This window comes from Pollicipes pollicipes, unplaced genomic scaffold (genome assembly GCF_011947565.3).
Source record: "Pollicipes pollicipes isolate AB1234 unplaced genomic scaffold, Ppol_2.1 Scaffold_5724;HRSCAF=6776_pilon_pilon_pilon, whole genome shotgun sequence".
Classification (NCBI taxonomy): Eukaryota; Metazoa; Arthropoda; class Thecostraca; order Pollicipedomorpha; family Pollicipedidae; genus Pollicipes; species Pollicipes pollicipes.
In genome coordinates this window covers 14866997-14985987 of record NW_023596746.1, presented here as the reverse complement: position 1 = coordinate 14985987, position 118991 = coordinate 14866997, and the positions used below count along the sequence as shown (strand labels likewise).

Sequence of the window (118991 nt, the reverse complement as noted above, 5' to 3'; positions counted from 1 at the left end):
TAAGTATCTTTAATTGGAGTGAAGACATGTCAACATGACAACGACTGTTTGCCATTTATGTAGTACATGACTTTCAATAGTTTCTTGAGGGCATACATATTTAGGTCATTCAATTGATGTTTTTAAGCTGTCAGACAGCCAGTTTTAAGCTATCGGCAGTAATCTTTAACTAACAGTAAAACTTTATTGGTTATAGTGGCGATTTCAGAACATGGTAATTTTTAATATTGCCTTGATATGTGACGTTTAATTATTGTAGAAGCAAAACTACTTGGGTTATCCGGCGTGGCTACTAGGATTTTATGGCTGAGACCCATGAATCAGGGTCGTGCTCTAATGAAGGTTCAGTAACAACCAGTATCCAAAGTTCATTGCTCTCAAAGGAACCAATTGCAAACGGGAATCAAGTCCATGATATGCAAAGAGCCAATGGGAACCAGGATCCAGGGTTTTGTTTTGTCGAAAGCGTCAGAAAAAACGAGGATCCGAAGTTTTGCTTCGACAAAGGAACCAGTGAGAACACCGGCTTTGGCTCTCTTCACGCAGACCTGCCCGCAGCGCGTATCGCTTGCCGACCTGTCTGCCTTCTAACGCAACCGCGTCAGCACCGCTTATTATTAACTCGTCAGAACAGGCGCCCCGCAGGCCGGCTGTCTAGTACGTGGGGACAGTTTTGGACGAAGCTTTTCTCCACTGCCTGTGAATGTCTATTTTCGTCCGAAGCAGATGACGGCCAATTTCCATATGGCCCAAATTAATGCGGACGGCACACCAGACTCACCCGCCTCTAGCAGGGTGTGGCATGCTTGCAGCCCGGTTCAAAGAGAGTCTGGTTCGTTGTTTTCAGCGCCTTCAGTCAAAACTTCGAGGGAGTTTTGAAGGCAGGATGGGGAGTGCTCGGTATTAAACATAAAACGCGATCTCGCCTGGGCAAGAAAAGTCCGCCGAGGCTATGGGTTCTTGTTGCCTTCAGGTTAATCCAAGAATGTTCGGTGCAATCATTTGGAACGATCCATAAAACGAACTCTCGCCGAGGCACCGTATATTTTCATGGCATATGCATTCAGGTAAAGTGGAAATAGATAGATAGACAGTTTACCGGGTGGCGGGAGGCATTCTCCAGAACGCATCGTTTTTTTTAAGCATTTTGAAGACCTCTGAAGTCGGTTTCTTTATGAACCGTACGGAGACCACTTCTATTTCGCGTCAATAAGGCGGATGTTGGATGAAGCCCATCCATGCCTTGCGTAACATGACAATTGTATGCATGATTGGACTTGTGAAAAGCTTTGCTGAACAGGGGTATTGTGGACAAACCATAATTCACCACCAAAATAACTTATTCTTTTATGACCACAGTAAGCGGATGTGGCTTTGAGGTGGCTGGTGCCCATCGCATGACTGCTCTCCGGTCGCTGACAAGGATGCGGATCTAATTCACAAAGCAGGAAAGCCGTGTTGAGAACCTGCTGTGTTGTGGTGACACCTGCGATGCATTTGACGTCAACACCCCTTGCATTGGACACGGTTACGTGTGCCTTGCTGCGTTTGTTCTCGTCTGCGTGGCACGTGGTAATGGGCACCGTGGCCTGGTGGGCTAACTCGTCGCACTATAGTTATTCCATGTTTGCTGGAGTGAGGCTGACTGGGCCAGCGTTCATGGTCCGCCAAGAACGCACTGTTCACGGAGTTTCCCGTGAGCATGAGCGGCAGCTTGCGAGCCGCTGCTTAACTGGCTAGTGGGCGCCGAGGAGAGGTGGTGGGCAGACATATGCAACGGATTTTGAAAACGGTTCAATAATTGAGATATATTTCGACAAAATGAAATAAATATCCGAGATCGCCTAATATCCAGTACCGAAGTTTAGAGGAAGTCTCAAATACCAGAAAATCCTCCGGCAACGTTTTGAAAAGCCAGATCCCTGAGTAAACCTATGCAAAATATCAACACAAATCACAGATCCTAGAAGCTCCTAGAACAAACTTCGCAAAAGGTTCTGGATTCCGCAAGATTCTTAGGCAACATACAACAAATCCAGGCTTTCAAAATATTGCATTATCCCAAATCACGGCATATCCCTCGATACTCAATGTCATTACTAGTTTTAGGTTATACAGCTTACCACACCTCGGCACAACAAATGACATAATTTGTTCTTCACATGGGCAGAGCATATCTTGTGACTTCCTTGGCAGTTGCTATACCGACCCTCAGACCAGAAGAGTTCCTGGAATATGTTAATAGACAGTCTGCAAGCATTTTTGTATCCAACCCACGTCGCAATGTACACTTAAGTCATCATTACATTGTATGACTGCTGTGGTAAACAAGGCGACATAGTTTTACTCTGCGGTATAAAAGCAATGAGTTGATAATTAATGCTAGAAATTTGGATTTAAGAACTTAAACAGCTCAGAAACCCTATGAGTAATTGAAGAACTGAAATAATATCTCACCTCGATGATACAAATGCAAAACAGCACAGACGCATGGGACATACGTTGAGACATAGTATACACATTTGTACTTTTTGGTATTTGCCATGAACTGGACTTGACCAAATTTCTAAGCAAAGATCAGTGCAACCCAGATTTGGATTTGGTTTGGTGCAGTGGTAACGTGCTGGTATTGCCAGCATAGTCTCGGTAATTCCCAACAGTATTAGTCGACAATTTAGTACGGAACCCATGCAATATTAGTATCAGCAGAAACACAAGACACTTTTCAATACTTCTATTTCTTTCCCTTAGCTCTATGTACCACGTGGTGCTAGTAAATAGCGTCTTGCCTTATATCCATCGACAGCCAATTCATATCAGCAGACAAATAAATCTGCGTTGCGACTGTCAGCCGATTAGGCAGAGGTTACAAATGCTCTCAGCTGGCCATGCAGCGATGTCGCAAAACCAAAAATAATTGCCAGCCTGACAACAATTACGCACTGCACCGAACGACACGGGACGGAACCAGACGGAATCAGTAAGAAGTGGGGAGAGCCGAACAGGACCAGACGCGATCGTACCGCCCGGATGGAACATAAGGAGACGAGATGAGACCGGATGGCACCGGACGCATATGGCTGATCGGACAGGACCAAACGGGCCCGGACGTGACCGAACCCAACTAGGCACGGTGGAACGGTGTCGGGTACCACCGAACGTGGCCGGTACAAACCGGACGGGACGGAAAGAGTTCACACGAAACCAAACGACACCGCATGGAGCGCGATGAGCTCAGACCGGATCGGGCAAGATTGGAAGAAACCGGTCTGAACCGGACGAGGCACGGGATTCGATGGCGCCGGACGAGACCTGACTCGATGGGACAATACTAGATGGAACCGGATCTGACTGGACGAGAGATTACTGGACGGAAAGGGACGGATCCGAATGGGACCAGACCAAGCCAGACGGGACCGGACGGGACAAGGGCAAACGGGCCGGGGCCGAATCGGACCAGACCAAGCTAGACCGGACCATATGGAATCAGACGAGGCCAGGTAGGACTAAATCGGAATATACGGATCGGACAAGATCAACCCGGGCCGGTATGGTCCTGGTCGGTCCCGTCCCGTTCCATCCCGTTCAGTTCCGCTCCCATTGGTCAAGTCTCTTGCCATACATCCCATCTAATCGCGATTAGGCCTTATCTGGCCCTGCCAGGCTCCGTCCAGTCCCACCTGGTCCCAAGTATTGTCCGTCCGATCCCATCAGGTCTCCGCAGCTCAATCCAATACCGTCCAGTTCTGTTTGGTTCCACCTGGTTGCGTCTAACCTTATCACGTTTCATCCGGTTCCGCCTGGTCCCGTTCTGTAGCGTCCAGTTATTTTCGGCCAAGACGGGTGCCGTCCGATTTCATCTGATCTAATGACACATGCGTGATATGTAAAGGGGACAAAGAGCTAGTTGACTGCCAGCTTAAAAGAAATGTGTCGCCCTTCTCCGTCAGGTTTGTAGTTACATCCATGTGGCCCACGACAGTGGAAGTTCATTGGTAAAATCATTATCACCAATTGAATTTCAACGTTAACTGTTATCTGAATTATCCATCACCAGTTCTTCTCGTACAGCAATGAAATATTGAACTCCGAGGAATACGTGGGCCTAACTGAGAAGATAAATGCAAAGGGAGCCATTGCTCGATGTGTGCTCCGAGGGCGTGCACCGGTCGGTCTCAGGCTTCGTTGTATGTGTTCACGCTGTCCTTGCTCACCGTCCGGGGTGCTGTGAGCAGGCTCACCAAATGGACGGCTTCGGTCTGAGTGCTATGCCACGGCATTCTACACGTGAGGATAGGTAGGTGTTCACCGTTGTGATGCTCCCCCTGGACTTTCTTTGCTGCCACGCAACAGGGGTCCAAGTCGACTCAGGTTCCGGAAACGACTAGTTAGGCGTTTCATGCTTGTGAAAGGGATACTCCCCCGTACCAGCGGGAAGACTCTCCCTGTTCCTGTCGGCCTGTACGCGTTCGGTCTGCTCCATCGTTTCCTCCGACTCACGAATGCGGTCCTCCCCGGTGTTCTCTGGTACAAGAAAACCATCAGTTCCATGTTCTATGTTTCGACCGAAAGGCTTTGTCAATACATTCCAAATGGGCAGCCAAATCGACGCGCTAGACCCAAGTGCAAAGTTCACGAGAAAAAATAGCAGCCAAACATTGCACCCGTTTCAATGTGGGAAGCTGATGATGAAGGCCTGCAGTCAAGAAGGGCTTAGGCTAATTTTTGTCTTGTTGGTTACGTCGTGACCAAGTGCCTGTTGTGTTGTATGTTACCTAACTGTGGTATGATAATCATTCATATTAGAGGATTACGTAAATCACAGACATCAACGCTCGCCGGCGAACAACTCTATGCTAAATTTTGTTAATCAAATGTCCCAAAACATCGCAGTACGGAACGTGTGTAGTTTACAAATTGCTTGCAGCCGTGACAACTTGCTCTGCCCCGCCATAAAGGTCCCTCAACCATTAAAACATCTCGCGTCCGCGGTCGGGGTTTGCTCCGACTAAACAAGAGACCACGGCGTATTAATTTCCCCGAGGCGAGAACACGAGATCGTACCAACTCTCGTCCAAAACAGCCATAGCTCAGCGGGCTAGGCGCACTCTCCGATTGCTCCGCAGATCGGGTGGCCGAATAATTCAGCGCGCGTCACTCGGCCGGCCGACCGTATTTACGGCTCGCGCCGGAAGAGCGCCCGGAAACGTTTCGAATCGGACCAGCGCGGTCTCGCCGGCGGCGTCTGTAAAACGATCCGAAGCTGGCTGCGAATTACAGGACTAACTAGAGAGGAAAAGTGTCTGTGTAATGCGATGATTTATGTTGATGCCAGCATGTTGGGCAGGGCAGTAGAATACTGGGTACTCCAAAGTTTTGACTGGTATGTGTCGGCACATGCTATAAGTATACCAGAATCGGAATTAATTTCAAATTAATATGTTGTACCAAAAGTAGGCAGTGCTGTGCTAGCGGCATCTTTGGTTTGTTTGTGGTGATTGAGTGTAATCACGTTTCTCAGTCGTTGAACGCTTGAAGTGCTGTGGGGTACTGTAGATGGTGGATGGAGGATCATATTTTGTTCAAGTAATTTCAGATGCCTCTAGGTTAATCTGATGTGTGTTATTCTTTTCCAAGTTACATTATTTCTCCTTTCACATATCTTGACTAATTTCAAACATTCTGCATCAAAACTGATCATGCAATGATCCAGTTACTGCACAGTGAACCGGCTATGAATATTGTGGAATACCTGCTGTGGAGTGCTGCATGCGAAAGGACTGGTTATTCTTTTGGTTATTTTATTTCTATAAATAAATATCCTGAGAAAAAAAATAATCCTGAGTTATTTCTCAGGATATTTATGTTGGAGCAAAGGATCTTGTCGGTTTTCAATAGATGAATGCTGGGGTTGTTGTCTGCTTGACATTTGAACACACACCATATGCAACAAAAGCATCTATCCACAGAGATGTTGCCACCCATGAAATGGGCCAGTCAGCAATATGTCAGTTCAGGACAGCTGTGCGATTGTATTAGATGCGCTTATTGAGAAATGAATGGCACTTTAAAATGATGAAAATGTTTGGTGTGATGTCGTCTTGTGCACACACCTACGATGACATTTAGCCAAAGCCTGCAGTATTTAGAGCAGGCCATCTGATATAAAACATTGAATGACTTTTCTGCATAACTGCAGTGTATGTGAAACTGTAAGGTCATGTTTTTCAGATCAGAAGAATCAGCGTGTGCTAATTAATGGCGAGCTGTGCCGAGGGTCGTCCCATCTCACCTCCACCTAATGTGTGTTTCTTGTTGAGTCTTGACACTTCATTTTGACAAATTGCTTTTTCATCTTGTAGTTTTGTGTCTTTCATTTGATAGCTCAGCCGATGTAATTAAATGATGCCCAAAGTGGGTAATAGTAGTGCAATAGTCACTTTTGCCGTAGTTTATTAAATATTCTAGCGATATAATTAGCACACGCTGGGCATAATTAGCACACGTAGCACACGTGACCATAAAACAGGTAACGATGCCATTACCTGTGCTACAGCCCTTTGCGGGTAAGATCTCCCTTCCCGGCCCGCCAAGCACCCGTGGCACTACATCAGAACCCGCCATGACCCGCTGCACACCAGGCTTACCCGCAGGTACCGGCCCATTCGCTGTCTATGCTAATTTGTGGCTCACAACAGCGTTTATTTTATCCTTTATCGCCACTTCATTCATCAATTCTGCAAATTTCCCCACCATGCATTCTGATAATGTGCTACCACGGCCCAGGCGTAACTGCGCAGCGCGCACTGCTATTCCCAGATACCTGCTCAGTGTGCCACCAAGAGAAGTAGGGCATAGCAAATGGCTTGTTCTTCAATGAAGAGAGAGAGAAGAGAGAGAGAGAGAGAGAGAGAGAGAGAGAGAGAGAGAGAGAGAGAGAGAGAGAGAGAGAGAGAGAGAGAGAGAGAGAGAGAGAGAGAGAGAGAGAGAGAGAGAGAGAGAGAGAGAGAGAGAGAGAGAGAGAGAGAGAGAGAGAGAGAGAGTGAGAGAGAGATAGAGAGAGAGAGAGAGAGAGAGAGGGGGGGGGAGAGAGTTTGTAGACAATACTGCAAATCTTAAATGTCTTGAAGATTTCTCTTCATTGTTTGTCTTAAAGATTTGTCAGAAATGTCTTCAATATTTGAAGATATTGAGTCAAGCATCAGATATGACATACATTAACCTACGTCATAATTGTGTTCAATGCCTTATTATTTGATGGCGTCATGAAACGTTTGTACGACGTTGAGGTACTGTCAAACTAGTCGTGCGAAAATGTCATCCCGGTACTTACTTGTACTACTTCAAACTCGCCGAGAGATGGCAGTGGCGATACCGGAAGTGTTTGCTGAACTAAATATTGTGCTGTGTTCGTGTTTTGTCTTCCTTGTGGTGTTCCAACATATTTATCCGTTCGTTTGAAATGCTTGCTAGTGCTTGCATGATTGTTTATGGTGTTCTTTTCAATGTATTATTTTACAAGTATTATTTGCGTGGTAAATAGCAATTAAAGAAACCATTTCCAACATCTTGTATAGCATAAAGCGCAGTCGTTGATGAAAGCCTGCGCTGCTTGCTCAACATCAATTGAGATATAACTGAAGTGCACTAAATTTTGAAGTCGTGCTCTTGAATGCCGGTCCTGAACGGCTCGACAATAATATTCTTCCTGGCTTTGCACGCCGCCTGGCATGTGGGATGGCAGGATTTGAATGACGTTTCCTTGGCGTTATGCGTGCCCAAATGCCATGAAATGGTCTGCAAGAAATAGTCCTCACATTTTTGTACCCACGTTGGTGAGAAACTAGAGGGTTTTAGGTCTTAGGTCTAGAACGGCATGTCTGTGAACTGCACCGAATGTTCTTCAGCATGGCTCTTTCAGTTCAAAACCGCACAAGGTGCAGAACGGAATTACAATATACAATAGCTCCCTACAATAGCACACATTCAAATTCAGTGTTCGACTGAGAAACTGCACAAACCAGCCTACAATAAAAAAACAAGCGTGCACATGCTCAATGCCGGGTCCATACCTCACAAAACGTATTGCAATGTTTTCCTCCACTTTCGCGGTGCGGTTACATCCTGTTCTATCCGGCTGGCAGGCAACGTCTTGATCAAAACGAAGCGGGCAGTACGCGAACTGCAGGCAGCGCCCGATCCGACATCATCGCATCATCGCCGGGAGGCGGTGGCTGCTTTTCGGCGTCTCAGAGTAAGAGCATCGCCCCAAACAGTAACACAAGTGCTACAAGAGAGTTTTAAATATTCACACGGGATTTTCAAGATAAGCGACAAGGCAACAAAAACCTGGTCGACATCATAAAAAGACGCAGGTATGACGCGTAATTTTCCACGCGGGTGGTGGCAGTAGCTATTCTGAGTCACCAACAGGCGGCAGCGTCAGGGATGGGTTATTGGCTACTGTGAGACGGCAGCGGTTGGCTACTTTATCTTCAGGACGCTGTTCAAGAAGGCGATGATGCCCACTGCTTCCGGAGCGAGCATGGTTGAAGATGCTTCCGTCGTTTCGCCAGCTACCGAGAAGCCTCTCTCAAGAGGAGCGCTCCCAGCAAGCACTGAAAGGCAAAAAGCTAGGCCGTAATTTCACTTCCCTAAAGCTCAAAGGCGGGTGCATCAACAGATTTTCATCACAGAGTGGGGAGGCGAAACAATGACGTCCATAGACATTGTGAAGGTTCTCTAGTTACATGCTGTTAACTTGCACGAAATACGTAGAAGTCTAACAGGAATTAGTTATAGCCAAGTTTTATTATAATATGGATTTCTTCAGCAGTATGCACACCGATAGAGACTGATTTATTTGTATCGATTATTTCTGCTTTCGCAATCGGTGGATAACTCCAAGGAGCCGAAAAGCCACACGACAGAGTAGCGGAATTCTGTTCTGGGTTGCAGGCAATGCCCCGAGGTCAGCAATCTTGGTGATGTCCCGGGTCAACTTGGGCCTCCCAGGGTGACACATGTACACCGAGACCTTTTGCTTCGCTGATGTCCCTGCCGGGGCTCGTCTAAATTGTCGTCCTTCTATGCTTACATGAAGTAGCTCACCCCGGGAAAAATATGCATTTGATCAAACAGATATAAACATCTATTTTGGCAGCAAGCCACGTTGAGCTCTTGTTATTTACCAAAGATTACACGCGCTGGTATATGTGGCGTTGGTCTACTCGCGTCGACATGACTTATGGTGGAATGACTTGACTGGGGAGGAAATACTGCGGAGCATGAGACGATTTAAACCAGGTATCAAACTACTAAGGCGTTGCAACGCAAAACAGCAAATCGTTCGATTAGCTGCAAGAGGACTTCTGTGGAAGACATGTTCTATACCAAGCTTACCGCAGATGAGCTCGGTGCCGGATCTTGGGCTGACGTCGGGTACTGAGAGTGGCCGCCGGCCGCAGAGTCAGTGTTGCCGACCTGCAGCCGCCCTACTTCCCTGATCATGCCGACGGCCTATCAGCGCTGGACGTCTCTGTTACCCTCATGAGCCTCAACAGCCTTGTGTGAAGCAGCCACAGACTCGTCGGCATCAGCTAGCTCTGGTTGCCAGTGAATTTAGAATTCAGCATCTCCATGAGACGCTCCCTTAGACGCGCGCTGGCGCCTGATGAGGCACCAGCAGGCGCCCCATTCGCAGAAGTGACCTGACTAGCGACTCAAATGCTGTTGAATGCGGCTGTGCATGGTCAGAGCTGTGGAACCAATGAAGGACGTCCCACACGAGGCCCAACAAAAAATTGTTCACACGGAAAATAATCCGAAGGGGAAAATTTCGTGCAAACCCTGACCAACTACTCCGTAGACTTCATTCACACCTGACACCCTAATTTTGGCTTCAGTTTTGTTATGTTGGGTAGGACATGCTTCTTGTTGGTTTTACAATTTTAGAGTCTATATACGTTTTTGAGATACGTCCAGCTCTAAATATTGTGATTTTATTATAATGGCTGACTCATTCATTCAAATAAATGCACTATACTCATTCGGAACTATGATGGTATGAAATGTCTGTAGAATTGGGGTTTGGTCGTTGCATGTGCATGTGTGGTATTTTCCATTGTTTGTATCATGTGTGTGTTAAACCATTATGGTTGACACTGCTAATGTTTTTTCGCCATGTTTTTTTTTTCGCCCGCGTGCGTGCGTGCGTGTGCATGTGCGTGTGTTTGCGTGTGTGTGCATGCGCGTGTGCGCGTTTGTGTGAGTATGGTGAGCGTGCAAAACATAAGTGAGTGGAGTCCGAGAAGTTCTCATATCTGTCCCTTCTGGTGACTGACAAGACTCTACCTCTGTCCCGAATCATCCTGAGAAATCGCGGCCCATGCTCGTGCTAATCTTGGCATACCATGGTCAGCTGCTGACATCGGGGCGCCCAACCAGCTGGGACGGACCTCCGTCCTTCCGGGCATCCGCCTCAGCGCGGCGGCCCCGCAGCCGGCGGCTCCGGGCCAGCAGCGGGCCGCCGCCGACGCTGAGATGTTACGCCGCGACCGGCTGTGTCGCCCGTCCGGGCTGCATCGCCGAGTCCGCAGCCCGGCGCCGGCCGTGCCGCGTTATTAGATCACCTCAACGCGCTCCTCCAGCGAGCGGGCGACGAGTACCGGCGGCACGACGCAGGCGACCTCTGTTAGCGGCTCACCGAGACGCTCGTTGGCGGGGGCGCCGCCGCGTCCGAGCGAGCGGCATCGGCGGGGGCGCCGCCGCGTCCGAGCGAGCGGCATCGGCGGGGGTGCCGCCGCGTCCGAGCAGCCGCTATCGGAGGTTGGGGACATCGACTGTTGGCCGGTGACCGCTGAGCTCGATTCTTGGATAATTGTCCGAGCACTCGTCGGCTACCAGTGGGCAGCGTGGCGCGCGCGCCCACCGGCAGCGGGTCACGTGGACGCCGCCACACACGCGAGACACTTGCACGTCACCAGTATGCTGGCTAGGGGACTGCCGATCAGGACTACCGAACGGCTGACGACGTCAGCGCCGCGTGTGTTAAGTGCGACCCGTGCGTCGCCTCGTGCGTGCAATGGCATGATCTAGGCCATCGCGGATTTGAGCGCTGCCGAGGTATTGAAGACGGGATAACCGAACAAGTGCTATGGCCTTTTCCCGGTGACGAAGACGCCCGTAATGGCTCATGTCGGGTGCGAGCCGTCCCTCTTGGCGTCTTAAATATTGGGGAGCGTGGCACAGTTGCAGTGCACTGTGCGTGTGGCCACCGCGGCCCATCTCAGGGATGGGTTTTTACCATCCACCGCCGGCACGATAGCCGCATCATTAGATCCTGGTTCTGTATAGACCCAAAACTTGCTTTCTTCAACTACTGCCCGTGGGATTTATGGCTTCATTTGGCCGTCTGAGATGCAGTCGTGGTCTTGTTGCACGGCTAACATTGTAAAGGAATGTTTTTCCGAAGTTTTTCGCCTTGTCTGTCTGGTCGACCATTTATTGCTGGCTCATGACCTTCGCAACCTACGGGTTGTCAGCAGTCTCTCAACAGCTCGGAATAAGTAACTCTTTGAAATCTGCCCTGACCCCGGTGCGGGAACCAAGACACGGGAGCACAAATATAGATTAGAGATGTGTAGTGTCCAGGTATGGTATGCAACAAAGCCCTAGCGCGTGTATGCGAGGCGACGGCGGGCCTGCTCGTGGCGCTGGCCGCTCCGCTGCCGGCAGCGACTGAGGGCTTTGTGAGCTTCACGCGGCCGGCGCTAAATCAACGACTCGAGGCAGCTGCTGCCGTGCTCGAAGGCAATGTGGCCGCCTGCGCCGCACCATTGCCTTCTGTCACGTGCTATGTGCCGATAACAGCAGCGGATTGGTACCGCTGGATCGTAGAGCCCGATCGAGCCGCAGTCGTCGACGTCACGCTGATCCAAGAGGACGTCCAACCAGCTCTAATCTGATCCAAGAGGAAGCTCGGTACCCGGACTCTAAGCGTAGTCCAACCAGCAGGACTGCAGATTTACGACGCAGAGCTCGTGGCCGCGCTCACGCTTCTACTGGCGTGCATGTATAACGTCACACTGTGCTTAGGAGAATTTCATTGTGGGAAAGAAACTGGATAAGGGCAGGCACTTGCGCCCTTGGCTACCGTTTTCGTGCGGGCGGCGTTCTACGGTACATGGCTTCACGCGCCAGCCGTTTGGACGTGCCGTCTCGTGCTGGCGCGGAGTTCCCTTTTTTGTCGGCTTTGATAGGTGAGAGGCACCGGTAATCTAGCCAATCGCCGTTCGGAGACCCTATTTTGCTCGCGGGAATCTGATTCTCGTTCTCTCGTTCTCGATGATACCCGTTCTCTGTTGTGGGCGGCCGACGGGCCGCCCATAAATCAGCTCCGATATCTCGGCTTCCGCGCAGCGCAACCACATCCGGGCGCTAGGCGCGGCACAAGACACAGAGACACAAGGCGAGGTAATTTGAGAGTGAGTGCATGGTCGGCGCCGGCGGACTCGATCATCAGATTACCAGCGGTTCTGGACATGGCGCCATCTCTGCCCCGCTTGCGTTTAAGAGAAGGCGCGACAGGCGAAGGAAGAGATCGACGCTGTCGTCGACCTTGTCGTTGGCGGTCTTCGTAAGGGCGGCTTGGCCCCGTCACACTGGTCACGGAGCAGCACAGCGACGCGGCGGAGGCAGGAGCGGTGCCGGCCGCTCCGACCGCCGTGCACGCGCTGTGACCCGCATACCCAGCAGAGTTAAAGATGTACCGACTTCGCAGAAATTCAGACAAAACCTTTTTAAAAAAAACAGCCCTGCGAAACAACAATCCTGCAGAACGTCTAACCTGCGCGTTTATCGGCCTCGAAATATCGCGTCAAACAAGCACCTTATAAGGCGTGTAATCTATACTGCAACTCTTACAAAGTCCACTGGCATAGTCTGGTCTTACGTGTAACTATAAACCGGAACCTTGATCAAATTAAATGTTATTGAAAAAACCGATTAATGCATCCTCGTAAGCTGTATGCTATGTCATCATCATACAATGGCCGGCACGCTACGAGCCCGTCGTCCGCCTTTAGTAATTAGGTATGATTTAGTGATGCCGTCAAGGGGTCATGTGAGCGAAAAGGTGATATTAGCCAATGAGGAATTTACATCATCTGTCAAAAGTACTCTCACAATGACATCGCACGCACCTGGTCCCACCCGGTGCGCACGATTAAAAGTACTTCAAATTGGACGCCACAACGTCGCAAATTTCATCTACAGCCGGTTCGCCAGCATGGCGTGATACGCTGTCGGGGCTGAATAAAATGGATGGCATAATTGGACAAGTATGTTGTAGTGGACCCTGATGGCCCAATATGCACCGTCCCTGCCGAATGCACACAGTCGCATTCTCCGCGCGCGATTATAAATATTTGTTCCGGGTCGTCATTTTTCCGATGATTTATTATGCTGCCATCGCGCTACGGGTCGGCCGAAGCATTTAGCAAAGCGCCGTGAGGGTGCCATATGCACAAATAAGGTAATGTTGGCTGATTAGCGATTTACAGAGTCGGCCAAAATAGTGTCTTACAATGGCATCTTTGCAACTGGCCGCAACCACCGCACGTGACTAAAAGTAATGAAGACGCGTCACCAAAATTAATGTGGACGTCACAGATGTAGGCGTTTCTGATGCCATGTAAAGAAAAGTACAAAACATGAAAATGACCGTCTAGTACTGACGACGGCCTGATCACTCACCATCAGGTGTGGCTAACCCCGAAATTCACGACAACAAAACCGATACTTACAAAGAAACAAGTAACATGGCGCCAGACCAAAACTGCAAAATTTGTAAACCATGCACCAATTTTAGATTAAGATTTGTGTTGGAAAACCCGTATAGATAAGTTAGGAGTGTATTCAAACGCGATATGATTTCATATGCATCCCTCTCCTCCCTTCCCGCATAACGAAACCTTTGCATTGCCTGCCAGAATAATATTCGTAGTCTGCGGTGGCACATTGCAGAAGCATGCAGAATCAGCTACATGTCAAGGATTTTAGCTGATGCTCAGCAAGCAATAATCTTTCAGATTCAAGCCACCCATGAGCTGTTTAAGGTTGTCATGTACCATGTTTTGATGTTTTGAATTTAATCATTGGCATGCGGTTGACGACATGCGTTCTTACTACAATAACAATGGTATTAATGTGATCTTCTCGGTGCTAGATCAGTGTACCGTGGTCAGGGTCGCCGAATGAGCTCGAGTGGAGTCGCTTAGTTGGAGGCGGGAAGCTGAGCATTGAAAAATGACGCAACCCGTCCACCCGTACTTGACCGCACGTCCACCCGTCCACCCGTACTTGACCGTTCGTCCACCCGTCCACCCATACTTGACCGTACGTGCACCCTTGCACCCGTCCACCCTTACTTGACCATACGCCCACCCGTCCACCCGTACTTGACGAACATTTTTCTCACAGATTTAGCTCTCTTTGTTTTCAAAGTGAGGGTGGAGGGAGAGGCGGGCTTGAGTCCCTTTATCTGAATGGGAAATTACGCCCCTGTAGGTTGGCCCCATGTATGTTTTATTCAGTGCCTCGTTTCAGTTGTGCACCCTCCCCCTCCTCCACACACGTGGAGATGCTCTTATGTATGAGATACCTGTACGAGAACAGAACGATGTCACAGTTATAGCATTACATATGTGCTACACCATGGATGCATCATAGGATTTGATCATTACCAGTGGCATAAATACATTTTGCACATGATGCTGCTCAGTATGCAATTCTTTCAAATATTTCCTTGATGTCTCAAATTTGGCAAAATTCGAAATTCCGTCTCAAATTCTGCTTTGGAAGGCGTAAGGCACACTTTGGGGCCCTCAGGTTCAGGCATATGTTCTGTTTGTTGCCAGGGGATCTGGCCTCTGTAGGGTCTCACCAGCACTCCAGGGGGTGTCAGCTCCACGGCATGTAGTGACATTCAATCAGCATTTAATTAATGTTTCTACAGCACTCGTAATATAACATCATGCCATGGCACAGCAACTGCTTGTAACCCGATATTCATGCGCAGTCTTCATATTTTGGGGCTTCTGAATACCAGGAGCAAGGGAACGGGTGGAGCGGGCGACAGGCTGCGCCGGGGGACCGATCTTTACAGTTTCTGAAAATGTTGCATGGTGCCTTTGGGCATTGATTGCAAAAGCAATAATACAAAACATAGGTGGACGCTGGACGTGGAGAACTCGCGTTGCCCGTGATGAAAACCCATCTATTTAGGCCCGTGGGACACATTTTGTCTGCCATAACGGCTTGCAAAAGCTTATCTGTCGTTTCTGAATTGCATTTGAGAGACTGCAAGGATACAAACTTAACACGCGGCCGGGTGGGGGGTCATTTTCACCACCCGAAGGGTTTTATGAAATAATTTCCGAACTACGCGGACTAGCCGTGCAAGTTGATCCGTATTTGATTTGTTGTAAGCAGCTTTCATTCCTAAATCACTATCTTTAGTCAAATTGCCTGTTTTTGAAAGCTTACTCGTGATTGATGCCACTGAAGGGAACACACTTCCAATGACATCATAGGTGCAGGAACAGGGGGGGGGGGGGGGGCAGTGAGCCATACCCCTGCTTTCCAAAGCGGGGAGGCAGCAGTTTAACGGGCTCACCCACTCTTTCACCTTAAGTGTGAGCCTAGCTTACTTTTGTGTATCCGTACCGTGTATGCCATAAATATATTGTCCACTAGCCATCAAACCGGGTGGACAAAGCTGCTGCATACAGCAAATTGCAGCATACCTATTTTCATACTATGTGCTGCGAATATGGATAGTTTGGGGGGGGAACTCCAGGTCACTCTAGTACCAAAAGGTCCATTCTGTCGTTTCATAGAGCCTTGATTTTTCTTTCTGCCTGGGTGCTTTCAGTTGCTTAGTAAATGATCTTAAAGCTCAAGCTGTATATCTCGAGATGTCATTTGACGTAGTCCAACATGCCAGTAAAAACTATCTTTCATTTAGTGCCGGTTTTTTTACGTCACCTCCGCAAAATCACTGTCATAACGCTATCTAAACATTTTGAGCCACACCTGTGTAGAAAACCACTAGTGCCTGGTCGTTTTTGTTCGGCACTATTTGCTTGCCCTATGCATCCTTTCTAGGCATTTACGCGATGCCGCAAAAGCTTGGGCGTTTCAAGCAATGCTTGACTTAACCTAGCATGCATTGTGATAACAACACATATGATCTACTGCATGCAGATAATCACACTTTAAACGTGAAAAGCAGCCTAAGCTGTACATTTTTTACCTCAAGCCATCTGAGGGTTGTTCTAGACATTTATCACTGTGGGCAACCTGCGGATGGCTTGAGGCCCAAAGATCGGTGTACATTTGTCCTGCTTCTTATGTTTACAAGATTACTTTTGGCATGCGGTTGATATGCCTTCTTATGAAAATGTCTACATTCATGTCTAGGGGTGAAATGCCTTTTCTGTCATCGACGAAATTGGAACGGCCTAAATTGTTCACCTGGAGTCAAATCTTTCAGAAACCGTTGCACTTTATCTCTAGATGCGATAAACCGCAAAAGCAAAAATAAATTCAATGCGATGCCGCACAACATAACCATCAAGCATTTTAGTTTCGGGAGTTTATTTGCACTGATAAAGGCGAACTTAGTTTCATTTTCAGTTGAGGGTGGGGGAGGGGGGTGGAGGGTGAAAGCGGGTTGTGTTCTCTGACCAGGAATGCAATTTCTCTTCTAGTTATCCGTTTTTCGACTATCTTTCAGTTATCATAATTTGGGGGTTCAGTCACTAAAGCTAATTTTAAGAAACTGCACACCTACTCCCAACTGTGAAAAGAAAGTGTATCAAATCTAGGGAGAAAACTGTTCTAAGTGCACGTCGAAGGCAGGCTCAGACATTTTTCTTCCTGCGCCCTTTCCCCTTACCTCGCTTACCCCCCCCCCCCCCCCCCCCATCGTACGTACAATCAGCTGGAAGCGTTGGCGACCTTCACCATCTTCGCATCATCATCGCCGGTGCAGAGCTCTTCCTTCTTCTTTTCTTCTTCGCGCTTCTTAACATGATCCCAATTATTTAGAACAAAAGCCATGCAATGTTGGTATCAACAGATGCAAACAACATTTTCGTACCTCTTAAGCACCCTCTTTAGCTTTATATTCAATACGATGACGACTAAAAGCGTTTTATCAAACGCCTGTCCACCGATCAGTACGCTAAGTCTGACGTGTAACGGGCGATGCCGAAGGCCTACACTAGCGACGTTCGGTCTCTTAGCCCAAAGCCGCTGCTCCCTCCAGCAGCACGGAGCCCGGATGAGTGCTTGATATGTTTCGCTTTAACCGTCTCCGTTTGCCTCTGTAGCTTCACCCCAGGAATCCACAAACAACAGTCCTCCTAGATTGACAAAGCTTTTTAACGCTATTTGCTTTAAAAAAAAAAAACTGACGGTTAGCTACACTTGCTTGTAGCCAGTCAGCTTCTCACGACATGAACACAGCCAATAGCAGCCCGCCGCCTTGCACTGAACCCGGGTGCAGACATTGCCGCTCTCCGCCTATCACAAGCCACCAATCGCATACGTTCTCCGCATTTCACCAGACAGGAAGTGCACCGGGTCCGCTGAACTCGCATAGGCCAACAACAGCAGCCATATTTCAGCGCATTCAATGCTCTCCACAAATCGAATCCCAAAAATTTCACCGCCGACCAACTGGCACCCAATCATGCGCCTCCAATTGCATCGGGCATCGCCGGCGTAGTTTTTCATTGAATCTCGGCATACAATCACGTGGGGAGGCGTAGCTCCGTGTGATGACGCTGCGTTCCCAGTGAGTCGGCGGTGGGTTCACTTCCCGGGGCAGCGATCATTTTTCGTTTGGGTCTTTTTTGCACGCTCACATCGTCTCCTCCGGAGCATTTCATAGGCACGTAATGCTATTTATGCAATGCTCATGCTGTGTACAGTTCGGCCATTATCAGTTTGATTATACGGTCAGGTGCCGGTCGTGATGAAAACTCACACGGACATTCGGCCGCCACGTTCTATTATCGGCTCTAGACGTACGCTCCATGTATTAAGCCAGGGCCGCAGACTAGCCTGTACTTGCGAGTCGGCCGAGTGTGACGTGAACCACGTCGCCAAGAAAAGCCCCCTTGAAACAAAGATAATTGGATTTCAATCACTTTATTTCGGGTGGTTCGGTGTTTTTCGTTCTAATTGTATATGTCCCAATCTTTTATTGAAATACAAGCCACCAGAAGACACAATTCTACCCATATTTATAAGACAGTTCCTGCGACATTTCTGTACCAATGCAAGTCAGCGGCATTGTGATCTCCACCTGGTCCTTTAATTGCTGGCACGTGGCCGCTGTGCCCCACCCCCTACCTGCACGTCTTATTGAGTACCAAATTTGAACTGTGAATGAGAGCTTATGACGATTATTCATTTAGAGACAATGGAAGGGTGCTGTGCCACTCAGGGCCCTCAGTATTGAATGGTGGGCATTCCAGCATGGGCCCGTTAAGCCAAACTGGGGTCTATGTGCCATTTGTTGGACAATCTCGGTTCAGCTGGGCGCGCCGCCACGCGCGGACGCTAGCGTTGCTCGGCTCCTTCCTAGGCCTCACGCTCCTGTCGGGAGCCAACTCATAACCCGCACCAGTGCACTCCATCTTGTGGGGCCCTCCACACTGGGTCAGACCCGAAGGGTCCGCAAGGCCGGACGGAAGTCGCATTCTGTGATGACTTTAAGCTGTAAAAGAGGTAAATGGTCCGCACCTCCCTGGATTTTAGCCTGAGCGTGCTTAGTCAAAAAATGGTTGCCGAAAAGGGTTTTCTGTTTTCTGTTTCTGTTCTGTTTTTCTGTTTTCTTTTTAGCATCTTGCAGGTGTCCATTATATCTCCGGTTGATGTGCAGTCGCGTATGCAACTCACGCCGTATATGCAATGTATGTGTATGTGTATGAAGGATATGACTGACTATGCCAACTTCTCAGCCGTCAGCCACGTGGCATCAGCCGTTTCCAGCGCATCTAGCGCACGAATTATTTAGAGTCTTCAGGGGGCGCCGGCACGTTTGCTTAGGAGTCGACGGGCGCCGCGGGCGACAGCGGCCGTCAGGAAGCCATGAGTTTGCGGCAGGCATTTATGAGCGGTTCTGGTTTCGGGGACACGGGTTTACCTGGTGCGCTTGTCGGGCAGTGGCAAAACAGAGCAGCACAACGCACTGCACGTGCGAACCGCTTACCAGTCACGGTCCGGCGTCGTGCGTCAACAAGTACACTGGCAAGTGGCGAAGTTTGTTAGCTTCACGATTGCCAAGTTTTTGAACAAGAGAGCTGCAGCCTTCCTTTGATGTCTTTGAGTGCTGTTTGTGTTGAGCAACATCAGCCACGTCACTTTTTTCGAGAATATTTTATCGTTTTCTGTTTGAAGATTAGCTCGAACGGTGTTTAGAAATACCTGTTCGAGACTACGCTAACCCATTTGACCAGAACAATTGTCTTAAGACGCCCGGGGAACCTTTAACGTGTCATCAAACTCACTGACATTGTTACGCTGTACGATCGTGGAAACCCTTTCGCCTCACACCAACTGGCATGCGCGAACTCAAACAATCCGCCGCCTCTGGGACTGGGTACCAGGTGCCTGCCACGTGCTTGAGTTGGGAATCTAAGCCCCTCGGGCACTACTGCAGAAACCGGCATAACTATGAATATATGTGTCATACCCCAATGATCAAACACCGAAGCATAAGATTGCAACGAATGCGAAGCACGCGGTCGTTGCTTGAAAAGGCAGTGTCCCATCAGCCGAAGCACAGTGGACAACAGTGATCATTTAATCACACATCAAACATAAAATGACGATTCAAATAATTTCATACGCAGCTAAATCAGCATTCATCTAGGCCGCGCCGATGAATATCTAAACATTACATGTACTCGTCAGGCAAATGAGATAATAATGGTAGCCATGCACAGGAAATATCTGCTATGTAGTAGTCGTTTCAAGTGATCACACTGTGAGTCAAATAGCAGCGTAATAATAGTAATTGTATGGAGCTACACGGAAAGTCGGCAATACGTGACAGATGAAACGCGAATTTTTTCCAAAAAAAACGTGAAACACTATACGCCCGTGACAAATATAGGTATGACTTTTCAAAAATTATGCCTTCGTCCCACTGTAAAAGTGGATCAACTCGGTTATCTTGAAGGAGTGGAAGTCAATGCACGGTAGACCAGTCCATGCCTAAGGCAGGCTGTTTTCCAAAAGTTTATTTTGTTCTATGGTTTAATGGCTCTATGGTTTAATGGTTCTATGGTATAATGATTCTATGGTGTATGGTGTTATGGTCCTATGGTGTATGGTGTTATGGTTCTATATTGTAGGAAAGACAAGTGAGAAAATGGGTACGTGTTGCAGGCATCAAACCAATTTATCACACCAACAAGTAGAAGTGCTGATCTGAAAACATGGACCAAAGCAGCGTCAAATCGGTTCAAAGTCGGTCAGGGTGGCGGCCGTCGCCGGCGGGTGGCGGATCAGTGGAGCTGGCCGTCGGTGGTGGGTGGGAGCAGCGCTCAATCAAGAATATGCAAAAAGGGACAAAATTGTGTGCAGTAGCTTTTAAGGGAGAAACCAAGGCTTTGTGGCTTTTGTCTATTATTGTTTTTGTCAGGCTGCATTCGAAGCTTCCAAAATTTGTCCTGCTGAGGATGTGTGACAAAAGTTCGTTAAGATGGTGTGAAAAAGGCTTATTTCATTCAAATCACGGCTTACGAACACCTTTTGGATTTTCGGGCATGTTGGAAGCTACAATTATGACCAGTCCGTGCCCGGGCTTTATTTTGACCTGTCAACCGTAGAAGCAGGTGCCTCTCACAAATTCAACATGCCTCCCCACTTATGGCCTTCCCGGTAGAAATCATGCTGAGACGGATGAATAATGCTAGAAAACTAGGTACTGGTGTTTCCAAATGATACTGATGAGTCGATTAGGCAAGATTGTGCAGCAGTGCAGGTGTTGCTATGTGGCATAGCAACTGGAATTTACCTATCTCCGAAATGTGTTGTCTTCGATTAAGAGCAGACAAAGTCCTCCATTTTCCATCTCTAGTCCCCCCCTCCCCAACCGGCGGTTCGGACCTTGCTTCTCAGAAGACGTTTCAAGTAAGCCGTGAGTCTGCCCCCCCCCCCCCTCCCACTTTTTGAAACCTTCCCACGCCTGTGAACGATTTATATTAGTGTCATGCAATTGCGATGGCATTGAATGGTTGAGCACGCAGATCATTCTAAGTCTGATAGTATGGATCGTCAATATATCTCAAAACACGCTGTTCACACTGCAACATGACGAGGCAGCCATTCGGATACGTTCTAAGCTAACGTTGTTTACGCAAAGGTATCTACCGTAAATTCGTCAAAACATTGCACCAAAAATGAAATGCGACTGATCACTGTATTACCACCAAAACATCATCATGCTATACGCCTACTCCAGATCCTATATTCGCCTGCAATAAGCGTTAGAAAAGTTCCCCACAGTTATCATCATAACAACACACCGAACGCTTCATGATAAGCCCTTGAGGGGGAAAGATCAGCTCCGTGAAAAGGGCTCCCAGTCAGCCTCTCTGTGAACTAGTAGTTTTTAACCCTACGAGGAGATGGCGCTACAAACGTTCATTTCAACAGCACCTCGGCGTTTCGCACGGAGGGTCAATGAACTTGCAAACCTACGCCACGCCACCGGCGGCTGGCCGCGTTCAGCGTCGCCCGGTGACTGCGATATTCACACCGGGTGAGCTCGGTGACTGCGACATTCACACCGGGTGATGAACCAGCATTTTACTCATAAAGATGGTTGCTGTGATCCGGAGCGAATGTGAAACGCGTGGGACGTCGGCGTCGAAGGCTTGCGAGCAAACTGACGACCGGTAGCAGCAATGTCTGCGACAAGTGCGTGCATCACAAAATAACCCCATCACTGCATGATGGTGTACAGCCCCATCCGGTGCCACCGGTCTTCAAAAGAACACATTACATGCGTGTATCTGCGTCTTGGCAACCACCGCACTGTTCATGTTTTGAGAGAGGTTGGCCATAGCATCCGTCGGCTGCTCGTGCAGTCATGTCCTGAATGAACTCTCGCCTGCGGAAATATCACGCACTCCACATCGGTCGATGTGTTAATAACATAACCACCCCGTCACCCGCCCCGGCCGCTCGGCCGATTTCCTGCCCACTCAGTGGTGCACGCATCATCCAGCATTCTCTCCACTGAGTGGTACTTCTTGCACACGGTTCATAAGATGCTGGTCTCCACTTCGGCATTTTCTACGACTCATATTCAGGAAGAGGTGATCTTCGAGAGAGCTCCATCATCTTCATCACTCCATTGTCCTGAGGGCAATAAGCACACATTCGGTAAAATGACGGGAATATCGCGGGTAGCGTTCGAGATAACGCAGTATTAAAGATGAGTGGCCGGCCGGTAGTCTGCATGGTCAGTCAACACTCAGCTGACGACGGCCCGTCATCCGAGCCAAATCGAATCCTTTTGAGTTGATTAGCACGGTCACAAAGTCGGGTGGCAACTGTTTGACTGATGACAGCTGCCAACCAGCCTTGCCCGGTTCACAAAGATCTGAGTGTCTCTGACGTCAGCCAGTGCAGGTCCGGTCGATATCTCTCCACTCACAAGCTCGTACCATCTCAAAGCTCGATGCCTCTCCACTCACGAGTCCGCACCATCTCAGGGCTCAATACCTCTCCGGTCACGTCCCCGCACCATCTCAGAGCTCGACCCTCTTCAATCACGTCCCCGCACCATCTCAGAGCTCGATGCCTCCCCAGCCACGTCCCCGCACCACCTCAAAGCTCGACCCTCTCCAGTCACGTTCCCGCACCACCTCAGAGCTCGACCCTCTGCAGTGACGTTCCCGCACCATCTCAGGGCTTGACCCTCTCTAGTCACATCCCCGCACCATCTCAGAGCTCGACCCTCTGCAGTCACGCCCCCGCACCATCTCAGAGCTGGACCCTCTTCAGTCACGTCGCCGCACCATCTGAGACGCCAGTCAGCTAATCCGACCACGTTAGCATGACGCGCACAATGTGAGAGATCGTCTGAGAACACTTCGACGAGATACAACGGCTGCGGTAGCCCACTGAGCCAACACAAATGAAGCCCCTCTCTTTCTAATGCATCAGTCATGGGTGGATATTTCAGCACCGCAAACAACACCCGGTGGGATTCGGCAGCCGAGCTGTGCAGCCGAGCCGGGCGGCAGCCGAGCCGGGCAGCCGAGCTGGGCGACCGCTGAGCTGGGTAGCCGAGCAGGGTAGCCGAGCAAAGCAATCGAGCAATGAGGTCGAGCTGGGCAGCCGAGCTGGGCGGCCGAGCCGGGAGCAGCGCTATTGACAACACCACTGACAACGTTGTCTGGGCTGGGAGCCGAGCGCGGGCCTCACCTCCGAGTCGCGGCAGGGCGTGAAGCAGTACCGTCCAGCCACCGCGTAGTGCGGCTCGCCACCCGCCATCTGGGGTCACACAGGCGGTGCATCAGTGATGGCTCTGGCGACAGGCCACTGGCAACAGACAGGCGCCGACAAACGAGCCTGGGACAGGGCTACGCCTCCTGGCCAGGGGTTTGTAGGCTTGTTAAAAGTGGTTTGCATACGACTGACTTGTTGAATTCCGAGATGAAATCGTCGATGTAGTCAACCGCTGGCCACTGCTATCAATATATGCAATTCAAAGACAAAAACAACTGAGAGCAAAGGAAGCGATCAAAGGCATGTAAACGTGTCAAATTTGATATGAATCACGCAAGTAAGCGATAAAGCTCATTTGGAAGGGACATTATGTGTCTGGGCAGACAGCACTAACATATTTACTTCTCACGGAATAGCCAGGACAATACACCTCATTTGCACATTCTCATGGTTTTTCTACGGGCATTCAGGCTATTAATCCTGTCTTATCTATTTGATTTGTGCCCTGAAAATAACGCGAATATTTTGACAGACACATCACGTTAACGGCTTGAGAATATGCAACTTACATGGCATAGCGGGTTTATGTAATGGCATGCATTGTAATGTTTAGTATCAAAAATAACAATGCGCACACATTGATGAGCTCTTCCACAAAGGCACAAGAAAGGAGTATGCAAACCGAAAAAAACATGAACGCCTGGTGGGAACAGTACACAATGGTTAAAAAGGGCACTTCTGACCGAAAGCCATTTAAATAAACAGTTCACATTTGTGTTTTCCCCCCATAAAAAGAACAAAAGAGCCCTAGCACTTGACCTTTAACTCGGGTGTGTTGAACGCTACGAAGTCATTTCGAGGAGAGGCACTTGACTGATAAGGTGACTTGGAGTCTATCGCCGGCTGCGTGAACAGATAAACACCGAGCACCTCGCAAAACCAGTTCGATCGGATAGTACAACCACCAAGCGGTTTGGGTCCGCGTTTGGGGTGATATACGCGTTCTGCAGGTGCACTGGTCTTTCCACGTCTGTGCTGACTTGTGACTGACTAAAGCGCAATCGAATCAGTCTCCGGAATCGACTTCATTTTGGCCGGTGGCGGTTTCAGATCAGGTTCACTTGCATAATCAGCTGAATCGCATACGCGGTGTGACGTACCATGTTTTTGTAAGGTAGGTTTTGTGATGAATGTAGTTGCGTGAAATAGGGCCTTAATTGAGAAGCAACACGGTCATAAAGGCTCGCAGCCTGAGGCCAATCGCATTATAAGTGCACTGGACGCGTCAGTGAATTACGTGCATTCGGTTCCTTTGATGCGCCGTTGGATTTCATCCGCACGGAGAAGCGCGGTGCCGTCACAGCCAGCCCTCTGCACGTGCGAGGTGAGTGACTCGGTACCTGCACGACATGTGGTGCCGACCACGGACTCGGCCACGTCTATCCTGCCCAGATCCGTTGGACAGCCCAGCGCGCAGCGCCGGCGGCGCCGACACGAGGCGGCGTTCGGAGCATGTGCTGGCGGTCGTCCTTCAGCCAGCCCAAACGACAAAACATCGGCCCGCCTTGGCCTCAGTCGGACTGTGGCGCACTGTGTCGAGGTGTCGCCATATCTTTCTGGCCGAGCGCACGGCAGCCGTCCGGCTACCGACATGCTGTTCTGTCTGCTCCTCGGTCTGCTGGGCACGCCAGGCTGGCCATGTGCTGGATCACTCGCCCTTATGTTCATCCATATATAAGCCGTCCTAGTAGCTTGCACCGACCGGTTTGCCCTCGCCTTGTGGTAGTTTTCTTTCCACCTTCGCCCTATGTGTGAGCAGACCTCAAAGATCCCCCTCCAAAGATCTAAAAAACTAAGCAAGTTGATGCTCCGCGGGACATAACATTAAGAAGCTCTCGTCAAACTGCATCAAAACCGCCATCAAGGTTCAAATCGTAATGACACCTTTAAAGAGTAACATCAAGTTACAAAAGTCAAAACCTGATCTAGATTGCCCTTTAATAACCTGAACTTGAAAACGTCTTGACTCGACTTCAGCATGCGTGCACTTGCACTTCAAAGTGATATCAATAAGAAAGGCAGTTCAACGCTGGTTGTCATTTTTTAAGCAAATGTCTATGCAAACCTCCAGAAAGAGACCATGGGTCGCAAACTGCCAAAGTCAGAAATTTCTCAATTTCACCACGTAAAACCGACAAAAAATCATGCACCTCAAATTTTAGAACCGCGACTCCAAACAGTCCAGGGTTTACTCCATAAAACCTTAGTGCAGCCTGTGAGGTCCCCTTGTATGGCAACAGTTAGACGCGCCACTCTTCTCGGATAGGCAAGGTCCTGTTAGTGTTTGGGTAAATGACGTGCGTCAGTCAGTTAAACGGCCTCTTTATCCGCCAGCCTTGGCATCGTAAAGCCGAGGCGGGCACTTTGCTTGTGATGTGTCGCCGCCCAGCGACGATGCCTCGACTGGCTCCACTTGTGTAGCAGGACAAGGTTCGCAGCAAAAACCATTGACCCAGTGGCGTACACATCAGTTATCTTCGATAAAACGTACAAAAACTGTTCCGCTTTTTACTCGCCTCGCCGCTCGGTCAACAGTCACCACGGTACACCTCTGATCTGTCCTGCGGGCCGTCTGCACACTTACGACCTTAGCTAATGGTTGACTGTATCCAATTGTGGCCTGCTCTGTTTGCTCTCCGCGTGCGGATGCGACCTGGCCCGCAGTCTGCCTATGTACAATTGCGAATGACCCGCTGCCAGCTTGCGCACCTATGTGACGTCACTGGGCCTGTTGGCTGCATTTGTAGCAGTGCATGCTGCTCCGTTGGTTGTCTGTGTGGCAGCGCGGGCTGACCAGTTCGCTGTCTGTGTGGCAACGCGGGCTGGCCGGTTGGCTGTCTGTGTGGCAGCGCGGGCTGGCCGGTTGGCTGTCTGTGTGGCAGCGCGGGCTGGCCGGTTGGCTGTCTGTGTGGCAGCGCGGGCTGACTTGTTGGCTGTCTGTGTGGCAGCACGGGCTGGCCTGTTGGCTGTCTGTGTGGCAGCGCGGGCTGACCTGTTGGCTGTGCATGTGTGGCAGTGCGGGCTGGCCCGTTGGCTGTCTGTGTGGCAGCACGGGCTGGCCTGTTGGCTGTCCGTGTGACAGCGCGGGCTGACCTGCTGGTTCCCTGTGTGGCAGCGCGGGCTGACCTGTTGGCTGCCGTTGAGCGGTGGCGGGTCGTGGGCGCCGCGCGGTATGCCCGCCGTTGCCGGCGTCATGCAGCGGTCGCAGTGGCGGGTCAGAGCTGGACGCTGATCAGATGCGTGACATCGCATGGCGAAGCACAGCTCCTCCACCATTTCGGAGCACAGTGATTGCTGCCAATCAGAGGTCACGAGCGAGCTCGACCACATGACGCGTCTCAACTGGAGGTCCTATACACGTGGGCCGGGCCGATGGGGGAGTGCTACACAGTGGGATCTGAAGAACATTGCGAGAATGGTACAAGTAGGGGTGAGGACTTAAAACTATCAGATGTATGCTTCAAGAAATACAAAAGCTAATTGGTGCAAGCTATCGAGACGGATACGGGTGTCAGCACGGGTATAAACACTGATAGTACTTATTTGTGTCAGAGCATTATTGACTGGTACTGGCCATCTTGGGTTTCATGGTGTGACAATGCTGACGGGCAGGACGGAAAGGCTTGTGCTCTCCTGGGAAGTACACGGAGCATCACAAGTAAAAGCATGCCCAGTGAATGCAAACGTTTTTCTACAAGTTAATCTTTGAATAAGTTGCGCGATGAACGGGACGGTCTTACCTTATCTAGCTGAGCGTTTCGCTTCGCCGTCCAGCAGAACTCCACGATTGCCACGCACACCGCGAACGCCAGACCGCAGAGCAGCACCACAAAGACGCCCCCTGTGCCGAACACGGGCGGGACAGACAGTAAGAGGAGTGGCGCCTGGCTACCAGGCGCGACCAGCTAAGGATTTCAGCGTACGCAAGCTGCCTGAGCACCGCGGCCAAAGCCGCTCCATTACGCGGTGCTATATATGGGCACATTATTTGACGGCCTAGGCTGCATAGCTATGGGAAGGTCGTAGGCTTAATGTGAGTCAGTCCCCGGGTACCCGAACAACCCCGACATTCGTCGTGCTGTTCGCCACATGCCTAAAACGTCTGATCACGCCCGCCCGGCCTGCTGAGAAGCAGGGTGACTATGGAACGGATGACTCCAACACGTCTCTTCGCACGGACCGGGAGCTCACCTATGTTTGCCACGCCCAGCTCACTGGCCTTGGACTCTTTGTTCTTGTCATCGCGGTTGCAGGAGCCGACGTTGTCTTTCCACCATTTGTTGTACAGAGTGTGGATAACGGCCTTCTCCTGCAATTCCAGGATGGCCAGCGAGATCGGGTCTCGCCACGGGGAGCCTGCCGAGACGCCACTCACGTCAGATGGGTCCCGCTTCGGAAAACTGTCTGGGTCACATCCCAGATCAGAGGGGTCTCGCCACGGAGAGTTTTCTAAGCCGCTGCCCGGGCCAAAGGGTCTACGCCACAGAGAGCTTTTCAAGCTACAGCCCAGGTTGGGTGGATTCTGCCAAGGAGAGCTTGCCCACCCAGACACAGCGCAGGCAGCGACCATGGATGGGAGTCAAACGTTTGGCGTTCCGGATGGCCACGACTTGGTCAGCGTCACTGTCATAACATTACATATATTAGGATCATAATAAGTTAAGATATTATCCGGTGAGACCTGCACCTAGACTTGTGTCGATTCAGAGCATGACAAAAGGCAGAGGGTGCCTTTCAGATACGTTGCCAGATCTGCCAGACTTGCCGACGGTGTCCCAAATCCAATGACCAGCTGGCGGACCTGATACACTGATCTATGACATAGCTTGGTCTGATGATAGACGATAGTCATATTATCTCAGTGGTATACTGGATATGCTCATATTCTGACAGATGAGATGATAAATCGATCACGACACATCGGACCGTCTGATTAATATATGCGTAACAGCAACTAAATCTGACCGTGTAGATGGTGCCAGATCCCGCTATCTAGAAGACAACATCACTGAAAGCTACATCAGAGTGGCCGCAGAGTGAGATGGTCGCATTTGCCATCCTTCGCGGTGGTATCATTCTGCGACCATGTAGAGACGAGAATATGCAGCGATTTTGTGTTGTTTTTTCGTGGGTTCATTTTGTCTTTGGCGTAATATCTTTATCACTTATTTTTTTTAGTTGGTCATCTATTTATGCTCATAATTCCTCCAGCTTGCGGACATCGGTGGCGGTGCTGAAGGCTCAACGGAGAAAACTTTATCCCGCCAGGATTAAGTGTATAAGCATAAGGTGCAAGGCTCATACCATGTACTTTAGGTTCTCATAATGTCCTGGACTGCCGATACTTCTTTCCCGGGCACTGACGTCGGTCCGTGCAAACCTCGCTCGGCTGGCGGGGGGAGAGTGGAGGGAGAAGTACACCTGGCATCTTCACACCGTAAAGGCTAGGGGACGAATGGAACGCTATTTGATGGGTCATGCACAAATCATGTTTGTGTTAAGGCCAGGGTCAAGGTAGTGTTTGTCGGTTCCAGTTCCGGCGGTCAGAACGCCTGGCCTTTGTTCACCCACCCGCGTTGGGTTGGCTTTGCGTCGCTTCAGACAATCACTATCTGCCCCTGACTGAGGTGGTCTGCAGCCGGTGGGAGCAGTGACGCGAAAGGTCAACTGACGTCAGATAGTAGGATGGAGCCTACCGGGCGTTCCGGCGCGTTAACGTTTCGCCAAAATGCCCCACGATTCACCAGGAATTCACTATCGGATGGTGGAGCCAGGGCTTATGCAACAAATACTGCTTGGCGTAGGCGCCAACCCCAGAAATCCATCCAGTTTCAATGGTCAGCTCAAATCTTAATGCAAACGTACTTTTCCAGTCAAACGTACTTCTCTGTCTGATGTGGTTCTCTCCAAATCACGCCTCTCGAGCTTATCTCCGCGCGAACCTGTCTACCTTAGATGTTATCAAAACTGCATATAAACAATCCGTATCGACAGCGAGTGTTTGGCACCGGCAAACATACAGTATCGATGTCATTTTGTTTTGGTCAGAGAACGAGAAGTGACATTACCAACCGGTGACCTCCTTTTTTGACTGGCAGCAGTCATGAGTGGAGTCAAAAATATTTGAGTCATACCAGATTTGAACCAAACCGCAAGTTAAGTTTTAGCTTAGGCCAGTGACCCATGATGCACTGCTAGAGCTCACAGCACCACGTCTGGCGAAGAATGCAGTGCGTATTGAAGGTCGAAGTCGGGCCAGGGACTTATGACGATCGCATGGTGTTTGAAGTGCATGGAATAACATCGCTTAGTCAACAAACCATGACCACCACAGTTTGATTTATATGAAGTTGTGCTACACTTTGGTCCTGCTTGCTTCGACTAAACCTGCTCCATATCACGGAACTGACATGACGCGCACATGCAGACTAAGAGTATGCGTGAAGTTAAAGTAAGAGAAGGTATGTCAGATTTCAGGAGTACTTCAATTCAGAAATTCGGTTCAGGAGCATCAGCCAGTTTTAGCTATTGCTGAAATGTTGAGAAAGATTGGAGAGAGCGGATACCTAGCCCCCCCCCCTCCCCCCCCCCCACCGTCGTCAGCGCGAGGGAGGGGTGGGAAGAGTCGAATACAAAAGAGCAATACAACCGCAAGAAAGAGGCAGGGTGTTTTACTTAAGCGTTTTCATTAAAAATACAGGAAACTACAAATGTGACTCTATGGTCAAAGTCCGGCTACCGCACCAAAAATTGTAGCACTTTAACTACACCAAAAGCAAATCGACTTGTTCAGCTACCATTCGCCACGAACATTAAAACTGCATGCTGGCATGCATGTCTCGGGTTGTGCTTTCATCCTTTTCATTTGCATAAAATGCACTGACTTTATTCAACACACGATGACCAATGAACATAGAGTGACGAACATTTTCGACATTTTTGCAATACTTACCCATTGTTGTCGCAATTCCAAAGCCTTTGGAGTCGAGCAGCCCGCCAATCTGAGTGAGGTTGCAGTTCCGGTTCACGATATAATCAATAGTGGTCGACTCGGCAAGGTAAGCATAATTTCCCTGCAGGACTCTGGATATTCCTTCCTCGATCGTCTTTGTGAACACGGACGGCTTTTTGTTTTCCATAAAACGCCACATCTTCTTGTATGTGTCGATTTTCGAGTCCTGGAATAAAGGTTTTTACCAAGATCACTATTTTTGTTCGCTTAAGTCTGGTAACGAGCTTATAATCTCGCACTCACCGACAAATTCCTGTAACCGAGCCAAGCAGCAAACAAAAAGTAAACCAGCTGCAAGAACACTCGACTAATATCCCTGCACGACGGAGAGATCCGAAGTTTCTCAAGTGGTAAAAACTGTCTCCTGAAGTCCAACGAATCTGTAAATGATAATGCTGCTGACGCTGTTGATGAATGCCGGTAGTTCAAGGAAGTGGAAACGCGAGGTATTATTATTATATTATATTGTATTATACATTAGGTATTATTATTATATTATATTGTATTATATTATTGTTATTATTATTATATATTTTATTATTATCATTATTATTATATATTACATATTATTATTATTATTATATATTATATATTATTACTATATTTTTAGCCCGAAATGGATTGACGAACTCACTCGGAAGAAGGTCAGCGTGGATCCGCCCTCCAGAGTACCATAGCTGATGTCACTTTGGTCGGCCAGGTCCTCCGCACTTTCTGCAACAGAACGAGCACACGAGTATCAGCAACACGCTCCCAGAAGTGGTGACCTTCATATATTACGCCATCGCCAAAGTCTGCTGAAGTAGGCGTACTACTGCGATCTTAGTTTTAAAGTTGCAACGCTTTTCATAAAAATATTGAAATGCACGAAAGTAGTGACTGTGTGTCAAATACCTCAAATTATCAAATATCTTAATTTATATATCCATCGAGTATTGTCCTAAAGTGTTTGAGGACACATTCATTTTAGCTTTTCTGGTTTCGTATGTTTATCTTTACTCTCATTTTTAAGCTCGTGGGCCTTAAAAACACTTAAGCTTTTATGCTTGTTATCAATAAGTTCAAAACGTCCCTTATTTAGGTAAGACCACTCCAGAAAGCCAAATAAGTACCCACAGTACGGGCACAAGACCCCAAATCCTGTGTCACATCGGCCGTTTGTCACATACGGCGAACATCGGCTGTTTGTCACATCTTGTGAACACATGTTGTGTGTCATATCGGCTTTTACAACGGTGGACAACGGCTTTTACCTATGGGCGTGATCATTCTCTCGACGGTGAGGAAGGCGGCTAGATTGGCTGTGTACGACGAGATGATGATCAGTGTGAAAAACCACCAAATGCCTCCAACGATGCGGGTGGAAATAGCCTGAAAGTAATAATGGTTGATTTTATTTGATTGATACACATCACACAGTTGTTAGTGGTGGACACAGACAGCACGTACTAATCGAATGGTAACCCAGCTTCTTCACAGAGATCGTGTTACTCATAGGTGAAGACAATCGCTTGACGCTCCTCCTTCAGGCGATTGAATGAGGAGCTTGACACTCATCTTTCAAGCGATTGAATGAGGAGCATGACGCCCCTCCTTCAGTCGCTTCGTCCACGTTTGACAAACAATCCACTGCGATGTCTCAAAGCGATTGCTGCCGCATGCTTGCAGACGATTCACACGCAAGCGCAGACGTGGAACATGCTGAAGCAGCGGGAAACATAAACCAACTCGTCACTGGGTACAAGCGGCCACAGCCGGTCCAAAGCAAAACTTTTTACGGCGGTGTTGGTGTTTCATGTTGTTGTTGGCGGTGTTGTTGTTTTCTCCATTGGTTTCAAGTTGAAAAGTTAATTCGAAGCATTTAAACGCTGCTCGTTCCAGAAAACGCATGAACAACAATGAAAAATATATCCATACCAAACAAGCATGAGGATGGCTTATGAGGCATCTTACAGCCAACACATTCCGTATCGAAGTCGTTCTGATTGAGTGCATTCAGTAATAATAGCCTTGGTGGTGCGTACATCTGACCTTGCTGCTCCGACACCGAAAGATCTGCTTTAAAGAAGCTCATCTCATTGGAGCGATCAGACCCACACGCCCTACAAAACTGATGAATACTCATAGTGGACCCAACTTTTTTTACCCGCCCATCCCTTATTTGTCTTAATGGCATAGCAACTTAGAGCCACCGAGAACGGGTTTTGGTGTATCCCCTATAAAAGCAGCAGTGGATTGAATTGAATTCGCGGGGTAAAACCTTCATGCCTGCATGTATTTTAGACTAAAGGGAGCGGCTGAAACTTTCGTAGCATATATTACACAAACATGTAAGAAAAGTAGTGTGCTCCCTATAGAACAGAACACCCACGTCGGAAAAAGCAAGGCAAATGAAATGCGTAACTTTCATAGTGGTGAACAGGACGTCAGATGAGGTTTCTCCCGCACGTCAGGTGCTTCAAATTAAGATTCTAGGCCGAGCAGAAGGCTTTCGAGAACATTGGTATGACTGATCAAATCGTCAGCGTTTGGTTTCACAAAAACTGAAAGATGCAAAAAGATGGGATATCCCTTTAAGAGGCGCTTGTCAATGAACACGTTCCTACCTCAGTTTGACTTTGAACTCACCGCCAGGCAGCATGATTGCCCATCCTCCGAGAGCAGGGAGCGCCGTTTGCGGAAGGACAGGTGGGAAGCGAGACACACAAAAGCGGAAACATTGGCATGCGTCTGCAACTTCCGACTAGGCGTGGGCGTTTGGAAATGTTTGCTTTTTTAAACAGCGAGGTGAATCGGGACACCGTCTTCATTAATTCGTCCATTTTTTACATTCAACTCCTTATTCATCAGTGTCTAAATCTGCACAATGTGAGCCGAGGTCTAGCAATCACGTTACAACTTACATGGCGATGCGCATACTTAACGTGCGGCTTCGTCAATGTTTGATTGCTTGCCACAGCAAGTGTGTTGGCGCATCATGTAATCAAATTTTCCTTTGGATGGCCCCGTTTGGCCCTTAACTTTTTCCCGGCCTAGTGTTCTGTGCACGAAGAAGGATATCTTGCCCTTATCTGCGATCTATCTTTATTGACTAGTGCATCATATGTTTGCTATTTTATCTATGTTATGCTATCTTATTCATGTTATGTTATCTGCGTTTGTTATTTCCTTTTATCTGCGTGTTTTTCGACCGTATCTACCGCATCGTATGTGCACAGTACTGATCGTTGTCACTCGTCTTCGTTTCATTTGTTGAACTTGACTTGACTTTCTTTCCCTTTCTTCTCGCCATTACATGGCACAGTGAGCACAGCGTCCCGGATCTGACCAGATGTCTATCAGACTATCTGCGTACTTAATGCATGATTGTTGAAAGGAAAGGGCTAACGTTTTGTACGAGACTTAACGGGACGCGCACTCCTATATATTAGACATGTCCGATCCGGATTGCGATGCTAGTTGCTTGAAATCCCACTTCAGTAGCTAGCACGTATCTTCATGCCTAGGTTGCCCTTCAGTTCAAGTGGCATTCGAGGTTATAACGGGTAATAACACTTTTTGCAAAGCATTTCAATGCATCGGATTACGGTGAGTTACGCTTCGGCACGTGAGATATTCGCCACCGTCCATCAGCAGCGCCAAAGCTTCGACGCAGCGCTGCGGCGAATCCACGCGACCGTGCAGACTGATTAGCTAGACGACAGTACACTCATGGTCGCCATCATGCCTGATATGAAATAACGATGTTTACGGCTTTGGCCAGCGTTGTAGGCTTGAGATTTAGTTCTAAAAATTACTTGGTTTATGCTTTTAATTTCATAGCAATATACCTGCTGTTTGCTTTGGGCGATCCAGCTGTACTTGCTAGTGCAGACGAGTTCAACCGGGGGGTAATTTCTCCATAGGAAGGATGCGAGGGTCCCAGGGGAATTGCGATATAGTCAAATCGTGAAACCCTCGTATCCTCCCTTTGGAGCATGTCTCCCCCCCGTTGGGTTCATCTGCACTGGCAAGTACAGCTGGATCGTCCAAAGCGAACAGCACATATATTGTTATGAAATTTAAAGCACACATCAAGTAGTTTTTGGGAGGTAACTTCCAGCATACAACGTTGGCTAATGCCGAAAATATCGCAACTTCAAATCAGGCGTGGCGGCAACCATGAGTCTTGCAAAATGACTGTCCAGACAAGACCAGCCAGGTAGTCGCTGACTGGAAAGTGATATTGTCACATTCACCGCCATGTACAACAAGCTGACGAAAATGTCAGCTAAAAAAACCTAGAAAGATTTGTTCCCACAAGTACTGACAGCGGCCAGGATGCCGAAAGCTCAATCATATGATTTGGTTCGCGTTGCCTGCACACAGGCGCTTCTCTTCACCTAGCAGGCACTTTTATGATCTTGTTCTCATGAGTGGTGTAGCTATAGGTGATGCTTAATGTGCAGTGCTGTTTAGTTCGGAGGTCCTCATAATTCGATCGGTCCTCACGAGGTAATGGCCCAAAATGGTTGTGCGACACTATTCTAGTGCCATGTGCTTCGCTAACCGGCTCACATATTCATTGCAGGACATTTCTATGACGGCTTCTACAAGGTGCATTCCAAAAGAATGTCCTTTTTAGTTGTGGCGAAGGACCTACGGGATATCATATGCGTCCCATCCAGGGCAGACAGGCGACCGGCTCATCTTTTACCACAACGCTCCGCCTTATCGCGCCGCTGTTGTGACAGAAATTCTGGCTGTCAACGCTGCGCTGCTGAGACGGCCCCGTACGTTAAGGATCTCGCTCCGAGTGACTCCTGGTTGTCCTCTCGAGTGAAGGATCACCTTTGCAGGTATTATCTCCATCGCAGTCAGTACTGGGCTCGGCTATATCGCAGTATTGCAAACATGTCTCCATTCAGAGCTTCCGCGAAGCCAAATAGCGCCCTGTACATCGCTGAAAGAACTGCATTGAAAAAAACAGATAAATTGTTTCGAAAACGAGTCACCGGTAACGCGTGGCATGCGTTGTACACTGACAAACAGAGCTTACTTTTGGAATGCACTAGTACAGGCGGGAACACTCTCTTTAACAGACACGTTGAGGTAACGGTGAAGCGGGTCGCTGTCCGACCATCCCGGTAGCTTTTGCGTACACTGTTTGACAATCTCTTACGCTAGATGCGAGCATTTTGCACGCTTAAAATTAAACCAGCTTCCAACAGGCGTTTGTTTTTCTGTTTTTGTTTTTGTTTTTTGTTTTTGCTCAATTCGATTAACTCGACGACCTCAGCGCATGTTGGGCCAAAACGGGCTCAATGTCGCATATGCCACTCATGCAGTCTACCATAGGCATTTATATTTCCCAGGCTTATCAAACACTTAGAATAGCACAGTTTGTTGCAATCCATTTGTAATATAACGGTGCTTCATTTTGACTGTACGCCAGTGCAGTCCCGAGGGAGCTGGGAATAGGTACCGGATCCCCATGTCCGACGACGGCTCTTTTCTGGCACGGAGCCACGTCAGCGCGAGAGGTAAAGTTTAACCAGTGCTTTTGTTCGGATTTGTGGACCGGAAGAAGTCCCGTCACATTTGTGAGAAGTTCCTGCCAACGAACGAGCCAAATGTTACAAATCTTCCCTCTAAAATACCATGCCAGCCGCTCCAGAGGCCTCTGCATTCACGCTCCCTATCAATTCGGCGCCAAGAGGGATTGGCCGCGCGCTAAGCTGACTCTTATCTGTTCGTTGCTCGCTGCCAGCTGATTGCCAAGCCCTATAACGCGTGGACAATTGCTGCTGGTTTAAAAAGCCAACCGCGCTCTTCGCACAGACAGACCACTCACCGCTCAGAAGAACGTCAGATAATTACTTTGCCATCTAGAAAAAGGTTGATATGAAAGGCTTAACATTCGAAGATGTCATTTGATTTGCAAACAAAACATTACTAACATGTATTCCCACAAGCCATCATGCATTTTTTGTGGCCAGAGCTCCATACATCATGGGGCCAAGGCAGGTTTTCCAAAACGGGATGAACCCCGGTGGATGTCATATTAAGTGCTAAGCCTCTCAGGCAGACGCACTTAAGCCCGCCATGTGACACTTAAGAGACTCTTTGGTGCGTCATTTGACACCTCACAGGTCGTTTGAATGGTTTTGACACCCCAGTGGTGCTTTCGCGCCTTCCATAGTCAGATAATTAAATGTGCGTGGGTTTGTGCCGCATCCCATGTAATACGCATGCTACTTCGTGGCAAACGCACGCTGGTCTTTGAGCACCAAAGGTAAACGTACTTGCCAACTACGTTTGAGGATCTTCGGTTGGCTCAAACATTAGCTCAACTACCCGAAATTGGTGGCCTAGGCATCTCATACTACGCCGGCGTCGAAAACTGAACAAGCGCACGATCCGCCCACGTCTCAGCTACACCGATTCAGTTACAAGGCAATGGGTCCAACCAACCGAGGTTCAGAAGTCCTCAAATGTTGGCAAGATCATGCCCCGGACCGCGATCCTCAGCCAGCGCGAAGCATGAGGTGCCGCCATTGCCACACATAGAAGCACCCTGTGAGCCGGCCGTCTCCACTAAGATCTTGGCGGCGCAATAAACTGTGGACGAGAGAGCAGATATGCAAATTGCCCGACAAGACAAACAAGGTGCTTTGGATGCGGGCCGGGCCGCTCTGAGTGCCGCCTCACGCCGGCTAGCCGGGAGCGGGGTGCCACCGTGTGCAACAGCCGCCGCCCGGGCGGACGCGGACAGGGTCGCCGACCTGACCTGACCTGGGTCGCGGCCACGCGAGCCGTTCGGCCCCAGGACCGACCGGCGACCCCGCGCCGGCGCCCGGCGGTGCGCGACACCTCACCTTCGGGTTCAGATCGGAGCCCTGCTGCATGAGCGTGCCGATGGTGAACCAGAAGCTGTTGCTGATGCTGAACTGGTTCTCCATGACGTCGTCCTCGGCCGTGCACGGGTGCGGGTTCTGCCACTCGTACGGGCTCACGCGCGCCACCACGAACATGGTGAGCGAGACGAGCAGGTATGCAGCCAACACGTACAGCCAGATGTGCACGGCCAGTGGGTTCATGAAAGAGAAGAGCCGCGTCTCCTGACTGGTGGGCACCTGCGGGAAAGCCCCGGACAGCGTGTGTCACGCGCAGACGTGTCCCTTGCCGCGGCCAGAGGAAAGGAATCGGGTGGTGAATCTGACTGATGGCCGGCGAACACACGGGGAGGTCCGGACAGCGACACCTGTCGTGCCAAGGTGTCCTTCTTGTCAGAGTCTGGAGGATCGCACACAGTCGAGTGTTTGCCAAGGACCGAACGACGCGCGTTGCGACCTCATCCATGGAGAGCTTTGCTTTCTTCAAAGTACTTCTGGATAAGAGACGCTGCCCTGTGAAACATCCCGGACAGGCAATCCTAGACCATGTGCTAATCGAGCCACACCCATCGGCTCTCTTGTAGGAGTTCTACACCGAACACCCCACTCGAGCGTCTAAATGGACGATCTATATAGACACACCCACCAACCAGACCGCGCTGGGGTCCAAGAGTCGTTTTACGACGCACATGTGAGATGCGTCTATCCACTCTACAGGAGCCCGTTTCCTGTTTACCGTCGCCATCGTGGCGTTTTGAGGGCGCATTCTACCGGCAGCATTAACCGGTGGAGTGTGTGTGTGGGTGTGGGTGTATGCCGGCGCGTCAATTTGGCGCTGGCGGCGGGCGGCGCGGCGGGCTGGCGGACGTGAGATTGGGGCGATGCCACGGCGGCGGCCCGCCAGCCCAGATGCGATCGGACGGCTAATGCCGCGCGCCCGCCGGGGCACAACTTCTGCTGACGGAGCTCTCCCGGGCCGGAGGTAAACTTCGCCTGGGGCCACGAGGCCTGGCGCCCGCTTTATGCACCGCAGAAGGGTCTAGTCTGGGTGGCGGGCGGAGTGTTTGCCGCCGCCTGCTAGACACGATCGAGAAGAAGGGTTGCAAGACAAGAAGTGCATGTCGATCTTGATCACATCAGCAGTGCACGTATCAAAAAGTGACTTCCCGACCGGAACAAAAGGCTGCTGTGGCAACCTATCTGGCAAGAGCAGAGAGCAAGCAGCACTCCCACTTTTGAGATTCCAGTCCATCAGTCCATACCTGACTGCATCCAGAGGATGCACAGGCAGGTTTCCTGTCTTACGATGAATGCTAGTTTTTTATGAATCTTTAGTTTGATTTCAAGGCTGTTCCTGGGGTCATGGGGTCAAGCCTGTTCATGGGTTCCTTGTTCCGAAACCGGGACCAAGGTCCTCAAAAATAAATCTTAGGAGCAGGACACATGTCTGATCGCGAGCAGAAACTGACGGCTTTGCCATGTCGGTGATAACTTGCTTTTTAGTATTATACAATGCGCATCTGTTCGTTCCGTTCATGTCTCTGTTCTTTCATGCACGTGATATATCGCGCTTGTGCACTACAGGCGTATCGATCGATAACTTAGGATTGCCTCAGAAAATATAACTTATGATATACTGAGGTTTTTACTTCCACGATTATGATATTGTGTTTAGAGCGTGCCCGCCCATTGCAGACCATCTTTAACTTTGGTTGCCTTAAACATTTTGGCTCTGTGTTGGCTTTCATCTCGGACGGACTCTGTCCCATTGGATTTTTCGCCTTGTGTCATCGAGCCAGCCATATGTACAAGACCGATTTTAAAAACTCTGCCATAAATTTTACCGACACCTGCTAATCTCAACGCCATATTTTGCCGCCGATGGTGTCCTACAAGCAATATTAATCGTATGGTTCCAAAACGACCAGACTTTGTTCTGGGCACTTCAGGAGTCTAATACCAGTGTTGTAATGATTTGTAATAATCGTTGGAAGAACCCCTATTCCCTTCTGTGGGTGCGCTACATACACCGCCATGCAACACGGAGGTCCAACACTCCTACAGGCCCACGTCATCCAAGCTGGCAGGCAGGCGGCATCCTCGTCATCACCAGCGGCAGCAGGAGGGGTACGGCGAGACGAGGAGCAGCGGCGGTGCGCGCGCGCGCGGGTCGGCCGGTCACCTGCGGGAACACTCCGGAGCCCTGGCGCAGCAGCGTCCCCGTGACGAACCACATAGTGTTGGACAAGCCGAACTGGTTGACAGGCGGGCGGCGGCGCTGCAGGCGCACCCGCTCGTACGGACTGAGCCGCGCCACCAGGTACAGCAGCAGGGAAACGGCCAGGAAGGCGGCGCCGGCATACAGCCAGACCCGGCTCTCCAGGGGACTGAGGAACACAAACAGCTTCGACTCCTTCGATACCTGCAACGACGGCCGACTGGTCAGCGGAGACGGCGGTGAGACGGCGGTCAGAGGTCAGGTGAGGCAGAGGGACCACCGCTGGTGGGTGGGTGGGGAATAGCTCACAGACAATACTAACCGTGTCTCCAAACAGTGACAGATCACACCATGCAGATAATAAAGAGTACACGATCAGCTTCAGCGCCGGATTGCAACACATAGCTAGGTTCACAAAATAAAACTAGGCATTTTTCATGACACGAAGTAAGCTATTTTGAAATCCCTAACGACTGGGATAAATGGCTGAAGCCAAGCTTCTTTCGAGCGTGAAATGACTCTGGGATCCGAGACGACTAGACGCACCAATCATCATCACTATCCGAGTCATTCCTGATTAATTTACCTAACTGTTCGATCTAAAAGAACACCTTGCAGTTTAGGGCTAATACAAATTTGTAACATTTGAAACTGCTCCTAAATGCATGCCACAAAAAATGCTAGCCAAGTGTCTTGGTGAATAGTACTAGACCTCCTACGCTCCGTTGCATGAGGCTTAGTACTGAACACAGCGCTTGCGTTCGCCTCTGTTCGTCCCCAGGATGCTACCTCCGGCCACCTTGGGGTTGTTACTCGTCGGACACCACATGTGCACCTGTCTTGGGGTTCTTTCTTACCCGTTGGACATAACATGCGCACCTCTCTTGTCTGGTAACTTTCCGGTTACTGACAAATGGTGACAACGATATCGCTGTAGATACGTTTTCACCATAGTTATGAGTACATTTGCCAACAGGAAATGACAACGGTAGTAGGTACGTACAACTGCAATGTAACTTTCAACTTGTTGCATCTCATGATACCTAACGTTTTAAGGCAAAACAAAATAAAAACAAAACTAACATTGATCTGCCGGCTTGTTTACCTACATCCTTAAAGAATGTGCAAATGCATGTTCCTTTTGGTTGTGTGTTCGCTGCAGGCACAACAGACACCAACTGCATCGGTTCAGGCGTGGTAGCTGAATTAAAATAAAAACCAGCTATATCCTGGTGGAGAAGAGCCGGAAAATCGCTGTGGGCAAACTGCCGCATTAACTCCTCAAATGTGGAGCATTCCTTTTAAACACATGAAGCAGCATCGAATGTTTCACCCAGGGTGCAGCCTATACATGAATGCTATTTAAGAGACTATTTGTGCCTTAAAACTGCAGATACATTATGCATCCGTGGTAATACATTTCGTCGCACAACGCGAGCAAACCTTTCCGTGAAGACTCTTCGTGGTACTCCACAGCACCATGGCATCTTTTCTAGGTTTCATTGCAACCCGGCGACAAATACATCCTATGAATTTTAACTGGTCGCCCGACTCAATGGCAGATCGGCGACAAATCAGTGCATTTCCTTCAGCACGGACGGTCGACAGATTCGTCGTTTTTAACAGCCGACCCTCAGTGTCCCGAACTAGATAGTATAAAGTATGAGAAATTTAGACATGGGGATTCATCTGGCCGCGGGGCATTCCTAATCATTGCGAATCGATTGATATGAGGTGACCGGTGACTTTCAATGCACTGCAGCTTTACATGTGTCATTCGCGTTGTGGTGTCATAAATGCGTGCCTAGTATTTAATTTTTGGCCTTGCTAACTTCGTTGGCGATGCCGCGATTCAGCAACCTGTCGTCAGGCATTGACAATTCGGGGTAAGTCGAAAGGAAAATCCGATCAAGGTAGAAATTCGCCTGTGATTATCCAGACCTCCTCTTTAAGACAACAAAAAGGCTGTTGATTCACTGTAGCCGGCACAAGTGACCAGCCCTTCTTCATTTGAAAAGAACCCTAGGTTTAATGTTAGGGTTTGATGGCGCTCCTCATGAAGGGGAATGACAGGAGGTGATGATTTTCCTGAAATGCCAATTTGTGTCATTGTTGCTTTTTTCCTGATTGAGAGTGGCTGCCAGTCACATAGATCTTTAAATCAGGGGTATTCCTTCTTTCCTATTCAGTTCGAGGGTCCAACCCTCTCCCCCTAAAAGTGCGCTAATTTGGGAGATATCCAAATTTTGGGGGTATATTGCACAACTTTTCACTGCTCCCAAACCTGCCTTCAACAACCATGTCCCTACTTGAAATGCAATTATTTAATAAATGTTTTGGTAACATGTAAGCAATCATTCACAGTCCAACATCTTGCTAGCATGAATCTTGGTTGTTAGAAATTTATATGATAGTCAATGATGTAGGCCATGGGAAGACAATGAAAGTGAGGAGTGGGGGTGTAGCAAATGTAGGTAATCAGGAGGGAGGAGGACATGTTTAATTGTCATCTTCCTCTTCACTAAGAGTTTTACTTCAAACAGCGGGAGGTTTGTGCTATCGTTCAACTGTCCTAGAACGTCAGTGGAAGGTCGGCATTTGGTCTGAGAACGATGTTGGCTATTTTCCGATGATAGCACCCCTACTGTAACAGGAAAACTCTGGAAGTCATTCACTGCAGTGCTCATGCATATGTAAATTTTCTTTGCAGGTGTGAGCATGACATGACATGGAAGCAAATATGATGCATAACATTAATGCTTTGTCCTAACATTGAACTGCGAAATTGATGGAAACCTTACCATAATTACTGTACACATTAAGCACAAGTTGGGAAGGCAGACAGCCTTTCCTGTAGGAAGACTACATTGATAGTAGAAATCAGTAGTTTGTGTGGTGGTGGCATATTGACAGAAGCGTCAATTTTTTGCATGATTAGGGTGGCGGGGGGGGGGGTTTAGCAACCCATGGAGCATGGTCAATAAATAAGCCGCGTAAAATTTTGTTGTTTATTAGTGTTTTCGGGCGCGTCGACTGCACTGGTCATTTTGCGTCCAAGCCTCGTAGAAGATGCTTTTGTGTTAAAGTCAGCTTTTCTCATATATTTTTGTAATTTTCCAGACAGAAATATTGGTTGGGGAGGAATCAGCAATGAAGGGCTCACCCCAACATGGACATTGGGGAGTATCACAGAAATTAATTTGAATTGATACTCCTGCATTATGCCCAACAAACCTCACATGTAAGCTTAGATTTGCGTACTTCTTGCATGCAAAGGGCAACTTTGGCTTGCTGATTGAATTTCTACCAATGTTTCGATGTCGGTAATGAATTGTGTCATTCTGCAAGAGCAGCTGATCTTTTCATGAGGTGAAATGCAGATTTTTAACCCAGAATATAAAGTAAATAAAAAAGTATGACAGCCAACAATTTAACCCTAACCCTGATTCGCCGGTCTGCCGACTGGTGGAGTTGGGTGGAGGGAGGATTCCCTGACGTTTGCAACCTAAGAAAGGTAGAGCCTCACAAAAAAACAAACGAACGGTGAACTGTCTTCAATGATTGATTTGGTGACTAGTAAGAAGTCTTCTGTTGTTAGTTGGCCCCACTTAACCAAGCCTAAAGTCAAATTTTTCTAAAAACCAAACCACATCGACTTTGCACGCTTATATATATATATATATATATATATATATATATATATATATATATATATATATATACGAATCCATGCAGTGAAGTGACATGAAACATAATGAGGCGTGTCCCTTGTTTAATTTTCGGTATAATGGCATGTAGTTTTATCTGTTTCGAGCCCACGTTCATAATGTACGGTTTCGTTAACAGTACCAGCCCTCTGCGCGCGGTCCGCAGAATCGTCGATTTGCGCCCGTCGCACCGGCCGGCCCTGTATCATTTTGCAATGCTCGTAAGGAGACGTCGCTGCTCTGAAACCAGAATCGCTCCGGACACTTTTTTGGTGTCAACGCGCGCGCAATGGATGCCCCAGAGGCTACTAAACATTTGAGCGAGACTGAACAAAATGCAGCACTGGCATCCTCAGAAAACTGTAGGGGATGGGGGGTCGTATTGTCCCCCCCCCCCTTCCTGTCACGGCGAGTATCTTGTTCAGGAAGAACAAGTCGCCTGATGTAAAGTAACTAACAAATTTCGGTACAATGTACTTGTTGGGGCGCGGCGAAAAGCGCCCACCAGTCAAAACGTGTCGCGCCGGCTTGGGGCATGCCTAAGGTATGGTGGATAGTTTGATGACGGTTGAGATGGGGCTCAAAGCGCATACGTCATTTTCATTAGCAGGCATGACCTAGAAGAGACCTGCATATTTGACGTCATTCACCGTTCTACTTCCCACTGGTTCAAAATCTACCATGCATGCTGCTGCCCAGGCTATCGAGGTAATTCGCTCTTGTTTTTTGTTTGTGGTCGAGGAAAGCAAATCCAGCCGTAGATCGAGTTTGATCGTGAGATCCCGGCAAGCCCCGAGGGTAGAAAAAACCCTCTTGTGATGGGGTATGTTATAATCTGGGACAGGTGCTCCCTTTTTACTAACAGCAGCACTTGTCCTGACCTTTGCTGAAGGACAGAGTATAATTGAGCGTTTCGGTCGTAAGTAGTATATTGAAAATTGCAGTGATGAAATATACTTTGAGTGATTTTCTGATAATCGATGACGCTTCTGCGCAGGAACTTAATGACCATTTTGTCCTCTAATATTGCGTCACGCTACCGGTGAGCATTTGTCGTCAAAAATTTAATGGGCGACAAAAAGGACACTTTCACCACCCCTGGAAGCAGATAAGGCCTGCGCGACGCGCCCTTCAATCCTGGAACTGTATGGGCGTCGAGGTCTTCACGGTCTGCGTGAATCGCTTTTTTCAAACTACGCGGCTGAGTCTGCCAGTTGGTTACAGGACTTTCCGTTAAGGATGAGTACGATTATGAGCAAATACACAATTTTTAAATGCGGTATAAGTGTGGGTGCCAACAGAAAAAAACGCTTTAAAAACGCAAAAAGCGCAGTTCGTTAGTTTGTCATTTGGTAATTTTCAGATAAAAGTTCAGAGTCCATGAAAACAAACTTGCGCAACACAAATTGCTGCAATATTTTCAAAGGCCCCACGGGTGATTTTCAACATTTTCGTGCAAACGTCTTTGTAGTAAAAAATCCCAGTGGAACAACCCTCCCCCCCCCCCCGCATAAAAACAGCCCACATAAGCCGGGAGTCCGATACAAGCACCGTGAGACATTTCCAATGCTCATGAATATCTTCTTCGAATACGATTCTACGTCATCTAGAGTACTGTAATGTGAACTTATGGAAATCGAGACCGCTTAGTGCAAAACGAAAGGGAAGGAAACGGTGGAGTTTAGGCAATAGAAAATAAGGCCAGCCACATCTTCTTCAGCTTTTAACAAAGTAATCATTAATCGCGTTGCTGTTGGCTATCCCAATCTATCTATGATCCTAGTATTGACCTAAATCACGTAACGGCAAAACTAATGCGCTTGAAAACAAGAATGCATACATCATTGGAAAGAATTTCCAAAGTTGTAAGAAGTGGGTTCATTCACTATACCAGGAAAGCATTGATCTGACTTGGCCTTAACGTAGCTATGCTACATTAATATACAACCTTATGTCGGCTGTTTTGTAGGGTAGTACTTTATCTTACTGGCATTTGATTATCCACCAGTGGAGACGTTTATGACTGGTGACGTCTCGAGCTCAGGGATTTATCTCAAGCGTTAGAAAGCAATTTAGGGCATAAATACCTAATCTTCCTTGATAACGACAGACGCATGTTGGAAATGGTAGCATTCATTTTTAGTAAGCTATGGCACCAGGGGTATGGTTTCCTACCTCTAGGACATTGGGTCATACCAAGATGTCTAGTACCAGTAGTGGCATGATATATATATATATATATATATATATATATATATATATATATATATATCTGAATAAGCGAATCTATGTAACGTTGTTAACTTGTTTAACCAGCACCTCCTAACATGTTGAGGGGCGGTAACGGTCAATGGTAAACTATGAAAAATGTTAAAATCTACGATCGCCAAGCCTTTCTTGGTTATAACGATGCATTTCATGAGAGCGAAGAAGATTTAGATGAGAACATATGAGTAATAACTTCGCTAAGAGGTATACTTAGTGACTCCCGTCATATTCCAGATTTACTTCACCACGCCGTAAGCGAAATCCAAGACATCTTTTAAAAAAAAAAACTCGTTTTATGGGTTCCAATCCGGCGCACGTGTGCTGTGGCAGCTCCTCTGACAAATTTATTTTTGGAATCAACCGCATTTATGTCGTATCCGGAAGCAACTACTTGTAGATAGTCGACCAGTTTGGGGCCGTGTTGCCATTGGAGTAGGCGTTGCTAGTGGTTCTTAATCTTCAAGATCGTTATAAGATTAGCATCTTGAGACACTGGCTTCTTAATCTTCAAGATTGTTATAAGATTAACATCTTGAGATGCTATCTTCGGACCTCGCGTAACTACACTGCTATCATTTTTGTTATTCCTGTTTGGCCCTATTGCCACTTCAACTCACTTTCACAACTGCATGCCTTTCAAGCTGAAGTAGAGCACGCTGTCTGCACAAAGATCGTTCACAAAGCACATTTCTTCCAGTCCAGATTTTGAAGTTCATGGCCGACTACATGGATATGGATTAGGCTTAATATGGCTAAACTTTGAACGACGTGGAAATGTTGACGACCAGCTTAAAATCGTGTTAAAAGTGTTTGCATTTTTGACATGAATATGACTGGCGAGACTGAAAGCGCACTCAGGCAAGGGGTCAATTTGACACCCCGAATATCGTCAAAAATTAGAGCTCAGTGGCGCGGTGTAGTTACGCCGAGCTGTGTGTAGCTATAGGAAATTGATTGCCGATATTACGGTATAAAATCAAATGTACCTCCAAAGGTAGCTGACATATCAGAGGTCAAAGACAGGGCATGGCTGCTAGCGAAGGCAAATTCCTAGGCAATCGTAGAATGTCATGCGACAATGACGTGTTGGACAGTCATATGACTTTGAGATGGTTGGTTAGACAATAAGGCTACTGAAATTGAAATTGAGACATTTATCATCGATCTAGAGTCAGGCTAAAGTTCAGACCAAGACTGAAAAGCGCACATTATTGCTTAAGCCGCTCGTTTTTACCCGAAAGCAGCGCGGGCGATTGCTCCATTGCGACCGTCAGACGTGCTTGCAGTGTAATCTTACAGGCGGACCTAGATTTATCTTTAAGGAAATCAGGCCCAGGCGTGAACCGCCAGCACTGGACTGTGCCTTGTTTTCATGCTTTAATCATCGTATAACAGTGTTTGCCTCGTGTATTTAACCCCGACTCTAAGGTATATTGTGCTGGCAGGATGACTTTCAGCGTTATGTGACATTTTGTTTTGGTTTTGCTTCGTAGGAGAAACGAAAGCTAATCACATTTCACAATTATGGCAAATGTCTCGAGCATTTTATTGACAGGACACAACTTGCAGAAAAGTTGGCACTTAAATGTTCTTTTTTACCCCAGCTAAAACGAGTGTGAAGTATATTAAACAGCCCATTCGACCGTCCAAAGCCTGTTGGTTTTCCGTCAGTGGAGGGAGCCCGGCCCTCACCCGTTCATGACCAGCGCGACCAGCGGCGAGCGCTGATCTGGCCGCCCTCGCAAGTCTCCGACATTAGACCGTCCATCGGCCTGTAACACACAACACGGCCCTTCGCCGAGCATGCCTATCACGCCGTGTTACCTCTCTACCCTCGCGTCTACCGTCTCACCTTGAACAAGATGGTGATGCCCAGGTTCATGAATGGCTTGGTGAAGTCGATGACACTCTCTCTGGCGTAGTTGATGGACATGGAGCCCACTGCCAGGTCTGCTTTCTGTGGACATGGCAGCTTTGTACCATACGAGACACACACTCGCAGAGCATGAAGGATGAGTAGCCTTAAGATGTAGTGAACAGACTTGATATTCTACAGTTTGCGCACAGGTTGTAGCGGAGTGTTAACTTGAAAATTATCGTTTTTTTACAACAGTGCTGAGGGTAACGACAGCCTCACGGAACATATTACACGTGGAGCAGCAGGCACGTAGCCACAATTTTCTCCTAACACACAAATTTTGACCGAATTCCTGCGAAGGTCGTTCAGATATAGCATAAACCTCAAGAGGGGAGGGCGTGACGTGCCTGGCTTACGTGGCTCCCACGTGAGCGACGCACGCTACAACCAAGTGCAGCACTAACAACGTCTAGTGGTGGTGAGGTCAACGAAGCAAACAACTGCTAAATAAACGGCTACGAAAAGCACCGCCCTCAAGTTAAGTCCAATTTGGAGTTGCATGGTTTATTTTGAGTTGACAAAAACGTCCCACAAAAGCATGACAGCGCAAGATGCCGAGCGGGCGTTCTTTCAACGCATCTCCAACGTGCCTGTCTATGGGTAAAATATTTGATAATCGATGTAAAGGAGAGTAAGCGCACAAGCATTCATGCACTGGGAAAGCTATCACATTCATGTCCACTAGGTGAAAGATTGCCATACATAGGCTGCCACCAACGTTTGGCGTGGAAGCTATGCGGCACAAATACTCGTGCAATGAAAAACGAGCGTTCTTCGTCAGAAGCATTATCATATTCTTGCGATTATCATTGTTACATATGTTACGTTATATTACAATTGTACTGAAAATATGAATGCAGTTGCTCGCAGGCTCGGCAACAAAGCAAAGTGTAAGGCTCATTTTAGTTACCCAACCTGTTCGACGACTTGCACAATGAAACGGTTCGTCAGGCGGCACTGTTAACTCTCGTTTGCCCGATCGCCGGCCCCATTATCCGTTGCTGGCGTAGTTTTAGCAATGCGAGGTTGAAGCACACGACGGCCTAAACTCGAACATATGATCCGTATTTATTTTAGCAGGACCTGGAAGCGAGACTGCATCGCCAGCTCGTCGAACCATCGCGCCGCACTAGGACCAGCTTCAATACGCACATGCAGCACGTCCTCCGCACGTACGCAGCAGGGGGCGGGATGCAACGAACACCCTGGTTAACCTTAGGTCTTGCGACAGCAGGCATGCCGCGTCTAACAGCCGACAGGTCAATTTCACTCTGAGCAGAGCATCACTAACACCGAACATTCAGCAGCCAGGCCCTGTCTCCCTGTGGGAGGGGGGGGGGGGGGGGCGTGCCGCGTCGCCGGCGTCGGCCGCTACCTTGTCTATCAGCTGACGCACGAGGCCGTTCCACTCGCCCGTCTCGGGGTCAGGCAGGCCGTAAATGCCGTCCGGGTTCAGCATGATGGTGTAGTTAAAGCCTACAAAGTTGGCTACGGAGCGCAGCAGGTCAATGCAGAACCCTTCGAAGCGGTCATTGCCGGTGAGGTTGGTCCCCTGGCGAAGCATCACGTACGGACGGTCCTGCAGGACAGGCGACATCAGCGGCTGGTCTGACCTAGGCACAGCCCGGGGCGAGATCAGAAACAGGCCTGACCTCGGCACAGCCCGGGGCGACATCAGCGACTGGTCTGACCTAGGCACAGCCCGGAGTGAGATCAGAAACAGGCCTGACCTCGGTACAGCCCGGGCCGAGATCAGCGGCCGGTCTGACCTAGGCACAGTCCGGGGCGAGATCAGACACCGGCCTGACCTCGGTACAGCCCGGGGCGAGACCAGACACCGGCCTGTCCTTGGCACAGCCTCGGGCTAGATCAGACACCGGCCTGACCTCGGTACAGCCCAGGGCGAGATCAGCGGCCGACCTGACCTTGGCACAGCCCAGGGCGAGATCAGCGGCCGGGTACAGCCTGGGAGAGATCAGACACCGGCCTGACCTAGGCACAGCCTGGGGCCAGGTCAGAGGCCGATCTGACCTTGGCACAGCCCGGGGCGAGTTCAGACACCAGCCTGACCTCGGCACAGCCCGGGGCGAGATCAGACACCGGCCTGACCTCGGTACAGCCCGGGGCGAGATCAGACACCGGCCTGACCTCGGCACAGCCCGGGGCGAGATTAGACACCGGCCTGACCTAGGCTCAGCCCGGTGCTGGTCAGAGGCCTGTCAAAGAAGTGACGGAATGACGGATCCCGTCTTCATTGGATCACCCAACACGTTGGAGGAGAGGATGGGCGAGACCAACCAGACACTGCGCCAGAACGAAGGATTGTGACGGCAAAGAGGGACGTGACCAGATTGCAATACCGTCCTCTGCCAAATACTGCCAAAGACGGCAACGTTCGGCGCCGGTCATAGGACAGAAAATGTAGCCTGCTTAGCTGGCGCTGATCGCCTTACTGGTTGTGGATCATCCAACTGCCTACAGGTATGATTATAAATCTAACGTAGGCATGATTCGGGCATTTCATTCACACAATGCGAATACGAAACGTTTATGTTGATACTTCAACCGTGTTATGGTTCCCGTAGATTATGCATTGCTGTTCTGCATACAAATCGGCACAACGTCAGAGCCAGAAGCAAATTTGAACGCCACGCCACCAAACGCAGGGCGGCGTGTCATCCTGACAGCGTCCCACCCAGATTGGCTCGTCGGCTCTCCCAGGGGACGCCCTGATCTCGGACGACTCGACTCGGCCGGCACCCGCTCCAGATCGTCCTAATCGTGGCTCATCAGAACAAGAGGTCCGGTATCCGCGACCTTTTGTCGCAAAACGCCCGAGCCTTGAGCGGCCTTGCCACCCAGATCACGTACTGTCCCTCTCCCCAGGTCCAACAAATCACGGTTCGCCGCGGGGGCGCGCGACACCCAATCTCGGGCCAGGCTGCAGCGCGCCCGCCTTGTGCACCGCCTGTCTCCCTCCGCCGCCGACCCGAATACGAACGGCGAGACCGTGCCTCTTGCGATAGGCCGCCGCATGAGCCCCACACAGCCTGGAACCGAAAACAGTACAGAAGAAACTTAACGTGACCAGGCTTTGCTGAAAGAAAGCAGTATTTCCCGAAAGAAGTCCATCTGCGATCGATGCCTACACCTTTGGCTTCTACGACCTCTGCTACGTGCCGCGCCTGCTATTGAGGGAAGCTAAACATGGTGCACTCGAATGATACACGCCATCTGCAGGACTCTGCAGGGTCTGCAGCGCCGCACCGGCGGCGCACACGTACGCCTTTCACCAGCTCGTGAACCATGCCGTCCCACTCGCCCGTCTCCGGATCGCGCGCGCCGTAGCGTCGATCGGGCACCACCTCCATGATGTACGAGAACCCGGCCATGTCGGCGATCAGCTCCAGGAGATCGATACAGAAGCCGTAGAAGCGGGCGTTACCCGTGTAGTTCTTGCCGGGTCGCATCATCACGTACGGCGTGTCCTGGAACCCATGGCGGCGCTGGTGGCCCGCCCGATACCCCTGCTCTTCCACCTCCCTCCCCATTCTGAGGGGCTGACACCATTCTTCGGTCGGCAGATGTCGCCGCGGTTTGGCTGGCAGACATCCTCTGGCTTGGCCAAACCCGCTAGTAAAAGGCCTTGTTTGCAAAGCGCGGCACCGCAAAACACCGTAAAAGCATCAACCTTGATTTGAGTAAGTGGCAAAAAACGCAACTAGGATTTACCGCGACATTTCATAGCACAACTGAGCTGAAACTGAAAACGCGACGTAATCGTGAGTGGCATTTTTATATTACTTTGGAGCGACACCTGGCCAGGCAGAGCAATGACCGAAACGCCACGTGCAAACACGCCGCGAGCCCGACATATCACAGCATTCGAAATATAGTGGTCGGTACGCCAGTGTTCTTCCGTACGACCTCAGGATTACGCTGCCTGGACCTGAGACGTCAACGCTGGTCGTGCCCAGCCTCTGGTCGTGGGCATTGATTTGAGACCGTCAACAAACGCCTCTGGTTGTGAGCGTTGATTTGGTCATCGAATGCCCCTGGTCGTGGGCCTCGATTTGAGACTGTCGTCACATGCCTCTGGTCGTGGGAAGTTTGGTGCAATACTGTCTACCTTGTACACCCACAGAGTTGCCTCCAAGGCCATAACGTCTGGGGTGTCAGAAACGAGAAGCACGAGCGGATACGCATATGCACATTGTTTGTGATCAGAGAGAACGTTTTGTGCACAGGCCCATAAGTCTTACATCACCGTTTAAATTGTTGATGATTATTCTGAAACAATGCCCCTTGGAACACACCTATGCTGTCGGTATGAAAGTCAACAGTTTCTTTGCAGTAGCTCGGTGCTGAGATTGAAGCAGATGCAGACTTTGTCGGCCTATGTATTACTATTCTGGATTGGGTGGGTGCCACAGAGGGTAGGTGGACATCAGACAAATTGAAATGCTATCTTCACAAGCCACTGCATCAGCCGTCAGAAGAAATACATTCGCATTGCTGGTAATACCAGACAACCTTGCCAGTTGATTAGCCGTTCCTGTCAGGGAGCACAGCTTCAGCACAGCCCATCTGTGAGGTAAAAGAGATTGGACATATCTGCCTGGCACGTCTCGTGGCTCCCGAAGTGCACCGGCGGACGCTCACCAGGTTGGTGGTCACCACCAGCGTGACGTTCAGTGTGCCTGGGTCGTAGAAGGCCTCGTAGTCTGTGATGTTGACGTGACCCGCTGGGGTCCACTCGCCGACCTGCGGCAAGGTCAAACATGCAGCACAGTGAGCAGACTGATGATGGGGCTCCGTCAGCAAAAGAAGTTAGTTAGGCGTTCTCAGGTGAGCATCGCAAGTACAGTCAGTGCAGATGGTAGATCGCACCAGATAGCACAACTCTTCACTACGTCACAGGTCCTGCAGTCGTATTCCTGGCCTAGCTGACCAGCTACGTCGCTGCGTTACTCACTGCGTCACTGCATCACTACGTTACCCACTACGCCGCTGCGTCACTGCAAGCTACCATTCTGAAAGATGTCTGGAGCGCCTCGCCTCATCGCACCATAGCTGGCCCCAGTCATTGGTGACATGGCCCACACAACGGCTGACACTAAGGCTGCAGCACAGATAAATCAGCAATCTATGTGGAGTCGCCGGGAGGCATCACGCGCCGCCCGCCTTTCCCGTAGTGTTCCGTATGACACTGGTGACGCGCTCACGCAGCTCGCCCCAGGCCGCTTGCTTAGATGTGCCTTCCGACCACTGAGCGACGACCACCATAGCAAATGCGAAGCTCCAGTACTGAATCATAACAAACAACGGAAGCACGTGCGTGGCAGTGCCGGCAATGAACGAGTGGCTTATCGTACTGCGCGAGGCAGACACAGTCTCGCCGTCCTCACAAGGCAGACACAGTCTCGCCATCCTCACAAGGCAGACACAGTCTCGCCATCCTCACAAGGCTGACACAGTCTCTCCGTCCTCACAAGGCAGACACAGTCTCGCCATTCTCACAAGGCAGACACAGTCTCGCCATCCTCACAAGGCAGACACAGTCTCGCCATCCTCACAAGGCGCAATCCTGGCAACACGCTGAGCCGATTCTCAGAAAGACAACAAGAATGACTTTGTTGGCGCGGCGGTCTTCTCCAAAACAAAAATTGTCCCACGTATCCTTTCAATAGGTACCTCTCGGCATATGTGTGACTGTTAATTATCACTTCTTGCTTAGACATGACATACGCAATATCACGCGAACTTTGTGGAGCAGCCGAAGTTGTCACAACCGCCGTCCCAAAGCCAGTCGACATCTCGTCCCCTCTGGCCCAGCCGCCCGTGTGAGGCCGTCTTTGTGGGCTGTGTCATCGAAGACGCGCAGCAGGTCCTATTTCTTGCGGCGGCACTTAAACGCCGCGAGCACAGCGTGACGCACCCGGGGCGCGTTACCAGCCAAAGGGGGCGGTGCCGTCAGATGCGGCATGAGATTGCATGACCTTCAGCAGACCCGACGAAAAGGCATCCTGGTATTTGAAATTTGATCTTGCTCTAAGCCAGCACTCCTCAGTCTGTGGTGTCGTGACCCACGTTTGGGGTTGTTCAGCTTTGGGCTGGGTCGCATGGACGCAAATTGCGCTTTTTGCCGAGGTGACGAAGGGCGTGTCAGAAATACGATGAGAAGGCTTAATTTAACTTGTGCGGAGTTCTGAATTGCGGTATTTTATTCAAAACTGATCAGAACAGTGAAGAATACCGACTGCCGTGTGCTAATCGATTGTGAATCTACCAGCTGTTACGGTACGAATAAACTGAAGGTAAGGCATATGAAAATATATCTTTTGCAGTTAAGAAAGCGGCATTTGGCTGCACTTAACCACCGTCCCGTCTGATGTTTGACGGCCTTTAATGTACTATGCACTTTTATGTTGCAAATAATCGATCTTACCTGTACCATGACGTACTGGTAAGACAGGCGCATCAAGCAAACGCTGGTAACAATAATTTCGCCAGGCAAACATCGGAATGTTGGAATCAGATACTACAATTAGGCTTATTCTTCGTCGAATGACCAGGAGAACGGTGATATAGATATATTAATGATGAGTCAGACATGCCCATGCCAAAACGATTAAAACGATAATAAGGAGTGTTTGCCTTTGCCAGTCCACACACCTTTGTTAAAAAGATTATTATTAACAATTATCTGCTCATAATTATTTTTTCGCTTTGACAAAGGTATATAGCCGACATATTATATCCATCTTCCCTTTCTCCTGGCCATAGGAAGGACTAAGCTAACAACACTGTCTTATCTATTTGTATAATACTCCTCCCAAATGCATTAACAGCTTAAATATTGGTATCCTTGACGCTATCTAGCACATGTTTTAGTACTCGCGACCACAAGAATCGTCTTGAAATGTCCAATGGTCTTACAACACATCCTAATACTTACTGGATAACGTTGCTTAACCGGTACCCACTAATAGTTTACTAGTTGCCACGGAAAAATCCATAACATATATATATATATATATATATATATATATATATATATATATATATATATATATATATAATATATATTTCAGCAACGCAGAGGCAATGTCGACCGTTTTGCAGGCCACCACCACTACCCCACTTGCATCTGTTCATCTCTACATTGCGTCGCGTACGGCCTCGAACCCTCAGCGCTCGACCCGTCCGCTGCCGGAAGTGGCTGAGGAGCCCGCGGGCGGCCCGTGCTGCTGCACTCCCGCCACATGGCCGCACTGACTGGTAGGTCAAGCAAGCGAATACGAAGTAGGACATGGCGGCATGCCACGTGTTTTAGGCCCGTGGTGGAAAGCTTGAAACTAAGGTGGGAAGTTTTCACCTTGTTGCCTACCTTTTGTCCTCGGTTGCCCTGAAATTGAAGTCTGGTCGTGCGAGGGCTCGTACAGATTATTTTAGCTGTACTGCTCCCTGAACCTTTCTTTCAAATATGGCTATTTTTAGCCTGTTCAACGATTTAATCCAGGCAAAATACGAGTTCCTACAAGGCATGCCAGATCTACCGGCTTTGATGAAAAACAACACAATTCTCACAGATTATTTCCCTGCAGTGTAAATTACGTCATTGCCCGCGCTTTACCGGCCACGCCAGGTAGTATTTCGATAACAGATCACCTTTTCCCAAATTACACTAACGAAACACATGTCACGTGAAGGGACCAAAATCCGAGGAGGAAAATCATTGCAATCAATCATTGCAATCATTGAAAATCATCAAAATCATTGGTAGTGCACATGGCAAGTCGTTTTTTTCGCCCTACGCTACCCACCAACTTAAAGTCGTTCCTGCGCCACTGAAAAAGGTGCACCACCAATTCCAACACTCCATGTCCGTTTTGGATCACCGTTCCCGGCGTTACAGGCTTCAACACCGATGCCACGAAAATGGTAACAAGTGATATTACTCAGAGCGTCGATTTTCGTTTCACTTATTCAGTGGTATGACACCTGCTCTCAGCCATGAGTTATGCAACACAGCGGAACCTGAAGTACGGCACTGGCTGGAAAAAGAAGACTAAGAACAACTGGTTCAAATATTTGGCTGTGATCCGTAAAAGGTCGCCTGGATGGGGCGGGAGAATGATACAGATAGCTGACTCTCGCTCCTTTTACCCACCCATTTCCCAAGTCTGGCACGTCTGTCGGCGGCGAAAAGGTCTGAACACTTGTGTGGAGTTGCGTGAAAGACCCGCGTGACGTCGATGCAGCTGCGGGCATGGCGTGATGATCTGTGTGAGGCGATGGCGACGCATTCGTCGCTACTGCCGCAGTGAGAACAGTGGCCAAACTTTAACACCGGGCCGGTGTGGTGGTGGTCTGCCGTCGCTACTGCATCAGTGTGCGGGTCTGACGTCACTAGAGCATCGGAGTGATGGTCTGGCGTCACTTCAGGACCGAAGTGCTAATCTGACGCCACCACCGACAGAAGTAGAAATATCGCGTCACTGTAACACTGCAGTGGTGATCTGACATCACCACGGCACCGGAATGACCGTGTGACGTCATCACATCACCTGGGTGGTGGCCAAACGCTACTACAGGAATCGACCAGTGACAAGACGCCACAATAAAGGGCAGAACAGCGGCCGAGCGGCACTGCAGGAGGAAAGCAGTGGCCAGACGCCACAATACATGACCAAACGCAAAGACCAGGCGTCACTCTGCAGAACCAGAGCAGCGGCCAGACGTCACTCAACAGGACTAGGGAGGCGGCCAGACGTCCCTATACATGACCAGAGCAGCGGCCAGACGTCACTCCACAGGACCAGAGCGGCGGCCAGACGTCAGAGCGGCCAGTGGACCCACCCACAGGACCAGATTCAGTGAGTGATTCGGCCGGCCTGCCCCCTGCGCCGATGTCGCAGAGCGCCTCAGACCGGTCGTCTATCTGCCTGTAAACAATTGCTTCTCGTTATCGTGCCACGCCGCCCGGGATGCGTCAGTCCGCCTGTGGTGCCGGGAGGCGGCGGCCAACGCTCTCGTCGCTCGTGGTCGCAGCCCCGCCCGCAGCCGCCGTCACCATGGATATTCTCGTGGCGCAGATTCTCGGCATCCTCGTCATCTTCTTGGTCACCACCACCATCGGCGTGCTGCCCGGCGTGCTGATGCGGCGCAACGCCAGTGCGATCAGCGTGGAGTCGCGCGGGTTCCGCACAGTCCTGTCGGTGGCCAACTCGCTGGCCTCGGGCGTCTTTCTGGACCTGTGCTTCCTCGGTCTGATCCCGATGGTGCAGGAACTTTTCAGCAAACTGTGGGTGGAGCTGGAGGTGTCAGTGCACTACCCGGTGGGCGAGGCACTCGTGCTGGTCGGCTTCTTCTTGATTCTGACTGTGGAGAACTTTGCCATCTGGTTGCAGGGGCGCGGCCAGCAAAAGCCAGAGCCTGGTATGCGCGCGCTCAGCATCGAGAACATAGCGGACGTAGTGTCGGAGGCGGCGCCGCGGACGACTCTGCCCAAGGGAGACGACCGCGAAGACGGTGGTGAGGCCGGCCGGCCGCTGACGGCACAGACAGGCGGCAAAGAGCCAAACGGTGTTGAGCTCCAGGTGATGGCGGCACCGGAGACGTCGGGGCAGGGTCATAGCCACGGCGCCGTGCTCGCGGCGAACAACTCGGGGCTACGTTTCCTCATGCTGCTGTCGGCCATCAGTCTGCACTCGCTGTTTGAAGGCATGGCCATTGGCCTGCAGGTGTCAATGTCGGTGCTGCTGAACTTGCTGCTGGCCATCCTGATTCACGAGTCGCTGGTCGGTCTGGCCATTGGTGTGAAGATAGCACAGCAGAAGGTCAGCTTCTGGAAGAGCCTGCGCCTCATCTGCGCCTTCACCACCATGATCCCGCTTGGGATCGGACTGGGAATCGCGCTGGGTACGGCGCAAGGCGCAACCGGTTACGCCCTGTCGGGCACGTGCCAGGCGCTGGCCGCCGGCGTCTTCCTACACGTCACGTTCATGGAGCTGGTGCCGGACGAGCTAGAACACTCGCAGAACGCCTTCGTCAGCATCGCCTGCATGTTCTTGGGCTTCTCGGGCATGTCGCTTATCGTTTACCTCACCGAGTGAAGGAAGACTGCGCTGAACCAAATCTGCGAGCCCGGCATTCCAAGTCGCCTGTGGAGCGGGCGATGTCAGTTTCTACTTCGAATGACTGGTGCTCAGGACGAGGTCACTCAGTTAGGCAGCGCCTCGAGCCGGGACCAACACCACCTGCACTTTCAACAGGGCCATATGCTATCGGCCGTCGAAACATATCTATCTAGAGGAAAGAACCAAAGCAGGCCAAGGCCTGGCACAAGATATCCCCCGCAAACTGGCAGGATATTATACCGGAACCAGCGTGCCTTGAAGAGGAGTCCGTCCCTGAGGGCGGTGGCAATGCCCGCGAGGCTCTCACCATCTGCACCAGATGGCGTTTGACGACAGACAGACAGACGCTGAACAGTGGGCCCAGTACAGTGTTACGCTCCGAGTTCTTCCAAAGAAGAGTGCGCCCAGTACAGTGTCACGTTCTGAGTTCTTCCAAAGAAGAGTGCGCCCAGTGCGGTGTCACGTTCTGAGTTCTTCCGCAGAAGGCCGTCCACACGCGCGCGTTGCTCACCATAGCAGGTGTGGCCAGATGGGGAGCAATACATGGGTAAGAGGTGTGACAAGTGTGGCTCTGGTCAACTGGTGAAGTTGGAGTGGTGGAAGCACTGGATGGCCAGTTTCATTTGTTTATGTCAAAGGTGGTAGGTGTAACAGCATTGGCCTGAGTGGTGTACTTTTTTAGGGTCATGGGACACCAAACTTTGCGATGTCATTCATATGCTCAGAAACATGTTTTGGGAATGTGTATCTATGCCATTTCCGCTAATAATATTTATCTTTCCTTAATGTCATTCGGTATGATTGTCGCACTCTTGAAATGAACAATCGCGATTCACAATGGTAATCGATGACATATTTGCACTGGAATTGTTGCATCTCACACAAGTTCACGTGAAACGCACTGCAGTGCAATAAACGACAATGCGATACGATTGTCCAGCCCCATGGCGTCTTTGTCTGCGGTAATACAGCCAGCAATTTCGGTCCGATCCCGACTGTTCCCTGACTTTGCCAGTTGGGTAATGCTTGTGGTTGGCCCACAAAATGAAACACTGGCTGGGATGTGCAACCCACCCTTGCCCGGATAATTTCCAGACTGCCCCCGAGCAGCCGGTTGGGTGATCTCGTACGTTCTCCGAGTCGTCTATAGCGAGTTTATCTTAAAGGGAGTATCTCACCTTTTGTGTACTTTTCACGTATTGTTGCATCAGGCACGTACGATTTGATCAGTCATACCAGTTTGTTCGAAATCCGTCTGAATAGCCCAGAATTTTCATGTGAAGCAGCCGACTCTGGGAGAGAAATCATATCTCACTCCCTGCTCACCACTATAAAAGTAATACATTTCATTTCTGTCACTTTCTGATGTTGCAAATGGTGCGTCTCTAGACTGTCCCGTGCTTGCGGATCTTCCACGCGTCCTTTCCACAAAACCCTTCACCTGGACGGTCCCTTGGAGCGCGTCAGCGAGGTGGCTCATATTGACATCATAGCGGCCGCTATGAGCAACAGTTTTTGTGAAACATAGATCAGTGCAATCGCCACCAACGCGCTGCTGTCGCCGTGCTCCGGTGCTCCATCATGTCGTTTCGGTTTCTTCTTCCACCGCGAGTGTATGCAACGAGCAATGCTGCACTGCAATGGCACAGCCGTTTCACGCGCCTAAAGCGTTTCAGCCAGTGCAGCCAGGCAGTGCACGAAGCCGCTGGCGAGCCCGCTCAAAGGGAGCTCCATCACTGGAAATATGACCCTAATTGAGCACTTCCCGACTCGCGTTCGTCCGACTGGCGCTGCGAGCTGGCGGGAGCCCGCCAAGCCCATCCACAGCCCGACAATAAACTGTCACGGGCGCTATACAGTAGCCAACACGACTGAATCAGCGTACATCAGCAAGACAACGCCAACAAGCACCAGCTTTCAATCACTGGCTCATCACAGGGCCTCCAATATAATGACCGTAAAAAACAACGTAGTGTTAAGTTAATGACCAAAACATTTTACTACTTCACGTAAGTTGTGAACTGCATTTGCTAGGAGCATTCTGCATATAGATGAGACGGTAATAATAGTCTTCTTCCCGGTAGAATAAGCATGAGAATGGAAGGAAAGATGTGATATTTCGGCTCCATGCCTATATCAAAACAAATGTGGGTAGCAAATTCAAAATTTTCTGCCGATCTTACTAGATTTTCAGTTTTTTTTTAACAACGAGCCGCAGCTTTTACAGAGTACTAACCATCAAGAATTCAACAAGGAGCAGTTGCCAGCTATTTATATGATGCAGGGCACATCTAACTACGTACTAAATTACCATAAAAATACGTCTACGTGCAACCGAACTCAAGTTTATAGACATCGCGCATAACACACTCATACATGTAAGCGATTTCATTAAAATAACTTAAAGTAAACAGGCATCACTCATCATGCATCACCTATACATGCAAATGATTTCAATTAAACAGGCATCACGCATCACGCGTCAGGGATCACTCATGCATGAAAATGATTTTAAGCTAGCGCGCATCCCACATCAAGGCACTAATCGCATTTACACAATTGGTCACACGGAGCCCTGTGTGTTAAGTCTGGTTGCCGACTTGTTATAAAATTATTCTAGCGAAAAGTGAATATTATTAGTATCTGATATAGTATCAAGTTTAAGTTAATCTATTAATATCTTAAAAGATTCGCTTATTTTCCTATCTGAATGGTCCTGTGCTCTGTAGATGACTTTGAACTCTAAAAGTGGTTAAGTGTCCATACCTCCCTGAACTTCAGCCTGAGCGTGTTATGTCAAAAAAGGCCATCAAAGAGGTATTCGCTCTTAAGTTTACAACATCTGACATGTGTTCATTGTGTCTAAAATGAATGGGGCGCGTGGACTCCCCGACATAAACTATGTCCCTCCCACGTCTCTTTACATAGTTTGCTCTGAACTTCATAAACCAGACTTATGCGTTCAACCCCTTGAAACTCAGACTCGCGTAATGACATCTATTGCCGTCCGGGTGCTTAGGGTTCGAGATAAAACATTTCACCAGAGACATTTTTAACTTATTGTCGGTCGGTCGTCCTGCACTGAAATCAGGTGTTCATGCTTGCCATATCGCACTGCCGACCTATGCTCCCGACATCGCAGTGGTATCCACACGTGAAACGAAGTTCGGCACCGTAAGGCCCATCGTGTACGGCACACGGCCAACTATTACGTAAGTTGTGGAGTGCACTTGCGAGGAACAATATTCGCATAAATAAGACAGTAGTAATAACCTTAGTTCTCGGAGAAAAGCTGGAAAATGCAGATAAAGATGCGTTGATAGTTTGGCAACATGCCTTCATCGAAATGAATAGCGGAAGTTATATATATAATATATATATATATATATATATATATATATATATATATATATATATATATATGAAAATAGCAATCCGTCTTACTTTAATTAGTTGTGCTTCATTTATGTTCTCCGTACTAAAAAGATGTTTTCCAACAGTAGTGCACAATTTTTTCAATCCGTTAAAACTCAAAACTTATTTCTTGTGCAATTTAGTCTTCTCCGAAGATGAGATAAGATCTCGAAACGTTAGAATGGAAGGAGTGATGAATATATGAGTAATTTTGTACGAACCATCTTTAAATCTAAGCGATGACGCAAAGTCAAAGGCCCGGAAGCTAGAACGATGCAACAAAAAGCTCGTTAATGCTGAGTCAGCAGTTATTTTTAATCAAACATGTATCCAAGAAAGAATTCTGCCAAAATATTCCAATATATTATATATATATATATATATATATATATATATATATATATATATATATATATATATATATAGTTAATGCTGAGTCAGCAGTTATTTTTAATCAAACATGTATCCAGGAAAAAATTCTGCCAAAATATTCCAATGTATATTATATATATATATGCATATTATATAATCGCAGAGTCGTCTGCTTTCCATAAAGGTGCGCTGCTGAAATATCAACGCATTATATCCCCATTCTCTTGGTTTTTCCCCGAGGACTAAGGCTATTACTGCTGTCTTATTTACGTCAAATATGGTCATGTACGCTGTGCATGCTTATAAGCATAAATTGCAGTACACTGATGACATATTTTCCGTGCAAAAGATGGGAGTGCTGGGAGTAATGGAATGGGTACTCGATATTTGCACGGGTTTGTGATCTGAAATAGCATTTATGAAGATAATTCAGCACAGTTCACGGCCTTGTCATTTCAAAACTTAAAACCCTTTGGATTTTGAGCTTGATGTCAGCAAACTTAAGCAGACTATTTCGTGCAGTCTATTTCAAGGTCACCCAGAAATGCATGCCATCCTAGATACGCCAAGCAAATATTGCTACCTCATGTTATATAACCGTAGCGCAAGCCAAGCCAAACTGTCAGCCCATTGGTCATGTAATGGTTATGGCCCGAAGCATATGATAAACGATTTATTCGCATCTGGCGTGCGTCAGCACTATTCTGTCACCAACGAATCTCAACCGTCTCTCAACCGGTATAATGCGTTGAGTGCAAGTTTTGGGCACGCATCACGTTTTGGCTACGCTACACAGGAAGATGGACAATGGCACGGGTTATGACTGCAATAGGTCCAGGAATAAAAAAAAAAATAGGAATAACGTCATAGGGAAGGATGCGAACGCTACCAAATGATACAGAATCACCGGCAAATATGCAAGAAGACACGAGATACGGCGAAAACACGCGCGCATAACGATATTTGTGCTGATACAACACACCGATTAGCACGACATCCCTCGGCAATTTAAAGTACGACAAGAAAGTTAGCCCGTCCGCTACGGTGACAATGTCACACGGCTAGTTTGGCGGCCACTCTGACGTCATACAAACGTTCCATGACTTAGTAAAACGACGACGTATCGGATAGCATGTTGACTAAGTTGCGACACTGTGTTGTCTAGAGCAGTCTTCTGCACTTTAAAGCTCACCAATACTTACAAGTGAGCTAATTTTATCATATTCCATACTTGCATTAATGTGTTCACAGGTGGAACATGCTGTTCAAGTAACAGTACGCATCGAATATATAATGAACAAAATCGATTACATGTATACAAATGGGTGTTTAAACCCCATTCACAAGTGATTAGTTAAAGCACCGAGCAGCAATCGTTTCAGAGGTGGGTCCGAATTCACGATATCCCTGCTAGCGATCACGGTCTCCCCGAGTCAGTACCAGCGACAGTACCTTGACCAGAGCGTGCTGCTTCAGCTTGAGCAAGTCCAGCTTGAAGGTAGTCCTCTTGCCCTCGCTGAACTGGATGGGGCCGGTGAGACCGCGCAGTTCCCGTACCTGCGGCAGCCGGCCCAGATCAGCCGCCGACCGCCTGAGGGCCTCCCCGCACACGCCAGCCGCAGCGCACGCTGTTTGCCCCGAGGCTAATCTGGAGGTCTGAGTGGCGGCGGCCGGACCACTCCACTGGCCCCGTGGCCGGGGCTGGTCCACTCCAGTCCGCTGGCGGCCGCGGGCAGCAGCCGGTGGCGTTTGGCCCGGTCACCTCGGCCGAAGACCGGAGAGACGCGTCCGGAGTGCCGCAGGTCACCAGGTTATGCGGTCGACTTAGCGGTCATCTGTACCGAACCGCAAGCACACTGCGTATGGGATCAGCATGGGACGCGTATCAGTTGCTTGGACGTGCGAGTTCTTCGGAATCAATATCATCAGCAGCGGACTACGTCTGCTGCAGCCGAGCGCCAGTGATCAGCCAGCGGCTCCGCCGGCCTGTTATTACTCAGCGGAGCTGACCTCGGCGTCACCGCGATCTCCCGGAACTACTGCCACAGCATTCACCGGCTACTGCCACAGCATTCTCCGGCTACTGCCACAGTATTCACGGGCTACTGCCACAGCATTCACTGGCTACTGCCACAGCATTTTCCGGCTACTGCCACTATTCACCGGCTACTGGCACAGCATTCACTGGCCACCGCCACAGCATTCATTGGCTACTGCCACAGCATTCACTGGCCACCGCCACAGCATTCATTGGCTACTGCCACAGCATTCACTGGCCACCGCCACAGCATTCACTGGCTACTGCCACAGCATTCACAAGACGGCGCGCCGCCACTGCTGCCCAGGCGCCCCGTTCAGACAATGATCATCCGGACAGCAGTCAAGGCCGCGGTGGGGACTTCTCTATTGACGACGAACCCGGCGAACTATTGGTTGCTACCATAGCGGCGCCGGTTGTCGCGATGGGTGCCACGGAGCTCGCTATATGTGATGTATGTGGCTCGCCATATGAGCCGCTTAATCTGTATACTATTCGATCCGGGAGGGTTTTGCTACTAGCAGACCCATGGAGGCTTACTATACATTTGTTAGTGGTGGTCTAGATTGGGTCCAATGCCTTTTAAGTGCAGCATTGTTGAATAACACATGCTGAAACTGGGATCACTCAATGAGGTGCTAATCCAACGATGTTCTTCATTCGCAGTGCGAAATAGCACTCAGCTGGTTCCTGGGTTTGCAATAGTGATTTATACGCACATCTGATAAGCCAGAAGTATGAAGTTCGATTGCGGCGGTGTCCGCCCCTAATACCGGAGTAAGACAGGCGACGGTAGTGCAATATTCTGTAGTGCAGCAGTGTAGTGCAGTGTAGTGTAGGGCATTCATAGTGCAGCAGCCTGGGCTGCTGAGTGCGTTGTTAAACCTCAAGGACAACAGTTCGGGTAATCCTGGGACCAGAACTAGGACGCGTGTTGTACCCGTATTGCGTACGGTCCTCCTGCATCATCGGTCTTTTCTGGTGCTTATCTACGCACGACAGAGCCGAAGCTGCCCAGGGTGATTTGACTCCCATTGAAGCGCTCGCTAATGTTTAGACTTTGACCCAGAAACCTTTGATAATACCAGCACTTGTAAGATATCACTGGTCAAACATGGCAATCGATCCGTAATCCCACCATCTGACCATCCCCATGAGCCCGAACTGTCGCAGGCCGTCGGGCTGGGCCGCCCGCGTACACTGAACGGCCGGCGGCGCTGGCGGTCACGCACTCCCACCCTACCCCCGGACGCGTCCTCACCGCGTTGATGTAGTTGAAGAGACTGCTGCCGTCGGGCCAGGGCTGCTCGCGGCCGCAGGAGACGCTGCTGTACTCGAGGGGAGCGCCGCCCTGTAGCGCCGTCAGCGCGCGAGCAAACACCAGCACCGAGTCGAACATGAGCGCCGGCTGGGCCTGCGACGCGAGCCCAGAGTCCTGTCGTTCACAGGCCACAGGGGACCAGCGGACCGGGGCACAAGTACCGTCAACGGGACACACGAGGACACACGGACACACGGGACGGGGGGACAGGTACCGTCAACGGGACACACGGGACACACGGAACACACGGGACCGGGGGACAGAGATACCGTCAACGGGACACACGGGACACACGGGACGCACGGGACCGGGGGACAGGTACCGTCAACGCCGGAACCGGTCAACGGGACAACACGGGACACACGGGACACACGGACGGGGGACAGGTACCGTCGACAGTACAGTGCTCAAACAATGTAGGGATGCCATCTCGTGTGGGACTTTATCGCTGGGGCAGGAAAGCAGCACCCGGTTCTAACGCGTACCAGACCGCTGGTCAATGCACACTAAAAAGCGTGATTGTGTTTTACAGCTGAGGGCGGACTGAGCCGGTCTCGCCGTTGCGTTGGCTGATAACGTGCAGTAACACTATACACTCAGATTTCTCATCCTTGAAATGCGTTTAAAAAACGTGCGTGAGGTACGTCAGCATCTCGAGACCATGCAAGCCGTGGCACTGAGCACACCCTACGAGGCTCGGTCAGGGAATCGACCGCGAGCGCAGGTAATCCACGGATCAGAAATTCGGTAGCATCCTGTAACGGCGCATCCCACTACATCAAGCTGTGCTTGTAGCGCTTAGATTGTTATGAGAATCGCGGTCCTGTCAGAAGCCTACCCGATCACAACATGATCTAAGAGACGGTCCGAGAGTTGCTCCCTGTCTCCGCCCAGAGAACGCCGCGTCCATCACAACCGTTGGCTCTCCCCCCAGGCCCCCTCCCCCCGCCCCCGGATCGTCTATTATGTAATGCGGCGGGACCAGAACGACCCGGAATCAATGGGACGGCAGGACGATAGCCAACGTCAATACGTGGTGTTTGATATGGCCGTCCGAAGGCAAACACGACAGGGGCATGACATCCCGCAGAGGTGACGACCAGCGCGTGGGAGCGCGGCCCCGTCGATCACCGAACGGACGCCTGCATCCAGCCGTCAGCGCCGACATGCACAACAGGGGACAGCACTGGGCTGGCACGGCGCCGGTGTCCTCAGGGGGTCTGATCCGCTGCACTGAGAGCTCGCGGCAGGACTGGGCTGGCACGGCGCTGGTGTCCTCAGGGGCTCTGATCCGTTGCACCGGGAGCTTGCGACAAGACTGGGCTGACACAGCGCCGGTGCGCTCAGTTAGAAAGGAGAAAGAGTGAGAAAGGTCAGTGAGCGAAAGTGAGAAAGGTCACACTGAAGGGGTCTAAAAAAGAAAATCTAAGAATTTCTATGTTTTTAGAACATTTTGCCAGCCATTTAGCGTGAACGTGAGTGATTCAGTTCCAACAATGTGTCGTGTTTTTGCATACCTCAATGACACCCGATTTGGAGATGATGCTGTGGCCGACAGGTTGAAACTGTTCCATCTGGCGCAGGATCTCGCGAACGTGAAACGAGTCGGACACCAGCCGGAACGCCGTCATGTTCACGAAGTTGTACTTGAAGTCCTCCAGGTCAAACGTCTCGATATCCTGCAGGCATCGAAACCATTGGGAGACTATTTCAAGATCAGCCAAGCATATGTGACGCTATGATAACGCCGTTCAAAACTGTTGGCCATGCGGCGATCAAGGCCAATAAAAATTATCAATGTCAAGTCGTTCATATCTGGCGTTCGTGAGCACGAGTTGTGGATACAACGGCTGTCAGTTGACTCTTAATCAATGTTGTGCGTGACACGGGGACGTAATCGAACAATGACATAATGAGGAGCACCTTTACCAAATAGAAAAATTGGGTTGCATAGGGGAACCTTTTTCACTTGGAAGCACACGAACAGCCATGGTGTGCTTTCATCGTATCTGATGCTTACTTCACTATCTTTGAATATGAAACATAATCCTCTCAGGCTGCCCAACACAGAACGCTTTTTGTTGCGTAGCGTTGGGATGCGATGGGAAGCAGAGAGGAACTAAAAGTAGCATAGCGTTGTAACCAATTCAATTCCCAACGCGCAAGAACCGCAGGGAAAGGACGGAATGCCGGTTCTTGGTGGACAAAACTTGTGATTATATATAAAGATACTATGTATGTATACATATATTTACATCTAAACATATCTATATTTATATGCATACATACTGTAGGTATAGGTACTAATATCTTATCTGATAATAACTTTGAGAAGAAAGCAGGGGCGTGCGTATGCAGCTTATCAGGAGCACACGTGCCTCTCCGTACGAAATTTATGGCATGTATGAACACGCGACCGGTTGGTTGGTTGGATGTCCTTCGCTCGGGTGGAGCGGGGTCAGTTTGAACCCGCCTGAGATCTCGAGAACTAAGAGAGCTAGAGACACCAAATTCATAGAATGTTTTGACCTGTACATGAGGTATATCAGGTCAAATATTGAGGTTTCTAGGTCCTAACCTTCGGGTCAAATAAGATCAAACAAGGTTAGATTCAAGATTGGTATCCAAAGAGCCCATAGAACCTAGGTAATTGTTCTAAACCAAACGCCACACACTAAATTAAGGTCAGTGACCTTGTTTGAACTTTAAGCATGCACCCGGGTGGCCGGTTGGATACCCTTCGCTCGGGTGGAGGGGGTCAGTTTGACCCCCTCCACTGAGATCTCGAGAACTAAGAGAGCTAGAGACACCGAATTCGCAGGGTGTCTTGACCTTTACGTGAACTCACTTAGGTTGAAGTTTTAAGTTCATAGGTCATGACCTTCAGGTCAGATGAGGTAAAACAGGGTCAAATTCCAGATCGGTCTCCAAGGCGCCCCAGAACCTAGGCAACTGTTCTAAGCAAAATTTCATACGCTCAGTTGGGTCAGTGACCTTCTTTGACCTTTTAAAAGTCATACTGACCAAAAGGATGCAAGACTGTTTTGAGTTTTGCATTTCGTTAAGCGGCAAAGATTACGCTAGACAGTATGTCCCTAAAAACAAAATGTTGACCAAAGTCATTTTAGGTAAGTGACCTATTTTGACCTATGAGAAGTTCATGGAAGGTGTATAAGGCGGTTCCTGCTATCAATATATTCAAAGTGAGCACCAGAAATCATCCCAAACAGCAAGCCTGAAAGTAATAGAGCAGGTTGGTTTTAACCTTGGTCTGGCCTTCATGCCTGACCCTAGGTCAATGTTATTTATTAATTCAATTGTTGCGTTGCCTAAGAAAGTATCTCAGAAATGTCTGGTTTCGTCTAACACTCCGTTGTCTGATTGGGTTGAATGATTCCTTAGAACGTGTCTTCGCTGAAACCATGGCCTGGTTTTGACCTGTCATAGGTTAACGGCCTTGCAAAGTACATTTAATTCATTGATGTCATACGATGCGCAGTTAAATTTTCTACAGCTATGCGGGCTTCGGTGAGTGTACGCCGCGCCGTTCTGCAATCATTCCGGAGGAGAACTATCGGGGGCCAATTTGACCCACACCTGAGCGCGTGTTAATGAATACGTACGTAGTCAAATGTTGGCAGCTACAAATTCCAGGGAAACGCGTAAAAGTACTCTGAACTTGTGACTCACAATCCATTACATCCATGTTAAACCAATTCGGCGTTGCATAATCGCATGCGATTATGCTTCGACAGCGTGATTCGCTTCCTTAGAGCCCCTCATTAGAAGTTATGACAGCAATCCAACCTATTCTACAGCCGTTATGTAATATTCCGAGCACAATAACGACAATGACCTTTGCCTATATCGCCTGAAGTCCGTGGCCATCCAGGTTTTGCCGAGCGGGGTGCAGGTCACCGAGGACACAAACCACACGTGTCCAAAGGCACTGACATGACATCTTCGGAACTTGTCTTAACGGCTGAAACGAGCTTCGTTTGTTTATCATAAAAATGCCACCGACAGGCACGAAACCTAGCTGCAGGTGACAGATGAGTGTCACCTGTAGCTGGTGACACTTATATGTCACTGACATGTGACACTCATGTGTCACCAGCTATCCCGGGGGGGGGGGGGGGCGGCTCAGGAGGGCATGCCACCCAGTTTTCCCGAAGTGGGCTTTGGCCCCTTCAATTTTACCCGTCGCACCCACATTTTTCATATTTTCACATTTAAGATGCCTCTTTTAAATCAGATTACCCACACATTTCATTCCATCCGGAGGTTGTTTTCAGTCTGACCAGTGCAATCCAGGTTTGACTCACCCACCTCTAAAACGTGGTTACCCCCACGACGGATGATGTCAGTCAAACAAAACACGTTGTCATTGTAGGCATGCATATGATCTAATAGGTGAGACTGCCAGGTGAATCTAACTAGGCAGTGTAAAACATCCCAAAATGTAAAATATTATACTTCGAAATGTGCAAGAGCATATTGGCATGCTGGTGAGCAGCAGGGTATTTTGAATTCACTGCACCCACAGAGCCAGACAGTCCATCACATATATTAAATTCATAGTACATTAAGGAGTTTACACAAGTACACAAGTACCTAAAGGAGATCACAATTGCGTGTAAAATTTGTAGATTCGTTTTCTCTCAAAAATCTTCATTCGACATCTTACCTTCAAAGAGCCATAACACAGTGATCGTTCGAGATATGACCTTCGTACGCAAGCTTGCGGCAGGTGTCTTCATATATATATATATATATATATATATATATATATATATATATTATGGCTTCGAATGAAATACGACAAGTTTCGAAGATGCTTGCAGCATTCATTATTTAATGCTCGAGCCTGGAGGTGATAAGTCAGGACGTGCTGAAAATGTTGAGCCAATGTCATCCCCACCAGGTTTTTGTAATTCACAGAAACTATCTAGGGGCGGTAAACCGTTCGGCAATCAGTCAATGGCTGATTAGTGGTCTAAGGACCGATATCCAGCAACGCATTCTCTCAGATTGTACGGAGCCGCCTGGCGCCGGGCCGTGTTGGCGACGTGCTCGTGCTCGTCCACCCTCATCCTTCTGACGGGCTGGCCGGTACGCACCCTTCCTCGACCTGGCATGGTGGTCGAGGTCCAGTCGGCGATGCTGGTAGGCTGGACGCTGATCTAAATGCCGGTCCCTCCACCCGCAGGGAGGAGTGCACCGGAATTATGGAGCGCCAATAACTTGCCTGCACCACGATTCCCATCGGGACCCCCAGAACTTCATCTTATTACTGTGTACGTTAATTATGGATATCTTAATTAAACGTTCTGACTAGGGACGTGACCTTCATGGCTTTGATCGCGCGTTCAGAATTCCGAAATGACCGAAGTATTTTCTGAGGCTAGACAGCCTTTTCGTCGCGCTTAACAACAGCCGTAATCGAGCTCACGGTTCTAGGTATCGCGCTCACTAATTCAAAACCCAAAGGACTGCATCCGTGGTTGCTGTGCCTGCCAGCAAGTTGGGAGCTTTCCTGAAAATGTCTCGACGAGGTATTTCGCTCCAGACAGACCGTTTTCGCCGTCGTCCAAACATTCGTTTTGACCATTTGAGATACGCCCAACGGGCGGGGGATCGTATAGCGCCGCTGGTGCGCCGCCTCCAAATCGCATCCTTCCCACCCGTCGGGCGTCGGAGGAGGGAGAGGGGGGGGGGGGGGGGGGGGAGAGCAGCAGCGTGATTAGCTGGTGGCATCGCTCGTCGACCCGGCTGCTGGCGGCAGGGTGGCACGCGTGGTCGTGATGGCTACGTGACGCAGCGGTCCGTGAGAGGGCCCGACGCGGCGCGGCGCGCCAGCGCTAATATCCGGCGTGGGATCGGCCGGCCCCCTCGGCCGGGCCGGCGGCCGCCCGGCTGTGATTCTCACACAGCGCCGGCGGTGGCGCCGGCCGCGCCCGCATCGCCCGAGAGGCGCTGTAAATAATGGCGCGGGGGCGGCGATGATAGCGTGGAAGGCGTCGCGAGGAGTCTGATGATCATCAGCTGTGCCCACAATGGCCGGCTACTGCTGAACGCACGTGCTGTTTTGTCTTCAGTGGTCACATGTATAAAAAACGTTCCGAAGCCGGCCAAGTCTTTCGGGCCTTTCTTTAGTACTGCAAGAATTTTGTTGTCTAATGATCTCGTTATGATGCTTAGGTGTTACATTATAAAGGGCCATAAGTTGGAGCTTGCGCACGATGCATGAAATACGCTTCTGACCCCGCACTCAGCTGACGAGGCGTGTCCTGCTGTGTTGACAATTAATTTTGCGTGACTTCTTCCCATATTTTGTATTTTTGCTTCCCACCACCCTGGCGTGTCTTAAATATGTCGTGCATTTAACACGACATACATTTTGACTCGTGTGCATCGTTGTGATTGAGGACAAACACAATTTCGCCCAGTTTGGCATCTGAAGAGGATCAGTGCCGCGTGCATTAACAGTCACACACGACTGACCTTACTTCGGAGCAAGGTCACCTGAGTCGCGTCAGTCCGTGAGAGCTGGCGGGCCCCCATCGACCGTGCCTTGACCCCCGAGCACGGGGCGATACAGTCGTGTTTGCGATGCCAGCCCGCTACGGGTTTGGATTGCTCTTTCCGCGTGACCTGGGCCGGCCATGCTCCACATGATCGGCAGTGTAGTCGACGGTGGTAAACGCTCGCTGGTCTGTCTCGGCCTGAGAGGGCACCAGGCTGACGCCGCAGTCGGCACCTCTCAATACTCGCGTCATCACGCTGACGTCACACTGTGCTCGTCAGTGCTGTAGTGGTTAAGCCGCTCGCCTGGGAAATCAGAGGCACAGGGTTCGATTCCCCGCGGCGCTCGACCTTCTTGCCAGGGTGAGAGGCAGGCGACGCCAAATAGCCTCAGCAGCTGAGTGTGCCGTAAAGCACTAATGACCACCACCAGAACGGCGCCGTTGCATCGATGCTTGCTCCGGCGTCTGTGACTCAGTCCGCGTCTGACGCCAGGTGCCGAGTCGCCGGGCTGTGGCATTACGTTGCAGACGTTAAACCCACATACTGCGCTTCACACAAGCCTCGGCGCTTCACAGCCCAAAAATTCGTCGATAGATCAAGTTTTAGGGTTGTCGCAATCTTGTCAGTTCAAGAAGGCCTCTACTGGGCCACATGCTCTGAGGTGTAATTACCGAGGGGTAAGTAGGTGCATCCTAGGTTCCCACATGCGGCCCGAGCTTAATTCCCGGTTTTCCCTTAGACCATGGGCGTTAATAAAGCCACTGCATTCTCTGGCGCTTCAAAACATTGTGCGCGATGACCTGTATGGTGTTCCTAACCAAGTCGACATCCTTCGCCCAGTGAAAACCGTCTCATCTATAGCATGAAGATTAATAGAAAAGCATGGACCAGTGCCGCCGGTGTTTTTTTAATTTAATATTCATTTTCCAATGTTAAGAAACACATGCCTCATTTCACAATTGCTAAGAGAACACGCGTTTCGCTATTCAAAACGTTCACGCTCAAAACGCTACCCGATGGTTTACTTTCTAGTATGGCTATTGATCAACTACCGATCGGCAAGAAAGTATCATATAACACACCAGTAAGCGAATAAAAGTCCGTGAGTTGGATGGCATGTTGAAGGTCGCATTCAACGACCGTCAACAAACTATATTTTTTTTGCTGCATGCCCACGCCTGGTATATGACTTTCTTTAGAAAAGGACAAATGAAGGTAAGCAACGTGGTCATTTCAGAGGGGGGCGGGGGAGGAAAGCAAAAATATAGGTCGTGAAGGGACTTTCCCATAAGCATCACAGAGTGTGTTTACCTTCGTCAAATATAATCACATTCACGTGGCTGTAACAATCAAGGCAAAATAGTAAACCAAAGCATAATACTTGCCAAGTCTCTGTAGCCTCGGAACGGAAAGCCTTCAAAATGGATAACAAATGAGCAACTGTTGGATAAAACTTACACATACCAAATACAGGCAGTGGGAGGTGGGGGAGGGGGTGGCGAATAGTGCACTATATGGCGCACTATCCGCAGCTATATAGTATCTGCACTATCTGCACTATCTGCACTATAGATGGTGCAGATAGTTAACGCGTGGATCTGGTAACGAAAATCATATCCGTAAAACTTCTACTGCGAGAGATCTATGATGTTAAACGCGGGGCATACAAACCAAACGCATGACAAGCAGCTTCATTTGTTATTACCATGCGCATTCCCCAAACTTAATTCACAATCCGTGTTTTTTTACTGCAGTCTTCCCCAGCCCGCGCTATCTGCACTATCTGCACTATAGATAGTACAGGTAGTTAACACGTGGATCTGGTAACGAAAATCATATCCGTAAAACTTCTACTGCGAGAGATCTATGATGTTAAACGCGGGGCATACAAATCAAACGCATGACGAGCAGCCTCATTTGTTATTACCATGCGCATTCCTCAAACTTAATTCACAATCCGTGTTTTCTTACTGCAGTCTTCCCCAGCCCGCACTTACAAATGTAGTAAATAGGTAGTGGTACTTGTAATCGTTCATTTGGAGCTGCAGAATCTGAAAATGAGGCGTGTGGCGGATCAGCCGAGGCCATGTTATTTCATCTCACAGAATGTGACAGTTGTCCGCACACAACTGTTCAGCACACGTCGAAGCCAAAACTCCTATATGAAAACGACATCGCACCTGTTAGAATACAGTCGAAAACTGTGCACTTGTTAAATACAAATGAAACACACCGTTACAAGATAGTTCACATCGCATCATGTATCACGCATCAAAGTCCAGTCACAACGGCGTTACTCACCGCGCGAAGAAAAGTCGGCATCGATTCTGCCCTGGTGTCGACGATCAGGTTGAAAATTTCCCGGGATTTGACCTCCTTGAGGACGTGACGGAACGTGTCCGGCGTACCCTGCCGGATCGCAATCTCTATTTCCATGTTCGGTGGTGTTCTTATTAAATCCTGGAGCTTTATTAGTCCTGCAACACCGAGCGGGATTCATCATGTCGCTGGTTAGTAGACTGGTCAACATATGTGTCTGGCAGAAACAACGCGTACGACATTTGAGTCGGGGATTCTAAATGACGTTCCTGCTTTGCCTGAGCAAGTAAAGTGCTCCTGTTTTGCATAAGCAACTTAAGTGTTCCTGCCCTACATAAGCATGCGTCAGTAGTTCTGCATACTTAAGAAACAGCCACACAATCCCTATGGCGCCGGCTGAGTGGTTGTACACCCGTTAGTTGATGGAGATATGCGTTTTGTTCGTCTGTCCGCCAGCTCCCGGCACGGGCGTTCGGCAGCCCGTCAGGCTGTTGTGACGTCTGTCAGGCGCTGAAGCACCCCGCTGTTGCTGCGGTACCGCCTCGGAAGCGGCGTCACTGCAGGCGGCCGGCGCGGCAGCGTGGCAGGCAGCTGGCCGTGAGATAGCACCGGCTCGGCGCCCCGGCCGCGCCGGCCCGCCAGCCCATTGGGGTCCGTCACGGCCATTAGGTCGGCGGGGCACGGCGCCACACGCCACCGGCGCCGCGCGTCGACCGCCGTCTCCAACCGCCGGACGTCCGGACACGGCGCCACACGCCACCGGCGCCGCGCGTCCGCCACCGTCTCCAACCGCCGGACGTCCGGACACGGGTCCACACGCAGCCGGCCATCTGGACACGGGTCCAGCCACAGCCGGCTATCTGGGGATGCACCTGATAGCCTGATTCATGCGTTCGCAGGCGACTGCGAGACCTAGGGAAGCGAATACAGGAGGGGGGGGGGGGGGGGGGAGGGGGGCAGCGAGTATAAGAAGGGACGGGAGGACGGAGGCAAGAAACAGTACCAACAGCCCAGATGTTGGAACATACGTAAGCAAGGAAGACATGAAAAGCTGTCCTGTAAATGAACCAACAGACTGTCGGCCGCCCTGGCCGTCTTCAGCCCAGTCGAATTTTGAGAGGTGTGGTCAGCCATCAAATCGACCGTAGGAAAGCCCCAAATCAAATAAATGCCAAAGAAAGGCAAAAAAACACCAAGCTAGTACCAACAATCGTGATAGCTGCCCGGACATATTAGAATCACCAGATGCCGACACGAGGTGAACGACCAACTGCCAGTTCTTGGGTGTATTTTTGTTTGTTTTCTTTTGCCCGCTAGTCTCATTTTAGGCGCCGTCTGCCTTCTGCCTCAGCCGTGCCAGTCAATCTTCTGAACGGTCATTGAAGCCGGCGTGCCGATGCATAGGGGCTGGGGGTGGGGGTGGTGGTGGGGGGTGGGGGTGGGGGGGGGGGGGCGTTGGCCGTCGGGGCACGGCAAGCTTTCTGTTGCTCGCCAAATTGGGTCCGGACAGCAGGGTCCGGAACTGGCGAGCAGCCAAATTTCTGACCAAACAAATAGCGCTCTGCCCCGCACTACGACGGTGGGGCCGCCGGCACCGGCCATGTGGTGACCACAGCGACTGCCGCACCGCCCGCAGGCCTCCAGCCAGGGCTCCGGGAGAGGCCCTGCGCGCGGGCCCGCAGCGAACGGACCGGGGGGGGGGGGGGGGGACGGCACTCACAACATTTACGTGGAGCGCTGGGCGCGGATGACCGGAAACTGGGCTCTAAAAGCACGGGTTGTTGATTTTGCGGTATAAGCAAACATTGTATGAATGAGTATTTTCCATTTTTAGTGAAGTGCTGAATTTGAGTTGATCAGCTCAAACACAGCCGCTCTTCCAAACGTTTCAACATTTTTGAACTTTTTTTGCAAAAGTTTCAGCGATCAAGACTTAAACCCATCTTTCTTCCATTTAACTCGGCCGGCACTTGCAATGCCACTTCGCTCTCGAGTAGAGTGTTTTGCTTGCTCCAGCTCGATGCCGCCACTCCAGTTGTGTGCTCGGCAACCGAGAGGGTTCGGTCGACTATCAGTGAGTGGAACGGACGTGTCGAATACAGATCCGCCTGACAGCCTCCGGGCCAATTCCGAGCGAGTACGGCCGCCCTCTCGCTCTCCGGAGCGCGGATCAGGCGCACGGTCCGACTGCCACAATTCTCCTCCCCGAGCGCGGCCCAGGCACACGATCCGACTGCCGCAGTTCTCCTCCCCAAGCGCGGACTCCGCTCGCGGACTCTGCTCGCGGACTCCGTCCGTGGGCTGTGTTCATGGGCTCTGTTCGCGGACTCTGCTCGCGGACTCTGTTCGTGGGCTCTGTTCGCGGACACTGCTCGCGGACTCTTCCCGTGGGCCCTGTGCATGGGTTCCGTTCGTGGGCTCTGTGCATGGGCTCTGTTCGTGGATTCTGTTCATGGACTCTGTTTGTGGACTCTGTTCGTGGGCTCTGTTCGTGGACTCTGTTCATAGGCTCTGTTCGCGGACTCTGCTCGTGGACCCTGACAGGCAGGCCGACTCCAGCAGGCGGCCCTTGGCCAGCGGGCTCGGGCGGCCTGTGCAGGTCAGCCTACATGGCCTGGGACCTGTTCTTCAGTGACAAATGGGGCCCATTCCTGCTTGGAGTTGGCCCATTTAACGCATGACATAGCAGCCTGACTCACCGAATAAGTCACGACCCAAGCCCATCTCTAACTTGGCCGAGAAGCGAAGTGAGTGCGTTTGTTTACAATCAAGCCGTGGCTGTTTACATAACAACGCCTAACAACGGCCGAAGCGCTGCTTTTATGTCGGCTAAACGGGCAGGCCTCGATCGCACGCGAATAGTGTGATCGACAATGATCTCGTCAGCCATAGAATTTCCCAATAACGGTTTAATCGAAACGGCTCCAGTGTGACATTTCCGCGCACTGGAGGTCTCCATAGGATTGAATCAGCTGAAACTACTTATTGCCAATGTTTGGCATTTTAGGCGTTCGTCAGTGCGCGTATCAGTGATGGCTGCCATCACAGGTTACAGGTCACATGTCAAAGGTCACAGGTCATTACCGCAATGAGACGAGCTGGGGCCCCAAGTTCATGAAGACCAGGGCCCTAGGGCCTAAAAAAATGCGCCCGTCTCGTGTCACCATCTCCCAATTGGTGCGTCGCGCACCATCTCTTCACACCGCCCCCCCCCCCCCCCCCCCCCCCCCCCCCTCTTGCCATCGCTGCAGCCGGGATACGCCAGGTCTCCGATAGATTGCCGCTCAAGTACATCCGGACGTCATGACGCAATATGGTGATCTCTGGCCATCTCGAGTCGCGGCCGACCCGAGCGTGGGCGGCCGCTATCGAGGACGGGGTTCAGCAAGGTCGCCGCACACCGCACGCTTCGGACGATGCTGCTTGTTGACCATGTTTGGGCTCTCACAGGGCACGGTCCCATCATTACTAGCTGCTCATTGTGAGGAAGGTTCTCTTCAGATCCAGCTGAAGACACCTGTCGTCCTGCGGTCGACCAAGAGAAAACAGAAGTCGGAACGAGACCTAATTATTTTTGGTAAATTTGTGCGTGGCCAACGAGCCCGATCCTTCGCCACAGCAAGGATCGGGCTGCCTATGATGATGCCTCCTAAGCCTAATCATCGCGCCATGCTAAACCACTCTCAGCTCCTACATCCAGTCCCGCAATCCTGTCTTCTGGCATTCTCACTGCTGCCCGCTCTTTTCGGCGCATCGCTTACCAGCATCAACCCCTGCAGTGATCAGACGCTACCGGAGCCGGCTGCATGACCGGCCGTTACCAACGCCTCTCACCTTTCTCACCGCCGCGTTGCCCGTGCCGCTCACCGTTCTCCTCCTCGTAGATGATGGCGACGCGGGTCCAGTTGAGGAAGGTCATGACGTCTCGCAGCGCTGCGTTCATTACGGGCTGATGAGGGTGCAGGTTGATACTGAACTCCTTGGCGTGTCGCTCCACGTCCAGCCGCGTCTCCACGTGCGGGATGTCGAGCGCGTCGCAGATGGACTGCACGTGCGCGCCAAGCAGCGGGTCCGACGGCCCGAAGATGGCGTACACGCCCTTCTCCACCAGCAGGCACGCTGTCGCACACAGATGGCAGCGGTCAGACCGGCCGGAGATGGCGCACACGCCCTTCTCCACCAGCAGGCACGCTGTCGCACACAGACGGCAGCGGTGAGACCAACCTGGGCCGTGCAACAGGGAAGAAAGGTGAATGAGAGCATTGTTGGACAGGGCGAAAAAGACAGAGCATTGAGACAAGAGAAGAGGAAGCGGAAAAATGTGTTTCTGACATTTCGTGACATTTTCAATATCAAAATCCCACTGTAATGTGGACCATACATCGCCTTTGCGCACAAACTCAGTAGACATTGAACATTCAGCACACGATAATATGCAAACCGAAAATAATAACCATTTTACCGCCTTTTTCACGCTGCAGCTGCAGACTTTCAAATTACCCAGGACGTAAAAGGTATAAGCGCCAACTGAACACGGTATCTTTCAGACCATATCAGCAATCCAGCAACTATTAACCATGACAGTCTTACATTCCAAAGGGACGTGCCATGCATACCGGTCTCCGAATTCCGGTGCAATTGTTTCCCAGCACACCGCCGCCTGTCACCGAGTCCCTCATCGCCTTATTCAGGCGGACGACAAGCATTCGCGGCGGACCGAAATTGGATTTGACAACGTCATCACAGGCTTCAGTGTGACGGCAACGCTCCGCTTTGGAGACAGTTAGCGACGCAATTAGCATATTAAATTACGCGGCATAACAGCGCCAAAGAGAGTTTTCCTCGTTCCCCACTTTTTATCAGACAGCACGATTGCCGAGTTTACAGGCGGCCGCGATTCCCCAGGTCTAGGGACAAATGGTTTCTAAAATCTCGCGAACACATTTGCATTACAAATGATGGCCACTGCTTCCAACCAAGCCGGCTGCGTGTGTGATGCAGGGTAGACCCCGGCTTCCGCGTGGATATCGGCCAGTTGGCAACAGCAGGACAAGACATTTAGCCCGCAATTAGGAGGTCACTGCCCAGTATTGACGCTTTCCAGTCTATTACCAACCCTTGTTATTGCCAGATAGCGTCACACCGTACCTCTTACTATGCAGATGCCTCACCTCACAATGACAAAGCCCTAACACGTCTGCGTTAACCACTGCGCGTTTAAGAAACCAGAGGTACGGCGTTCGACTCCGCGCTGTGCCCGGACTTCCTGCCAGAGTGAGGGACAGGCGACACCACATCACTACAGCAGCTGAGTGCGCTGTAAAGCCCGATGACGACGAATAACAAAGCCCCGAGTTTACAAGCGGCACATGAAGTAGGGGAGCGTTCCCCCCCCCCCCCCCCCCCTCCGCAGTGCGTGGCCCACGCGTCCGCCCCCCCCCCCCCGCAGTGCGTGGCCCGGGCGTCTGCCGCCCCCCCCCTCGGCAATGCGTAGCCCGCGCGTCCGCCCCCCCCCCCCTCCCCCTCCCGCAGTGCGTGGCCCGCGCGTCCGCCCCCCCCCCCCCCCGGCAGTGCGTGGCCCGCGCGCCCGCCGCTCTCCGATCCGCCGGCCTAGTGAAGGATCGGCGCAGACGTCACCGCCAGTTACAGTGTCGCCTGTTGGGCGGGGCGATCCCAAGAGAAGGACGACCGCCGGCCCGGCCCGCTCCGCCTCAGCAGTCGGCCGCCGTCGTGTCGTCACCAGGGAACGAGCCGCTTGCTGTGGAGTATCAGACGGGCGGGAGGTGCCGCAGCAGGTGGGAAGAAAGCAACATATTGCGGCTAGTTATGTGAACCCATGATGCAAATCATTGGCGTTGGGAGTTTGCATGCAAAAAAATCCAGTGACCAGGTGTGTGACGCTTTATTGAAGCGACATGATTGGTGCTGAAAGCCATCCGATGCAACAAACAAGCGCAGGCACCGACCATCCTGGGATATTGCAGGAGCAACGGGCCTGCTCAACAACATTCACACCATTCTGTTAAGCGTCCAGAGCCACCAGAAATTTTCATACACCTTGGGTATATTGTTTTGCATGCTTGCCATGCAGGTCTACTTCTCGTCATCACACACGCACACTTCCTTCTTTCTACAAGCCTTCGAAGGAAACATTTTTTCCGGCATGCACCATGCCCGCATGGTCGTGCCCGCGCCCACCTGCTACCCATAACACACAAACCCTACCCGCCCAATTCCCACTCTCTCAACTGCTCTATGTAAAGGACACAAATGTTTTGAGAAGCTTTCGGGAGATTTGCGGCACATTTGAATGCCTTTGTTGTTCTAAGATTAAACCGTCCATAATTAGACAAACAGCCATCACCAAGAGCATAACCAGCCCACCGCGCCTGCAGCTTTTCAAACAGTCAGCACCAAGCATGACCCATCAACCAGCCCGCCGCGCCTGCAGATCTCCTAACAGTTAGCACCAAGCATGACCCATCAACCAGCCCGCCGCGCCTGCAGCTCTCCTAACAGTTAGCACCAAGTACGACCCATCAAACAGCCCACCGCGCCTGCAGCTCTCCTGACAGCCAGCACCAAGCACGACCCATCAACCAGCCCACCGCGCCTGCAGCTCTCCTAACAGTCAGCACCAAGCACGACCCATCAACCAGCCCACCGCGCCTGCAGCCCTCCTAACAGCCAGCACCAAGCACGACCCACCGACCAGGCCACCGCGTCTGCAGCTCTCCTAACAGCCAGCACTAAGCACGACCCATAAACCAGCCCGCCGCTCCTGCAGTTCTCCTAACAGCCAGCACCAAGCACGACCCATCAAACAGCCCACCGCGCCTGCAGATCTAACAGTCAGCACCAAGTAAGACCCGCAGCCAACCGGCCGCCGCGACTGCAGCTTTTCAAACAACGAATGACACACACTTATCTAAATTCATAAACAAAACAAAGCAAAGCTGAAACATCACAAGGACAAGAAATTTATTTATTACAATGACTCCAAACTCATGTCAAAGTGCTGGTCGCACTGTTCATTACGACGTCCATTCTGGTAACCTGTCGGGTCGCCGGCATTTACCTGATCTGTCCTTCAAGCTTTCGACATGTCTGTTCAGGTCGTGCAAGTCTCGTTTTAGTTTTAGGTGTTGAGACTGCCTGGCAGTGACATGATGCATTTCCGAAACCTCTTTCAGCATGGCGCGTAATGTGTGCAAGCTCTTCCCCAGTCTGCATGTCTACGACCACGCTATTCTGCATAAAACTATTTGCGCTCGGAACCTTCTTCCATGACGATAAAACGAGACCTTTCCCCGGCGGTCTCATCGCACCGTCTTGCTAGGATGCTTTCTGTTAACTTCATTCAACCCTAAGCTTCTCACAAGGCTGCAGTTTGACATTGGCTTCACATGGTAGTCTTTCGTAAAGCAACCTTTTATCAGCCGAATTGTTTTCCTGAAAGCAAAGATTTTTCATGCTGACGTCGAGAGTGAAAGTTTCAAAAGCCGAAGTCCAGGGAGAACTGAGGTTTTGGGGTTTCATAAGACCAACCTCATCGGCTGAGACCCATCCCCACCGATCGATAAAAATAGTGACATCCTTGGATCAAAGTTCTTACTGTATGGGATCGTCACCTAGGTAAGCACAGAGACATAGTTTAGTCTTATTTTCCTCGAGACATTCCACACACCCACAATATAAGTTGGCAAGCTATTTAGCGGAATTAAATCTAACCTTTTCATCCACCAGAGTTTTGGAGTGACCGTGCTTCACCTTCTGCCCCAACCACAGCATTCTGGAGCTATCGCGCTTCACCTTCTGCCCCAACCCAGCATTCTGGAGTTACCCCGCTTCACCTTCTGCCCCAACCCCAGCCTCCGTCCATGGAACACACTGAGCTCCGCGCTTCCCATTTCCTTCCGGAGAATGGGCCAGAGATGGCCTGATATATGATGATTTCAGATGGCAAAAACGCTAACAGCCCACCAAGATATTAGCTCTGTTTTTGTCACCATCCATTTCCAGTTTGTTGTGAGCATAATGGCACAGAAAGCATTAGGGTGAGTGATGGTGAGGAAACGTTATCTGCATGCGTTTTGTGTCCGGACAAAGTCAACGTTGACTGATGTCCATCTACAGTGAGTCAAACGTTGTCGGTTTGCGTTTTGTATTCAAAGTAAGCGTTACCTGATATTCGCCAGCAGCGAGTCAAACGTAAACTGGCTGAACTGCGTTTTGTGGTCAGGCAAGGCAAACATCGACTGACGTCTGTCAACAGCGAGTCAAACGTTAGCTGCATGCGTTTTGTGGTCAGGCAAGGCACACGTCGAGGTCTGTCAACAAAGGTCTGTCAACAGTGAGTCAAACGCGAACTCAAAACCAAGCCGCACCCATGGCTGGGACTTGAGATGTTTGCCAGGAGTCATCAATCGTAGTTTTTTACCCGATTGCTTTGACCGAGCCTGGCAGCGTGTTTGCATTGCATGGCTTGATCTGAATGCTTCGGTATTCACGATAATAAAAACGGAAAAAGACTCCTCCACGCGGAGGGAGGGGACGGGACACCCGCTCTCCAACCTGCGAAATAGTGCGCGAGGCGTGGAGTGGGAATGTGCACTTGTGCGGGAGTTCCAGCTCAAATTATGTGCCATGTGTGAATGACTATCAAGTTTTGGTGCAATACTGCGTGTTTTCGTGCTATATGCAGGCATTGCATGGAAAGAGGTGACGATAATTCTAAGGTATTTAATTCATGCCTCTGAGGCATTGTAAAATCAGATGTTGCCGTACCATTTAGACAGCAGTGTGAAAATGTCACTTTGACTCAAAATCAGATGTTGCCGTACCATTTAGACAGTAATGTGATAATGTCACTTTGACTCAAAGTTACGACCATCCATACAGTAGCTTTTTTATTACGCAATGCCACTGGTGGTCAAAAACATAGGCATGTGTAGTACATATGAAACATAGGTGCCACTTGTAATATGCATGCCCTAACATTGGACAGTGTGTGGGGGAGTTCACGGACTGGTTAAACCCACGGGCACCCGCAGGGAATAGGTGACGGGTTGAGCTGGTTATAGCTCTGGGTGGGGCTGGGTAGCCGACTTAAGGAAAATTACAGTTTTGGAATATGAACAAGTTAATCGGTAAGGCTTTCACGAAATGTTGAGCTTTTACTTCAAGAAATACTACAGAGTGTTACTGATCGAGCTCCTTAAAGTCAATTTTAGCTGACTATTCAGGCTACCATTGCAAGTGCTCAGGCTAAAAAGAGTAAACTTGTGTGGAAACATTCCTGAAACATTTCCCCCATTTAGAACTACAGAGCTGGAGAAATGCAAACGGACTGGCAACGGGTGAGTGCAACTGATGAGTAATGGGTAGCGGGTGGTAGGTAGTGCACGACCAGCAGCGAATGAGCTGAGCACAGGGAATCTTATCTGCGAAGGCATACATAGAACCGTGTCAGGTACCTACGTGTCACTCTAGGATCGGAGAGGTCAAGGCTCGGTGCCTAGTCAGTGAATGGTGATTGGCGATGAATGCTTGCTTTTGGTGACATTGATGACAATTAAATTTTAAAACAGCAAAATCTCTCAAAAAAATGTGCGTTCATCTAAACTAATCTTAAGCCATGTATGTCACCTTCACACAGGGGTTTTAAGACTGCACACGGGTTAGTCAATGGAAAGTTGAGGTCTATTCAACGGAAAGCGCGTGGGCACGGATATGACAAGGCAGGTACAGGATTGGCAGGAGTATGAACATTCTACCCGTACACACCACCACGGCATTTGCCACAGAATCCCGTTTTCAAGCAATCTCCGGTCATGACTGCGTTAATAGTAAGCAATCCGTATTAGATTTCGGACAAGACTTTAGGCAAGGATTCGCATCATGAACCAGTCAGTATCAACGACTCAAACTCCCATCCACTGACCGACTAGTTTCATTCATATTTGACCGCTCGAAAGCTGGACTGGAACTGACATACTTCGTAAGCTTACACGGCGCGATTTATGAGTCAGCGTTTCGTGGCCTCTGCCTATGAATGTCGGCATGGGTCATCACATTCAAAAGTAGAGCTTGCGCAATCATCTTCGTCTTGTTACGTTCTTGGCCTCCTCCGGACCATCCTGCGCTCAACTGAGGCTGCAGCCTGAACCCGGCCCAGCCTGACCCTCCCCAGCTGACCCCGTTCTCCAGCTCTGGACCCCGCTACAGGTCTGACTCCGACTCACCCTGACCCTCCTCAGCTGACCCCGCTCTCCAGACCCGGACCCCGCTACAGGTCTGACTCCAGCCCACCCTGACCCTCCTCAGCTGACCCCGCTCTCCAGACCCGGACCCCGCTACAGGTCTGACTCCAACCCACCCTGACCCTCCTCGGCTGACCCCGCTCTCCAGCTCCGGACCCCGCTACAGGTCTGACTCCGACTCACCCTGACCCTCCTCAGCTGACCCCGCTCTCCAGACCCGGACTCCGCTACAGGTCTGACTCCATCCCACCCTGACCCTCCTCAGCTGACCCCGCTCTCCAGACCCGGACCCGCTACAGTCTGACCCCGGCTCACCCTGAGCCTCCTCAGCTGAGCCCGCTCTCCAGACCCGGACCCGCTACAGGTCTGACCCCGGCCCACCCTGACCCTCCCCAGCTGACCCCGCTCTCCAGACCTTGACCCGCTACAGTCTGACCCCGGTTCACCCTGACCCCCCTCAGCTGACCCCGCTCTCCAGACCCGGACCCGCTACAGGTCTGACCCCGGCTCACCCTGAGCCTCCTCAGCTGACCCCGCTCTCCAGACCCGGACCCCGACTACAGATCTGACCCCGGCCCACCCCGACCCCCCTCAGCTGACCCCGCTCTCCAGACCCGGACCCGCTACAGATCTGACCTCGGCCCACCCTGAGCCTCCTCGGCTGACCCCGCTCTCCAGACCCGGACCCGCTACAGATCTGACCTCGGCCCACCCTGAGCCTCCTCAGCTGACCCCGCTCTCCAGACCCGGACCCGCTACAGATCTGACCCCGGCTCACCCTGAGCCTCCTCAGCTGACCCCGCTCTCCAGACCCGGACCCCGACTACAGATCTGACCCCGGCTCACCCTGAGCCTCCTCAGCTGAGCCCGCTCTCCAGACCCGGACCCCGACTACAGATCTGACCCCGGCTCACCCTGAGCCTTCTCAGCTGAGCCCGCTCTCCAGACCCGGACCCGCTACAGATCTGACCCCGGCTCACCCTGAGCCTCCTCAGCTGAGCCCGCTCTCCAGACCCGGATCCCAGCTACAGCTGACCCCGGCTACAGCTCTGACCCCGGCTCACCCTGACCCTCCTCGGCTAACCCCGCTCTCCGACGCCGGGACTCCAGCCGCTCACCCTGTTTGCTGGCGTGGAAGCTGTTGTCGCGCGGAGCGTACTCGATGTAGTGCTTCAGCGTGGTGTTGGGCAGGATCTTGCTGTCGCGGTTGACCCGCAGCACCGCGTACTTAAACGCCATTTCCACGGCGCTGTCGCGCTGGTCATCCGTGAATATGGCGCCTGGAAGGGGAAGCCAGCTCTCGTCAGGCCGCCGTCCACTCGTGACCCCGGCGGCACGGCCAGGCACTGGCTCGTCCACTGGCTGGAGAGGCTGCAGGCGACATGTTATATGGCCGCTGGATGTGGTGGCTGGTCCGGGGGCGCCCGTTAAAGGGGGGTATTGATTCGATACGTAATTGATTTGACATGGAACTCCTCAAACGCCACTTTTATGTCAAAGCATTTCTATTATAATTATTATAAGGCCCATTAAAGCTCAGAGTTACTTTCTTCATATCGTGACAATCACACCTCCATATAATCACACCTCCACGAAACCGACACGACGACATTGGAAATCAAATCCAGAGTCAAGACAGTAACGTAAAGCCGAAGTCGAACCCAAAATCAAAGCCGAGGCCCGGAGGTGAGAAACTGAGGTGGAAGCCGAATCCACTGCCTTTGGAGTTTGAAATTGTGAAGCTGAAGCAGAAGTAAGTGAATCCGTATCTTTAAAAAGCAACACTGAATCCGCTATCAGTTTCGATGCAGATTCATTTTCGATCCGGATTTAAATCCGAATCAGGATTTCGAAACTTCGAAAAAATCAAACTCTGCAAACGCAAAACCTGGCCTGAGTCATCGGCTTGGAACCTAGGAAATGCAGAGGCAAAGCCGAAACCAACAGATAAAAATCACAGGGTCGAGGCCGAATCAGAATCTAGCATACAACATCGTTTTGAGAAACTATCATTTTTGCATCTGCTTAAACTGTATGTGGATCAGGAAGCATCACTAATGTTCCGCGGATGATTGGGGCGATGTTAGCATAAGGATGGACTTTTCCGAATCATCGACCTGTCCTTGTGTTGTACAGGACGTTTTGGAATTATTTTCTAGCAGTCTTCAGATATTGATAAGTTCCGGTAATGATCGGCTGGTTTTTGACTTTTAACTATTTGTGCGTTGCTACCTCGGAACGATGTGTGGGTTACGGGGCTGACAGAAAAGGTACGACCGTTTCGTGAAGTAGGTCCGCAATTGCAGCGAAAAACAGAAGTTCAAGGTCAAACCAGGTCCGGATAGCCCGAAGCTGAATCCGTGGCCACAGCTAAAAAAATTTCGCAGCCGTAGCCGAAGGCAGCGGCTTAAATCACACCAAGCTGACATCATTCTTGTAAAATGGCTCAAACCGGGAGTCGAAACTGTTGGAGGATAAGCCACCAGACTTAGCTAAGCCGAGAGCGTAGCTGGGCTGGTCTCCATGCCTGGCTGATACACTTTACCACACGCCCTCGGATATTTTCCATGCGGGGAGATGGTCGATGCTTCCCAGATTCTTGCCTCCCGACCGTTAATCGAAGCCAATCACACAAATCACTGCCTCATTAGGCAGGCCAGATTACCATGCGTTATACGGCGCGGAAAACCTCCAGACCGCTGATAGGAGCCGAAGAAGGCGCTCGGATCGGAGGATAGACCCACTCTAGCAAGACCGAACGTGGCTGTAATTATGTGTCTGCATCACCTGTTGTCACTACACAATTGCCGACATGGACGAATCGGCTCCATGTACATTGAACAACACTTGAAAACACTGAACAGCTCAAAAGGCGCCCGAGCACCTGGCCGGGGCGGCACTGTTATAGTGTACAGCTGTGTCGTGCGACATGGCGTGGACGACGTGTCGGGTGGGGGTGATGCGTTTTGGGCGCGCGAGCAGGCCAGTTAATACGCATCGCCGACGAGGTTGGTGAAGAAGGCGGCATTGACGGCGAGTCGCTCGCAGCGGTAGCGGACGTGCATGACGGCCGCATAGCGACCAGCTGTTCCGCCAGCCGCTGTGCTCCACCACACCGAACAATGGGTAGATTATGTACTCTACCCAAGGCTCGGGTGCATCTGTGGCAGGTCTTCGGTGATGAAGGAATAGAGCGGCGCCTGGTCCAGTTTCTCATGGACCTGCATGTGCCGGTTGACCGTACACAGTCTGAAGCTGCACATCTCGAGCCGCTTCAGGCGCGCAGTCAGCACCGGCGGTGCGCTGTGCACCAGCAGGTGCTTCCTGGCGCTAGTGTAGACGGTGCCACAGCCCGACTGGAATCGCCAGTGACGTCGCAGGGCTGGCCGGACGTTGGGCTAGCTCCAGGCTGGGCTCTCTCTGGGCTGTTCGGCCACTGGGCTACCTTCTGGCTGGGCTCTTGCTGGACTGGCCGGCCGCTGGGCTAGCTCCCAGTCGGGCTCTCGCTTGGTTGGCCGGCCGCTGGGCTGGCTCTCTGCTGAGCTGGCCGGTCGCTGGGCTAGCTCCTGGCTGGGCTCTCGCATGGCTGACCGGTCGCTGGGCTGGGCTCCTCGCTGGGCTGGCCGGTCGCTGGGCTGGCTGGTCGCTAAGTTGGCCGGTCGCTGTGCTGGCTGCAGGCTGGGCCCCCGCTGGGCTGGCCGGTCGCGAGTCGGCGGCAGCGCAGCTCGGCGCGACGCTCCCAGCCGAGCCGGCCGCAGCCTGCGAGCAGCTCGGACGCCGTATCGCCGTATCCCGGTTCAGGCCGGTGAGCAGGCTACAGTGGCCGGGCGCCGACTCGTCGTAGCGCGCCGACAGCGTAGTCAGCGCCCTACTCAACCAGTCGGAGCGCGCGGGCGGTCTGCCGACGTCCCGACGACCGGACCAGACCAATACGCCGTTCGGGGCGGCTGCCCCGGGGCCGAGGTCCGCGATAGTGTTCCGTAATTGACTTTGCTTGACCTGTCCTTGTTCTTCTAACAACACTACTCCTTCTCGGTACTGCTCAGCCCCTGACGAAAACCTGATTCTTGATCGTGGTCGACACAAACTAACCCTTTCTTCGTCGGTAACAACGCCAGGGGTTACGACGGACATTACCATATCCTGGGAGAGGCACAAAGCGAGAAACAAGATCCCATTTCGCCGGCTGCCAAAGTGCTGGGTTTGTGTGGTACCAGTGCTCCAGTCACCAGCTGTGACTACCTCTCTGTGTTACAGGCCCTGAGTGACTCGCGGACTCCAGTGAGGTCCGGTCCCTGTTGATTCCACGTAGCGCTGTGTCCTCGGCGCGCCGCCTGGGCAGCAGTGGCGGGCTTACTTAAAGGGGGTGTCCCATTTTTGGGGCATGTTTCAAAAACATACTCCAATGAAACCGCAAGACCAGTTGCGTCTCATAATAACACTGGGTAGTTAGTGCCACTGCAGTGCCACCAAGGCATTATATGGGTATCAATTTCAACTATTTTCGAGGCCCAAACCACGCTGTCAACGCTTTGTAACAGCGCTACGCTTGTATACAGTTGCGACAGCCGTCGTCATGACGTCGGCAGAATCTGCTGTGTACCGCTGTTAGCTGTTACTGAATGACGTCGCCATATCTTACGCAGCCGAAAGAGATGAAATTTCAACGTAGCGACTAAGTTCGTTGTGGAGCTTAAGCAAGGAAGCGTAACGTAAAAGACACTGCTCTCGCCATCATCACTACCTCCCACAAGCCCTGGTTTACCTCCACGCGGTTATTTTTTGTTTATGTTTGGGTTCGTGTTTTCCTTGTTTCAGCTTTCGGGCTATTTCCTTCGCTTTCTCGCTGCATTGTAAATGAGGCAGCAGAAACCTTGATCATGCATGCTAGTGTCGATATGGTGCTTTTCGATCCAAGCACGCCCGGGTGTATTGGCTTTAAAGGATCAAACCATCACCGTCCTGAGAAAAGCATATCCATTCGAATGCGAGCAGCCACGTTTCACTTGCACAAACCACCTGTCAAATAACGTCGCCGGAGCAATGGGTCGTTATACGGCGATCAGCGCACACAAAGGACGGACGAGGCCTCTCGCTGAGGCGGGCTTTGTGGAGGCGTGTCCAGCTCGCGTGGCTCGTAGCTCGTGGGCGGTCGCTCGGAGAGCCAAGCCGGGCTGGCATCAGGCGCTCTGCCATCGCACTTTGGCACTAACCGGCAATGTGAGAACGGTGATTGGTGCTGTAAGTATGCTGGGAGCGATGGTTCGCGGTAGAGCTACGATATGGTACGATGGTGGGACGTAACAACAGAAAGAAATATTTGTTTGACTTCATCGTTGGCCATTGTAAGCGGGCAAATGTAAATCCATATCTAGCGTCGCCCGCTCTGTAAAATTTGTATCATCAACATTGGCTCGAGTCCCTGGTCAAAGAACTTAGCGTTCTATGCCTGCAAGCTAAGCCGTTCGCAATGAATACAAAAGGCGTAAAACCAGTTCAAAACGAACATAGAATCTGCGGGAAGTATAGGATCCATCGTTTGGTATCCGATGAATGAATGGGTGGCATATCATCGGATGCATCGCTTGGGAAATGTCGTCTCAAACTGCTTTCCTGAAAACGCAACGCACTCTGAAACCAAGCAATGGCCATCGGCCACGACGAGCTCAGACACTCGGAAGGCGTGGCAGCGGCATGCTGCACGTTGTCGAGGACTTTCGCTGCGTCCGTGGTCGTTAGCGTCGTAACAAGGCCGTCTCGATCAATGCCACTGGCTAGTGAGCCGGCAAGAAACAACGTGGACGGGTCAAAGGCGACCCGGGCAAAAAATATTTGTTCACACCCGGGGCATACAATGTGACAGTCCACCAACAACGGAATGAGGGGTTTTCCGTCTGTTGCTCGCAGAGTTTAGTTACCAGTGTCAACACTACGATTGATATGAGCTACTTCATCAATGTTTTTGTCTTGTAAAGGGGATGGGGAACAAAAAAAAGTTTCCTTACAACATTTCTGTCACAGAACAGGCAGGAATCGGGACGCCAAAGCCCATGACAGAAACGAAAAACCATTCCAGGCAAAGCAAGTAGCAGAGCCTCGAATCATGACATTTTGAGTTTATCATCATAGCGACTGCAAATCGCACTAAGGGAGAAAACTATTATAGCCAAGAACCCTGTGGTTGTGGTCGTAACTTGTCTTTTCTCTAGACGGTAATAGACCAAAATTAGCTCCCTTTTTATCTGTTGAATTTGCAAGGAACATTATGCATATTAATAAGACAGTGATAATAGCCCTGTTCTTCGTAGAATAGAACGAAAAGATCTATGAATTCATGCTTCGGCTACACGCTTTTATCGAAACGAATATCAATAGTAGAATGGTATATCAACAGATATATCCGTAATAAAATCAGTAATTATTTTACTACTGATATTCATTCCGATCAAGCATGTAGCCTAAACGTCAATACATGAATCTCTCCATACTCCTAGCTACTCTACGAGGAATGATGCCATCAGTACCGTCTTATTTGTGTCTAGACCGCGTAAAAAAGTTGAACAAAACCCAGGAAACCAGCACAGACCACGGGTATTAACTGATGATCTCGCCCATTTAAAGCCGGTACAACCCACATCGATATTTCTTTGGGTCAAATGGGGCACCGCCATGAATTTTAAGCCGAACTAAGCACACGAAAAAACGTTAAAACGCTTACAGACGATGGCGCCAAAACTGTATGAAACGTAAGCAGAATCAATCGGACAGTTGCGCGGCCAACAGCACTCGGTTTTGATGCTCCCACATGTCGCAGCGCCGCGGTCACCCAACTGCCTTAGTCGTTCCTTGCATTTCCTTTGCGCTGACCTGCTCTGAGGCACAGCCTGGTCAGGCTCTCTGGACCTTCTTCGAGACACAGCCAGGTCAGGCTCTCCGGACCTCTCTCCAAGACCTAGCCAGGTCCAGGGTGTCCGAGTAGATCAGGCTGCCCGCAAAAAGTCCCGTCACGACTTCCCATTTCCACGGAAGTGTCCAGAAGTAAGCGGAAAGAAACGACCGGAAGTTTTCGCTACTTCTCGCAAGTTTGGAAGTCCTTCCGATGCTCCGAGCCCACCTGCAGCAACTCATCTGCGAGCTGCCTGTTGGTTGGAGTGACTTGGCTTTGCGCGCACTCCGCAGCAGGCTGATTGCAATCCCTAACGACCAGCGCAGTCAACAGCAGGCTGATGAGCGCGGCCGTTGTGTCTCTGATTGCTTCTGCTCGCGTCACAGCCACTCAGCTGTTCCCCCGCCGCGTGGACACAGCCAGGGCTAAATGGCCATTCGGAGACGCTATCATGCCTCGTTTCCCCCGCAACCCTAATTCCATCCCCACCCTCACCCCCATTCCTCTGCGATGATCCATCCAGGGCGGGGGTCGTGAGTTCAGCTGACCAGCAGCCGAAAACTTGGAATGTCCAACGCGCTGTCCAATTTCTGAACTGTTTCCTATGCATTCGGTTCGAACAATTTGAATCTATGATTTATTATATTAAGGTTAGTAAAGAGAAATAATGCATTGTTGGTAGTCTGCCTTTGATTTCTCAACAAACTACGATTTTGACGTGGCTGAGGGTTAAACTTTATTCGCGCTGAATTCTACGACGGCAACCCAATGATAGATACCAGAGTGCACAGACCTAGGCATAATATGAAAGATCTGATCTGAAGGTGTCCTGATTCGTTGAGAAGTATCGTAAATCTTGGCATGGAATACACAATTTGTAGTCTTTTCCTTTTTACGATGCACATCTCACAAGAACATCGGTCCTCCCTGTATGTTGCCGGAAAGGAGGCTGCGCAGGTGCGACAAACGGAGCAACATATACAATGCCTGCAGTGGAGGTCCTGGTCACGGCGTTACAACAGTAACCTCGTGAGATAGGGGTCATTTTCGACAATGATTTACTGCCATGCACTGCGTGTACTGTAAACACTGATGTTGGTGGAGCATGGAATGATTGAGTAAAGTCAGATGCAGTGCTTAAATACTAGAAGAACGTGAGGTCATAGGTGTAATTTGTCCATGAAAAGTAGGCGGCAAGATACAGGGAGACTCTTGCATGTTGATACATTTTAAAGGGTAGGTTTAGTCATTTTACACTGCTTAGCCTCTGCTTAAAAGTGCAGAGACCCTCCCTCCCCCCTCCCCCACACACACACTTTGTACTTATTTTGCACAGCTTTCCCACCTCCCCAACTCATTTTGCAAAGTTACGCCCAAGCGTGAAGTGATGTTTTCACTTTGGTTTGAGGACTTAATGCAGTGGCAATTATTTCTTTAAACTGTCTTTTTAGGCTTTGCGTGCTCCAGGGTATGTTTTTTGTGAAACTTTGAATGGGCCAGACACCCAACATGATTATCCCAGCACAATTCCAGTTAAAAAGTAAGTTTGGAATAAGGTTTAGATCTGGCATGAATTGGCGTAATTGCAGTAATCGGGCAGCATATCATTTTGGACTGTGCAAAGTCTGGGGAGCATCAATAATGAACATCGGTCCGTCAAATCCCGCTGATGTGGGTGCTCCTGATGATCTGGCAGCTTGATACCCATGGTTTGAACTCTGGGCGCATATTGCAAGATTTTCTAAGTGCTAGCCCAGCATAGGGTCGGTATCAAGATGCTTGCGGTCATGACTTAAACGCCATGCGTGCATATCAACAGCTTGCTCCACAAGTATATTTTGCTGCTGAAAATAGCTTGGAGGTCGAGGTAGCTATATCTACCCAGCATGTGGGGACAGATATGCACTATATGCAAATATGCGATGTTTGTGCCACTACGTAAGCTACCAAACTACTTCCAAACTGGTTTAAACCCCTGCCCAGATCCACAACCTGTTTTAATGCATGCCCGTTGGTGTTTGAAACAAAAGGGATACAAAATGGCCACTTCGCGAAGTAACTTGACACCATTCCTTTCTAGTTTGTACGATGGCCCTGCAATGCAGGCTCCCAGTCTACAGGCAGTTTGGCTGTCAGATCTAGCGTTCATGCAACACTTGGTCATCGTTTGTATAAGTTGAATGACTCATATCATAACTACATGTAATTTCAATCCTATTATGTTAGCAGGTGACATTTTGGAATCGCTTGCAAAAGATGGCAGTTGAAGATTTTGTGCAATGCTGCTTTGATGGGTGTCTTGAGTCGTTTGCTGTAAAGGTAGCGTTGAATTATGTGCTTTTCACGCATTCAACATCAAAGGGGCATTTTTTGTTGCAATGTGTCGGGCATTCATTTGACGAACTTTGGTGCAATAGCCAAGCCAGAGTAGCGCGATCTCTCTTGTCAACTCTATCATGCTACATGCCTATTTTTATCAGGGGTGTGAAAGTGAGAGAATATTTCGTTCTCATTTTGTTTCAGACAACAATGCTCCGAGTCAAGCCCCAGGCCACTACGCTACTGTTGCTATACCGTGTTGAAGAGGAGCAGCCGGCGCCCGTACCTGCTGCTTTGTCGCCGTGCGTAAATACTCTGGACGTTCTAGAACCCTGAGAACTTCGGCACCCACGGCGCACGGATGTGGCGGTGCTCGTTACCTAAAGCTTCCCGCAGTCGGGGTGGCTGGGACCAGCCTGCCTGAACCACGCTGGCAACGCGAGGGGCGCGCGATTCCTGCCGTCGAGGCCACCGGCGGCTCTACTCAGTGGCCTTATTCCGCCGAGCGGCCCGCCGGGCCGTCGCTGATCGGGACCTCTGCGGCCACGCGCCGGCGGGCTATCCTGTCTGCTGTAGGTCTGATAGTGCCGTCATGCTACCTTGTATGTTGGTTTCCTGATAGGAGCCATCTGCAGTGACGAAATACAAATAAAGGTGAGCCGCCTGTTGTTGGCGGCCCCGGCGAATAGGAATGATCTGGAGATGGTGGCATTTATTGCTGGTTTCCATACGAGTAGATCCATAACTCTTTATTACATTTTGTGTTGAACCTTTTGTGAGAACAAAAGAACAAACCTTGAGGTAAAATGCGCAACATTACGACAAAACCAAACACAAGCATGAATATACCGATGTCAAGTGGTGAAGTAAATGCCAGAATTGGGAGGTGCGTTGCTGACTTTTCCACTTTTACATACAATTAGGTGTTAATTTATTATAAGTTATAAGGTTTCACTATAATTGGGTACTGAAGTGCTAATGCCATCTGTTTGATTATAAGGGTACATCTCAATTGTAAAAGAGACGGATGCAAATTCGCCGATTCGGACTTCCTTTTGGTAAGGAAGATTTGTTAAAATACATCTTGCAGCCTTGCAACTACCCGTTAGAAGCACATATTCAAACTAAATTAGGGTTGTCATGTTCATCTAGCCTTTCCGCCTCAGTCAAGCACATTGCACGCGATAAATACCACCTACTGTCAGGAGTACAATTTCGCCAAAGCAGCTGGGGAAAGAACATGTAGAACATCGTTTTAACTTTCCATAAATCCACGTTATCTTCTTGATCCTCCCAGATTTCACCCAGTTGTCCACAGAAAGCTGTGAATATGGAGGAAGCCGTTGAAGGAAAGGAAATTAGGTCCACTCCTGCTTCTGTACCTGGGTTAATACCTGGCACAGGAGTAAGCTGGAAATGAATGCTGTTTCGTTGGTGACCGTGCTCGTGTGAACTTATTGCATCCGTGTTGATGGCTTTTAGCTGACTTCAAATTTTGGTTCAGATATCAGGAATTCATTTACAGCTGTTTTTATGGCGTGTACGTTGGCTTTGATCTGAATGCGAGAGTACCAGTCATGCCCAAGCATTGAAGTCTTCAGCCGTGCAGTGAACCTCCACAACCTCTGAACTGGATCCAGGTAGCTAAGTACTTGTGCGAGGTGCAAGAAAACCACAGGCAGCGAAGCATATTAACAGTGTCATTTTTGTTTACACCCAGCCTTCGATCAGATAAGCCTCAAACAAAGTGATAAATGGTGTCAATTCTAAGTATGTCCATCCGTGGGAAAATTATACATATGATGCTCGATGCCCCATCGCATACAGAAGCACCGTGGAACTATCAGCTGTCTCACCCAAGTGCTTTGCATACTCGTGGCAGCGTCAGTTCTGCCAGATAACATGTGAAGTAGTGTTACAACACGTCGCGCCGTTTCGCCACGGCCGTTTTGAGCGAAACCTGACGCCTCCCCATCGCCTACGTGAGCATCTATACCCTGCGGAGGTCGCTCTGCCAGCGGCGCGCGCGAGGCCGACCGCTGATCTCGGCCGGTGACCCCGGCCCGCTCCGGACACCACCTCGGGCGACATAATGGCAGCGATCGCGGCACCGCGCAGCGCTGTCTTCAGCGGCGGACCGTCCGGAAGTCAGCGCTGATGGATGGGCGCTGGCGCGGCGGCGAGCGGTCCGGGAGCGCCCGCCCGGCCGGCGAGCGGTCGGGGGCGCCCGCCCGGCCCGCTCGGCCACCGCCGTAATGATGCATCCATTGGCCCAATCACGCACGGCCTCTGCGCATCTGTCCGGCTGGCTGGAACAACTCCAGCTCACGTCCCGTCACGGTGACGGCGGCGGCCGCGAGACAAAGGGGGCCACGCGACGCTGACGCGTCCACTTGGACCGCCTTCGGATATCCCCTGAAGACGGGCAGCTCTGGCCGCCGGCTGGTACCACCCTGGGAGGTATGCAGCTGTAATGCCAGCTGGTACCACTCTGGGAATTATGCAGCCACAATGCCAGTTGGCATTACACTGGGAGGTTTTGAGGTTTACCCTGGATGCAGTTGCAATGCCGGTTGGCGCCACCATGGGAGGTATGCAGCTGCAATGCCGGTTGGCACCACCATGGGAGGTATGCAGCTGCAATGCCGGTTGGCACCACCATGGGAGGTATGCAGCTGCAATACCGGTTGGCACCACCATGGGAGGTATGCAGCTGCAATGCCGGTTGGCACCACCATGGGAGGTATGCAGCTGCAATGCCGGTTGGCACCACCATGGGAGGTATGTAGCTGCAATGCCAGTTATTGTCGGGCATGTCACGACAGCTCATGGAAGGAAGAAGCCCGCAATGCATGGTAAACAACTTGACCTTTTCTGGTGGGAGGCTGTCCAAGAGGCAAAATAGTCCTCGACAGGGGAATTATTCAACCTGCCGACACTGTCTGATTCAATCTGGGATGTATGTACACAGAGTGGTTGCAACTCGAAATCGTCACCTTTGCATTAAGGGCATTCCAAAAAAAAAACTGGGAAAGACTTGGCAAACATTGCCAGAGCCTTAAACTCCCCGAATATGCATCCAGGAATTCTGACGACGCAGTATGATACCGGGTCCAATCTCGGCTTTGGTTGAGAAGGTCATTGGAAGCAAATATACAAGCGGGGGGGGGGGGGGAGAGGGTGCCATTATATCTGTTCCCCCCCTCGAACATTATATCTCGTTCAGAAGGCTCCATCATGCCGACAGGAAGCTACATAATGCCGAAAGGAGGGCTCTGGTGACCGTGACAGGATATTTCATCAAACCAAAACAAGGGTCCATGACGCACGTATGGTGCAAGTCTGCTCCGTAGGAGTTCCAAATGGCCAACAACAGGTCCCATTAACACAATGGAGGCCGCAGATGATCCAAAGGCGCCAAAGGTCCCAAAGGTTTCAAAGCTCTAAAGGAGCACATGGAAACCATAGGAGGCCCAGTGATAAAAACCACGGGAAGCCCCCGTAACCCCAAGGGAGACCGCGATGTGGAAAGCCACAGATTTCGGCAGGGTAAGAAAAATGTTTCTTTAAGTAGTTGATCAAGATCAGGATAATCAAGACTCAAGATATCAATAAAAACCTATAAGGCCACTGGATATGATCGCCTTTCTTGGAAAGAGACTGCGCGTCGGCCCTGGGTGCATGCTATTTTTCAATGGGCATTCTTACACAGTTTTGCCTCTTACAAGCATCACTGCATTTTGCTTTGTATAGCAGCTAAGCATGAACATGTTTGGCATAGCCCATGGCCTTGTTTAACATGTTAATTGTTGGCGGATGTTTCCGCACTTGAGCTGATGCATCTCCCCCCCCCCCCCTCCACACACACAAGAAGGTGTTCCAGCCCGTTCTAGCTCCGTTCCAGCCCCCTGATATGTCGTCGCCACTCTGTAAATCTGTATCTGTAAAATCTCTTGAAACCTTTGCCATGCATATTTTTGTAGGAGAAATAAAACATAGCGTTAGCGACCAGTTTAATGAAAATGATGGAGGAGCACGTTTAAGGAGAGCGCACACACCACAAGCGGCACATGTGGTGGGCCAGCAACCGAGCATAGCACAACCCACACCAAACCTATTTCATAAATTCAAACATCAGTAAACGACAGCGCGAATCTCAAGTTACTAGAATCGCTGTACATTCATGTTCTCCGCCCCAGGCAGAATCTATAAGCATCGTGTTGGGATTCTTTGACAACGTCGTTTAACCCATACTTCTCGTGGTTGAGTTACGCTGTTTAGGCAATGTCTGTTGAAAAACACGGTTCATTACTCGTGATTGGCGCTTATGCTCGCTGGCAACTTCTTTCCTCATACTCGGCCGTGGAAAAGATAATTGTGGGATCATGATCATGGGATAGTGGGATCGTGGGATCATGGTCATAGGACAATGGGATTATGATCACGGGATAGTGGGATCATGGGCTCTCTGTCGTAGGATAACGGGGTCATGAGATTAAGGGAACCTTTCCTCTCAGACGTCTGTGTTGAGAGGGGTGGGGGGCTGAGTACAGTACCGTAAATTGGGTCCTGTGACGTGAGGGGTTTAATAGTCCGTCGGTTTAGATTTGGAGCAGTTTCTGTATTTCCATATTAGTATACTAAACTTGTTTTCATCCAGGAGATGAAAGTGGTCAAAATTTGAGGTCAGGTCAGTTGAAGCCATATTTGAAACGGGCATGATGTTGAAAGTTCCCCCAATTCCACTCACTCAAACTACCTCAAAAAAGGCGTTAGTATGGCAATAGATTGAACATTGCAAAGTCTCCTAAAACAGCGGCGTAATTTCCGACCCGATGAAGGTCTGTAAACTGCTTGCTTGTAAACTTGACTGCTTGTAAACTCTCCTTTTTCGGGCTTTGGAAACGCCTTTAGCTTGCTACTTTTGGTGTATTCCGATAATCATACTCATGCCGCCAATGTGTTGTCCACCCGACGAATCAGTTGCTCATGTTAAGGCAATGTAGTGCGCATAGTACCTGAGAAATCACCATCTCGGCATGACCGTCAAAATTTACTGGAAGCCCTCCGATGAAGGACCCCAGAACTGACTATGCACATGCCAGGGTCGTTCTGGGCCCTCGATATCTTGCCCTTGCGTCTGGGGGGGGGGGGGGGGGGGGTACCAAAAGATTCGGCTTCGGGCGGTGCCATACCTGAAAAGCTTTAGAATGCCGCACCTGCACATGTCAAATATGTTGAAAAATCAGTATGGTGCCACGACCAACCCAAAACCGTTTCGGAGAAACCAACGAAAAATCAATTTACATTACCGTGCCCGGGAGCAGGCATATTTATGTTTTTTCTTCCCGACCGGTTTGCCAGCACCCGTGTAACGTCCTACCTTTTAAAGGCATGTAATTTTAGAACATCATTGTATTCCTAAATTATATAACTCATGCAGCAAGGAATTTTCTATAACATCACTCGATCTGCGGAGAGCAGTGACGTCAGCTGTTGTCATAATACCGGATGCGCGCCGCACACTAGCTCTCGTGCTGAGTCACCGTCTTACCACGCGTGTGGTCAGGCGCCAGGAGGGTAGACCTGAGAGGTCCCAAGGGGGCTGGGGGGGGGGGTCGATCTGATACGTCCCACAAGGGCTGATCTGAGAGGTCCCTGGAGGTCAACCTGAGAGATCCCAGGGGGGTTGGCCTAAGAGGTCCCTGAGGGTCGACCTGAGAAGTCACAGGGGTCGACCTGAGAGATCCCATAGAGGTCGGCCTGAGGGCCCAAAAGGGTCGACCTGAGAGAGCCCAGGGGGCGGGTCGGCCTGGAAGTCCCAGGAGTGTCGACCTGAAAGGTCCGCGGGAGTCGACCTGAAAGATCCTAGGGCATCGACCTGCGAGGTTCCAGGGCCTCTGACCGTGGGGCGGCAGGTCTGCACCAGATACGTTTCCAACTGATATCAGCGTCCGCTATGAGCGCCCAGCTTGCCGGCACCGATGAGAGGTGCACCGGCGCGCCGGCACAGATGGACACGTGTTGGCGACTCAGGTGTGCGGGGAAGGAGCGGGACTCTCAGAGAGCTCCCATGCTCCCACGTTTACGCGTTCAGCGTGACATGTTCAGCGTGACTGTGCTAAAATGGTGATGGATCTGGCGTAGCGGATTTGAGCATGCCATTAGTTAGTCATCCAACATTTTCAGAAAATGAAGAATGCTCTGTTTTGGATATTCCAGAGCCTCTTCTCTCTAAACATGGAAAAGAGCTCTTCTACATTACCTGAAAAACGGCATCGGCCATTTTGGAGCGGTATACCTCCGACAAAAGAAAAACGACCGCCCAAGTGGCAGATGATCTCACAGCTCTTGGGGGAAGCAGTGTTCTATGCGTTCTTTCCCGTTTTGACCTTCGTTGAAAACACGCTCGAATATGCATGCAAATCTCCTGCAACCGAATCGCGTGCCGGCCCACCCAGCTATAGCTCGATACCGATATATCGCGCGGTCCGACTCATTAGCATTTAGCAATGTCCGTGACTGTCGGTCAGATCAGTTTCCAGCCCGCTGCTCCAAGCCGCGGCGGTGCGACGGCGGGGCGCGGCGCGGTCCTTCCCTCGCCCGGCGCCGCAACCAATCACTTCCAGCTGATCAAGCAATCAGCCACCTTGCAAACTGCGCCAGCCGTGGTCCTGGCCCGGCCGGGGAGGTCTCTCTCGAGGGTCCTGGTCCAGCCGGGGAGGTCTCCCCCGAGGGTCCTGGTCCGGCCGGCCGCATCTCTTAGGGGGATGGGAGTAATGGAACAACTTTCCAACCGGCCAACCGCCGCCATCTGGCTCAGAAGAACCCGCGGACTTTTGGCTGGGTTGTGGATCAGACTTGGACGATATTTTTTTACTGGTCAAGTTTTAGAACCATCCAAAAACCAATGTGCTACCAAGCATAATGCAATAATTTTGTAATCGCTCGTGTAGGGAAACCACCAGTGATAGATAACGCATGGCAGACGTGGCACGCCAGTACACTAGGCTGCATGAACTGAGTAGCTTGAAACAAACATTTCACAAAAAAAACACTCCAGAACAATCCAGTTTTGTGCCTGATTTCACTAAACCAGGGGCGGATACAGAGGGAGGAGCACGGGGCCATGACCCTCCTTGGACCCCGAAGGGACCCATTGGCTCAGAGATGACCCATCACCGTCCGAGCAGGTGCAGTTTTTTTAACACAAAGCGCAACAAAACTGGATATCTCTTGACTTCCAGACGACCAAGAGCAGTTGTAAGCGAAAGTGAAGGGCCTGTGAGATGTCAAACAAATTATTCAATGATTGGAAAAGCTGTGAACTGAAATTGTAATCCTCGTTACACTGTCTAGGGGCCCCATACTGTTTCTGGAAGACCTATATGCTCACTTGCAGGATCAATTCGATAGTTAAGGAGCATTACAAGTTGCCCTTCATTTATTTGCATTTGCTCGAGGTGCCTTGCGCTGTTGTTGAGGTCCTTCCTGTTAGCGTGCCGGGGCACTCTCGTCAATCACAGGCTCTTCCATGTGTTCTTTCCATTCGCCAGAAAGGCTCTGTGGACTATATCAGGGGTCCCATATCTTAACATGCCTGGGTATTCTCGGCTGCTCAGGGGCCCTTTAGTGGGTCTCAGTTAACTTACCGACACATTTGCGATATGTTCATGGGCCCTCTTCATTGGTCTAGGGCGCTTCCAATTCTCTGTCATTTGCTTACGGCGCTGCACTCTTGTCGGGGGCCCATCTGATGGCCTGCTTAGGCACACCAGTCGTTCGGGGACCGTTCACAATGGGTCTTGGGTACTTCTTCTTAGTGGTGCCCCCATTGCGGGGGGGGGGCTACGCTTTGGGGGAATATCTGATAGCCTGCTCGGGCACATGCAATTGTACGGGGGCCACTCTACATTGGGCCTTGGGCACGTCCTATTTGATGGGGGCCTACGCACTTGTCAGGGGTCCCTGGGTGGGTCAGCCGCGGTCCGCCGAGCGTGTCAGCCGCGGCCGCTGGGTGGATCAACTGCGGGTCACTGAGGGCGTCAGCCGCGGGTCGCTGGGCGGGTCAGCCGCGGGTCACTGAGCAGGCTAGCCACGGCACACTGAGCGTGTCAGCCGCGGGTCGCTGGGCGTGTCAGCCGCAGTCGCTGGGTGGGTCAACTGCGGGCCACTGATCCGTTTAGCCGCGGGATGCTGAGTGTGTCAGCCGCGGGTCACCGAGTGGGCTAACTACGGCCCATCGTGCGTGTCATTGAGCGGATCAGCCGCGGGTTACTGAGCGGGTCAGCCACGGCACGCCGAACGGGTACTTCTGGAAACATGCAAAGGGGTGGGTGACGGGTGACTACAACTGATAAAGGATTGGGTAGCGGCTGGGTGTGGGCAAAGGCCCAGGGATAGCGCATGGATTGGGTAAGGAGCTCTTAACCGTGAAGACCTCCACCAGATACGTCAAACTAGGAACGCACGAATGCATCTAAATTTCTACCTTGTAGGTGGGGAAAGCCTCTCCTTACGCATGGAGGGAACATTCGTGCAGACCAATGCATGGTCACACTGCACCATGAAAGAATCCAAAGTCACCCGTAAGGTAGCTGTGCCAGCCTATAGAACCTTGTCTCGAAAAACGGCCGGTCCGGACTGATTGATGACACCATGGGCTACTGACGGAGCCATGTTCTAATCGATGTTTGGAAACGTGCTGAGCTCTCGCCACCTGCGCGAGTCTTCGCGCTGGTTTCAGTCGGCATCACGTCCAGCCCTGAACGCGTGGAAAGGCGATGAGGGGTGTTCGGCTTTGGCGGTCTCCGCTCCGATGGCTGCTGGCGAGGGAGTGACCATGGTCCGGCCAGCGCGACGGCTGATGCATCATGTACGTTATTCAGCGCTGGTCTCACAAAAGCGGCCACATTTATTGGTCACAGAACAATGCCTGGCTAGCATGACTCCAGCTGTGGTATAAAAGCGCCATAAAAACCAGTCGCATATATCACTATTTCAACAGTCCACATTCCTACCTCACATTCAATTTGCAGATTTGGGGAGAAGCAGGAGTCTCGTTATGGGGTGGGTGGGGGTTCGTTAGGCCCGATTTATTGGCCCCAGTTATTGGGGCTGAGCGTCTTCCTCGGGTATTAAGCATAATAAATTATACAGCTGTTGCAAATCAGATTTACGAAATCGCGAAATTGCTCCGCAGCGTTCCATAAATGTTTCGTTTCGGAGCCCTTCGCCCTGCATTACCGGAATGGGCATCCTGGTGACAAAACAACGATCCAACAGAGCCATGCCGGCTGCCAGGTGGTCCAGATACCGTATCGGTACAGTCCTCACCTGAAAGTTTGGTTGTTTCCGACACCGAACTTGCCTTAGCTTCCTCATGGCGGTTATCGGTCAAGAAAGAGCTAACAGGCTCCGACGCAGCGTTAAACGGATAGAGCTGGTACAAATATTTACTGTTTGAGAACGATTGACATGAAACAGTGCGCTCCCACTGGTAGTGGTGGTTACTCAACTGCAGTATAAACTCAGGGTTTTGTTACACCGTTTTTAATACCTAATATAGCTATTTAATAGGCATTGGTATGATAATACGCAGTGACTTGATGCCAATAAATTGATAAATGATAATTTCGGATGCCTTTCTAACCATTAATGATGGACAAAGTCGATAAATAGAACTAACCAAAAAGTGCCGGTGCCTGAATGCACTCCCAAAGACCCCCGCACTTCCCGCCGGGAGATCAGTCTTACAGATGTAACAAAAACGCCATCTGGCCAATCTCGACGTCAGCTGCCAGTCTCCAGTTTCCCGAGTGGTCGCCGTATCAAGTGGCCGCGAGGTGCCACTCGATGCCGCGCGACCGCCCCGCGCCGCCGGCGCTCCGAGCCGAGAAGCCTTTCCGGTGCTGGCCGCTCCGCCGCGCCCGGTTTGATTTGTGCGCTGATTTCTGCTGCGCCAAAGCCGCGCTGGCAGCTGCATTGTTTGGGCCGGCCGCTCCCCCGGGCCGGCGTCGCTCGGCGGCCGGATTTGTTCGGCCAGGCGGCGGCGAGCGAGCGCAGTCTGTTTTTATGGAAATGGGCGCGTCACCAGTGAAATGTCCGACCGTCGAATGGCGCGCGGCGCGCGCGGCGGCCCGCCCCTGTGGTCGAGGAGTGGTGAGGTGCAAGCCTCACCTTAAGAGGCCCTGAGAGGCCCCTAAAGTCCCAATGACAACCATGGAATCCTCCCGCTGCCCGGTGGGATAACATGGCATATAGCCGCAGGACGGGTTTTAAGGTGCGAGTGTGCAAAAGAGCCTCGCTCCCCCTCCCCCCGAAGCACAAGGTAAGTCATTGCGAGGAAATGGACAAAAGTTGTATACTCTTCAGCCACTGATCTGCTGAACAATTGCTGGTTGTAAAAAAATGGGGAAAATGGCATTTCACTGAAAAACGAAAATAAAGCAAGTTGCAATGTTTTAGCCCACGTTGCCGTCCGTTTTTGCTTTGCGTTTGGTTCGTTTTTTTGTCCAAAAACGACATCCTTGTGGTCTCTGCCTCGCCCTCCCCGATCCTCCTCCTCCCCCCCCCCCCCCCACTGCGTGTGTGGCCCAATCCGGATGCTTCCCTGCGTGTGTGTCGGCGCATCGTACGATCCAGTAGTTCTTCCTCGCGTGCTGCTGTGTCCCTCGGCATCACCCAGTGTTCCCATGCGCGTGTCGGTGCCACACAGTCACAGTAATCCGCCTCCCATAGTGCGTCAATGTTGCGCTGTCTCAGTGGTCGGTCTGCTCAGCGTCTTCCGTACGTCAGTGTGCCACACAGTTTCAACAGTCCGTCTTGGTGTCTGCCACCGTGTTGCACGGAGAACCCTGCCCATGTAAACCGGTTCCCAGTGAAAACCGTTCCCCGTCCCACGGGGACCTGCGCCTATGCAGTGTATTGGGTGCTGCCGTCCCGTGCTCCGGTCCTTCCTCCCTGTGTTGGCTCTCAACATCAAACGGTAAGCACTGAGCGACCGAGGCCGATGGCAAGGACAGACCGCCAGTCTGTCACCCGTGAAACAGATCCTTCTGAACAAGCTTGCGCTGCTTCCGGTCCTGCCGTCAGCGACAGAATCTCTCACTCCACTCCACTTCCTCACTCCACTGAGTGAGGGACTGCGATTGTTCGCGCTTGCAGGGGAAAAACACGAGCCGCGAAGGGCTCGGTGTGATAACGTCACGCGCGTGGTTTTTATAGTGATTAAATGCCACCCTATGTACCTGCGCGCCAGAAAGAAGTAGACCTATACTTAGCGTGATTAAATCTAGCCTTCTTTCCACGCCTACGGGATCACTCTCCTTCCTTATTAAGAGCGTCTGGCGCACCGCTCTAGGTGAATGTCTACGGTTCGGCTGATATCGGCCGTGGTGTTCACCAAGACTGAATGCGGATGATTAATATGTAAGCATGTAAGGAAAGTAGCAAAAATAAATATGAAAACAACAGTGCCCATACTTGCAGGTTTCTGGTCAATGTGCGCTTCTTTTTCACCAACGAAGGACACAATTAAGATGCGAAATAAATATCCATTTATGATGAAATTTACAACTGAATATGATGTCACCTAGTGTTTTAGAAGTCTATAAATTTGGTGTTGATCCAAATACCATGTGAACGTGGGATTACGCCATACTGGATTGACTGGTATGCTATCAAATACCAAGGCAAGTAATTTAACTGGTTTTAGAGTCAAAATGTTATAAAATGCATGTCATTCAAGTAAGCCAAGTAAGTGGGCAATATGCGGAGCCCATATATCATAAAATGCTAGAATGGCTACTATCACAAGATACGGCAGTAATTGTCGGTGTCTGGAGTCTACTAGGACAGTCTGATCTGAGCGGTAATAATGACAGTTGACGTTGGAGTAATGTGATTACTTCGGAAGCCACACCCAGAGTGCCTCCGCGTTCATTGGCCAGCACCCCCCCCCCCCCCCCCACACACACACACACACACCACCATCAACACCAGCACCGCGGCTGTAGCTGGGTGTCCCCGACCAGCCATAGCCCGCATAATCAGCCATGATGGGCTCTTAAGCCTTTTGAAACCCTCGGCACCAATGCCAAAAGCTGCCTCCCACATTGCTATTACTCCCGGCCAATTTTGGTAGCTGTTTTCACAGACGCGTCATTCTTATCTGGCATTCTTCTGGATTGCTCCGAGCCGCGGCCGTTGGATGGGATTACGCCCTGACATCCATCTCCCCGGCTTTCAAGTTCCGTTTGTCAAATAGATGGCACGATAAAAAACAAAACGTCAGCTTCGCTGGTCTGTTTGTGGAGGCGAGCAAACGGTAAAAGCGCCGCTGGTGGTGTGCTTAAATCCCTCATGGGACCCGGACGAGCCGTGGTGATTTGTCATCGCCTCCAATGGGAACTTCACGGGAGGAGCGCAGCATAAATCGCTGGGAGGCTCCAACAACTCAACCGGAAGGATCAGACCAGCTGGCAATCGATGGCAAACTTGCTAACAACTAAATATTTCGCTTCTTGTCGCTCGGACATACCAGTCGACGCCTTAGGAATACTGTTCTTTCAGGTTTTCTGGGAACGTTGAGTTGATGTTGAACATGAACATTGTATCTCCACAGTATGAAGCAGTGGGTGTCTGCTTGAGATATGGGGAGTGAGGAGTTGTTAAAGTAAGTGGTGCCTAAAATATGATCGTGCTTACAGGTTACAACGCACCGCGCTGATTGTTAATATTCTGTCGGGGGCCATTGTGAGTTAAAAATTCACATGCGGACTTAAGGATGCTTCCCTTGGCTGCACCTTTGTGCATGATCATGGAGGCAAAGTCGTGCAATGCTCATATCGTAATCGGTAAGTTTTAAATGCGAACGTCTCATGCGTGTTGAAGATTCCAGCTCCTCTTCGTGCTCGTTTTTGTCGCGTGAGCCGTGCATATCAGCATGCGGCAGTGGACATCGGTACATGTCCCGACTTGGTTTATAATATGCACATGCTATGAACAACCATTTCGTGAAAATAATCTCATGCAAGAAATGGTTCCTAACACTGTATTCGCCTCACTCCAGGATCGTGTCAAGCCTGGGGGACCGGCGGGCCTGCTGTTGTCAGTCTTATAGTCTCTTGACACTACGAGCGGGCCGTCACGCCCGGGGCCTGCTGCGATGCCCCCGGGCTGGCTGCTCGGCAGTCGCACCCGAGTTGCCCGCGCCTGCGACGTGCGTCGGCCGCGGTCGGCGCGCGGCGTTGTATGGGTGCGCCGCGTCCCCATCCACCGCCGAGACGGGCAGCCGTTTTCCAATCGCTGCCTGCAGGCTGACCCTACCGAGCTTGTAAGGCTTCCACGGCCTGTTTCGAACACGTCGTGGCGTGCGTTTTAGATAAAAGTAAGTGGAAGCCATAGACAAACGTGATGAAAAAAATTATTATATGGAATTTATTATGTCATATGGGAATTCGTAAGTGCCTCATTATCATGTGAAATGTGTGGATACAAGGTACAGTGAGTCTTATGACCCCTCAAACCACACTTACCCACTTGTCCGTTACGGCACGTTAAGCTACGGCCAAAGGCAATGCAAGTCCTCGCAATAGGATGGAGAGAAAGACATTTTTGTCATTTCTGTCCAGTCGACAAACATTGGGCCTTGTTAAACTTCAAGGGAGTTTGGGGCTTAGCACCCCCCTCCCCGCGCTCCTCCAGTTCTCGCGCCCATAACCACTGCGCCCTGAATTTCCGACGGCGAGGGTAGACTGGCTTTAGCGATGCAGCCGATGAACACGCATCGATGGACAGGTGATTGATTCGCAGCAATCTTCGCTCCAGCAACCACGGTCTCGCAATGTCATAACTACTTTTTAAGATCGGTAGAAATGCACTGCATAACACATTCTGTTTGGCCATGTTTTCTGTCTTGGTAACTGGACTGGGTCAGTATTGGTGCAAGTCATTGCATCTCACAAGGAAAGCTGGGCTACTAATTCATCACAGTCGGTGGCATACCTATCTTCACGGTCGGCGGTAACCACCCATTGACGACTTCCAGCAGGTGAAGGCAGAAAACGCAGCACCAGTGGGCCGCATGCCACCTTGCCATCCTGGCTGAAAAGACAAGGACGGCCCTCTTCAACAAGCACAGAAACGGCGTGGAGCACAGAATACGTGCTGGCCACTTTGAGAACAAGACAATTTGATGAACACAACTACATTTGATTGATTACTATGACCGCTGACACCTGATTGCTGATATGGCCTCTGCAATCGCTGGCACCATAAATGGGTACGCGATAGCTTGCGACGCGTCACTTAAAACTAATGAAAAACTTCTTATTGTGCGGGTCCTATCGTCTTGAAACACTCCATGCTTCACAAAAGGACTGATCAGCCACAAGCAATGCACCATATCCCCGAATTCTCGGAAAGCTGACGCATGAATTGAGACGGGTGGAACCAAAGAGCTATGAAATAGCCTAATATCAGTCAGAAATCGCATGCGACTCATTTCTCACAGAAAGCATTGCAATGTCTGGGCGACAGCTTGCAATACGGAGGATTGATGCTCTAAAATCACGCTAAGATGTCGCCATTGTTCTTGGGGCACGATATTTAGAATGTCAACATCATTCGCGAGCAGGGCTCTCAACAGCAAAGCATTTATTTTAACATTCGTCGTCCTATTGTTGATGATGGGAACAAAAGCAGGCTGCGCAGGGAACAGAGGCAACCGGGGACGTAGCCAGAGTTGCCTGCGGAGGGAGGCACAACGAGACTTATCAGGAAACTGGATGATAGCGGCAGATTGGCTTGTTTGGAAATGTGCTCTTAGAAGCGAGAGCTCCGTACTGCATTGTTGGTTTTGGCCTTGGTGTGACGTTTATACCTGACCTTAGGTAATTTGCTCATTCAACTATTGTGGTGCCTAAGAAAGCATCTCAGATATTTATGGATTCGTCTAACACTCCGTTGTTGGATCAGATTGAAGGATTTCCTAGAAATTGCCCTCGCTGAAACCATGGCCTGACTTTAACCAGCCATAGAGCAGCGACCTTACAAGGTAAATTTAAATTTCCAAAGCCGAACGAGCTGTTATTCATTTGTCTACAGCTATGAAAAATCTGGCTTAGCTTCGCCGCGACGTTCGAAAACCATTTTGGAAAAACCTTCAGGGGTGGGGGGGGGGGGGGGGTATTTGACCCCCGCCACCCGAGCGCGTGTTAAAAACGGCGGTCTCGCGGTATGACCTTCTTGGCCTCTCTGTTTCTCAAATTGCACGCTGAATGAGCGTTAGGAACAATGAGTCACTGAACCTTTAGCCATTCAGCACATGTCTCTGGAGGCCGCGATATCAGCATGCATATGCATAATAATCTGACGCATATGCCAGCCCAAGACGCTTAAGCAACCGCTCTGGAATTATTAACACCCTGTCACGTTCACCTTTGCCTTGAATACCAAGAAATCTGTGAACTTCACAGAAACTATAGCATGTGACCACCGTGCAATGCCAATTAGTGTAGAGCTGAACGATTTAGGAGAGCCGACCGCGTAAAAAACGTGCGTGGTTTTGATGGCCACGTGTGTTTAAGGTATTTTATCGCAAACAAAAGTGGTAATAGACTGTACTTGAAAGTTGACGTTCATAGCGAACTGACAGTCATTTAAGCGTTCCCCAAAAACGTTGTTACTTGCAGGTTTTAGGAAATTTCACCGCCGTATAGTATTGCCTTCCTTACTGGGCATTCAAATAAGCAAATAATCAAACATATTTAATTTCAGACCAACACTGGTCGTTCAATGCCTATTCTGCTCTGTTTTGTCACTCTTTTCCAATTCCTATTGCAAGTACCTGCGTTCCCTGAGCCATCTTCCGCCTTTAAATTTTTAAAATGGCCGTGTTCGCACGACAGCTGCATAATGAACTGTTGTATGGTTTCGCACTTGCATCTATCAGAGTTATTAGCCACGGCTTCGTCTCGTCCAATAACTCGCAGAAATGCTAGTGTTCACCATAAAACTGCGCTTAAGCAATACACCGTGATAACACAATTGCCTCGCGGATGGCAACGAAGGGAAACCAATTTTCTGGCCCAGATTGTTGACAAGTCCAGAATTAGCCCAATCTCTGGTGTCGTCTTCAGAAATGTCCCAGGGCGAAAACGTTCGTGCTGACGTTCGTGCTTGGCTCCTCGTATATTGGCTGGCATGCATGTAAACGTCATCTGAAGAGGCAAGTTATGCCCAGGCCTAGCACAAAATGTTTTTTTACATGATGCTGACCGATATTCGAGATCACCAGAGATATCTGCGGCCAACATGTATGTGTTGGGTACAAACAAAATGAACCAGCATAAGGCTCATCGCGACATTGTACCAGGCTTTATAAAACGTAATGCGCGATATGTGTTATGCATAATTCATATATAGCACACATCAAGCTGCTATCATAGCTTGATGAGTGGTATTACAGTGCCGGACTAAGGTGTTCATAAACATAAACAGTTAACTTTACCTGCAATTCTCCAAGTTTTGCTGGGGTCTTAGCGCAAGGCCTCATTCCATGCACGAATACTTTAATAATACCTCACTCTTTTTCTGATGTAATCGTTTCAAAAATGTGTTATAAATTGTAGTCTTGTGTCTTATGAGGAACGATTTTGAGATGACTTCTCCATTGCATTTACAGCGCATTATAATAGGTCCAATTAGCATAAAACACTGATCATGCAGTGTTTGAAGCCCTGGTCCTATTGAAACAGAAATTTTAGCATGTCTTCTTAACACGAGCGATAACTGCAGTAAATGTGTCATTTACCGTGCATAATTTATCATCAGAGATATCCGAAACAGTTTTTTGATGTTTCAGTATCACATCAGAAACAGTTTTTGTCATGCTTGGGGTTGACAGATAGTTTTCACCGTAGATCACGTTTCCATGCATGTCGGCCAACATACGTGAAGCCCAGCACCAAACTACACGAACAAATTTCGCCGCGGAACACTTCTAGGGCAAGACCAGATTTTGGACTAATTCTGGACTTGTTGCGAGTCTGGGGCGGAATTTTACTTTGCATTCGTTGCAGTTCGAGGGGCAAGCGTCATATTTCATACTTGTCATCGCACATACATTGTTATGCCGTGTACCATTCCTCCAGGGCTTCTCAACACATCGCACAGCTACCCTTACATTATCCAGCCGCCGTGCTGCGGCATGTCAAGACCCTGGACTACGATCTACAGTCACGGCCATCCCAGCGCGCACCGCCCCCCCCCCCCCCCCCCCCCCAAGCCCGACATCTCCGTTTTGGCAGAGGCTCACTTGGTGTCGGCGGTGGGCGGCGTCGGGCGGCGCGCTCCCACACTTCGGCTCCCTCGAGCGTCGGACGCGTCACTGAGGGCGCACGCCGACGACGGCCGACGCCGACCGGCGCCCCGCGGCGCTCCGACGGGGCGCGTCGGTGGTGCGTGCGTGCCCGCGACGATCCGAAGGAGCACGCCCGTGGTGTATGGACCCTGCGGTGCTCTGACGAGGCGCGTCGGTGGTGTGTGTGTGTGTGTGTGTGTGTGTGTGTGTGTGTGTGTGTGTGTGTGTGTGTGTGTGTGTGTGTGTGTGTGTGTGTGTGTGGTGTGTGTGTGTGTGTCGTGGAGATCCGAAGGGGTGCGCCGGTGGCGTGCGTGCATGACTGAGTGTGCGCTGCAAGCCCAGTCATGCGCTGCTGCCAATGTCGCTGCACGTCCAGTCAAATCAGTCTTCACGCCCAGTCGTGCACGACGACATGGACTGGGGAGGCTGAATTGGAATCTACGTTGGCGGTGGAATTATTGTATTCCACTGGCTTGCGTAATGCGAAAAGTGTGCACAGATTAGACAGTAGAATTAACCTTGTTTCTCGGAAAGCCAGGAGAATAGAGATGTAGTTAGGTTGACAGGAATGGAGATATAGTTAGATGACTTCAGCTATTGTTTCGATGAAGGCAAGTTGCCGAAATATCAACTGACTATATCTCCATTCTCCTGTTTGTTTCCGAGAAATAAGACTAATACTTCTGTCTAATCCATGCGAATAATGTTTCTCGCTAATGCACTGAACAACTTTCGAGAAGTGTGCAAATCATCTGTATTTATTTATCAAGTCTAAACGTGCTGATCAGATCTGCTCAGTAGGCTACGACAGTGCCGGCGAAGAAAGCTAACAAGTGCATCTATTTTTATCTACAATTTATCTTTTTTGAGAGCCGCTAGGTAACTACCGAGTTATGACTGGCATTTTTTGGCGATACAATCTAAGGGCTTAATTTGTTGGGCAAGCCCACGGGCATTGTGAGAAATTTGGTTTGTCTCGTGGGGAGTGAGACCAAAAACTTTAATATTGCGCCGGAAAAAAATGGCCCAAGTGAATTTACACTGGCTGCACAACTGATACTGTAGAACATTTTTTAACAGCAACGGTAAATACCACGCACCAGCTGGTCTCAGTAATTTCCAAAGGCAATTATAGGTCAGTAGTTTGTAATTCCAAAGTTTTTTTAAACGTGATGAAAGTTGTGTTCTGCCATTTCTGCGTAGGTCAAACACACACACACACACACACACACACACACACACACACACACACACACACACACACACACACACACACACACACACACACACACACACACACACACACACACACACACACACACACACACACACACACTGCACTTTTTGAAGGTGACAATCGGATAGAAAGTTGCTTTATACTAACAATTTTTTTTCTGAGGTTAGGTGTGGGTCACAATTAACGTTGATAAAAACCAATGCTTAAAATGTTTTGCACCTGTCCCATAATTCCCCAGGGCGCATCATGATTTTATGACCGAAATGTTATGAAGCTTATGCGGCGTTATGATTGAGACGTTATTATGGCTACTATCATATATATATATATATATATATATATATATATATATATATATATATATGCGTATATATATATATATATATATATATATATGTGTATATATATGCGTATGTATATGTATATATATATATATGTGTATATATATGCGTATGTATATGTATATATATATATATATACACACATATATATATATATATATATATATATATATATATATATATATATATATATATATATATATATATATGAGTATCTGGCACATAGTGATTAGTGCTGTTACTTGCCAGCCAAGGCAGCAGTCTTTCATCTAGGGGACAGTTGCCAGGGGCAAATGACACCTCCTAGGCTTGTACTGGATCTAGGTACATTTCGTTTTGGGCCTTGCCTGTAGCTTTCTATTCAGTTTGATGGGACCATAGTTCCCCCCAAATTTGGGGAATGAATTGATCAAATTAATGCAGAACATGCTGTTTGCACTTTTTGGTTCATTTCACTGACTTCCACTGTTCGCTCGCCGCCCGCCAAGCTTATTTACAAACTACACCATTGAAATAGCGGCGGAGGTTATTTCCTCCGTGTAAAGCAAACCTCCCTGCACATGCGGCAATACGGCAACTGCAGAACCTACTCACAGCCGATGCGTCTGATTCAGTACTATCCTCACGGTGTGACGCTGGGCTGAAATTATATAAATTCTTCATCTATAGTCTTAGCCCACCCCACTTCCATTGCTAAACACGGCTCCATCACAGCTCTTCAAGATAAACGACAGAAACTAAGCATGTCACTGAAATGGTACATAAAGAGAAGCAGTCTTCAACGACAGGGCCGCTGTTAGTTACAATTGATTGATTTCTATATTCCTTTCCTAGGTTCTTAATGACTTTCTAGAAATTATTCATGGGCTGGGCCTGGCTCCAATGACTATATTTCAAAAATATTACTCAAATGTTTCAATTGCAATCAAAAGGCTTACCCAGATGAGAATAAGAAACACTTCCGGGACTTAACGCTCGCGGAATATGTCGGTCGCGACGCTCCGCAGATAGCCGGAAAAATCCAAGCTTCTATTCCTCATCACTTTTGTACGCATTCGTCTCGTATTCAGCCCATCTTTCTTGGTGGAAAAATATGCCTTCTCTCCACTGGAAAATCCTCTCCAAGAGCCGGAGACGTCGGCCAGCTTAATTCAGCGTGCCCAAGCGAGTATCCAAGACAGCCTTTAACGTCTCTATTTGATCGATGAAAGGCTGACTGGGTGTTGGGGTGTACAACATTTGGTAATGCATAGTTAGAAAATATTCAATATATTTTATTTAATACATAAAGAAATACAAATAAATAAAAAATATATAGAAAATATAAAATTTAAAAAAATTAAGTAATGTTTTATTCAACCGTATAAATCAGCATCTAAATGCTCGATGTTGTCATATACATTCTAGTGCTAGGAGTGTGGCAGTGCGCGTACGGAATATTCTCCGTTCGCTCTGTCCTCCCCGGCTGTATGGTCCGTTAGGGGATGGTCTTGTTTGGAGTTTGGCTCGACGAGTGCTGCGTTCGCGGACGTGCAGGGTTGTAGATAGGTAGTTTACGTGTTTTGGTGAGCAGGGTCGGACTACAGAACGCATGGAAAGGAAGCATTATGCAGTGGTGACGACAAGGTTCCGTCGTAGCAGCCTGCAGCATCCCTTTCTCAGCCGTGGATAGCGGGCCACGGGGTGCTGTAGATGGTTGTAGACAGGGCCATTTCCATCTCACAATGTTCACTGAGAACAGTTTGGCGAGTTTTCCACTGTATATCTGAGGAGAATTAAGCGTGCAAACTGTTCATTTCTGGGCCTAGCGACCCTGCCGGTACGTGAGGTCCTGCTCCTTGCCTCTCTCGCTTCCTTCCTACCACCAACCGCATTTCCGCATCCGGCCCTCTCGCCGCTCCTCATCCTCGTTTTATGGGATCGCCGTGTCTCCTCGCTCACGTCCCCGTGTTGATCGGATCTCGGTGACTAAGGGGCGCGTCATGCAAGTCGGTCAAGACGCGCCCCAACACTCAACTTTGGCCAGAATATCCAGAGGCGTGGGGCCCCGTGGGACCCCACACGGCAATAGCGGCTTGTCGCTCGCGCTGCGGCTGGGTGCTCTGTGCAGGTCGTCGCTTGGGGCGCCTGGCCGCGCGCAGTGGCTTAAGCGGTCAAGGGGCGGCGGCGCTGAACCACGGTCAGGACAGGGAGGAGTCTCTCCGGTTACACCTGGCCGCGGGAAAGTGTTGTTTGTCTCGTATAGCACCGGGGTAGCCCTGGCGGTGACCATCTCCCGAGGGGGTGTTGGGCCTTTCCCCAGTTGGGCTCCGAGGTGTGTATATGTGGGGGGGGGGGGGGGGGCGTGCCGAATACTTCAGACAAATTGCATGGATTCTCTTTCTTTCAAACAAACACACCTGCATCGACCCCTCCAGCCAGGCTGGCACTGTCCACGCTGGAAACCGGGTTGCCACTGCTGATGACCCCGAAACATCTTCGGGGCCTCGGACCTCTGAGCAGGTTCGAGCTCAACGCAGCTCACCACTGCCGGAATACCTGATTGCTCAGGGGGCTGAACTCGATTTCGATGGAGAATCACTGTCGCTGAACTTGAATCCCTTACAGAGTGAGCATGCGTTGTCCAAGTTTGGCATTCCGACGGAGGTACGCAGCTGTCCAGATCGCTCCATCGAGGTACACTACGGAGACGGCAACGAAGCGAGGCTGCTACTAGTGATCTACTATGATTTTACTTACCGTATTAGAGGCCAAGGTACTGGCAACATTGCCGTCGCTGTACAACATCACCCACTGAAAATGGGTCAAAAGGAGCCACGACCTGCTGGGATCTTCGGGGAGTGTCGGGGAAGAAATTACTGAAGGGGTGGAGAGACATTGCGTGACTGCTGCGAGGCGGATTTGGAGAAGGGAGAACGGAAAGCTTAGGGACACAGACGTCACAGTTCTCACCTTCAACGTGCCGGCCAGGCCGTCAAAAGCCAAGGTGGAATATCACTCCATTCCGGTCGAGCAATACGTTCGAGACCCAGTTGGCTGTATTCACTGCTAAAATTTGGCCACGCCACAGCCAGGTGTCAAAGAGACTCTCCCGGTGCTCCAGACGAGCTTCTTCAGAGTACCAGTCTCGGGACTGCGTCGCTGAGCGCCTGAAGTGTTGTAAATGTGTCGCTAGCCATGCTGCCTCCTTCAAGAAAAGTCGGGTGTTTTGAGCTGAAAAAGAAAGCATGCTAATCAAATTAAATTATTTTCATAAGCTGGATAACTTGGAGATGCTCAGCGCAGGTATAGGGAACGTGCATTTTTCGTGGGAGGTTGATGCATGTCCGCACGGAATCGATCACTAAGCTCGAGCATAAGCGAGGCGTGTTGTGCGCGAGCCGAAGCGGTGTTCATGGCGTGAGCATCTCTCACACATCAAACATTTGGCATCACTGACACAGATACGGGGACGTGCGTCAGCGACAAAATGTCCATCCATTTCAACTCCAGCGGTGAAGAAAGGGGGGCACCGCAGTGACCTACATAGACAATATCACGAACTAGCTTGTCCGCGAGATGTCTCAGCACAGTGCTTCAGGATCACCCAACCCCAGGCTATCGGGGGGAAGCGCATGTGTAAGCCACCCCGTAGACTTTGACATGGACAACACTCAGCCATATAACGCCAGATTCTCCATGGAGGTGCTGAAAGCAGCACTTTTTAACGCAGGGACATGGCACCAGGAGCTAACGACATCGTGAACGCCCTGCTGAAAAGCGCGAATGCCTCGTCGCTCGGGTCTCAGCGAGCGGTCTTCAGCTACATCTGTAAATCGAACATATTTCCATACTAGTGGAAGGAGGCAAAAGCAGCTATATTCTTAAAGCTGGCAAGGATTGCATCGGTGCCCGCCACTACGGACCCATTTCGCTGGCATGATGCGTGTGCAGGGTATTTGACGAGATAATAAGTGCGCGACTAATGTCGTTTTTAGAGCCGAACAACACGCTGTCTAACACACAGCGTGGTTTAAGGAGAAACCGGAACACTCTTGAACATTTTATTGACTTGTACATAGCCACCAGGGAGTCCTTTAAACGCCGACATCATGTCATAGCTGTCTTTTTACATCAACAAAACATTTGACACTACCTGGAATCCTGATGAAGCTGTACGCGTGTGGTGTGCGAAGCCAGGTGGGTTAGTTTTTGTTGAAATTGTCTCGGCACGGTCAACGGAGCCCCTCACGGATGAATTCTGAGTTTGCCGCTGTTCGCATTTGTGGCGAACGTTATAGGTGACGAATTTTTTTGCTTACTTCGGTCGTCATTATTGGTGCATAATTTCCCACTCCGGATTTGAACCATCAGAGAAGAGACAGTAGCTCTGTTCGCACAGCACACCTTCCTCCCGTCAGTAGGGTAAAGTGGGGTTATTTGGGCACGCTGATAAGTTGATCTATCCCCCATATCTCCCCTCCCAAGACTCCGCTGTTTCCGGCTGGCTGCCTGGTGGCACATTTGGGAAGATAGATATTTCCTGTTTTGATGCGAGCGGCGGCAGTCGGGCAATGCGTGCGCGGTGAGCATTAATCCGATTTTATGGAATTTGTGTATTTTTTTCCGAAATGTGTAATTTTTCTCTCATCATTTACATGGAAGATATCGTTCGTTTATTGACTTCCGTAAATTTGGTCATGTCTGCTCCTAAGATCGTCATATATTTCGCGCGACTGAGCTTGAAAACCAATATCATCAACCACGCTCCCTTCTTTATCACGTCGTAGTGGGGCAGCTTGTTCCAACACGAATGTGGGCATGTTGGTCATGGCTCAACTTAACCCGAAGAAGGGGCGGCACACCAGAGGCTACGTGTCTGGCTCGTGCCAGCGCTTTCAGTAAGCACACAGTGGAAGCATTGTTTGATGACTTGAAGAGAGGGTAAGAAAAACACCCACCTTCGCCGGAGGGCATCTACAACGTTGATGAAACGGACGTAGCCACGATGCAGACACCGAAACAAGGGCTGGAGAAAAAATCGAAGCAGGTGGGCTCCATCGCTTACGCAGAAAGAGGAGAGTTGTGCACGCTGCTTTGCGCAGCCAACGCCGTAGAATTATGCCCCACCGCTTGTCATCTTTCCTAGAAAGAGCTTCAAGAACCACTTCCTTCGAGGCGCACCTACAGGCACTGCAGGATGTGCAACGAAGACGGATTGGTAGGCGAGTAAATATTCATCAAATACCTCGCCCACTTTCAAAGATTCACCCGGTATTCGGCAGAGCAAAAGATCCTTACCATTCTAGACAATCACGCCAATCATATCTCACTTCAGACTAGTGAGCTCGCTCGCGCCAACAGAGTCATGCTTCTTACGTTTCCGCCGCTCACTTTTCACTGCCTTCAGCCTGTGGAAGCGGTTTTCGGTCCGCTAAAGACCCACTACAGCAGGGCAATGACGAGCTGAATGCAGCCAGCAGGGCGAGACGGTGACAATCTATGACGTCCCACAAATCATGGATATTGTGTACACCAACGACTCCACCGGGTCTAGCATTCAGTCTGCATTTACAGTAACTGGGATCTTCCTCGTCAACAGAGAAGTCTTTCCATAGCACGCATTCTCCCCGGCAGATGTCACTGGCTGGCCGCTACAGGATACCTCCGGCGCCAAATCAAGTGGTACCCTGCAGGGAGCGAGCGCCACAGGCGCCGGACCAGGTAGCGCCCCGCATGGAGCTGAGACCTCCGGTGCGGGACCAGGTGACGCCCTGCAGGGAACGGCACATCTGGCGCTGGACCAGGTAGCGCCCTGCATGGAGCTGAGACCTCCGGTGCGGGACCAGGTGACGCCCTGCAGGGAACGGCACATCTGGCGCTGGACGAGGTAGCGCCCCGCGTGGAGCTGAGACCTCCGGTGCAGGACCAGGTGGCGCCCTGCAGGGAGCGGCACGTCTGGCGCTGGACCAGGTAGCACCCTGCAGGGAGCGGGTGCCCCCGGCGTGGGACCATCCTTTTACGGACTGGGATGGGATCCGATGGAACCGTGATGGACGCAACAGTCCCTACGCTGCGATGGAAGACATGTTACCCATGCCAAGAGCTCCACCGCGAACGAGTCGGACAGGCAGTCGTAAGCGAGGGAGAGTGATGGTAATGACATCGACTTCTAAAAGAAGCGACTCCAGCAAGAACAGCAGAAAGAGGAGAACGAGCCGGGTAGCAAAACCACAAGGCGGAAAAGCGAACCGGAATTCATCGAAGAAGAGAATTCCGTCTTCCGACGATCATAGCGATCAAAATGAAGAAGCCCTATCACATTTTATTATGTAACAGCCAGGAACACCTATGCATTCTTACAGATGGCAAATACTGCCTAATTCGCATTACTACGTGGAACATATTACCTCACCCGCGGGACAATATGCGCAGTCGGACGTCGCCCTGCCAATTAGAAATGATGTTTATTATATGGAAAGTTACATATATCACTGCTACACTTATATGTAAACAGAAGATCAGCGTCTCATCATGTATAGTCAAAAGCTCAAAATTTTCATTCATCTTATCAGCTTATCAAAATGTAAAAAGTGCTCATGTTACACTGTTTTACCCTAAGCTGCGAGCAGGCGTACAGTGCTCTGAGAGAAGCCCAGGGGAAGCCTTAGGCTGCATTTTCCACTAAAAATGAGCAATTTTCAGAGAAGTCGCCCTGAGCAACCATTTTGCCCTCGTTGGCAGTAGCCTTTGAGTGGGCAAAGTGCTGACCCTGTCCATCAGCTACAAAGTAGTGTCTGGTCAATTTTTCGGTTTGCTGACTAAACGATCTCACGACGTCCTCCTTTATTCCGACGAGTTCCAGCAGC

At 50.3% G+C, this 118991-nt stretch overlaps 2 protein-coding genes across 4 annotated transcripts; one reads left to right on the top strand and one right to left on the bottom strand.

Moving 5' to 3' along the window:
• Positions 1-22345: 22345 nt before the first annotated feature.
• Positions 22346-110572, bottom strand: LOC119103994 (glutamate receptor ionotropic, kainate 2). 3 transcript variants are annotated; one of them, XM_037227709.1, is made up of 23 exons: positions 110521-110572; positions 107208-107306; positions 85114-85275; positions 77601-77852; positions 73716-73891; positions 73412-73465; positions 66404-66565; positions 64827-64979; positions 62980-63084; positions 52262-52363; positions 50884-51087; positions 48975-49178; positions 47534-47638; positions 39671-39910; positions 37471-37728; positions 31867-31984; positions 31248-31327; positions 30554-30779; positions 27793-27957; positions 27342-27442; positions 26728-26895; positions 23518-23586; positions 22346-22446 (listed from the first exon to the last, which is right to left on the bottom strand). In XM_037227709.1, the coding sequence occupies exons 2-23, from the start codon at positions 107299-107301 to the stop codon at positions 22381-22383; spliced, it is 3264 nt and encodes a 1087-aa protein (XP_037083604.1). In that variant the 5' UTR covers positions 107302-107306; positions 110521-110572; the 3' UTR covers positions 22346-22380. The 3 variants fall into 3 exon arrangements, with proteins under 3 accessions (XP_037083604.1, XP_037083603.1, XP_037083602.1); XM_037227708.1 differs by lacking the exons at positions 37471-37728; positions 50884-51087; XM_037227707.1 differs by lacking the exons at positions 39671-39910; positions 50884-51087.
• Positions 56441-58478, top strand: LOC119103995 (zinc transporter ZIP3-like). The gene has a single exon (XM_037227710.1). The coding sequence runs from the start codon at positions 56590-56592 to the stop codon at positions 57715-57717; it is 1128 nt and encodes a 375-aa protein (XP_037083605.1). The 5' UTR covers positions 56441-56589; the 3' UTR covers positions 57718-58478.
• Positions 110573-118991: the final 8419 nt, after the last annotated feature.

What these genes read in the sequence shown, in the direction of transcription:
- LOC119103995 (XM_037227710.1), top strand. Translation starts at nt 56,590, where the DNA reads ATGCGTCAGTCCGCCTGTGGTGCCGGGAGGCGGCGGCCAACGCTCTCG.
- LOC119103994 (XM_037227709.1), bottom strand. Translation starts at nt 107,301, where the DNA reads ATGGCAAGGTGGCATGCGGCCCACTGGTGCTGCGTTTTCTGCCTTCAC. An exon ending in CCAAATCGGGTGTCATTGAG is followed by an intron (nt 64,980 to 66,403) that starts GTATGCAAAAAC and finishes CTCGCGTCGCAG; the next exon opens with GCCCAGCCGGCGCTCATGTT. An exon ending in GAGAATGATCACGCCCATAG is followed by an intron (nt 31,328 to 31,866) that starts GTAAAAGCCGTT and finishes GTTCTGTTGCAG; the next exon opens with AAAGTGCGGAGGACCTGGCC.